At 43.4% G+C, this 143,313-nt stretch overlaps 6 protein-coding genes and 1 long non-coding RNA gene across 13 annotated transcripts; 5 read left to right on the top strand and 2 right to left on the bottom strand.

Moving 5' to 3' along the window:
* Nucleotides 1-31,532: 31,532 nt before the first annotated feature.
* On the top strand, nucleotides 31,533-34,869 carry NXT1 (nuclear transport factor 2 like export factor 1). Its single transcript, XM_086701553.1, has 2 exons — nucleotides 31,533-31,944; nucleotides 34,122-34,869. The coding sequence occupies exon 2, from the start codon at nucleotides 34,181-34,183 to the stop codon at nucleotides 34,601-34,603; it is 423 nt and encodes a 140-aa protein (XP_086557679.1). The 5' UTR covers nucleotides 31,533-31,944; nucleotides 34,122-34,180; the 3' UTR covers nucleotides 34,604-34,869.
* A 20,064-nt stretch (nucleotides 34,870-54,933) lies between these two features.
* On the top strand, nucleotides 54,934-65,655 carry GZF1 (GDNF inducible zinc finger protein 1). 3 transcript variants are annotated; one of them, XM_086701549.1, is made up of 6 exons: nucleotides 54,934-55,047; nucleotides 57,422-58,820; nucleotides 60,181-60,275; nucleotides 61,863-62,030; nucleotides 62,786-62,943; nucleotides 63,497-65,655. In XM_086701549.1, exons 2-6 carry the CDS (start codon nucleotides 57,445-57,447, stop codon nucleotides 63,845-63,847), a joined length of 2,148 nt encoding a protein of 715 aa, XP_086557675.1. In that variant the 5' UTR covers nucleotides 54,934-55,047; nucleotides 57,422-57,444; the 3' UTR covers nucleotides 63,848-65,655. The 3 variants fall into 3 exon arrangements, with proteins under 3 accessions (XP_086557675.1, XP_086557673.1, XP_086557674.1); XM_086701547.1 differs by having other exon boundaries at nucleotides 54,949-55,053; XM_086701548.1 differs by having other exon boundaries at nucleotides 54,949-55,047; nucleotides 63,543-63,762.
* Nucleotides 65,656-67,449: 1,794 nt separating this feature from the next.
* On the bottom strand, nucleotides 67,450-108,052 carry NAPB (NSF attachment protein beta). 5 transcript variants are annotated; one of them, XM_025931931.2, is made up of 11 exons: nucleotides 107,865-108,052; nucleotides 92,474-92,553; nucleotides 89,689-89,805; nucleotides 87,811-87,857; nucleotides 87,584-87,661; nucleotides 80,471-80,526; nucleotides 80,214-80,298; nucleotides 72,914-73,018; nucleotides 71,868-71,936; nucleotides 71,447-71,497; nucleotides 67,450-70,455 (listed from the first exon to the last, which is right to left on the bottom strand). In XM_025931931.2, exons 1-11 carry the CDS (start codon nucleotides 107,960-107,962, stop codon nucleotides 70,345-70,347), a joined length of 897 nt encoding a protein of 298 aa, XP_025787716.1. In that variant the 5' UTR covers nucleotides 107,963-108,052; the 3' UTR covers nucleotides 67,450-70,344. The 5 variants fall into 5 exon arrangements, with proteins under 5 accessions (XP_025787716.1, XP_086557676.1, XP_025787714.2 ...); XM_086701550.1 differs by lacking the exon at nucleotides 107,865-108,052 and adding an exon at nucleotides 101,895-102,122; XM_025931929.2 differs by lacking the exon at nucleotides 107,865-108,052 and adding an exon at nucleotides 96,616-96,799.
* Nucleotides 108,053-113,594: 5,542 nt separating this feature from the next.
* Nucleotides 113,595-113,972, top strand: LOC147582603 (small nuclear ribonucleoprotein G). Its single transcript, XM_086699848.1, has one exon. It carries the CDS (start codon nucleotides 113,650-113,652, stop codon nucleotides 113,878-113,880), a length of 231 nt encoding a protein of 76 aa, XP_086555974.1. The 5' UTR covers nucleotides 113,595-113,649; the 3' UTR covers nucleotides 113,881-113,972.
* Nucleotides 113,973-115,167: 1,195 nt separating this feature from the next.
* On the top strand, nucleotides 115,168-123,198 carry LOC147582602 (uncharacterized). Its single transcript, XR_015249331.1, has 4 exons — nucleotides 115,168-115,270; nucleotides 117,345-117,509; nucleotides 120,772-120,989; nucleotides 121,833-123,198. It is a non-coding gene; the product is annotated as an uncharacterized LOC147582602 (long non-coding RNA).
* An 88-nt stretch (nucleotides 123,199-123,286) lies between these two features.
* On the top strand, nucleotides 123,287-128,486 carry CSTL1 (cystatin like 1). Its single transcript, XM_025932536.2, has 4 exons — nucleotides 123,287-123,373; nucleotides 124,015-124,431; nucleotides 127,526-127,639; nucleotides 128,369-128,486. The coding sequence occupies exons 2-4, from the start codon at nucleotides 124,213-124,215 to the stop codon at nucleotides 128,450-128,452; spliced, it is 417 nt and encodes a 138-aa protein (XP_025788321.1). The 5' UTR covers nucleotides 123,287-123,373; nucleotides 124,015-124,212; the 3' UTR covers nucleotides 128,453-128,486.
* A 7,675-nt stretch (nucleotides 128,487-136,161) lies between these two features.
* Nucleotides 136,162-138,726, bottom strand: CST11 (cystatin 11). The gene is made up of 3 exons (XM_025932744.2): nucleotides 138,499-138,726; nucleotides 137,768-137,872; nucleotides 136,162-136,245 (listed from the first exon to the last, which is right to left on the bottom strand). Exons 1-3 carry the CDS (start codon nucleotides 138,724-138,726, stop codon nucleotides 136,162-136,164), a joined length of 417 nt encoding a protein of 138 aa, XP_025788529.1.
* Nucleotides 138,727-143,313: the final 4,587 nt, after the last annotated feature.

Below are 143,313 nucleotides of genomic sequence, written 5' to 3'. Positions count from 1 at the left end.
TATCATGGAGAATAAATAATCTGCAACTCCACATAACCCCATGGTGAACCTCAAATCATGATGCGGAGAGGAAGGCACCACCCACAAAAGGCAGCATGCTGAGTGAGTGCATCTAGAGCAAGTTCAAAAACAGGCAAATTGGGTTCTGGCTGCTGATTCCCCAGACAGTGGTTTCACTTGGAGGGCAACTGGCTGGGGGTATGGGGGAGATAATGGAGTGCTGGTGATGTTCTTCTCGATATGAGCACAGGTTCCACTAGGAACTACACACATAATTTGGGAACATTTGGGAATGTTTTGTGTGTATTATGTTTCAATAAAACAATTATGAGGTGGAGGCTAATGTTTGTGGCTTCACAGTGGGGACCTGTCTTAGTACATGTCACCACCGCAGGCCACCTAGGAGGTGGGTACTGTCATTATTGATGCTATTAGAGTCTACACAGGAGGGAACTGAGGATTAGAAGCACTAACCCTTGCCAAACATCCACATCTTGTAGCTAGAAAATGGGTGAGTGAGGGTCAGGGAGAGATTGCCCTGCCCTCTGAGCCTGGGACAACCGGGTCCTTGGCAGACTATGAGCAGTTCCTCACTCACTATGCTCCAGCAGCAGGCTCCTTCTGCCTTCGCAACCACATTAGGAGAAGGTTCATCTACAGGAAAGCCTCCAACAGAGTTACCAGCTGCACAGTCACTAAGATCAGCAAGAGGCACAGGGAGTGGACATAGGGTGCAGGCACTGCTCCTGTGGGCACTGGGCTGCTGTCTGGAGTGGGTAAGCACCTCATTTCAGGGGATGCTGGTCAGGTGCCTGGGATGCAGCCCAGCCAGATGGTCAGCACTAATGGTGCAGTTCCTGTGTTTTTCCTTCAGTTTGTTTTGTTCTTTTAAACTTGACTGACTCCCAGGGATCAGGGTTTCACTTGAAAGTTCACTCTTCACATGGAAGAGCCCTTCAGAAAATGCCAATAGGTTACACTACTTACAAGCTGACACTATTCTAGCTGGATAGCAGGAGTGTGTTGCCCTTCAAGGGACAGCCTCCTGTGTGATCTAAATTAGTAACACTCTCAAAGAGGATCTCTTTTGCACTGCTGGTGGGAATGCAAATTGGTGTAACCACTCTGGAAAACAGTATGGAGGGTACTCAAAAAATTAAAAATAGAACAACCCTATGACCCAGCAATTGCACTACTAGGTATTTATTCAAGGGATACAGGTGTGCTGCTTCGAAAAGGCACATGCACCCCAATGTTTATAGTAGAGCTATCGACAATAGCCAAAGTATGGAAAGAGCCCAAATGCCCATCGACGGATAAATGGATAAAGAAGATGTGGTATATATATACAATGGAGTATTACTCGGCAGTCAAAAGAATCAAATCTTGCTGTTTGCAACTACGTGGATGGAACTAGAAGGTATTATGTTAAGCGAAATTAGAGAAAGACAAATATCATATGACCTCACTCACATGAGGAATTTAAGATACAAAACAGATGAACATAAGGAAAGGGAAGAAAATATAATATAAGAACAGGGAGGGGGACAAAACATAAGAGACTCTTAAATATAGAGAATAAACAGAGGGTTGCTAGAGGGATTGTGAGAGGCAGATGGGCTAAATGGGTAAAGGGCATTAAGGAATCTATTCCTGAAATCATTGTTGCACTATATGCTAACTTGGATATAAATTTGAAAATAAAAAAATAAAAGAAATGCAAAAAAGTTTTAATTATTTAATGACACTCTCCCTGGTGTTGTGATGTATGTGTGATAATACCTCACTGTCACTGTTGTTATGGTGTATGATATATGTAATAACACCTCCTTGCTATTGTGGTATAGGCTATGTGATAACACCTCACTGCTATTATGATACATGATAGGTGATATTGCTTCCCTGCTGCTATATGATGTGTGATAACAACTCAAGGCTGTTACGATATGTGATAACACTCCCCTGATGTTATAATATGATATGTGATAACACCTTGCCGCTGCTATAATATATAATGTGTGATAACACTGCTGCTATGATACATAATATGTGATGACATCTTCCTGCTATTATGATGGTATAATATGTTATGTTTAATACCTCCCTACTATGTTGGTATATATTACCTTGCTGCTGCTATGATACATGTGTGAAAACAACTTAACACTGTTACATGACATACGCTATACTTCCCTGATGTTATTATATGACATGTGATAACACCTTCCTGATGTTGTAATATAATATATGATAATACCTCTGTTTTGTTATATATGTGATAATACCTTGCTGGTGCTATAATACATGGTGTGTGATAAAACTGCTATTATATATGATGTGCAATGGCACCTTCCTGTTATTATGATATACATGTGATAACACCCCTCTTATGATATGCAATAATACATTGATTTTGATACATATGATAACACCTTGCTGTTGCTATATGTGATAACAACTCAATGCATTATAACATATAATATAATGACACACTCTGTCATGAAATGATATGTGATAATACTTTGCTGTTGTTATGATATATGACATACAACACCTTGTTACTGTTACAATATGTGATGTGATAACACATCCTTGCTACTATGACTTATGACATGTGATAGATGTTAATAATACCGGCTCCTGGCCCAGCTTCCTGCACACCTGCTGTATGTTCACAATTAAAACTCTGATTGTGTATTGCTGCCAACATGTACAGGCAAGTGTCCCTGGGAGGAAGGGAGAGAGGGAGGGCTGTCCCATTTAATTGATTGATTATATTTAAATTAAGTTTTATAGGTGCAAATCATTTTTTAAATCATGTAAAAGTAGGGGAAGAGATCAAATGCGAAGTAAAATTCTCCTCCACTGCCTGCACCATTCTGCTACTACCTGTTCCAGGGTGGGAATAAGGGTGCTAGGCATACCCGCCCTGACCAGGGTTGTCAAACAGCAGCAGCAAGAGTAACTGTGGGAACATTGTCATTCCAAGTGTTCTGAGCCACTCAGGCTGCTGACTTCCCACCTGTCGCTTCTTCTCCCACAGTCTGCCAGGGAAGGTAGACCCTGTCATGGAAGTTCAGGATTTGGGCTCATGCCTGTAAACCTGGTTGGTCATGGGTGTTAGCCAGGGAAAGTGTCATGCTGGAGGTGAGGTGACCAATCATCCTAGTTTTCCTAGGAATGAGGGTTTCTAGGGACATGGTGCTTTCAGTACTAAGACCAAGATAGTCCCAGGCAAACTGGAGCAAGGAGTCACCTGGCTCCAAGCCACACAGTAGGAGGGAGGATTGGAATCCTGAGGCAGGGCCTCATCCTCCACCTTTAGGGAAGAGACACTACATGGTGCTCTTGGAGGAGGAGCCTCCTGTGCCAGTGGGTAGAGTTGATGCAGGGCCACAGAGATGGGTTTGACTCATGTTCCCAGGGACAGCCACATGGTAGAGCAATCGGGGTGTGTGGGCACATGGGGAACACCCAGGTACACAGAGTGAGGAGTGCCTGCTCCCCTGCCTGGTGCTTCCCAGGCCTCAGCCACATAGAGCTGTATCACCTGACCATATTCACGTTCCCACCCATGGAAGCAGAAGCCTACCCTGAACTTGTGTGAGTGTACCTCCAGGTCTCTGGTTTGCACAAAGTTCACTGACCTCTCTAGCAGATGATGGATGGCTGAGCTCTTTGGCACTTCCTGTCTTCCACATTAGCAAGAACTGCTTCTAGACAGAAAGGGCACACACAGAGGCCTGGACACCCTGGCATGGAAGAGATCACCACTTAGCCTGCATCCCACAGCCAAGGTCAAGTGACCCAACTGGGACATGTGAAGCAAGGATCCTTCCCCTTGTCCCAGAGCCCCAAGACCAGCTTGGGAACTTTCAAGATCAAGAAAAATTGCCCTTATCAGGTTGCAAAACCGTCATTGCCTGGTGTGGGACTATACCTGTCACATAAAGGGGAGGAATTTAGGGTCTGGATTCAGTTCCTGGGGCAGGATGGCCTGAAAGACATTGAGTCAGCCCTTCCTAGGGCCTGTTTTGTTGTTACTCTGAGTTTGATCAGAATACTTATTTCCCACTCATCCACAATACTCCACCCCTATCTACAGGGGCTATGAGATCAAGCCCTGGAGTAAAGGGAAATGGGGTAAGCACTGCCTTTCCTTCATAGAACTCAGAAATCTGGCAACCAGGAGACAGCTTCTAACTCACAGCAAGCCATCACCAACACTGAGGAGGCCCCGGGAAGCACCATCATGTGGTTAGCACAGTGCCTGACCAGCTTATTTAATACATACATATAATTATCTGGTAATGAGTTCTGGCAGAATATCTGAGAGCATGCTGGCCACAGCAGGGCCTGCCAGTTCCCTGATCAGAGCTCAGATGGGAGTGCTTGGCTCTATAGACCCTCTGGTGGTGTCTGTCTCAGGCCTGGCTGGCAGAAGCAGGATGTTTCAGTCCAACACCTTCCATCCACTTCCAAGAGAACCCAAGCCTGCCTGCCAAGTGAGGAAATTGTCCCCCAGTACCACTTTCTTCATCTTTTCCAATTTTCATCTGGCCACATGGCCACCAACAGGGCCACATCTCCCAGGATCTCTTGCAGATACGTGGCCATGGGCTGATTTCCAGCCAAGTAAGCAGAAAGCATGACCTCAGGGCCTGTCCTTAAGAATAACTGCCCATGTTCTTTCCCTTCCCTCTCCTTGGGCACATACACCTGGTGGCCATTTCAGATCAGAGGGGGCTCTACTCTCGTGCTTGAGCCTGGCTACACAGTATCCCTGAATATTTGGAGTCAAGGAGATGCCACTCATTTCATAATAAGATACTCCTTTAAAATAATTTTGAAATTAAGTTAAATTAAAATTTTTGATGGTAAAATATTTCATTATACTAACACTATGGCCAAGCTCTTCGTAATAGCCTTTATTTGAAAGAAATACAAATGTCCACTGGGCGATTTTCCTCTGTCTGAACAGCTTTCCAAAGTCCCTCTTCCCATTAGAAGGGAATTTTGTGTTCACCCCAAGCTGCTAAATATAAGAAGTAGGACAATTCTTTGCCCTGGAGCTTAGGGTTGCAACTTCACCCTTTTGACAAAATGGAGAAAACAAAATCTGGAGGAGCCACTGGACCAGGCACCATACTTCCATGGGTCCTACACAGACAGCCGGCTGGAGGGAGGATCTTTGGGTAGAGGTGGGGCACAGAACCCTGGGTCCAGATGTGTGGGGTAAGGCTGCAGTCCCCAGATGGGGCCGCCTTCCTGTGGCTGCTTCTTCTCTCCCTAGTATTTCTTATATCAGTCTAGAACAATCATCTCTAAGACACATTATAATAAAACTGTCTAAAATCAAAGACAAAGAAAGAACTTTAAAAGCAGAAAGAGAAAAAAACAATTCTCTTATACAAGGGAATCCACATAAGGCTACCAGCAGATGTCACAGCAGAGACCTTGCAGCCAGGAGAGAATGGGATGATGTATTTAAAGCGCTGACAGAAAGAAACTGCCAACCAAGAATACTTTCCCTTCAAAGCTGTCCCTCAGAAATGAAGGCTTCCCCTTACAGACAAAAGCAGAAGGAATTCATCAACCACCAGACTTACAAGAAATGCTAAAAGGAGTTATTCAAGCTGAAACAACAGGAAGCTCATTAGTAACATGAAAACATATGAAAATAAATGACACACTGGTAAAAGTCACCTGTGGTCAGATTCAGAGACCTCTAACACTGTAATGTGGGGGTGTGCCAACTACTTAACTGTAGTATGAAGGTTCAAGGACAAAGTATCAAAAATAACTATGGCCACAAAAATTGGTTAATGGATATACAACATAAAAAGAGGTAAATTGTGACATCAAAAACATAAAACTGGGGGGAGGGGGTGCACCTGGGTGGCTCAGTCGGTTGAGCATCCAACTTCGGTTCAGGTCATGATCTCGCAGCTTGTGAGTTCGAGCCCCATGCCAAGCTCTGCACTGACAGCTCAGAGCCTAGAGCCTGCTTCGGATTCTGTATCTCCCTGTCTCTCTGCCCCTCCCCTGCTTGCTCTCTCTCTCTCTATCAAAAATAAATAAAAATTAAAAAAAAAAACTGGGGGAGTAATAGGGTAGAGTTTCTTTATGAGATCAAAGTTAAACAAAGTGTAACATAGACTGTTCTATCTCTAAGATGTTATATGTTAACCTCATAATGACAATAAAACAAGAAACTGCAGTAGATCCACAAAAGATAAAGAAATGGGAATTGAAGCATATCACTACAGAAAAATCAACACTCAAAGGAGGTAACAAGATAGGAAGAATGGAACAAGGGAATTATAAAACAGCCAAATAACAATGATTAAGATTGTATTAAGAAGTCCTTACCTATAAGTAATTACTATAATTGTAAATACATCGAATTCTCCAATCAAAAGACATAGAGGGCTAGATGGATAAACAAACAAAAAGACCCAACAATATCCTGTCCACTAAAGACTTACTCTGGCTTTAAGGACACACATAGGTTCAAAGTGAAGAGATGGAGAAAGACATTCCATGAAAATGGAATTGAGCAGGGGTAGCTATATTTTTTAACAGGCAAAATAGACTTTAACCCAAAAACTGTAATAAGAGATGAAGAAGGTAATTACATAATGATAGAGAGGTCAATAAATCAAGAAGATATAAGTCATAAATATATATACACACCCAAAACTGGAGTATCTAAATATTTTTAAATAAATGCTAATGTATTTGAAGGGACAAATAGACAACAATACAATAACAGCAGGGGACTTCAGTATGATACTTTCAACAATGGGTAGATCATCCAAATGGAAAATCAACAAGGAAACAGACTTGAACAATACTTTAGACCAATGGACCTAACAGACATGCACAGCACATGCCATCTGACAGCAGCAGGCTACACATTCTTCTCCAGCACACACAGAACATTCTCCAGGATGGATCAAATGTAGGACACAAAACAAGTCTTAGCAAATTTAAGAAGACTGAAATCACACCAAGTATTGTTTCTGACCACAATGGTATGAAACTGGAAATCAATAACAGAAGAAAAGCTGGAAAATTCACAAATATATGGAAATTAAACACATTTTTGAACAATCAATGGGTCAAAGAAGAAAACAAAGGGGAAATCAAAAGATATCTTGGAACAACAAAAATAGAAATAAAATTTATCAAAATCTATGGAAAGCTACAAAAGCTAAGTGGAAAGTTTAAGAAAAAAGAAGACTTCAAATAAATAACCTAATTATACATTTCAAGGAGGTAGAAAAGTATCAAATTGAGACCAAAGTTAGCAGAAGTTAGGAAATAATAAATATCAGAGCAGATATAAAAGAAATAGAGACCAGAAAAAAACAATTTAAAACATTAATAAAACCTAGAGTTGGCTTCTTGAAAAGATAGACTGAACAAACCTTTAGCTAGACTAAGAAAAAAACAAGACTAAAATAAATAAAATCAGAAATGAGAGAGGGAGTCATGACAATTGATACCACAGAAATACAAAGGGTCATAAGAGATTTCTATGGACAATTATATGCCAACAAGTTGGATAATCTAGAAGAAATGGATAAATTTCTAGAAACATACAATCTACCAAGACTGAATCAGGAAGAATAAAAATCTCAGGGCACCTGGGCAGTTCAGTAGACTAAGCATCTTAGTCTTGATTTTGGGTCAGGTCATGATCTCGTGGTTTATGGGTTCAAGGCCCACATCAGGCTCTGCGCTGTCAGCACAGAGCCTGCTTGGGATTCTCCTTCTCTCTCTCCCTCTCTCACTGACCCTCTCCCCCTCAAAAATAAATAAATAAAATTTAAATTTAAATTATGGTATAAATTTAAATATGAAGAATGAAAATCTGAACAGACCAATAATCAGTCAGGAGGATAAATCAGGAGTCAAAAACCTCCCAATGAAGAAAAGCCCAGAACCATATGGCCTCACTGGTGAATTCCACCAACTATTTAAAGAAGAATTAATGCCAATTTTTATAAGACTCTTCCAAGAAATTGAAGAGGAAGGAATAGTCCCAAACCCTCGTTAGAAGGCCAGCATTACCCTGCTAAGCTACATAGGACACTATAAAAAAACTACAGACTAAATCCCTGATGAATACAGATACAAAAATTCTCAATAAAATATTAGCAAGCCAAATTCAACTGCAAATTAAAAAGATCCTACACCATGGTCAAGTGAGATTTACCCCTGGGGTACAAGTACAGTTCAGTGTATGCAAATCAATCAGTGTGACACACATATACGCACAGGGAATATTACTCAGCCATAAAAATGAAAGAAATCTTGCCATATGCAGCAAAATTGATGAACCTTGAGGACATTATACTGAATGAAATAAGTTAGAGAATGACAAATACTGTATAATATCACTTATATATGGAATCAAAAAAGCCAAACACATTGAAACCAAGGGTAGAATGGTGGTTACCAGGGGCTGAGGGGGTGAGGGAAATGTGGACATGTTGGTCAAAGAGTGAAAACTTCAGTTATATAATGAATAAGTTCTGGAATCTAATGTACCACATGTTGACTATAGTTGTTAATACTGTATTGTATACTTGAAAGTTGTTAAGGGAAGAGATCTTGATGTTCTCACCACACATACACACACACACACACACACACACACACACACACACACTTGGCAATTATGTGATATGATGGAAGCATTAGCTAACACTATTGTGGTAATCATTTTGCAATATTTAAGGGCATCGAGTCTATAGGCCATATTTCTTAAATTTACACAGTGATGTACATCAATTATATCTCAATAAAACTGGGGGGGGGGACAAAAACAATTTCTTAAAGGAAGAGAGATTAGGACAAACATGCATAGTGGGAAGGCCATGTGAAGATAGTGAGAGAAAAGACAGTCACCTACAAGCCATGGAGGAGGCCTCAGAAGAAGGCAACCCAACTCTTTGACTTTCTAATCTCCAGAACTATGAGGATCCAATTTCTGTTGTGTGAGTCATTCAGTTCCTGGTACTTTGTTATGGCAGCCTGGGCAAGCTAACAGGCCACCCAAACTAATATCTCACCCTGTCAGCCTAGGTTTTCTCATCTGTAAAATTGAAATATTCCAAAAACCCAACTCACAGAAATGTTGTAAAGAATTCTGTAAAATATGTATAAAGCCATACACTGATAGAAGTAGCTATTATTTAAGATAGTAAACACAGCTCTTAACTCAGAATCTTGAAAAACAGTTTTCAGTTGGGAACATCAATTTGTCTTTCTAAAAAAAAAAAAAGTGGGGGAGGCTTAGAACTTGGGAGCTGCTGTCAGTCATGACTCCTGACAGTGCATGATGATAAGTTTGCAATCATTTTATACAGCTCTTTAAAATGAAATACCATCTTATCTGATTTCCAAATTACAGGGTTCATTCCTAAGCAACAAGCACAGGCTTTAAGAAATACTGACAAGAATAGAGAGCTTTGCAAATGGGGGGAAGAAGGGTCTCAAATATGTCAGCAGGTGCCGTGGTTGGTGAGGATAAGCTGGAGCTGGGTGTGTCTGCCTCCTTCAGCATTGTGTCTGCTCCCCAAGGGATACCTTCTCCTCTTCTTCAGGAAGGAAGACCCCCAGCTCTGATGGCCCCAACAGGAAAGTCATCCCATATCCCCAGTCACCTATGTACTTGGGGCCACTCTGAATGCCTGCCCCAGGCCCAGTGTGGCCCTCGAGATCCTAGCCATTGTTCCTGTTCCCAAACCACCAAGGCTTCAAACATCACACTTTTATTCTGAGCCAGAAATGTAGGCTCTGTAGCATCACCTCAGGATGGTTTACCCCGGGTTTGCTGAGGCCTGGGTTCTTCACACCCAATGGAGTGAGCTGCCCTCCCCCCATCCCTGCCCACTGGTCTCTTCCAGCAACAGACTTTTGTGCACTAAGACCCACAACCCCTCCCAAATTGAGCCTCCCTACAAGGCCTCTTGACTGTCATGCAATACAGTCCCACCAAGGTACCCCCACCTTACCAATCACTACCTTAGGATCTCACCCCTTCACTGGGCCATGTGGGTGCCCCAGCAGGTTCCCACCTGTCCTCACCCATGCCTTCTAAGTGAACAGAAATGAACAACACTCACATCTTTTTTCTGTTTCTCAGCTGCTCCATAAAGCCATATCTGACCAGCTAAGACCCCTTTCCAGGGACCCAATCAGAGCATCAAGTCACCCTTTTTGCCCAAAAGCCTTATCAAAAGCCATCATGGTAGGATTCTGATGAGTCCCTTGTTTCTTCCCATTATAAATCCTGAAGTACATAAGACTCAACCTCTTCATTTCCACACAGAAATTTCCAGACCTCCTATCTCACCTTCTTTGGATAAAGGTGATCTATTGGTTGACATTTACACAAACCATTGCTTAGCAGAAAATTTCTAAATAATTCCTAGAGAATCATTCAAATAAAATGCCAGACGCTGGAAGAAAGAATCATTTCACCAGAGGTGGATCTCCTATTTTTCTACTAACACCAATAATGTCTCCCTCAACCACCCATGCACACACCGCCAGGCATCCCCTCTTCTGGTTCAGAACTGGTCAGGTGTGCAATATGGAAGCAGAAGGCCAGGTGTGGGCTCTGATCTGTCTCACTGGTGGAGCCATGATGGGCACAACATGGCATAACTGCTCGTAGAACTGGTTTCCACCCAGGTAATACATGATGTTTCACAGAATTGGGCTCTCCCTGGGAATTCCTCTTCTGGGTTGCCCATTTATAAAACATTATCCTCCTGTTTCAGTTGGTTTCCATTTGTCTGCAGGTGATGGTCAAAAAGAAGGGTATCAGGGATCCTGGGTGACTCAGTCTGTTAAGCGTCTGACTTTAGCTAAGGTCATGATCTCAAGGGTCAAGCCCCACATTAGGCTCTCTGCTGTCCACACAGAGCCTACTTCAGATCCTCTGTCCCCTCTTTCTCTGCCCCTCCCCTGCTCTCTCTCTCTCTCTCTCTCTCTCTCTCTCTCTCTGAACAATAAACATTAAAACAAAGAAGGGCATCAACTCTATCATCTAACTCATCCTTGAGGGTTTTCATTAACATTATTAATTACTACCCAATATTGTAAAATAACATCACCACTTCCTGAATAAATACTGCTTTTAGGACCCTTGGTTTCCATTTTATATTTTTTTTTTGTAAGTTCTCAAGCCCTTCTTACATGGATTCAACTTGTAAGAGCTATAATCGATGAAAAGCAACCAAAACATATGAATAAAGAAAAACAAATCATTCAGAACACAGATGTCACTGCTTTTGCCTGTCTGACGCTTAGTCCTGTTTTTCTTGTTTTCTTTCCTCTGCTAACTACGCTTCCTCAGCCTGTTGGAGTAGGTAAATAAAAACAGATAATCCAAGCCTCCCCAATCTTACTTCTCCTCCAGAGTGCCTTTGTATTCCATCCTAGATAAGTAATATTACCACCTTTTAAACACTGCTTCTTTACATTCTGCCCAGGGGGACAGCCTGCTGTACTCATCCCTTTGCCAAGGTGTTGGGGTCCCAGAAGTGACCATTTGCCTTTTCATTCATGCTTTCTTTATCTGTTACTTAATGAAAACTTTGGCTGAGAGGCCTGCACAGAAATGCTTTAGAAAAGGTGCTCGATGGATATCTATAAAGTGACTTATAAGTCTCCAGGGTTGGGGGTTAAGGAGCTGCTCCAGCCAGGGAAGCCCAGGCTGCCTGACCAGGCTCTTCTGGCCCCCACTCAGACCTGAGGCTGGACATGTCACACAGGATCCGCACTCATTTCGTCTCTCCAGTGGCTTCAGGCTGCTTCCCTTTCCCAGAACTGCACTGAAGCCCCACCCCCTTAAATCCTTCCAAAGTTCCCCTAACTCTCCCCAGTGATTTTCCTCCATGAATCACCCATTTGCTTTGTTCTTCCAGGTAATTAAATCCCTGAAGCTTCCCCAGGTGATTGTCTAAGCTGATTCATTACACCCCTGCAATCTTTTCTGAGCTCACTTTACTCTGAAAGCAGCTCTATTTTCCTATCTGGTTCGCCATTTCCACTTTTCTAGAATAAATTCTAATATTCAATAGATAAAAAAGCACCTGTGTGTACAAAGGGTAAAATACAGCTAATTTGTTGGCTGATGCATTCAATACAAGAGACCTTTAGAAAAACATACAATGTGATATGATAACGATGACTGCCATTTACTGAGAGGCTCCTCTATGCCAGGAACACCGAAACTTGAGCTCCTTTCCTTCTCATTGTACACTCTGAACCAAGGTCAACCAGGTCAGCCATGCCTATGCTTTGTCTTCCACTTGTCTTCAGTCACAAATCCACACCTTGAGCAGGAATCTCACCCGCAACTTACCCCAACGCAAGATGGCCTCCCCACTGGGACACCCATACCCCCCTCAACACAGTATTCAAAAATTGCATTATTCTTCCCTACTTTATCCCCCATTTCATCTGGTGGCATCTCTACGCACGAAGTGTTCCAAGTAAGGACTCTGCACTCATTCTTCCCTCTCCCCACCACCTGCAATCAGCGTCCACGTCTTACAGATTTTCTCTCAGATTGTACTTCATCATATTTCATCATTCCCCACCCCCATTCAATGGAGCCCTTGCACTTGCCTCCAGCTTGTCCCCCAGCCTCCATACAGCACTCCCAAAGCTATCCTCCCTGGTGTCAGGGCTAATCAGATCATGGAACTTCTACTAGGCTGTCCTTTCCAAAGATGGCCACTCAGTCTGTGTCCCATCCCACATGCAGCATGCAGAAGGGACAATGTCTGACCACCAATGCCAGGTCATAAAAAGTCCAACAGTATCCACCATCCATCCTTCACCTGCTCTCTCTTTCTCTTCCTCCTTTCTTTACCCTCTCTGCCCCCTCTATAGGTATAAATCTATATTGGGTTGGGGAATCCATCTGTAGGTCTGGGAGTCCATACTTACTTACTTAGATTTGTGCATCCAGTTCCTGGGTCAGGGGGCCTATTCTTAGGTCAGCGATGCATTTTTTGGTGGAAGCTTCTGTTCTTGGGTGGGGAGGCCCAACCTAGCAATGCAGTACCTGGCTGGAACATCAAGGTGGCCACTCAATAGCTGAGTGGTCTAGATCAGGTCAAGTTCTCTCCTAACCCTGATTATTCTCTCTACAGTGGAGATGCATGAGCGTCCCACAGTGTATACAGAGAGCTGAATGAATCAAGGTTCCTAGCTTCCTTAGCAGGGGCCTGACTGTTGTAGCCCTCTGTACTCAATAGCTAAAGAAGTCCACGTCTTCACCCACCTTGCCTCTGGGTACACAGGGCAGGGGTCTGCCCTCTCCGAGTACCAGCACTTGTCCAGCACCCAGTGGAGGCCCACTGAATGTCTGGGTCACAAATCCTCCTTTCAAGAGGGCTAAGCTGGAAGCAGGCTGAAGTGCACTGAGAAAGCATCATGCGGAATCAGAACCTTAACTGGACCCCACAAGATAAATAAGACTTGGCCAGTGACCAATGAGAAAGCCTGACAACAAATGCTGAGGACCAACTCCCCAGGTGTTGGGGGAGGTCATTGAGAGGACATGATAGCCAGTTCCCCTGTAAGATGGACTCCAGCCATCAGATGTTCTCCATACCCTCCCCTGTCCTTGGAATATGCATCTGCTTGTCTTATGGGCTCCCACAGGCTGCCCAAGGACACAGCCTTCAGATAGTGATGTGGTGCTGAGACCATCTGGATGGTTTATGTGACTGGACCCAGTTAAGGCCTTAATAAAAAACTTTTTACATTCTGTCAGGTGGGTGCAGAGGGTGTACAAGAGAGAATGGAGGTAAGCTGGGACTTAGCATTAAAGCAAATGCAGGATTACTGCTCACAGGCCAAGAATGCTGGGCTACGTGGAACTCCCCACAACCATGATATGCACCTATCTTCCCACGTGCCTGCTTCCTGTGGACCCAGATGGACCAGCCACTTACAGTGGCAACTCAATTAGGCTTTCACCGTGACCACATTTGTCACAGAGGGAAACTGGGAATTGGTCAGGACCTCTGGGGCCATGTGACAATTCCACCCCAGGTGGGTTTATCCCCTTGGGCAAACCTCTTGCTTCTCAGAAACTGCTTCTTCAGCAGTCAGCAAGGGATCCCGAGAGGACCCATGTGTAGGGGGCACTGAGCTGGGCTACCCTACCCCTTCTCCAGGACCAAGACACTCATTCCCCCACCTGAAGGGAACCACCTGGCCCAAAGGCCTGCATCCTCCCTGGTCTAATGACCCCTGTGGCAGGGGCACAGTCACCCTTGCCTTAATTTTAGATGTCTCTGCATATGTGCAAAGCTCCAGTACCCACCAGGGGCAGCAGAGGCCTCTGTTGCACTTGTATCAGGGCCCAGCTGCTCCCCCTGTCCAGGCGTGGCTCCCAAGAGCACCCCCAGGGCCCCTACATACAAATCTCTACCTCAAAGCATGCTTCCAGGGAACCCAACCTAAGACATAGCTCATAGCACTGTCATGATGATCAAAGATGGAATAATTGTAGCCAGCGAAGCCCTGAGAAGTGCTCAAACATTCCTATCTTTGTCAGCATCTTCACTATCACCCTCAAAGTCATGCCCTGGACTCTGGCCCATATGCCTTAGCTCCCTCACTGCCTTCTGCAGTCCTCACTCCTCCATGCTCCTGATGGATAAAATGGTCCCCAGTGGCCCAAATGCTGACTATAGGGATTTCAGTGTGGCTGGGGATTTCAGCTTGGCTCTGCAGCCACTTCTCTTTAACTCCCTGGGACAGACTCCTCCTGACTTTACACTTGTCTGATCTTTCTGTGCTGATGGCTCAGGACAAAATTCCCTCAGTAGCTGACCACAGAATAGCTGCTGGCCACCAGTGTGGCACAGGCCAGCAGAAGCCTATCCAGAGGGCTGTTGGTGACAGATGTTGAACTGGATGCTCCCCATCCATCACTCTAGCCCAAGGCCAGGCAGGGTGTGGGCCACACTGCAAGGGCTCTTGGTTTCAGTGACCTCTGAACTGCAGAAAAAACTTCCCAATGCAAATGGAAGGGCTTTTCCAAGGGTAGCTCTGGCAGCATTTCTTGGAGACTTTTGTTCTCTGGGATCAATCTGCTGGTGAGCAGCCTCACACAGGAGTGCTCCAGACCATCAGATACTTCACAGCTGCCTCAACACCCTCAGTCCTGCCACTGCCAAGGATGCCGGGGAGCTTCAAGGCAGGGTCCTTGTTGGACCCATGCTCTGCCTGCACCCCAGAGAGCAGTGGCCTGCATGGCAGCCTCTCCCCGGGGAGGCTTCTCAACTAGTTCTTATCACCCACACCAGGCTGCCTGCATGGCTGCCCCATAAAGCCACTGGCTGTGTGTTCTCTCCAAAGCCTCTGTTCTCCTGGGGAAGGAGACCCATGCAGGGAGGGGCACCAAGGGACCACATGACAGAGTGGCACACCCTCAGGGTCTTTGCTTTGCCTCACTTGGTGGTTCTTCTAGCACATTTTTGTTCTCAGTGCCACCCAATCAAATCACTCTGTGCTTTGTCACAGCTAAGAGTCTGTGAAACTTCCTCTGACTGTGTAACAAATCAGCCCTAAACTTAGTGGCATGGAACAACCATTTACTACACTCAGGATTTCTGTAAATCAGGAATTTCAATAGGGTACAATGGGATGGCTGGTTCCTGTTTCATGCTATCTGGGACCTCAGCTGGAAAACTCAGAGGCACGAGGTTTATTCACTACATGTCTGACTGTCAGTGTTGTCTGTCACCTGGTCCTGGGCTCCTCCCCACAAGGGCCTCCTCCAAGTCCTTTTTCAGGCTGGCCCCATTCAGGCTTTCTCACAGCATGGTAGCTGAGTTCAAGGACAAGTGTCCTGAGAGAGAGAGACAAGGCGAGAGGAGGTGGGGCCAAGTGGAAACCATCTCACTTTTTATGATGGGGCTGTGAACTTACTTCTGCCCAGATCCCAGTGGGGAGAACACAGATGTCACCTCTCTCCGGAAGAGCATGTGCTATGTAAAAGCAGGTGGTATGGGAGATCTACAACACTTCATGGCCACCTAAGACAATGCAATCTGCACAGCACTTGTCAGAGACTCGACAGGTGGCAATAATGAAAGGTGTCCTATTGCCTTCCCCCATGTTACAGTTGATGAACTTGAGGCACTGGGGGGTTAGTTAACTTTTCTAAGACCATGCAGCTCTAAGCAGAACCAGAATTCGAACACAGGCTGCCCAGATGTTTCCATGGACTTAACCATAGTCTCAGGAAATCTGAGAAGCTATTGTAAGCAGTGCATTAAAAACAAAGAAGAAGGAGGAGGAGGAAGAGTGTGGGGAGGGGGGGCGGGGGGGAGAAAAAGAAAAGAAAAAGTAGGATACAACAGAATGTTAGGAAAAAAGGCCAGAGAATATGAGTTCATGAAAAAAAACCTAGAAAATAAAGATATAACTGGCAAAATAAGACAAATAATAAACCAATAGAAAGGATAAAAGATTAAGTTTTTTTTTTTAATTCATAGATTTATTAATCAGGGATATCCAGAGAACCAGGCCTAAGAGGATATATAGAGACACAGAAAGAACGAGGGATGGGGAGAGAGAGAGAGAGAGAGAGAGAAGAGAGATATTTATACTAGCAATTGGCTCATGTAATTATGGAGGGCAAGAAGTTCCATGATCTGCAGTCTGTAACCTGGAGAACCAGCAAAACAATGATGTAATTCAGTCTGAGTCCAAAGGCTGGGAACAAAGACCACTGATACGTGAGGGCAGAAGAAGATGAGTGAGTGTCTCAGCTCAAGGAAGAAGAACAAAACTTCCCTTCCTCTGTCTTTTTGTTCTATGCAGGCCTTCCATGGATTGGCTCAAGCACACTTGCATTGGTGAGGGCAATCTGCTTTTCTCCTACAGTTCACCAATTCAAATGCTAGTCTCTTTCAGAAACACCCCCACAGACATTCCCAGAAATAGTATTTTACCAGGTATCTGGGCATCCCTTAGCCCAGTCAAGGTAAAATTAATCATCATACCAGGCCATAGGCAAGAGGGAGAGAGGGGGAGAGAGAGATGCCCAAATTATGAGACAAAAGAAAAGGTAGAGAAAGTAGAGAGGAGAAATTCATGCAGGAAAAAAATGGGATAACATTTCACAAGTTGAAGAAAACCCATCTGAATTGGAAAGATTCAAAGGTCCATAAGGAATGGCTATACTAGTAAAGGGTATTTAGTCAACAAACTATATTCTTGAAAGGCTGGTAGACTGTAGAGGGTGATTAAGGTACATTATTATTTTGTCAACAACAAAGACAACAAAGATAAAAACAATTAGAAATTCTAAGAAAAAGGGGCGCCTGGCTGGCTCAGTCAGAAGAGCATGCAACTCTTGATCTCACGGTCATGACTTCAAGCTCCATGTTGGGTGTGGAGATTACTAAAAATAAATAACTCCCCCCCCAAAAAAAAGAAATTCCAAGGAAAACAAAGTGCTGCACCATAAAGACATGATCCAAATAGGAAACAAAGGAAAGTGAGCGTGATTTAAGACGTGTAGGACAAGAGAACAAATGGAAGTTTTGATCCGAGAACATCATCCTTGGGGTGGTACAGATGTTGGGAGAGAGAGAAAAGAGCAAATCCTCACATACTGTGTGGATCTGTAGTGATCCATAGTTACACAAACATAGTAATGTAAACTCTGTTTATTCATTTTCAATATTTAAAATCCACTAGACAAAGAATAAGAGATATAATCATTGTTTTAGAATGGGAGGTGAATATACTCAAGCTTGACACTGTAAATGTGAAGATATTCTCAATTAAATTAGTTAGGATTAGATTTTATAGCATCTAACAAATGAGCCCCAAATGATGTAAACAAAATAGATTTGTATTTCTCAGTCACTTACAAGAAGCTTGCACATAAGCAGTCCAGAGCTCTTATGGCAGCTTCATGAAATTACAAGGGAGCCAAGTCCTTCCATCTCCACGCTACCATCCCTAGGATATAGCCCACATCTGCCTGGCCTAAAAGGGCAGCCAGAGCATGAGCCATCCATCACATCTGAATTTCAGGTAGTAGAATGGAGAAAAGAGGGAAAATGGCCCAAGGCCCAACCTCCTTACTTTTGGGGAGTCCCACACAATACTTCAAGTTATATCTCATTAACCAGAAGAGTCATATGTCACAGCTAACTGTGAGAAACTAAGAAGCACAGTCTTAAAAATGAACTATTGGGACCTCATCAAGATAAAAAGCTTCTGCATAGCAAAGGAAACAATCAACAAAACTAAAAGGCAGCCAACAGAATGGGAGAAGATATTTGCAAATGACATATCGGATAAAGCATTAGTATCCAAAATCTATAAAGAATTTACTAAACTCAACACCCCAAAAAAACAAATAATCCAGTGAAGAAGTGGGCAGAAGACACGAATAGACACTTTCCAAAGAAGACATCCAAATGGCTAACAGACACATGAAAAGATGCTCTAGGGAAATACAAATCAAAAGACAATGAGATACCACCACACACCTGTCAGAATGGCTAAAATTATCAACTCAGGAAACAATAGATGTTGGTGAGGGTGCAGAGAAAGAGAATCTCTTTTGCACTGCTTGTGGGAATGCAAACTGGTGCAGCCACTCTGGAAACAGTATGGCCGTTCCTCAAAAAATTAAAAATACAACTACCCTACAACCCAGCAATTGCACTAGTAGGTATTTATCTAAAGGATACAAAAATGTTGATTCGAAGTGGTACATGCACCCCAATATTTATAGCAGCACTATCAACAATAGCCAAATTATGGAAAGAGCCCAAATATCCATCAACAGATGAATAGATAAAAAAAAATATGTGAGATATATATAATGGAATAATACTTGGTGATGTTAAAGAATGGAATTTTGCCATTTGCAACAATGTGGATGGAACCAAAGGGTATTACACTAAGCAAAATAAGTCAGTCAAAGAAAGACATCATATGATTTCATTCATATGTGGAATTTGAGAAACACAACAGATGGACACAGGGGAAGGGAAGGAAAATTAAGATAAAAACAGAGACGGAGAAAAACTACAAGAGACTCTTACAACTCTGAAAACTACAGAGAACAAACTGAGGGTTGCTGGAAGGGGGGTAGGGGTGGGTTAAATGGATGATGGGCATTAAGGAGGGCACTTGTTGGGATGAGCACTTGTTGGGTATCATATGTAAGAGATGAATCACTGGGTTCTACTCCTGAAACCAAGACTTCACTGTATGTTAACTAACTTGACTTGAAATTAAAAAAAAAAAAAAATGGGGGGGGGGAGCAGCACAGTCTTTAAGCTGGATAGCCATGTGTGACAGCAACTCGCTATGTACAAAGGTGGGACTTCAGAAGAGATGGTTGAGAAAACCCCTAACCTCCTCTGAGAGCACAGAGAGCCAATATTCTCTACCATAGATGGAGTAAGAAGCATAGAGGTGGTCATTTATTTAAAGCTACAAAGGTTAACAAAAGGCCCCAAATAGCCAAAGTAATTTTGAAGAAGAAGACCAAAGCAGGAGGCATCACAATCCCAGACTTTAGCCTCTACTACAAAGCTGTCATCATCAAGACAGCATGGTATTGGCACAAAAACAGACACATAGACCAATGGAATAGAATAGAAACCCCAGAACTAGACACACAAACGTATGGCCAACTAATCTTTGACAAAGCAGGAAAGAACATCCAATGGAGAAAAGACAGTCTCTTTAACAAATGGTGCTGGGAGAACTGGACAGCAACATGCAGAAGGTTGAAACTAGACCACTTTCTCACACCATTCACAAAAATAAACTCAAAATGGATAAAGGACCTGAATGTGAGACAGGAAACCATCAAAACCCTAGAAGAGAAAGCAGGAAAAGACCTCTCTGACCTCAGCCGTAGCAATCTCTTACTCGACACATCCCCAAAGGCAAGGGAATTAAAAGCAAAAATGAATTACTGGGACCTTATGAAGATAAAAAGCTTCTGCACAGCAAAGGAAACAACCAACAAAACTAAAAGGCAACCAACGGAATGGGAAAAGATATTTGCAAATGACATATCGGATAAAGGGCTAGTATCCAAAATCTATAAAGAGCTCACCAAACTCCACACCCGAAAAACAAATAACCCAGTGAAGAAATGGGCAGAAAACATGAATAGACACTTCTCTAAAGAAGACATCCGGATGGCCAACAGACACATGAAAAGATGCTCAATGTCGCTCCTCATCAGGGAAATACAAATCAAAACCACACTCAGATATCACCTCACACCAGTCAGAGTGGCCAAAGTGAACAAATCAGGAGACTATAGATGCTGGAGAGGATGTGGAGAAACGGGACCCTCTTGCACTGTCGGTGGGAATGCAAATTGGTGCAGACACTCTGGAAAACAGTGTGGAGGTTCCTCAGAAAATTAAAAATAGACCTACCCTATGACCCAGCAATAGCACTGCTAGGAATTTACCCAGGGATACAGGAGTACTGATGCATAGGGGCACTTGTACCCCAATGTTTATAGCAGCACTCTCAACAATAGCCAAATTATGGAAAGAGCCTAAATGTCCATCAACTGATGAATGGATAAAGAAATTGTGGTTTATATACACAATGGAGTACTACGTGGCAATGAGAAAGAACAAAATATGGCCCTTTGTAGCAACGTGGATGGAACTGGAGAGTGTGATGCTAAGTGAAATAAGCCATACAGAGAAAGACAGATACCATATGTTTTCACTCTCATGTGGGTCCTGAGAAACTTAACAGAAACCCATGGGGGAGGGGAAGGAAAAAAAAAAAAGAGGTTAGAGTGGGAGACAGCCAAAGCATAAGAGACTCTTAAAAACTGAGAACAAACTGAGGGTTGATGGGGGGTGGGAGGGAAGGGAGGGTGGGTGATGGGTATTGAGGAGGGCACCTTTTGGGATGAGCACTGGGTGTTGTATGGAAACCAATTTGACAATAAATTTCATATATTGAAAAAAAATAAAGCTACAAAGGTTACCACAACAAGAACTAAACATGATGAAATTTGCTAAGAATCTACCTTGTAACTAAGCTATCATTGTAATGGGATCATTGGAGATTACCTAAACTTGATAAATCAAGCAATTGAATTACAAGCTTATTGTTTCAATTTATAGAGATAACAGACAAAGAAACAAAAAAATAGAAACAGTTGCAAGTGTTTGCCCCAGGGATGTGGATTGGGAGGAAAAGAGGGCAGTACAAGAGGCACTAACTATGCTTTATAAACTCTTCCGTATGCTTTGATAATTCTATTATGTGCCAGAGGTTTGACTTCATTTTTTAAATTAAATTCAAGGCAGCCTCTGCTTCCACTCAGGATGGAGGATCAGCACTTACTAGAAAGTGGATAGAGCCATGTGGCCATTTGCTGGCAGCTGCCCTCTGCACCCCAGGAAGCCAGGACGTCCAAGGACTGTGGAGGGCATGGCTGGGAGCCTTGGGGCATGGGCAGTTCTCCTGCTCAGGGCCCCCCAGGGCTCCCCAGCAGAGACAGGATCCCTCACTGCCCTGAGCACCTCCAGGCACCACAGAGTAGGAGGACCACATTGCAAGTGTTGGCCTGTGTTGACCATCTGATGATCCCCTGGGGAGAAGCCCAGGAGCCTCTATGGGGGCCAGGGTCATAGCACTGCCTCCCCAATGTGGTTGGGACCTGGTGGACAAGAGTTGGCTGACTGAGGGACCTGAGCTGATTCTTCCACCCACTGACCCTTTTAGTCATTTTGTCCCATTGTACACTGTTCGTTCATTGCCTTGAAACCACCGCAGGATAGAAGTTCAAAATGCCAAACATTTGACTAAAAACACTAACAAAGAGGCATTCTGAGACAGCACCTCAGAGACCCTAAATGACAGCACCAGACAATGCAAGGTCTTCTGCTTTGGGAAGGTAAAGGGACATCCACTCTTCCAAAAGACTTCTAAAACTTCCTCTTGGGGAAAGAAAAAACAAGACAAAACAAAACAAAAAAGTCCCTCTGCACAGCTACCTGTCAAGTCAAATGAGGTGTCCTGGGACTTTGCAACATTTTTAAATGTTTGATCCAGGAATGGAGAGATTTTGTTCATGATAAGAACAGCCTCACAGTCCCTGAGCCATCCATCCACTTGGGAGGCTGGCTCAGAATCCAAGAACAGCTCTTTCCAAAGTGTAGACTGCACTCCTGTGGCTGCTGCTGTGAATAGCAACCCAGAATGAAGGGCTGGAGTCCAGACAGCTTCCAAGGTAGGAAAAGTATTCTCCACAGGCAGGTCTGAACTAATTGTCAGGAGAGTGGAAAATATGCTTGAATTTTTAATATTTTAACATTATTAAAGACATTAAATTAGAATTCCAGGCATGAATGGGGGGTGGTCATTTTTATCAGCAGAAACTAGAAAATTTCTGCCTCAGTGAGCATTTCCCACCAGCCCTGACCCTGAAGCACCTCTGAGCCCTGGTCCTCATGTGCTTTGTCCTCTATCTGAGTGCAGAGGTTCTCAAAGTGTGGTCTAGCAGTTCCAGCATGCCCTGGAAATTGCAAATCTTGTCCTCACTCTGTCCTACTGTGGCAGAAACTCCAAGGCTAGGCTCAAGCATCTGTAAGCTAAAACACCCTCCAGAGGGTTCTGATGCTCCCTCAAGTTTAGGAACCTCTGCTTACAGTTTGTTAACATTAGATGTGGTTGGGCTTATTACTGCTTATCACAGAAACAGACCTGATAACTGAAATACTGACCCTTCAGGGGACCAGGGGAACCCCTTTGGAGATTCCCTAGGAGTTTTAATGATGAGAGAGAGTCTTGTCTTATCATTCAAGGCATTGACTGGATTCCCTCAGCATTGAACCCTGAGACCATCACTCAAGTGCAAACAGCATATTAGGGAGGTGGTCACAGAATGCATCTGTTGGGGTGTGGGAAGAAGCCAGTTTAGGGTGTGTCTCTGGGGAGGCTGGCACTGTCAGTGACTGGGGCCAGTCCCTGGGGAGCTCTTGGGGACAGTATAAGGCATATCTCATACAGGGGTCACAGAAGCAGGGATACTTCTCTTCCATCACCTTTCTGTCATTGTTGAGGGAGGCTCTTGGGTATAGCCCCCACCCCTGGGGGCTTCCTGCCCTACCCTGGGTGAGGCCCAGGTCTGTGGCCAAAGGACCCTCATCCAGGAAGGAGGAAACAGAAGGCACCCCATCACCTGCTCCAGGCAGCTTTCCTAGACTGATGGCAAAAAGGAAAATTCTTGTAACTTGTGTCTGAGCTCCGAGCCTCTGGTTCCTTATTAGAATCTTCCTCACCATCAAGGCACAAAGTCCATGAAGTCCAGCATAATTTTCTTTTTCTTTTTCTTCTTCTTCCTATTCTCCTACTCTTTCCTCTTTCTCTTCTTCCTCTCCTCCTCTGTCTTCATTGCAGACACCCAAATCTCTTTTACTGAGGGGTATGGGGCCCTGGAAGGTGGGCCTGAGTCCCTCTCACTGCATTGCTTCCTGAGTCTTGTGACTACATCACATTGTGCAGCTCAGGCAGGTTGCTGTCTTCCCCCAGACACTTCCATATCTCCTGGTTGAGAGCTGCCTCCCGGAAAACTAGGATCAGCCTGAGATCAATTCACCATTCAAACATCTCTGCTCACTCTGGGCAAAGCAGGGTCAAGACAGCCTGCTGTGCCCAGTCCTCAGGTGGGAGAGAGCCTTTCCACAGATGACTGAGATAGATCAGACAGCAAAGAACAAGAGCTGTAAATGGGGCACAGGAACTGTTCAGACAGGGGATAGACAGTTCAGGAAAGTGGAGAAGGTTGGGAGGAGAGGGGTACCTGGACCTGACCTTGAAACTGGAGGGAACCTGTGCAGATGTGGGGAATTCCAGGAGCACAGGTGTGGTGGGGGAGTAGCCTGAGGCCTGGGGAAGCCATGAAGGACCCACTGTGGCTGGAGCTTGGTATGGGGGAGAGGAAGAGCAGGAGCCCATGTTGCATGATGAGAGCCCTGCCCTGGGCAAATCTTTTTGAAGAGCATGCTTGGGTTCCTGATCAGAAAAGCCAATATCCCTGTAAGGAAAGGAAGGGAAGATGGGAACAGATGTTGGGGTGCTGTCATGACAATCTGTGCCCCTGTGAGTCAGGCATCGCCTGTCTATCCACGTGTCAGCATTAGAGTTTGGTGCCCCAATTTTACAGGTGAGGATACTGAGCCCCCAAAGGGTTTGGTCATTCAGGTCTATCTGGCCCCAAGTTCCCATGATCTTTCTGCTCTATCCACCTGGATTGTTTTAATGGCTCCAGAGAAAGACAGTGGAGCCTGAACTCCAGGACCCACACGGGAGCTGCAGGGGCATGAGTGATGGTGAGACCAAAGTAAAGTGCAGGAGGAAGGTGCCTGTGTTTTAGTCCAGAGGGAAAGGCTAACTGACACACAGGGAGACAGAGCTTCATGAAGCAAGAGGAGCTTAATGCTCTGTAGACATCACAAGTCACTCCAAAGTGAAACCCCTCACCCATAAGCCATTTCTCTCCCTTCCTCCCTGCCTGCTGGCATACACCAATCTGTATTCTCTCTCTGGATTTACCTAGTCTAGATATTTCATATAAATGGACTCAAACAACATGTGACCTTTTGTGTCTAGCTTCTTTCACTCAGCATAATATTTTGAGGGTTCATCCACATTGTAGCATGTGTATTTCACTTATTTTGATGACTGCATAATATTTCGTTGTGCGGCTAACACACAATTTGTTTATCCATTCATCCATAGATGGCTGTTTCCACCTTTTGGCTATTCATGCCCATACACTTGTTTGAGTACCTGTCATTAATTCTTTTGAGTGTATGCTTGAAAGTAAAACTGTGGGGTCACATGTAAACTCCATGTTTAACTTTTTGAGAAACAACCAGACTGTTTCCACGGTTGCTGTACCATTTTACATTCCCTCCAGCAATGTATGAGGATTCTGATTTCTCTACATGCTTGCCAACCTTGTTATTTTCTGCTTTTTGATTATAGCCATTGTAGAGGATACAAAGGGGAACCTCACTGAGGTTTTGATTTGCATTTCCATTTGCATTTTATTCGACATTTTACAGGGTCATCAACCATTCCCCAAGGCTCCCATGTTGCTAGTTTTCATCCCCTCAGCTCACTGAAGGCAGGGATCTGGAAACATTTTATTCTTCCCCATATGGCCAGCTCGGAGAACCATGGTTTAAAATGGCACACAGAGATGCTGGTGCCCCATCCCCAGATCTGCAGTCAGTCCACATGGTTGGGTGTGGTAACGCTGGCACCAGCCATCTCACAGGCCACACCCACTAGTGATGTCTATGAAGGACACTGAGTATGCCAAGTCATTCGGGTGCTCTGTGCACTACCACTTACAATGTCTGCTGCAGTGAATACATTGTGCCCACCATGGGCCTGGTACCTCCCATTTCAGTGGTGTCAAATAACAAAAAATCAACTGAGTAAATTTGAAGATCTAATTGGCTTTATTCAACAATTCATGAATTGGCAGCATCCCATCTAGCAAGTAGAAAGGAGCTCCCCTGAGGTGTAGAAAAGGAAAGGTTTTTAAAGGCAGAAAGGGGGCAGAAAAGGAAATTATTAGCAAAGAATGCATTGTTTTAGGTCAAGTTGCCTTCCTAAGGGGAATGGAAGGGCCTTTAGGGTGCATTATTTCACGAGTTTTAACTAGGTCATTCCATGGTGACTGGTTAAAAGGTTACATGCTGGAGGGCGGGAGGGGGGCACTGAAACTTCAGTTAGGTTAGGTATTAAGTTTTGTTTGCTGGTGGGAGGTTTAGCACAAGTGATCTCATTTTGGGCCTGCTGTATCCTTTTTAACAGTGGGCTAGGGCTGATTTCCAAATGCCTAAGGGCTTTCTCCAGATGTGGAAGGGAAACCTCTGGGCCCCTCTTGCCAGCAAGGCCAGAAGTGCCAGGGAAATGACACCCTCCCAGGCAGCCCTCAACTCTCAGGAGTTGGCGTGTGAATAACATGCTCCCTCCTCCTCCAGCCCTCCAGGTGGGCTCATTCTGAAGACTGTGTTCTGTGCTACTCTATGCTGTGTTCTGCATCATGGTTAGGCTCCATTGGCCACGGTGGGAACTGACTAAGTAATCTACTAATATTCTGATTGGGACCACCAATTCCAATGTGTGGGTTTTGTCCCCTGCAAGAAACAATTCTCCAACATCAGTTGGATGTCCTACAATTCACTCAATGCTGATACTATCTACCTGGAGAGAATATCAGATCCAACAGATAAAGGACTAAGTCCTACAAGATTGCCCCCCACACACTTCTAATGTCATTTGCAAGTCCAGGTTGTTACCTGTGTTTCTGATTTACTGGCTAGGACCCCCTCCTTGGGTTTAATTCATTTTCTAGAATGAGTCACAGAACTGGGAGAAACATTTTACTTACTAGATGACTGGTTTGTTATAAAAGGATATAACTCAGGGACAGTCAAGGTATAGCACAAGGTGTGGAGAAAGGATGCAGAGCTACCCTGCCCTCTCCAGGCATGCCACTCTCCCCAAATCTCCCTGTTATCACCAACCCGGAAGTTCTCTGCTCCCTGGCCTTTTGGGTTGCTAGGGCTTTATTTCATAAGCACAATTGATTACATTATTGGTAGTGGTAATTAGAATTCAATCTTCAGACCCTCTGCCCTCTGCAGTGGTTCACTGTGGGACTGAAAGTTCCAACACTCTAATCACAGGGTTGGTTCCCATGGCAACCAGGCAAGGTCCTCAGAGATCTAAGGGCTTTCCCCCAAATTACCTCATTAACATAACAAAAGCCTTTAATTAACACATTTATGGCTCTCAACACTTAGGAAATTTTGAGAGCTTTAGGAGCTCTGTGCTAGGAACAGATGATCAAATATATATTTCCCATCATAAATCGCAATATCACATCTACGCTATCCCTCAATTCTCCACTCCCCTACTGGTGCTTCTGTACCTCCCAAAATCTGTGACTTCCACCTCTTGGACAATCAGTGCAAACCAAGACATCTACACACCAGCCACTTCATATACATTAATTCATGAAACATGCTTAGAAACAGAAAACAAAGACCATCCCCTGAGGGTTAAAAGTGAGGGGGGTGGACATTGACTGGAGCAGACAGATGCAATGTCATATTTAAGAGAAAGGAGGCTTCCAGCCCCTAAGGCTATGATGTCAGCGAACAGATTGAGGTATTTGCCAGCAGAGTACAGAAACTCACAAGAAAAGGGGTAAACGTGGGTGGTGCTGGTAGGAAGGAGCTCTGCTCACTGAACTCAGTATCTGGTCCCCCCTTCTATCTGAGCACTTACCTTCCTTGGAACACAAGTCCTTCAGCCCTCTCAACTCTATAGCCCTTTGGCTGCAGGGATCACACATATCATCGCCTCTCCTTGTTCTGACCTGTGCTCACCAGGCCTTCTGCCCATGCTGCTGAGGCTCCCCCTCCCCTGCTCACAGAGAATATGCTTGTCTCACAAAGAAGCATGTGCGAAGCTGGGAAACTGGTTCTGGCTGTAGATGAACAGCTGACATCTTCTCCAGAGTGCAATCTGGACTAATTCTCAGTGATCAGGAGGGAGCCAGCCTCAGGACCTTGGTGAGTTCTTTGAGGGGCTATCACCTTGCAAGGCCTCTTGGAACGCCATTTCAAGGTTCCTTTGGCAGCAGGTGGCAAACCTGATTCATACAGATGTAAATTTAAAAGAGAGGTATTGTCACTTGAGACTTTCTCTTGATACCTCAGGGCAGGGCTTCAGCAAGACTCTGGGATGATGGTGAGAAAGAGTCCTGACTGTCCCTGTGTAGCAGACCAACATGAACCCTACTGGCTTAATTGGACAACAATCCTTTATTTTGCTCACAAATCTGCAATTTGGCTAGGCTAGGAGGCCTCGTTTCTGCTCTATGCCACACCAGCCCTGGGAAGCCCACCCATGACTAGAGGGTTCATTTCCAAAGCTGTCTACTCAAGGACTGCTGGCTTCCAGGGTGGCCTGCCCATGTGGCCTGGGCTACTGACAGCACACAAGAACCGAAAAAGCCTGGCAGAGGCTGTATCTCAGAAGTTATACGTTCACATAGGTCTGCCTAAGCCCATCAAGGGGACCTAATGCCATCTCCTAATGGGGTGAGGGGAGTGTGGCAAGATTCTGGACAGGCACATGGGACTGAAATATTTTTGTGGTCATTTTTGGAAAATATAATCTGTCACAATAAGGATGAAAAACTACTAGGAATCAAGGTAGCCACGCTCCATAGCTTGTGAGTGTGTATGTGTAAGTGTGAGGTGTGTGTGTGTGTATGTGTGTATAATCTAGCTCACCCTCTTTCCCTGCTTCTGGTGGCATAGCTCTTCACCTCTTCTTCATTCACTCTCTGTGCTTCTCAAGACCACACTCAGCTTGTAGGCCTCAATTTTTCCTGCCTTCCCCAAAAATCAAGTCTTCAAGTGACAAAGAAATGTAGCCCCAGTTCACTCTGGTCCAGCAGCAACTCATTTGATTCTGCTAAGACAGGGGGGAAAAAACAAAAAACAATACACATTTGGTTTTGGTGACAATGCATTGGGGGCACACCTGCCCAGCCACTGCTGTAGATTGCCTAGCTCCAAGTGATGCAGCCTCTCGTGGCAAGCAAACGTGTTAGATTCTGCACCAGAGAACTACATTGACAATGGGGGAGAACTCAACCCTGTGTTTACAGACTGAAACATTCTTAAGTCAGGACTGTCTTCAGAGCTGCTGGAGGCACAGCATATGTGACCAGAAGTGCCCTTCCTCCATGAATGGACTCCATACAGCAAATGGGGCCACTGGCTCCACTGCTGCTTAAACCAGGCTCATCTTCCAGAAGGCCCACATGTGATTGTTGACAAATCCTACCAATCTGTCACTACACTTGTTCCAAGTTTAAAAGCCAGTTATTGGAGGAATTGTTGGTGAATAAGCAAGTTGCTATTAATGCAAAATGTCAAAGCGTACTGTTTTCTGGATGCTTACTTTGTGCTTGGCCTGTGTTAAGCACTTACCATGCATTATTTCATTTGCTCCTCACATCAACCTAAGGAGATGGATATCATTACTGTTCCCCTTCTACTGATGAGGCAGCTGAGCCTCTGGGAAGTTAACTCACTGGCCTCCATCACTCTGCTAGTGCACCAAGCCACACTATTAAGTTATAAATACCTTGATGCTGACACCCAACTTTAAACAGTATTAAAAAATAAAGCAAATTCACTGAAAGTCCAAACTTCAGGTCTGATTTGGTTCCCAACACAGTCACTAAAGGCCTGAATTCATCCTCTGTTCCCTGTCTCTCTGTCCAGGGGCTCCCCCTAAGGGTGGCAAGATGGCTGCAGCTGCACCATCCATGTTCCACAGGTTTGGGAGGAGAAAGAAAAAGCATGTTTCCCCCAGTCCTCTAGCAAATACTTTCTCTAAGCTCAGTGACCTTAATTGGGCCACCCCAGAACTGTGTTCAGTGCAACTGCCATTTCTCTTAAAGCCAAGAGTATCTCTAACCTCCCAAATTTAAGGACTGCAGGGAGGGAGTAAAAAACAGGCTTGTTTCCAAGAGTAGCAGAGTGGCTGTTAGAGAGGAGTCATCACAACTAGAATGTTGTGGAGCAGTGACTTGAACCCAGGCCTGTTTATTCAAACAGTACTGACTGAGCCTTTGCCATGGGTCAGGCACAATTGTAGATGCTGAGACACAAACCTGAAAAGTTCTTGCTCTCCTAGCCTCCTGTTGCTGGCTCTGCTGCCTCCTAGGGATAAAGCCCTGTGCTCTTACAAGGATGTGAAGCTGGACTTACGTTCTCCTAACCAGCTTTTCTAGTTTTGAAGCAGTTTTGCAGCACTTAATTTCTGCCTCTCAGCCTCCTCATCTCTAAAATCAAGAATAACAATAACTCCCCCAAAGTTACAAGAATGAAATGGAGAAGGCTTACATGGGAAACATGATGAAACTTAAAGCAGGACGACATCCAACCTAACAGGCACAGAGTAAGTCAGCCCTCAGTCCATTGATGCTGTGATTTGGATTTTTGTACATGTTCCTAATTTCACTGTCCTGGACTTTATAAAGACACGTCTGTATGAATACCGCTCCACAGATGCTATTTCACCCTCTCTACTCAGCCCCACCTTATTTCTTATAATCCAAATTCTTCACCTACTTGATAAGTGGAGGAGAGGGTTTGCCTGTATTAAATAGCCCATCCAGTTTCTAAATTTATCATGAAGCCTGACAGGAAGGGTTCTCTCAGGAACGCAACCACAGGTACACCAAAGGGTAGCCAAGAAGGTATGGGTTAAATGCACCACACTCTAAAGACATGACAACATCAGTAAACTTCACAGTGCCCAGAGGGTTCCCAGTTTTGCAACGAATTATTCAGTCTCTCAGACCAGTAGATGGAGTTGAGGACCTGGTGTCTAAAGAAACCTTTTTTTGTTTGTTTGTTTTTTTCCTGTAAACTATGTTTCTCAAGTCCCACATGAACTGTTTCCATCCTGTTGAGACTGTTGTTTTAAACAAAAGTTCAGTAAAAATTCAGCCCAACTTCCAGATTGGCTGAAATGAGCTAGTTCCAGGGCTGGAGAACAGGAACATAATACCAACCGGGCTATAGGCCATAGCTGGAATCAGGCAGTTTTCCTTGGAGCTTCTCAATTACCAGGACATGAGAGGAAATTGCCTTCGTTTCCCTTTCTGGCACACTTTTGTTACTTCCCAGACTAAGACTTTCTTCCCACTCTCCGCTTGAATCTTCACACGCGTTTAGTTGAATTTCCCACTTAACTAAAGTGGGTTTTCCTGTGTCATTAGGACTCCTAGAGCCCTTAGGCGCTTAAACTATAAAGGAGAGTAACCAGCTGACACACTTCATCAGGCAGAGTTCAACAGGGGCTTTGCTGGCTTCACTAGCTCAGTAGAATTAATATTTCTGTGCCACCCCAGGACATCCTGGTGCCGCACTTGCTATGCCTGTTTTAAAGCCTTAGTTGGGTCACAGTCGTCTGCTGGTGGTGATTTCCCGCAATTGCATCAAGTCGTCTTTTAACTAGAATTTTGACTAGAATTACCCCAACTGCAGGTGAATGGAAGTCGTAGGGCAAGGAACTGAGCGCGCCTCACACATTTTCCCCATCTCTTGTCGTGCGGCCTCCAAGCTGCGGAGAGAGACCTTAACCACCTCTAGCTCCGGAGGCGGGACCTGGGACATTTTATCCAATCAACAATCCCACCTAACCAGTTGGACCGGTTTCTGTGACTAGTTGGACCAATGAAAACTCGAGCGCGGATTTTCTGCGGGAGTCTAGAAAAAACGAGCCTCTCCCGGAAGCCAACACCTTCTTTGAGCCACACCTAGGCGGAGCTAGTCTCCCTGCCTTAAGTCCCATTGGCTGACATGGCTGCCCGTCACGGGGAGGCGGGAGTGGGCAGAGCCGTGGGAGCTGGAGTCTGCGCAGCACACCGCGGGCCGCGCGCGGGAACCCGTGGTCGGCGGCGAAGAGTCCTCGGGTTTCGGGAACCCGGCGACCTAGGCGGATCCGGGAGGAAGGGTGGGAGAAGAGCGGCTCTTCCGGCTCTTCCTGAGGCGAGCGGCGGAGGAGTGCGGGGCCGCGACAGGCCTGCCCTGCGACCTTCAGGGGCCGGCCCTCAGTGGAACTGGGGGCCGAAAGGGTGCGCCCGATTGGGGCGCCGCCGCCCACGCTGAGTGGGGGACACCCGCTCTGGCTGAGGTCCCCGCCCCGCTGACCAGGGACGCCCGCGCAGATCCGGGCCGCTCACTTGACCGAGGTCGCCAACCCCGGCCTACCGGGGACACCGCTCTCCGCCGACCCCGGACGTCACCAGCTACGCAAGTAGGTGTCCCTCACGGTCCCCCGCGCTTGGCAATCTGAAGACCCCAAGGCTCCCAGGGACTCCCGAGATCTCTGCCACGTGCATTCCCCACGCCCTCCCCCCCCCCCCCCCCCATTGTCAGGAAGCAGCCAGGTTTTGTTCTTTCCCTGGTAGTGTAGGTGCTGTGCTGCTTCAGGTGTTTGCCGGTGCGAAGTGCTGGGCAGTGAATCCGCTTTGCGGTGACCAGTCCGTGCACTGGAGCAGGTCTCCGGCCAGAGATGGTTAGCGTGGGTGGGCCTTATGTGTTTGATGAAAAGCGACTCACCGCCAGAAATAAGGCCTGTTGCATCCTCTCTGGTCCAGCGCCAAAGAACTTGACGGTGTGGGCCTCCGAGAGAAGGCGGCATCTTCACAGCCTCTTCCTTATCTGACTTTTCAAGATTCTTTTCCCTGATCTGAGGGAAAAGGGCAAGGCGCCAGCTCTGTAGGTAGCAGAATCATGAGAAAGGGAGGTGGTTATCCTACTGGTATGGGGTCGGGACAGGTTGCTAAGCTGTGTTTGGAAAGTGGCTTTGGCAGAACTGAGCAAGGGTGGAGGAGGGGACGTTTTTGAGAATGAGTTGAGATGGTGGAGGGTCTGGAGCACGTCAGGGTGAGGAGTACTACGGATGTCAGGGGGTTGGGATTTCCAGCAAGATAGAAAGTGAAGCCTGTGAAAGGACGACTTCAAACCAGCAGGCCTGGAATTGTGCTCTTAGAGCCTTGATTTCCTAAGCAGAGGACTTACAGAATAAGCAAGTAAAAGGACAGCATAGCTTTGACAACATTTTCAGAGGCCACACGCATTCTTATAAATGATAAATCAGAGTGTACTTACTGTCAGGACCTTAATCCATCCCCTGGGTTTCTCCCTTCTCATTTGTGAGATTCTTTCATCGTTTCATGGTGAGCAGTAAATGAGATGATGCATGTAAATAAAGTGCACAGCAGATTCCCAGCTGGGGTCTGTCTGTTGAGGCTTGACTTTAAGCTGGTGGAGGGAGTGGGAAGAGCTCTAGCTGTGCCTGGTCCTGTCCTTGCTGGTCTCCAGGACCAAGCTCCTTGACTGCTTTTCACAGTTCTTTACTTGACGCAGAGGCCTCCACCTTTCTCAGCCCTAAAAGTAAGGGACTCTTTCCCAACTCTATGTTAAATCTTGTATCTATTTTTCATAACCTGATATTTTTAAAAAAGATTTTTGAAATAAAAAAATGTTTTAAGTTTTTATATCCAAACATATCCATTATTTTAGTAATGTTCTTTCATTAATTTTTTCTAGTGAAATCTTTTAATGACACAAAAAGGAACAGGGAACTGTGACAGTTGTACCGTACTCTGAGACAAGCAAATAATATTTCTTTATGCTTTTGCATTTTTTTTAAGAACTGTGACATTTCAGCTACAGTTGAGATTCTTTTTTGATGCCACCATCCCCCACCCTCCATCCCATAGAACTTGCTTGATTCTAACCTGTCTTTCCATTGTGGCTCACAGGACTTGCCTGGTAGGTATTAGTGTTCACAGAAGCCAGGTGTCTTCCCTTCTCCTTCCCATTCAGCTACTGGTTTGCTTGTCATGAGCGTCGTGACCACCATTTTGGTTCTGTCCTAGTGACATTTGTTCTCTTATTCTCTTAAGAAAATTGCCTTCTCTTTACTCTCCCGGTATCTGTTGGGTGAGTTCATGATAGGCGTTCTCAGACTGTCCCCGGCTGAGGAGCATATGTATTGGGCCACTGTTTCCTTCCACTATCTTTATCCAGGATCTGCTGCTTCTCCACTGCCCTACGGGCAGTCACACTTGGTACACACTTCCAGGAAAAAGTGACCTTCCATAGTCAAATGTACTATCTTTTATAAAATGAGATTTTTAAAATTCACAGTAATAGCTACGATTTTTTGATCATGTAAGTATCAGGCTTTTTAAGCACTCGGTATACACCGTCTTATTTGATTCTCATGTTACAACTTTCATTTTAAAATGAGCAAACTGAGGTTTAGTAAAATTAGATGTTGGCAAAATTTGAGCCTGGAGTCGTTTCTCTATGGTATGTAATTGAAAAGGAAGAATTGTAATAGAAAAGGAGAATTGTTCCATTGTTGGGGCAAAATGAACTTGGGCATTCACATGGGTTCTCTTCAACCTTCCTGCCCCACAGCCCCGGCTCCCTCGGGCGCAGGAGCACCTGGGCAGAGGCTTCCTTCAGCAGGGCCGGAGATGGCATCGGTGGACTTCAAGACCTACGTGGATCAGGCCTGCAGAGCTGCTGAGGAGTTCGTCAACGTGTACTATACCACCATGGATAAGCGGCGGCGCTTGTTGTCCCGCCTGTACATGGGCACAGCCACCCTGGTGTGGAATGGAAATGCTGTTTCAGGACAAGAGTCCTTGAGTGAATTTTTTGAAATGTTACCTTCTAGTGAGTTCCAAATCAACGTGGTAGACTGCCAGCCTGTCCACGATGAAGCCACCCCGAGCCAGACTACAGTCCTCGTTGTGATCTGTGGGACAGTGAAGTTTGAGGGCAACAAGCAACGGGACTTTAACCAGAACTTCATCCTGACTGCCCAGGCCTCACCCAGCAACACAGTGTGGAAAATAGCAAGTGACTGCTTCCGGTTCCAGGACTGGGCCAGCTAGTGGAGGCAAGAAAGGTCTCTGTTTCAGTCCCAGCTCTGTAGGGAAACATAGATCTCAAAATGTGGAGACACAAGTTCCTTTCTGTTACTCCAGGCCACACCACCCCATCTTAACTTTGCATTTTCTGGAGTCCCATGAGCCCCTTTCTGAGCATATTCTTGTTTGTCATAGATGCCTTTTCAAAGTAGTAAACTTTTCTATTTTTCTACTTGTTCAGTAGATATCCTGGTTCTGGAAATTCTGACAAATAAAACAATACAAATGTTGCCTCTTTTCCCTTGCTCAATGTGTTTGTCCAGATTTTGAGGCAGGAGGAATCAAAGGAGGAGTAGAGGCAGGAAGCTTAGTACAAAGTACCTGCAAAGGTGTGAGGTCCAGGACAGAGCACTTACCTGGCTCAGGTGTGCTGGAGTTGGGGCTCTACCCAGATCTCAGGGTAGGCTGGGAATGGTGTTTTATTCCTAAGTACCTGGGTGTTTTAACCTGTAGTTCACTTTTAGAGTACATCAGAATTGCCTAACAGATGGCTGGGTCCTACCTCAGAACCTGAGCTGAGTTGAATGAATACCAACAGGTGAAATACTAAGGAGTTAGTTAATAACTACTTATAAATGAAGCAGCTGTATTAACTACTCTTATAAAGAGGGGTGAGCTGCTTTTAGGGAGACATACTGAGGTGGGGGGAATAGGCATCAGTATTAGAAGCTAGTTTTATTGACCCTAAAGATCAACTCTAATTGCATTTTCCCAATGTAAAAAAAGAATAGAGAACTAGAAGGTTCCATCATCCTGTGACTAATAAAGGAGATCTCATGGCCATGTGGCTTCCCAGTTAAATTTTCTTTGATAAGAGTGTGCTAGTTTTGGGAGAGGTTTGTGGGCTAGAATATTGGAATGGGAACTTTTGAGAAGGAGAATACTGATGTGTGTGGTGGCACAGATGGCAGTTTCCTCCCCACACCCTTCCCCTTCTGTAGTTTCTGAAGCCTGACAATGAGAAGGACAAAGTAACCACCAAAAAGAGGGTTTGATGTATCACTTAAGTTCTGGCTAGTGATGGGAAAGCAGAGGGGGCTTGTGGGAGGAGTTTGCCTTAATAGACCCTTCCTTCCTCCTCACATTTCCTGGAAAGCAGTTAAGGTGGCTTGACCACTGGCTCTGGCTCATTCTGAGCCATGGAGACAGCTTTACCCTAGAGATAGGATTGTGTTAAACTGGAAGGAGCCTGAATCCTTGATGATATGTGGGACCATTCAAATGGCCCTAATTTACCTACACTAATTCTTTTTAAATGAGAGAAATTTTATCTAGAAGACCTTATTGGTTTGGGGTGGGTTTCAGCTACCACAGCAAAACCTAATCTCAAAGGAGAGCACAGAATCCTAACCACTAGACCATCAGGGAAACCTAATCCCAAATGAGGACAAAGATTTGCAACAGGGGCAGACAGTGTGTTGTATGGGAATGGCTCTGCTGTGGTACCCTGGGGAACCAAAGTAGACCCAGGTGCCCTCAGGAATTCACAGTCTAATCAGGAGGCAAGACATCAAAATAGTAAAAAAAAAAAAAAAAAAAAAAAAAGTCAGTTTCAAAACCACATATAACGAGTGGTCAAATCAGTCCTATAGCTGCATGGCATAGCAAGCAGAGACAAACAGTTCAGCTGAGATGGGGTAAAATACACGTGAGGTTGGAAGTAAGGTCCCAAACCACGAGGTTCCAGTGGGGTTTTTGGACTCAAGCTCTGTTCCATAGGGAGGAGAGTAGAATGGGCTAGGAGGATTAGTGCAGAGACTGATGTGGAGATGGGCTTCAAATCTGAAAGCCCTTGTCCTTAAGGGGTGAGGTAGGATGCCACCTGCTTCACCTCAGCCCTGGATAGAGGGTGTGAGTCCCATCAGGCCATCAGAGAGCTTGATGTGAAATCTCTGGAGTCTGAGAATCATGTTGGCCGGAAAAGCTTCGAGACAGCAGCTGTGGGTGTTCCTGTGGGACAACAGGTTTGGGAAATTAAAAGTAAAGATGGCATTCTGAAGGGCACTAGGACAGACCTCTTAGTGGCTTCTGAATATCCATTTTCCCTTCTTTCAGGAACAATAGAAAGTGGATTCAGTTGAGGAAGGCACTCAAATGAAAGACCAGCCTTCCCTAGACCTCATAGTGTGCCCTGAGACCCGATGGGGTCAGTGAGAGATATGAGGAAGACACATCAGAGAAATCTCCTTGAAAGATTGGGGCAGCCAATCTTTCTTTTCTCCCACCAAACCTTCCTTTACCCTGCCATTTGGAAAGCAGGTGTAAGAATTGATATTCTAAAAACTATTGGGCCATGAGGCTTATTTGGCCACATGCAAGGGGTGGAGGAATGGAAAGCAGGCCCTGGGGTGCCTGTCAATCTTATGAAGCCCCTCATCAGCCTTGGATGACCACCTTTGGTTTCTCAAGGGAAACAAGAAATACACTTCCATCTTCTTGAACCCACTTGTTTGGGGGCCATTTTACATGCAGTCAAACGTATTCATCAGTAACAAACTAGAGAAAAGTATGTACAACAAAGGAAAGGCATAGTATTTCCTTATTATCTAAAGAACCCTTAAATCAGTAAGGAAAAAAAATAAGAAAAAAATAGCACAAGAAAGAACAGGCAAATCACAAAAATATATATGGAAGGGTGGAAGAGAGGGAGGGAGAAAGGAAGGAAGAGATGGAGGGATGAAAGAAGATGAATAACAATTTCCATCCCCCTCCCCATTGTATAGCAACCACCTAAGTGATGGCAGGAGCTACCACCTCCCATCCAATCAGACTGGCAACAGCCAGGAGACCTCAGGCCCCCATGTCTGCCAAATGGGGCCATCAGGGTGCGAGTGTTGATTGCTTCATAAGTTAGGAGAGAGAGGGTGAAGAGAGTGGGGGAGCTGAATGTTTTGGGGGAGAGATTTCCTGAGAGAAAGCTGCCCCCCACAGTTACAAGGCCCCTCAACAGGGAAGTGTGGTGAGGTGCCACCTCCCTTACCCCTAGCCCAGAGAAAAAGGGCTTCAACAGGATCTGCCTAGCTTGACATAGATGGTCTGGGGTCTACAAGTCCCCACTGAATGCAGCCTGAAAGGACCTAGAGCCCAGGCTGTGGCCCCGATCTGGGATACCTGGGTTAGGGAGGACACTGCTGCCATGTTAGGAATGGTCTCCCTTCCCTTTGACATGGAGCAAAGGGGTCTGAACCATGGGAACTAGATGGACAGCCAGTGAGACTGAGGGGACAGGGTAGGAGGATGGGCAGTGACTGCTGCATGAGGTGAGCCTGTACTCAGGAGGAAGCCCGGGTCAGTTTCCCAGGCTGACACGGGACTGAGCAGGGAGCCCAGCCTGGAGGGCATCTCCAGAACTGGGTGATTGGAAGGGCCAACAGGAATGTGGAGATGGTCCTCAGGGTTCCTGAGTTCCTAGGGGAGCAAGAGCCCCCCAGAAAAAGAGGTCTGTTCTCCAAGGGCAGAACACCTCAGTGATGTGAAAGCCCTCAAAACCCACTCACAGGAGAGGAAAAAATCACTAGTTCAGAGAAAGCAAACTCCCCCTACAAGAACATTCACCTCCAAAGGCTCAGGGTTGAGAAACTCAGAGGTGACAGTGGTGGGTTCAGGAGGTCAGAGGGGCGCCTCTGCCTCCTCCAAGATGGTGATTGACCCAGCTGAGGGAAGGGGAAATGCACAGAGCCTTCTACTCATGCTTGAGGCTTTGGGGAGGGAAGTAGAATTAAGGTGAATGCAGGACTGTTTCATCTAGAAGTGAGCATAAGGTGTCATTAGGGTGCTGGTGAAAGTGTCTCCACTGAAGGAACCATGTGTGGCAGCATGAGCTGCCCTCTGGCCCCATCCCAGGAACAGCCCCATCAGACATTATTTGCTCTGTGGGTCTCAGTCTGGTAGACTGACCATCCCAGTTTGCCCAGGACTGAGGGGGTTCCTGGATGTGGGCTTTCAGTGCTACAATAAATAAAATCCTGCAAACACTAGTTGGTTACCCTGCTCTCAGCCCAATTTATGCTGCAGACCAGTAAACCCCACTGCTTTGTGGTCTCTGGAAATGGGGGAGGACGGGAGTGGTAGGGGCTGTGGCCCACAGTGCTGAGAACAGGAGGGCATCAGTCTTTGCAGAGGAGCCCTTGTAGGCAGACATGTCCCACCAGCCACCTGCAACTCCTGAGCACTTTATACTCATGTGGCTGAGGAGCTGCGTTTCTATTTCACTTTAATTACTTTAAATCTGAATAGCCACATGCGGTTGGTTCCTGCTGTGTTAGATGGCATAGGGAAAGCAGAATGGCTGGTCTCAAGACATTCCCAGATAGCTGGGAAACCCAGAGATAAGGAAACAGTGTTACCACCACTGTGGCCTGAGTCTCCAGAGGGGATAGGGAGCTCCTTAGCTGGCATATGTCTCAGAACCCCACAGGTTTCTACAGTCCTTGTAGGGCAGAAGACAGAAAATGCAGAAACCCTCCATGTTCTAAGGAGGGAATTTCTCCTGCCCATCAAGGCTCCATTGAGGCAAAGCTGGAAAGACCTTGTTCCTTGACTTCTCAAGAACATCGGGAAACTTAATCTGCTTCCTCCTTAAAATGAGGCTTCCTCCTTAAATGGACTTGAAACTGTTCTGGGGAAAACCAGTAAATGGAAAGGTAGATGCGACCTAAAGTCAATGCAGACAGGAAGACGTCCCCTGGCTGAGCCACCCTCAGGTAAAGTGAAGGCCCCGCTCCCTGCCTGTGCTCTGCAGGCACTGTTTAGTTGTCACCTGCTAGGTGGGAGAGGGAGGTGAGTCAGGTGGCCAATTGGCTTATTTTCACTGACTAGCACAATTCCCAGAATATTCTTTCTCCTGCCAGGGTCACGTGGGAGTGATTTGCCTGAATCTTCTGCTCTAGCCTGAAGATGAGCTTTTTCACTGAGGAATGCTGTGCACATGTGTGCATGTGTGTGCATGTGTCTGAACTGTGTGTGGGGCCTGGCCAAGGCCACGGGGCCCCTCCCATTTTGCCATAGGTGTCTTACTTCCCCCAAGCACTCCTCCAACCCACCCTCTCCAATGCCAACCACACAAAATTGGCAACATTTCCATTGCATCTTTATTTTTCAGGATTTCAGGACTAGGTCCTTTTATAGGGCAAGGGGAAAAATAGCTTGTTAAAAGGGAATCCTAGCAAACTGCAAATTACTCAGCAGATAGGCAGCTAATACTCAAGGTCTGAACTTCAGACACCACAGAGCTGCAGCAGCCCTGTCCACCACCAGGAAAGTGGGGCGTCCACTTTAGAGACCGTGTGGAGGGTGTTCTCAAGTCCCTCTCCACCTGGAGCAATGGCTGTGAGACCTATCTGCATGTGGTGGCCAGGGGAGTGCTTTTGAGATGAAGGTCTGGTGGGAGTTGCATTGTGGGCAGCCCTCAAACTTCATTATCCCATAGATCACAACGAGGATGCTCATCTGGCCATCCATTTCTAGCTGCTTCCTGGGCTGGTAGTGCACTGTGCTGACACAGAATGGGCAGGAGAGCAGAGAGCTGAGTAACTCGCCCAGGGCCTTCTGCCTAGAGATGGGACTTCCGTCACACATCAGTGTGGCATTCTCCACATACAGCAGGGACAGCTAGTCCCTCTTTTCATCCACGCTGGTGTAGGAAACATTGACAAACTTGGTGGTGGCTGTTCATGCTAGCTCATGGCATTTTTTGAAATACAAAGAAGAGATCATAATCTTGGACACTGGACAAGTGTTTCCATTTTGGGACATCAGGAGCTGTAAGCCTGGGAAGCAGCATGAGAATGACAGTCTTCAAAGACTGATCCCTATTTCCACATGCATTCTAGAACACTTCAAGAGCAGTAGTTCTCTGGACCATCACCTGGGCACTTGCTAAGTGTTAGATTCTCAGGCCCCACCAGAGACCAAACAAGTTGTCCATGACAATTCCGATATTCACTAAGGCTGGAAGACCATTGGTTTAGTGTAATATCCCACCTTTTCTCTTGCTGGGAGACTATGATCTGTCAGAGGAATATGAAGTTCAAAAAATGGGCATTGCAGACCCACGAACTGGACTCACATTTGGGCTGCTGCTCAGCATCTCCAAGCCTCAGTTTCTTCGTTTGTATGATGGGGTAAGTGTGTGAAGTCTTCTTAGGTCAGAGCCTGCTACATGGATCATGAACACCAAGAGTAAATGGGACTGGTGTGTACCTATTGCTCTGAGCACATTCAGAAGCTTCTTGATTTCCTGACATTCACTGAATATCCAATCTGAGTTACAGTGGTTCCTCAGGGCTCCCTCAGCTTTGCTCACTGACCATTTCACACGCATACTATTTCTCTTCTGCCAGAATGTTCCAAGTCACTCTCCCTTCACCTCCTCCTCCTGCCCCCACCCCTGCTCCTGTCCCTCTGCCTGTCAGGGCCCCACTACTTCTCCCTCAGACCAATGGACCACATCCCTACTCTGGTATAGTGCCCTTCCACCAGCCTATTTCTGGTACCATCTCTGCTTTGTAAAGAGCAAACAGAAAATTGCAGAAGATTCTTTTGTCCTTTAGATAGGGCTGGGTCTGGGTAAGTGAGGTGCCTAGGGGACAAAATTTAAGGAGGTACCACTCTCAGAGCCTAAAGGATGCCGGTGAATCGGGGTAAATATTTGCTACACAGGACAATGGTATTTTATTAACAATTTAAAGTTAATTTCTTGGGGCACCTGGGCCCCACTGGCTCAGTAGTTTAAGCGACTGACTTCGGCTCAGGTATTGATCTCAAGGTTCGTGGGTTTGAGCCCCCCATCAGGCTCTCTGCTGTCAGCATGGAGCCCTCTTCGGATCTCTGTCCCTGTCTCTGCCCTTCCCCTGCTTGTGCTTTCTCTCTCTGTTTCTCTCAAAACTGAATAAACTTAAAAAAAAATGAAGACAATTTCTTTACCATTTACCAATTCCTTTACCATGATTTCTACAAATCAGTAAAAGGCTTAGCAAATGCAAAACTTGGAAAAAGATTAATGCATGCATATCATAGAAATACAGATGGCCTCTTAAGATCAGACAAAACACTCACTGCACCCTCATTTTTAAAATGCATGTTGCAGAGGACTGTAGTGGATGTTGTGGCCATGTCCCCGGAATCCCCTTTGTAACAGATTTTCAAGGGATTGGACCTCTGCTCATCTCTGGGTTAACCTCCTAATTGGTCTCAGGCAGTCAGAATAATCCTGCTTCCATTTCCAGAAGTAACAGGTTCATGGACCTGGGCCCAGCAAACATCTGAAGAGCAGAGGAAAAAAGAAATTGGGTGCATCAGAGCTTTGATGCACTATGGAACTAATCCAACCACAAAACCCATGTGCACCACCTCCAGGTCTTTTGGGAGTCAATTAATCTTTTTTAACATGCAAGACAGCTTGATGGGCCTTTCAGCAACTTTCAATAAAGCTGTCCAATCAACATGAATCACTATTACTTTTCATTCATCATAGTGATAATGGACCAAAACATTTTGTTGTACTCCATGTTGGCCAGAGTCCAGGGAAAAGAGCATTCCTGCTCAGTTGTTTGGGGTGTTGATTAGTCCAGGCTCTTCTGAGGTCAAGTGACATTTAAAATCCACCTCTCTTATCTTTGTAGTTCCATTTCTATGTACAGGTGACCCTTGAACAACATGAGTTTGAACTACATGGGCCCACTTATATGTGGATTTTTTACATTACAGTAAATGCATTCTTATGATTTCCTTAATGTTTTTCCTTTCTCCAGCTTTTTTTTTAAGCATATAGTATATAACACATGTAACATAAAAATATGTATTAATTGACTGCTTATATTATCTGGTCAGCAGTAGGCTACTAGTAGTTAGGTTTTGGGGGAGTCAAAAGTTGCATGTGGAGTTTTAACTGCACAGGAGTCACTGCCGCTAACCCCTGTGTTGTTCAAGGGTCAACTGTATGCATGTTTTGCAGATCCGATTGGCCATATACACACACCTTCATACAAGATAATTCATCATGGCAGTCTTTGTGTTAACAGTAAAACATCTCAAATGTGCAAACACGAAGAGATTAAGGAAATTATAATATTCCCACAGAATGGATTATTGTGCAGCCTTGAAAACAAGTGGCAGACCTGTACATGATATGAATGGCATGAAATAATCTTTGAGATTCATAATAAAGAAGTTCAAATTCTTTGTAGAACATTAACAATAGTAATCACAGTCAGTGAAATCAGTATCCCAAGAAATTTTCAAGGTGTTTTGCATTATTTCCAACCTCATTTTATAGATGAGAAAATTGATTCGTGTTTTTTAAAAAAATGGGATTCCATATAGGCTTGCTCTGTAAGCATGGACCTTCTTGAAGGATTGGCAAAAACTTCACGATGGCTGTCCTTAGGGCTTGGATTCTAGGGTTTTAATGTGGGGACAAGGCATTTGCTGTTGTATGTTCTCAGACTCTCCATTTTTTATAGTGTGCGTGTCTTGCTTTTCAATTCAAATTTCATTTAAGAATGAGGAATACGTTTTCGCAGGCAGAAGTAAAGGACATTCAAGTTGCAGGCATCCACAAGGAGAGGCCTCACTACTCCCCACAGAACAGCCAACCTGCGCCTCACCTGGAGCAATGAAGTCTCCAGGTAGATGTTTCACTGAGATCCATTGGGATCTCGCCAAAAAATCCACATTTAAAAACCACCAATTAACCTTGTGAGAACTAATTTTAAGTTCTAATCTGCCCAAATTTAAGGCGGGTGTTAAAACTCAAACTCTTGATTGACCCCCAAGTTGTGTAAATATGTTTAATTTGCTCTCTTGGAACGTAACCTACTACTTTGTAGCATTTTGGAGCCCGGGCACCCAACCATTAGGAAAATCATCCACTAGGAGGCGCCGTTGGTACTCCAAGAGAGCCCAGACCCCACAGGGCTCTAGGTCGCAGCGGCCTCCGCCCCTGAGGGGCCTGCTCTCCCCTCGCAGGTGCGCGTAGGCCGCCCGCAAACCCGATGCCCGGCCGATGCTCTGGGCTTTTCCGTTCAGCTGACTGACCGTAGTGCTTCACGAGCGAGAGGGAATATAAGGCGATTGAGGGCAGCTATGCAGGGGAGAGGTGGAGACCACAAGCCCAGGCCTCGCTAGCCAGCAGCGACTATCCAGACGCCTAAGCTTCCTTCGCCCATGCTTTAGCGGGACTTCCCGGGTCTCACGGATGGTGGCTAACGTCATCATCTGGCGACCACCCAGAGCGAATTGTAACACTGCCTGACCGCAGAGACTCACAACGGCGCGTCCCACGTGACCCAGCGCCCCAGCTTCGCTTCAAGCCCTCGGAGGAGCCCTGGAAAGGAGAGAACCTGGTCCCGGCGGGGTGGGGCGGGGCCGGCGTCCCAATAGCCAATGGGCGGTGAGTACCGCGGGTTTGAACCGCCCCTCCCCGGCGCTCCCCGAGAGCCGGTTGAGAGCTCCGGGAGAGCGGACTCTGGCGGCACAAGTTGAATGGCTGGGCCCGGGGCGGTAGGCGGGGCTGGCGCCAGGTGGGCGGGGCGGGCAGTCATGGGCGTGTCTCCGCGCCTCTCACTATGGTGTAGAGCTGGGGGTGTAATTCTTTATAGTTCTTTATAGTCTAGTTTTATAGATTTGTGCTGCTCTTTTTTAATGTTTGTTTTTTATATTTAGAGAGATATAGCAGAAGAAGGGGAGGGGCAGAGAGAGAGAAGGAGGGAGAAAATCCCAAGCAGGTTCTGCACTGTTAGCAGAGCCCCACATGGATCTTGACCTCACCAACTGTGAGATTATGACCTGAGCCAAAATCAAGAGCGGGTGGCTTAACCCACTGAGCCTCCCAGGAGCCCCTTTAGATTTGTTTTTAAATCAGATAATTTATGAGAATAGTGTAATCTTCTTTACTCATTATGATATAGGGAGCATTTCCCCAAGCCACTACAAGTTTTTCGGTTTTATTGAAAATAAATGACAAAACTGTATTTAAAGTGTACGATGTGATTTGATAAATGTATACATTGTAAAATGATTACCACTAGTTCCAGTAAATAATTGTAAACGTTACTTTAATGACCACATAATAAGCCAATGCATGGCTATATTGCAAATTATTCAGTCATCTTATGGGTGAGTAGGTTTTTAATAAAGTTTTAGTTATATAAGTGCACTCCAGTGAACGCCTTTACGTGAAAATTGTTCACTCCCTTTTACTTCTTCAGGATGGCTAAAGGGTGAGGACAGTTCCATGGATAAACATGCAGATAGTACATAGATAGATTTTTTTTTTTTTTCCCTAACTGCCCCTGAGATTGCATTTCCCATGCATACTTGTGCTGAGTCAGAGGTTATGTTTAACTGTAGGTCAATTTGTCCAGACATTGGTTTGTCATTGTTTTTATAGTATTCCATTTGTCAGTGAAATCTCTGCCATTTGTACTCCTGTGTGTGAATTGCCTATTTGTGTTCTTTGCTAATTCTGTATTGGGTTGTTGGTGGGTTTTTTTCCTTATTGATTTTCAAAAGTTCTTTTAAAAAGCTTGATGTAATTTCCATCTGGGAACCTGATTATGTAGCATTTCTAAAGGGAATTGAATATAAAGTTTATGATAATCATGTCTGGTTTCTTCACTTGGTCAGGCACTAAAGCTGTTATGACACCCATCTGTGCTTCGGCGGTGAACCAGTGAATGCTAACTAACTTGGGCAGAACAGGGATCCTAGCTGCTCTTGTCCACATATGTTGTTTTGTGTCTACTTAGACTTCTGAAACATTCTGAATACTTCATGTTCTGTTTTAAACACTTACATGGGATCCTTGATAGTGATAAAGTAAGATTGCAGTAGTATTACAAGGTTTTATTTTAAATTGTTCTGTAAAAAGTGGTGCAATGCCCATTTTGACGTTCTGTGTTGAAGCAAAGTTGATTTAAAAGCCGGATTAAATTTATCTAAATGTAATGGCTGGATTAAATTTATCTGACTGTGATGTGCCTGATGAGAGGAGATATGCATTTTTTTTTTAATTATTTTTTTTCAACGTTTATTTTTTTTGGGACAGAGAGAGACAGAGCATGAACGGGGGAGGGGCAGAGAGAGAGGGAGACACAGAATCGGAAACAGGCTCCAGGCTCTGAGCCATCAGCCCAGAGCCTGACGCGGGGCTCGAACTCACAGACCGCGAGATCGTGACCTGGCTGAAGTCGGACGCTTAACCGACTGCGCCACCCAGGCGCCCCTGCATTTTTAACTCTTACTGGAATCTGAGCTCTTTTCAAAATCAAGTGCCATTTGTTACTGTGTTTCTCTCTCCCATCATGAGTTATCATTTAGACTTTTCCTGGAGACATTTATATTTGGGGTCAATCCTGAGCCCTATCCTGACAACTATTGTTTTTAACTATGGAGAGTATTGAGAGCTTTGATAAAACTATTGAGAACACCATGCTGAAAAGATTATATATGTGTAAAAATCCCTTGCTTAAAAATGCTTCAATCCATTGGTGAGGATATAGAAAAATTAGAAACATAGAAATACCACATGATCCAGCAATTCTGCTTCTAAATATACACCTGAAAGAACTGAAAGCAGGGACTCAGATACTTGAACACCAATATTTATAGCAACATTATTCACGAAAGCAAAAAGATGGAAACAACCCAAATATCTATCAACAGATAAATAAACAAGAGTGGTATATACATACCATGGAATATTATTCATACTTAAAAGATAATGAGGTTTTGACACGTTTTGACATGGATCAACTTATGCTAAATGAAATAAGCCAGACCCAAAGGCCACAGTTTTTATACTTCTACATACATGAGGTCTCTAGAGGAGACAAATTCATACAGACAGAAAGTAGAGTGGTTGTCGCCAGTGCCTGGCGAAAGGACAGAATGGGAAGTTATTGTTAATGGATACAGAGTTTCTGTTTGGAATGATGAAAAAGTTCTGGAGATGCACAGTGGTGATCCTCATGATCCTGTGCAACGTGAGCTTAGGCCAATTGAAACCAACAACCTCCATTGCTCTGTTTCCAATCAAAGCCATCAAGCACATCAAACCAAAAACTTTCAACAAACCACATCTCAGAGATCTGTATGAAGCCTTGTGCAGAAACCATGTCCCTCTATCAGCTCAGCTTTGCCACCAGCTAGTGTGTTCTGACAGAATATATCAGTGGTCCCCACCCCGGAGTCCAGCAGAGATGAGGTCTGGTGTGAGTGAACATTGGTGCAAGCTGGGAGGATGCAAGGACGTTTGGAAGTGAGCAGAGGTTAACCTTAAGGAAAAGTGAAACTTTGGCCTAGACATATAATTTTCTTAATGTTTAAACACTTAAAAAATAAGCCACAAATTAATATCTGCTGATATGAGATAGCCTGAGGCCCTGGTCATTCTCTCCCTTTAACAGATGGGCCTGTGGAGGCCTGTGAATACTTTGAAACTATGTGCAGATTTACCTCTGGTTGTATGGTTGCTTTTTTTTTAATGTCTATTTTTGAGAGAAAGAGAATGCACATGCGCACAAACCAGGGAGGGGCAGAGAGGGGTCGGGAGAGAGAATCCAAAGCAGGCTCCAGGCTCCTGAATTCAGACAGGAGAAGCAACAAATAGTCATTTGAAATCGTGTAGTTGTCTCCAGTTTGGCTTCTTCAGGGCATATGACAATGCCCATATCCCAAATCACCATGTCCAGGACAGCACTGAAAGTCAAAGGTCTGTCAACCAGACATACTAACCATCAAGCAAAAGAGTGAGGAGGCTACAGAAAACAGGAAAGGCTAGGAAGCTGCATGACACCTGCTATGAAATTTCCAGGGAGCTGATTACACCAGAGGCAGTTGACAGCCTAGCAGCCTGGCAGACCCTGTGCAAGAGATAATGAGTGCCCATTCCTTGATTTATTCACCCTCATTCCTTTATTTAGGAAGGACTTATGTGAGCTAGTTGCTAGGATTCACCATTCTGTGCTCATAAACCTCACAGTCTAGTGGGGGGGGGGAGAAACATTTTTAAGCCAACAGTCACCAAATAAGTATAAAATCATGCTTGTCATTTGTGTGATTATTGAGTGGTACCTGGTATTCTGTGAGCTTATGGGATGGGGCTCTGTCACAGTCAGGGCACTGGGGTTGGCTTTCCTGTAGAGGAGACAACTGAATTGAAGCTGAAGCGATATGTGGGAACTAAATGGGGGAAGAGGGAAGATCAGAACAGGATGTGCAAATGGCCTGTGCAGAGGGGATGTGTGGCCATTTCCAGACTTGAACCCTGGCCTGGGTGGCCAGGAGTATAGACATGCAATGGCAGCGATGTGGTCAGGCAGAGAAGGGCCAGATCCCTGACCTCTTGCATGAACCACACTTCTGAGTGTTCACTTTTGGAATCATGCAAACCAAAGATGTGGGACATTTAGGATGTTATTTAATCACACCCTCTCCAGTCCCCTTTTGATTTTTACCTGAGCTGGGAGGCTTTATGGTCTGGTCAGAGCTCGCACTCTAGGGCTTCAAATCCTGGCTCTTTGTTGGCTCTCTGTGTGATCTTGGGTAAGTTCCTTACCCTCTCTGTTCCTTTGTACTTTTGTGAGAAGAAATGAGTAATGCCAGCAACGTGCTTGGCATGGTGGCTCACTCACTGTAAGCATGGAACACATTTTGTTCTTATTTTCATTATAATTAGCCCAAAACAGGACCAGTTTGGGGGAGGTTGTGTTTGCAGGAGGAAGGCCACGCAGCTTCTAGGCTCACTGACTCCATGCCCTTCCACCACGTCACACTGTTTTCACAAAGGGCGAGTCCTTTTCATGCTGTAATTCTGTCCCTGAGCAAAAAAAAATTAAATGATGGTCCTTAAAATTATATTCAATTGCTCCAGTTCTGCTTATTCCTTTTTTCCTCCTTCCCTGACCAAATGGAGAAGAAGAAACAGCTCTTGAGGCATGAAGTTGCTGCCTGGAGCCTCTGAATATCTTGCACGCCCCTACAGGCTGGGCCCATAGTGGGTGGTGATGCAGCACCTGGCTCCTTGGGGACCCTGGAAGCCCTTCTGGTCCACAAAGCATCTTAGCTGCTTCAAGGACTATCTCAGACATCAGGAGAGAGACTGCTTTGATGACACAGAGGAATGTGCCTCATTTCTAGAATTTGTTTACAGTGCACAAACTGTACCAGGAAATTTGCACCATATGAGAGAGGTATCTGAGAGACCTGAGTGCTGGATATTTGTGAAGAAATGAGGGCAAACGGAAGGCTTGGAGGAAAATTTCAGAGCACTGGCTGTGTGAGTGGCTGGGGATGGGAAAAGTAGACTAGGGTGTCTGACTGTGGCGTCTCCTGCCAGGAGAAAACTGTGGCATGTGTGTGCACACAGCCTCGCCAGCAGGTGGGCAGCTAGAGTGCCCTGACGCAAAGGGCCAGGTGGGGCAAGACTGGAAACTAGAAATGCCTTGGGTAGATGGAAGGGAGCGGAGCAGGTGGGGGCCACTACCGAGACAGTGAGGAAGCTGCCAGCCTTGCTGGGGAGGCCCATTTAGGCATGGGTACGTTCTTCTTGGACCCCAGAGCCTGGAGAACCACAGGCAGTCCAGAATGATGGAATCCTTGCAGGTGGGATTAATGACCTCCAACTGCTCTACTGCTCGAAGAACAGCACCCCTCCCAGTGCCCTCCGACAACAGGATAGAGTGGCTTGTCCTCTGGGGGCATGAAAGGAGGAGAAGCTCCAGGCTTGTCCTTTCTGTCACCAAGTGCAGTGTACCAGGCACACGGGAACCCACACTACCAAGAAGGCCCTTAAATGTGGATGCTGCGGGGAGCCACCTGAAACACACACATTAGGGACTCGTGTGTGTGTTGGGGGGGAATATGTGTGCACAATAAATTATGGCAGGTTTTGTCAGTGTTTTGTCAGAGTTTACACTTCTAATCACTTGGAGTGACTGTTGGAATTGCTTAGTGAAGAACTGGCAAAATAAGATAAGACATTCAAATGGCAGAAATACTTGTTTAATCGCCAGAGAGCTAAGATTTATAATTTGATTTTAGAGTCTGTGTGCTGGACTCTTTCGTTTTGAACATTACAGTAGGCCAGGGAATCATCATCTAATGTCGTATTTATTTCTACGAAGTTGAACTTTGCACCAGACATTCCCTTGAAAATAATAGTAAAATATAAAATCCAATTTTAATAAAAACTCTATCAGAATTTTTACATTGTAGTGGTGTAGATTCATTAAAAAGGGACCCTCTTTCAAGTATAAGGAAATTTGAATGCAGCATAATGGACTCATATGAGAAAATTTGACACATATTTCAATATTGGTTTGAGGACTTTGGAGAAGAATTAATTGAGGCCATGATTTAATAGGTTTTCTGTCCTGAGGGTATATCCTTATGCCAAGAATTTTCAGATAGGATCAGAAAGTGACAGAGTTAAAGTGAGGGGCGGGCAGGGGGGGATAGCTCAAGGTCAAGGTGACTACAGGATATGGAATGGTAGACTTTGTCCTGGTGTATTAGTCCAGGCTTTTCAGAGAAACAGAAGTAGGATAGAGAGATAAATAAGAGGAGATTCATGATAGGAACTGGATCATGTGGCTCTGGAGGCCAAGAAGCCCCACAGTCTACTGGCTGAAGATGGGAACCAGGCATGCCAGTGGTATCTTTCAGTCTGAAGTCAGAGGCCATTGGTGTACATGGCCGGAGTCCCAAACTTCAAGCTCCAAGAGCAGAAGATGGATGTCCTGGCTCAAGAAGAGAGAGAATTTGCCCCCTCTTTGCCTTTTTGTTCCAGGTGGGCCCCCAATGGGTTGGATGCTGCTACCCACACTGGTGAGGGTGGATCTTCTCAGTCTACTCAATCAAATGCCAATGTTTCCCAGAAACAACCCCACAGACACACGCAGAAATACTGCTTCACCAGCTGTCGGGGTCTCCCTTGGGCCAGTGAAGTTGGAACAAAATTAACAGTCACACCTGGGATAAGACCTGAGGCTTGAAAAATCGAGGGGAAGAAAAATCTCAGTTCTTGAATGGGGAATTTTGTTCTTCTGTGCATTTCATCCTTTATTCTCTCCATAAAGAAGGCTGCCACTTGGTCAGCAGCATTTCTGCTGCTGAATTTATGGGTGCCTGCCTCCTTCCCTTGACCTGGAGGCCCTCCACACAAATCTTGTGTACAGATCACATGCTTCCTTTTATGCTGTTGGAGAATTTTAATCAGTTCTGTCTGGTCTGTCTCTGGATATTTGTAAGATCTCTTTGGTTCTGTTGTTCTGCAGTTTCATTACATTGTATATAGGTATGAATTTATTTTTATCCATCCTTCCCAAACGTGAGAGTTTCTGTATTTAGTTCTGGAAAATTATCAGTCAATATAGATGCTGGCAAGGATGTGGAAAAATGGGAACCCTCTTGCACTGTTGGTGGGAATGCAAACTGGTGCAGCCACTCTGGAAAACAGTGTGGAGGTTCCTCAAAAAATTAAAAATAGATCTACCCTATGACCCAGCAATAGCACTGCTAGGAATTTACCCACGGGATACAGAGTGCTGATGCATAGGAGCACATGTACCCCAATGTTTATAGCAGCACTTTCAACAATAGCCAAATTATGGAAAGAGCCTAAATGTCCATCAACTGATGAATGATAAAGAAGATGTGGTTTATATATACAATGGAATACTACTTGGCAATGAGAAAGAATGAAATATGGCCTTTTGTAGCAACGTGGATGGAACTGGAGAGTGTTATGCTAAGTGAAATAAGTCATACAGAGAAAAACAGATACCACATGTTTTCACTCTTATGTGGATCCTGAGAAACTTACCAGAAGACCATGGGGGAGGAGAAGAGGGAAAAAAAAAGTCACAGAGAGGGAGGGAGGCAAACCATAAGAGACCCTTAAATACTGAGAACAAACTGAGGGTTGAAGGGGGTGTGCGAGGGGGGAAAGTGGGTGATGGACATTGAGGAGGGCACTTGTTGTGAGCACTGGGTGTTGTATGGAAACCAATTTGACAATAAATCATATTTAAAAATTATCAATCTCTTCAAATATTGCCTCTCAGTCTCTATTTTGTTTTTTCTTCTTGAAGTCCTATTATGAGTATATTAGACTTTAGTATTCTCTCCTCCCCTTCTCTCTCTCTCTTTCTCTCTGAAACATAAATAGACATTTTAAAAAATTAAGAGACATATGTCTCTGAAGGAACACAGAGGCAGCATCAGACCCTGGATCCTCAGTGGGAGCCAATCACAGGTAATTTGCTGGCTGTGAAAGAGGAGGCAGCAAATTCATCTAATGCGAACTTGAAGAAGAGGAAAAAGATGAAAATCATGATGGAGAAGAGCACAGAGGTCAGTTCATCTTAAGAATGCTCTTTAGGACATATATTGCCTACAATGTATATAAAACTTCCTCTGAGCAAACTAAATTTGCTTTGTAGACAAAGATTTACAGGTCTTTTTCTCTTTGGCCATCAGGAATCTCAGAGCCAAATCTGAAGCCTGTTCTGGACACTCAAGGCATCATCTCTGCACCTCCTTTCTTCCTATTCTCTCTGCTTTATATTTAGAAGTGTTTCCTGAGCTTACAATCAGCAGAAGAAACCCAAAAGCCAGGACTGGCTGATCAGCAAAAAATTTAAAACCTCTCCATGAAAAGGAAAAACGTACACAATAATGGAGATAGTTTGGTACTGACATTAGGATAGTCCCGAGGATCAACTGACAAAGTCCAGAAGTAAATGGTGGCCTTTACAGTCAAATGATTTTTGACAAGGAGACCAGGCAGTTTAATGGGGGAAAAGAATAGTCTTTCTAACAAATGCTGGGACAACTGGATAATCACGTGAAAAAGAATTAAGTAGGACCCCTATCTCATACTGTATACAAAAATTAACTCAAAATGGATCAAAGACTTAAATATAAGAGCTAAAACTACAAAACTTTTAGAAGAAAACAGGTATGAATCATCATGACCTTGGATTAGGCGACAGGTTCCAAAAGCAACAAAAGAAAAAAATAGATTGGAGTCTATCAAAATTTAAAAGTCCCATGCTTCAAAAGACACCATCCAGAAAGTGAAAAGACAACCCACAAGATGGGAGAAATATCTGCAAATTGTATTATCTGACGAGGGACTTTTATTTAAATATAAAAAGAACTCTTACAACTCAATAATAAAATGACTAATAACTAAAAAAGTAGACAAAGGATTAGAATACAAATGTCTCCAAAGGAGATACAGAAATGGCCAGTAAGCACTGAAGATTTAAGTGAGGAAGCAATCACCTTTTCGTAATGCAAAACAAAATCATAAATTAAAAAATCATTCTGGACTGGGGCACTGGGTGGCTCAGTTGGTTAAGTGTCTGACTTCGGCTCAGGTCATGATCTCATGGTTCATGGGTTTGAGCCCCGCATTGGACTCTGTGCTGACTGTGCAGAGCTTACAGCCTGCTTTGGATTCTGTGTCTCCCTCTCTCTCTGTCTCTCTCTCAAAAAAAAAAAAAAAAAAAAAAAAACATTAATAAAAAAAATGTTTTTAAAATCATTCTGGACCTTCTGGGGTCCAAGTGAAAACTGTGTTCATTCCAGATTCCTGGAAGCATGGAGTGCAAATATAGTGTGCTTAAGCAAAGCCACCTCTCACTAATTCTTCAAATACTGAGTACCTGCTCTACTATGTGTGGTAAGCTGGCTCCTGTTAAAATTAAAAAGAAAATCTTCTCCCAACCCAGAAATCTTCTCCATAAAGGTAGTACACACTTTTATTATCAAATAAGCATTAAACAAGAATGTGATGTGCATCACAGGCAATTGACAGGCAGAAACCTCACCCCTTCATGTTAGCTGTTACATACATATTTTCTGGTGTGATCTGTTTCATATATATTCTCAACATAAACAGTAATAACTAGTCCCCCAGTAAAAGGACTAGACAGCACTACTGTTCACATGTAGTTCACCTCTCTACCTGGTGACTGGGATGACCATCTAGGTTGGCTATTTAGTTTATCCAGAGGAAAAAACACGCTACTCATGATAGGAGTTAGTTGTGCAACTTGGAGCAAGGCGCTCACTAAAGTTAGTGTCCTAGGAAACTGGGAGATTGGGTGCTCTCTCTCTGGATGTTTACACTGCAAACAGCTGGCTCCAGGGCCCTGGAGCAAGACTCTTCTAGGTTCTAGGTCTTAAAGCTGACCCAAGGCCTAGGTAGTCTTCAAAAGGACTTAGGTACATTTCAAAGAATACTTACAATGATCCCTTTTCTAAACTAAATGTTGAAAGAAAAAGGAGAGGTAAATATTTTCAAAAGGAAGAATTAAGCATCTTATTTTTTATATGTCTGCTTTACAGTCCCACACATCACCAACACATCCTGTAGGTAAGACGACGCCCAGTGCATGGCTGGCCACAGAAAGCGGGAACAGGACCTCGAAAATCTTTAGCGGTGACTCGAAGAGGGAAGCCAGGGTCTGGATTGAGAACTTTAAGTTTAGTTTAAGACAAGTCTTCCAAAGCAGGATTTTGATTAAGACTGCACAAGGATGCGTGGCAGCAGCAAGGTTTTGGGCTTAAGTGTTCGAAGATGGAGCATGAATTCTTTCCACCCAAGGGCGGCAGGGTCTTGGGAAGCTCTGTAATGACCACGTGCGAGGCTGCAGGCTTCAGGGATACTACACTGCACGCTGTAGTAAGGTGTGTGGTGTGCTCTCGGCTCTCGTGAGCTAGGGCGAACCCTGGGCAGGGGCCGTGAGGAAAGAATGCCTGCCGATCACCCCGCCCCCTCGCCAACCCCGTCCAGTCGCACGTGGAAGTCCTTTGTCCGCCGCCCGCCAGTCCCAGGACGCGCGCGGGACGCCTGTCCCTTCCCGGTGCCGGGCCGGCGTTGCAGACAGTCCCCTACTCCGCGTGGTTGACCCCACCCGGGACTGCGCGCAGCACAAGGGTAGTTGGCGCCGCGGGCTAGCGACCCGAGACGAACCTGAACATGACCACGCCCCCGCCCCCACGCTCACGTGACCTTCTGGGGCTGGCCCAGCCCCGCCCCCGCCGCGCCGTGAACACACTCTGAGACGCCCTCGTGGTCTTCTACGCAGGCGCAGATTTTGGCTCGCGGCGGGTGACGCAATCCTGCGCGGACTGAGAGACTCAGGCCCTAAGCGTACGTCGAATCACGTAACTTTCCCTGAACGGCCTCCGCAGTCGGACGTGCGCGCGCAGCCCCTCCCCCAGCCGCGGGAGGGGGCGGGGCTGTCTGGGGTGGGGCGGGGCCTGCGGCGACCAATCGGCAGCGTCCGCGCTGGTGCCGCGCCCCGCCCAGCCGGCCGTCGGTCCCCCGGGGCCTGGTCCGGCCGACGCGCGGTGGCTGCGGCGGCGGCGGCGGCGACGGCGCCGGCTGGGAGGTGAGTGTGCGGCCCGCAGACCCTGCGGGCTCCTTGCCCCAGCTGCTGCCTCCCGACTTGTCCGCGTGCGGGGAGCGGGCCGGCCGCGCGTGCCCTCCGGGAGGAGCCGCGGGCCTCGGGAGCGCAGGAGCCAGGGACGGCCGGGAGTCGGAGGTCCAGGCCCGGTCACGCGGGCGCCGTGGACGCCCGCGGCCCAGCAACCACCGAGTCCATTTGCAGCGGGGGCGTGTGTCCCTCCCTCGGAAGTGTGCTGGGCGGAGGGGCGGAGGAGGCGGGGGCGTCCTCCGTTGGAGCGCGATGCCCACCCGGACGCGGCTGGGCGGGAGCGCCGCACCCTCCCCAGTGCGGAGGGGCCTCGGAGAGCCGCCGGCTAGAGCGCGATGCTCCAGACGGAGATGCGGCCGGGTGCCATCCAATTACAGTGGGAGATGCAGCTGTCACCCAGGCCGGAGGATTCCTGTCGCCATGATCACTGCCTTTCCTTCCTGTGCTGAGACAGGATGGGAAATCTTGCTCAGAAATCACTTTGTTGATAGACTCAGAAATTACTATCAGGCCGCCTCTATGTTCACACGTCTGCCCGAGGTGCCGTTTGGCAGAGGTTTGGGAAAGTGGAGGGCTGCTGGTGAGTATGGGCATCATGCTGAGAAAGCCCTCTGCAGCCGTTTCTCCAAGGCTGGGGCTGGAATGCATGACAGTCCTTGGCCTATTGTTCCCCCCCCTTCCCCCCAACACCATAACCCTTTACCTAGGCTTATCGGTGTTTTCAGGTGAGTGCTCAGGCTTCCTGGATGTTCTTGTTACAGTTGAACTCTCAGAGGGCAGTCTTTTTTCATGTTTGTGGGGGGCTGGTGTTTGTAGGGAGCCAATTGTAGTGTCAGGTACTGGAAACAGTATCACTGGTGGGAATAGAGAAGTGAAGAGAGGTCAGGCTGGTTTTCCAGGGAAGATGAAGACAAGTTCTGCTCTAGACATGCTGAGTCTGAGATGACATCTAAGATCTGGCTGAAGGAGGACAGGTACTTTGGATGGGTGCTGGAGATTTAGGAACTAAAACATACTGGGAAGAGGAAGGGAGATTCAGGAGCATAAGCTTTCTATGAGAAGAAAGCACATAGTGTGAGAAGAGAGTAGTGCCAGTCAAGCAGAAGTGACCCATGATGGTGTGGGGTGCCATGGAAGCCAAGGAGAGAAGACCTCTGGGTGGGGGTGAAATCTGCAGCATCCACAGCTGTGGAAAAACCTAGGGAGGAAAAGCAGCTCTTTGCATTTGGCATGGCTGAAGCGAGGGGCCTGCTGAGCAGTTTCAGTGCAAGTCAGTTCCACCAGATCTAGCCTCAAACCTCAGTCTCAAGGTTTACCTTGTTCCTCTTCTGTGAAATGGGGATAACAGTAACACCCAGGCCTAGGAAGCCAGTAGCAAGTACCTTACAAGTCTCAGGTGCGCTTGTAAGCACTTGACATGATTGTACTCACTGAAGCCTCGCATGGCCTGGCAATCTTCTACAAAAGAGCAGACTGTATTTAGTTTAGAGAAATTAAGTTACTTGGTCACTAGCACAGCTCCTGAAAGTATTCTCATAAAGTGATAGGAATTCAAATTATGAGGTGTTTAGGGGTGCTGGAAATGGCCATGGATTATGGACTGCTTTTCCATGAAGTTTTCCTCATGGAAAGTAGTTATTTAGTTGGTTGTTTTCAAAGGCAGACATGATTCTCTAAGATTTGTTCTCAGTGGCAGCCATGTGTTTTGTTTTAATTATTTGGTTTCCTAGTCAAAGAGCTAGACATTATTGTTGCAGTAAATTCTATTACAGTTTTGAGGTCTGGGTCTATAAGGAAGGTAGAAAATGTTCTAGGTATGCAAGTTCCTGCCAGAATATATTTCATTAGGCCTCACTTTCGTCATTTATGGTTATCCCTGGGAGAAATCTTAGTAGTATTTCTTTCATTAAATATTATCTTATGAGGGTACATCAAAACTTCACTTTAGAAACCCGCTAAGAAGTGGTATGATTTGGGGTCACCTGGGTGGCTGAGTCGGTTAAGCGTCCAACTCTTGATTTCGGCTCAGGTCATGATCTCATGGTTCGTGAGTTTGAGCCCTGCATTGGGCTCTGTGCTGACAGTGTGGAGCCTGCTTGGAATTCTCTCTCTCTCCCTTTCTCTCTTTCCCTAGCCTGCTCATGCTCTCTCTCTCAAAAATAAATAAGCTTTTTAAAAAATGTGGTGTGATTTATATCTTTATGTGAGGAAAGTTGGGTTTTGGTTGTTAATCAGCTCCTATCCTCTAGAGAACTGAAATAATTCTAATTTTTAATCCTTTTGCTTTAGTGGTTGCTCATGCATGAATAATTCTTGCTTCTGTTTTCAGAGCTGTTTTTGGCAAGAAGAAACATGGAAAGTGGTGCAGTTCTGCTGGAATCCAAATCCTCACCATTCAACCTTCTGCATGAAATGCATCAGCTGCGCCTTCTTGGTCACCTGTGTGATGTGACTGTCAGCGTGGAGTACCAGGGTGTCCGCGAAGAGTTCATGGCTCATAAGGCTGTGCTGGCAGCCACCAGCAAGTTCTTTAAAGAAATGTTTCTTAACGAGAAGACTGTGGATGGTACGAGGACTAATGTCTACCTAAATGAAGTGCAAGTTGTTGACTTTGCTTCATTTCTTGAGTTTGTCTACACTGCGAAGGTACAGGTAGAGGAAGATCGGGTGCAGCGAATGCTGGAAATGGCCGAGAAACTGAAATGTCTGGACTTATCGGAAACTTGTTTTCAGTTGAAGAAGCAGATGTTAGAGTCGGTACTTCTGGAGTTGCAGAACTTCTCCGAGTCACAGGAGGCAGAAGGGAGTAGTGGCTCCCAAGCCACCATTGCCCCTGACCCCAGGGCAAGTCCCACTGTGGACAGTCCTCTTGCTAACGGCCTCGGGGATTCCTCAGATCCCCCAGCAGAGACAATCAGCAATGGTGTGTTGCCAGATATGCCCCCCAGGAAGTCCAAGGAGAAACCAGACAAGAAAAAAGATGCAGTCAAGCCTCCCTACCCAAAAATCAGAAGGGCCAGTGGAAGGCTGGCTGGAAGAAAGGTGTTTGTGGAAATCCCTAAAAAGAAATACACAAGAAGGCTCCGGGAGCAGCAGAGAAGTGCCGAGGACAACATGGGGGACTACTGCAGCCCCCAGGACCCTAACCCGGATGCCATGGGTGCAGAAATGGAGCCCGTCACAAAACATGAAGAATGTGGCACGGCAGTGGAGGCAGTGCAGGTGCTGCCAAAAGTGGGTGGCCGGGAGGACGCAGGCCGTCGGGAGGAGGACGAGGACGAGGATGAGGAGGGTGAGAAGAGGAAGAGCAACTTCAAATGCACTATCTGCGAGAAAGCCTTTCTTTATGAGAAGAGCTTCCTGAAGCACATCCGGCACCATCACGGAGTGGCCACTGAGGTGGTTCACCGCTGCGATACGTGCGGCCAGACCTTTGCCAACCGCTGCAACCTCAAGAGCCACCAGCGCCACGTGCACAGCAGTGAGCGCCACTTCCCATGCGAGCTATGCGGCAAGAAGTTCAAGAGGAAGAAGGACGTCAAGCGGCACGTGGTGCAGGTGCACGAGGGTGGCGGCGAGCGACACCAGTGCCAGCAGTGCGGCAAGGGCCTGAGCTCTAAGACGGCGCTGCGGCTGCATGAGCGGACGCACACGGGCCACAAGCCGTATGGCTGCACCGAGTGCGAGGCCAAGTTCTCTCAGCCCTCGGCGCTGAAGACCCACATGAGGTAGGGCCACGGCCACCAGCTGAAGCCGCTGCAAGGGTGCTTTTTACCTGGGATGCAGCCTCTTGATGTTCTGGAGACAGGTGTCGAGAGATTGAGGTGGTTCCAGGGTTTGACCAGTGTGGCCACATCTAGAACATTCTGTATCTTAATCTGTGCCCTCTAGAAGTTGGGGGGCTGCTTTTGGACCTCTGTGAATTCTCTTCCTGAGTAGAGGTGTCTTTTCATTCAGCCTTCCTACAGGTCCCAGGCTGATGGCTGTCCCCCTCGCCCTGTGCCCAGTGCCAGCACAGAGGCCTGGACACCGAGCCCTGGCCCACCCAGGCCGAGGCCACTGGGAACACCAGGTCTACCAGTCTGGTTCTGCAGCCATGCAGGCCAGGCTATCCTGATCTCAGAGTAGCCCCTGGAACTTACAGTGCCACCATGCTTGAGGGGCAGTTGAGCTCATCACCTTCATTGCTCTTTTCCTGACTGTTTATTTAGAACTTGGGCCTGTGACCAGCTGGGTCCCATGGTCCCACTAATGACCTCAGTGAAAGGCCGTTTAGGGCTTTAAGACATTCCTTTGGTCTTAGGTGTTTGTTCTCTGGGCTTGGAAAGTGTGCTGTTGGTTAGCCCAACCTCCAGAATCAGGACAGTGTTTTCTGTTCATAGTTTCCAAAGTGTAGGTGGGGTACACCAGTTTTTAAGTAGGTGTCCTTCCAGGCCTCACTGTTTATGCTTGAAATCCAGACAAGCAGTTTCTCCTGTAGTACAGACCAGCTGTCAGGCCGGGGCCAGTCTTTGGGGTGGTCACATGGCATTCATTGTCTTTTTACTCTATGTGAGAAGTTTAAAAACTTGGCTTAGGAAGTGCTTAGGGAGTTGTGGTCGATGGTTACTACACACTAGTTGGGAAACTAAAATGCTGAGGTGTCCTCCTCGGAAACCAGGCTTCTTCAGCATTTTGAGAACTGTTCTTTCTGGACCGGTCATTTTTGATCATGTGGTGCTTTGTCAGCCGTGGTCCCCAAGGTGTCTGTGGTTGATCACTCTCACGAGGAAGCTTTATACAAATGTGGCCCAGCACCATTCAGTAGTTAAGAAAGCGTGCAGAGGTGCGTGTCTGCCAGCTATGCAGTGTAAACCAGAGGGCGGTGAGGGGCTGTTCCGCGCCCCTCCCCCCGGGGAAGTGCGGCAGCCTGCTGGCCCCTGCTGGAAATGGATCTGGGGACAGAGGTCACGGGCCTGTGTCTTTCCACTTAGGCCATTCTCATTTGGTCTCTTGGAATAACCACCTTTGCAGGCTACAGTGGAAATTGTATTGCAAAGTCGGCTTTGAGATACATCCTAAGTTATCATCTGAATGTTGTACTTTCAGAATTCATACAGGGGAAAAACCTTTTGTCTGTGATGAATGTGGTGCAAGATTCACTCAGAACCACATGCTGATTTATCATAAAAGGTGTCACACAGGTAAATACTCAATGCTGTTGTGATTGAATGTCTTTGTAGCTGTAGAAGAAACTGCCATTTAATTTAGAAGTTGGCATCTCCCAAAGTGGTGCAGGCTAAGGCCATGATATAGCTTTTCCATCTCATAAGTGAGCAAAAACGAGTAAATAAAATATGCCTCTGCCCCTGGTGCTGGCGTGCTTGAGGTAGCGGCCTGTGCACACTGGGAAGTGGAAGGTGGCAAGGGAGTCTTACATATGATGAGGTATGAAACAGTTCCTAGTGTTTTAGCCCAAAATTCCATTTCTAGGAATCTGTCCTGAAGAAATTGTTCAAAATATGGGAAAAAACTATATGCTGTCATCCACCTACTTGCTCTTTGTAATAACAGAGCATTGGAAACAACCTGATTGTCCATCCACAAGGAAGTGGTCCAGTAAACTGGTAAATCCATCTCCTGCCGGCTCCTGATGGGGCGGCTCTCAGGGCTCTGAACGTTACGAAAAACGCCTGTGCCCGGATGTGGACTGGAAAACGCACAATTATGCATACAGCTAATCCCAACTACATTGAAAACCTGCACATAAGAGACTAGATGAAAACAAATTTCTATGATGTATTAGGTAGTGGGATTATCTCATTTCTATCTTCTAAAATTTTTGTGATGTGATTTTATTATGTGATGCAGAAAATGTAAGTTGGCTTTATTCAAATTCAGCACAGTAATCCTGAGGTTCAGAACTTTGCTGTATACAATACAGAATCTAACTATTGTATGCTGCTGTTACCATACTAACCCAGTTCTTTCTTACTTGCTTGCATTTTAAAATGTTTATCTCTAAACACTGCCATATGAGCCTCAAGTTCAAATGCAGGTGAAGCAGAGCCGAGGCATTTAATGATGTGAATTACTGAGACTGTGAAATGAGAATCAGTGCCTCATGGAAGATTGGGGGTGGAGGTGAGGTCAGGCTACACTGAATCATTAAGTAAGCACTGGTCATTTGATGAAAATAGTAATGTATTTGGGTTCTGTTAAAGGCAGTATTTTTATTTTGTTGTTTGTGAAATCAGGGGCACATCTAGTAATCAGATGAGTTTGATTTGTGGGATTAAAAGACTCAAATTATACAACATGAGGTGGGAACATTTTTCTCTTGTTATGTACTCTAGTCCAGGTTGATGGGAGTTGCTGCCTGAGAGCAGCTGTGCATACGTAGCCATGTAAACTTCCTATCCTCCCAAGGGGGACTTTTGTCCTGATAAAGTGCCAGAGGAGTGCTGCTTTGCAAAATCCAACAGTTCCCCCAAACAAGTTGTAAAATTTGTTTGGAATGACTGAATTTCCAAAATGTGGTCTGACTGAATGATCTAATTCTAGGCTAGTGGAATCCTTCTTGGGATTTCCAAGTGTATTTTACGTGAACTTTCAGCAGATAGCAGACATCTTACACAAATAGGTGTTTTATGACAGTTTTAACTAGAAGATGTAACGTGCTGCCCAGCACGGCACTTTCGAGTTCATAGGTGATCTAGAGTGTGGGCCAACTCTTAGAGTGTTCTGGTGCCTGTATCATTTCTAACTTTCTGTTTCATCTTTTCATGTAGGTGAAAGACCTTTTATGTGTGAAACATGTGGCAAGAGTTTTGCTTCTAAGGAGTATTTAAAACATCACAATAGAATCCATACTGGATCCAAACCCTTTAAATGTGAAGTTTGTTTCAGGACTTTTGCCCAACGGAATTCGCTCTACCAGCATATTAAAGTCCATACAGGTATGGCTGGAATGTAGCCAAGGAAGGGAGTTCAGTGTGGCAAGAATAATATCCCAAAGGCTTTAGATTCACTAGAAAATTATTTGGAGTTGAGCATTATTTTGTGTGTTGTGATAGCATTTTTAAATTTCTGAGTTTCTAGTTTCTGCCTCTGACAAACTGAAAAGGTATGAATGTTTGAATCGTGGATGTGGATATGTAGACATTTGAACTTGGGGTAATGATCTACATGTTAGTGTATACACACACGCACAAATTCAGTTTCAGTGGGACTTGGAATTTTATATTCCGTTACTGTGGAAAACAGGTGAATTTCTGTAGATGTAATACCAGCTTTTGGCTTTGGCTCTCTTTGGGTGTAGGCCATAAACTCCTGTTATTCGAGGGATAGATTTGTACTTATCAGTCGACTCTCTGGTCGTTCCCAGCGTAGCCTTCCTCCTGATGCTTTCTTTCTTTCTTTTTCTTTTTTTTAAAGTTTATTTATTTTGAGATAGGGCGAGCAGGGGAGGGGCAGAGAGAGAGAAAGAATCCCATGCAGGCTCCATGCTGCCAGCGCAGACCCCAATGCAGGGCTTGATCCCAGGAACTGTGAGATCATGACCTAAGCCAATATCAGCTGGACGCTTAACCGACTGAACCACCCAGGCGCCCCTCTGCTGATACTTTCTAGTGGGCATGATTCCAGAGTGTATCAGAATTCAGTACAGTAGGCTGGAGAGATGAACCAGTGGTTTTCTTCTCTTCTGTCTCAGGGGAACGTCCTTACTGCTGTGACCAGTGTGGTAAGCAGTTTACCCAGCTCAACGCTCTCCAGCGTCACCATCGCATCCACACAGGGGAGAAGCCATTCATGTGTAACGCGTGCGGGCGGACGTTTACTGACAAGTCCACTCTGCGGCGGCACACCTCGGTAAGCAGTACTGTAGCTTCGGAATGACAAATCTCTGGGCCCCATGTACCCTTAACTCTAGACAGTCAGAAATGCTGGCCATCATTCCATAAGGTGGTTATAGAAGACGACAGGTCTCTCCTTTTCAGGTTTTCTCTTCAGGGTGTACATTCCCAGTGTGAATGAAGAACTGAGTTTCAGGACTCTAAAGGCACAATCTATGATAAGTACTTCCTAACAGTAACAGTGGTGGTAGAAAGATGTTTGGCCATTAGTGAAAGGGTATTTTGTTGTGGTAGAAGCAAAATTAAGTTGAAAAGAGACCATTGTTTTAAAAGATGTACTTGTTCTTGGGGCGCCTGGGTGGCTCAGTCAGTTAAGTGTCTGACTTCCACTCAAGTCATGATCTCACGGTTCGTGGTTTGAACCCTCATCAGGTTCTAGGCTGAATGCCTGGAAGCTGCTTCAGATTCTGTGCCTCTCTCTCTCAAAAATAAATAAACATTAAAAAAAATGTAAAAGATGTACTTGTTCAGAGACACGTTGTGATTTTTGTTTTGTGTTTGATTCGTAGATACATGATAAGAATACTCCATGGAAGTCTTTCCTTGTTATTGTAGATGGCTCACCCAAGAATGATGACACACACAAGACTGAACAGCCGGACGAAGAATACACACCATCCAAACTTTCAGATAAATTGCTGTCTTTTGCAGAAAATGGCCATTTTCACAACCTAGCCACAGTCCAAGCTAGTGTACCTGCCGTGCACGAGAACAGTTCTGCAGACACGGCTTGCAAGTCAGATGATTCTGTGGTGTCTCAGGACGCTCTGCTGGCCACCACCATCAGTGAGCTTAGTGAGCTGACTCCACAGACAGACCCGATGCCCACACAGCTTCACTCTCTGACCAACATGGAATGAAAGCTTGGAGTCACCTGCCAAGCAGATCCTACGCTGCGTCTCTGTGTGAGTGATCACTGTACACAAGTTAGCATCGGGGGCCAAGACCAAGAACTGTGTGGGCAAAATGGGCAAGAATAGCTTCTGCACATTTTCCTGAATCTCTGCTAACTTGCACGTCTTTATCAAAGCATTTTTAGAGCTTTCCCTTAAAAATCCCAGTCTGCATGACCTCAGCTACACTTGATCAAGAAACAAGGCAGTTAACATGACCTCACTTAATCCTGGTGCAGGTTGTATGCATAACCGTTCTATTGCTTGTCTTGATGTGTATGAAGTTTGGACAACTACATAACTATAGATCCAGAGCCCTGGCCCAGCTCTTAAAGTTAGTGTTCGTGGTCTCCCTGGTCTCTCAGCCTGCCTTACACTTCAGTATGGGTTTATTACTCTGATACCTTTAGGCTATTAAGCTGAAATAAAACTGGGACCATGTTTTCAACTCTTTCCTATTGAACTGAAGCAAGTCTGATTTGCTCTGGGGACCCTTGAATGGGACTGAAGAAATGGACAGTTGCATCCATTCCCTTCCACCTCTTGTTTTGTAGGCACTGAAGAAGAAATGACAAATTGAACGCTTGCAGAATGGCTTAGTATACTCTCTACTTACAGCACATATGCAGCTAGGAAATCGGTCCTGGAATAACTGCTAAAATGAAATGTGGCTGGTGGGTTTCATTCCTAAAATATGATTAGGTAAAAGCTGTCCTACCAAAGATTCTAGCAGCAAATGGTATAGTTGTTTTACAGAGGTGTAAAAGATTAAGCAAGAGGAGTTAGAACACTTGAAACATCATGTAGTCCTTTTATTCACAAGTAGCAGTGAGGTAGTCTGGCACATCTTAGAACACAGAGTGTTAGTATTTTTTGCTAGGTATTCTTGACTGACTCCGTGATGTTCAGAAACCCAGAATTTCTCATTCATGTATCAAGAGCTTGACACAGACAAGTAATTCCCAGAGTTTCTTTGGGAGCACGTGAGCATGTAGCAGAAGGGACCAAAGGTTTGGAACTTGTCTTTGATTATGCCTTAAGAGTGGATTGTGAAGAACCAGTAACTTTGTCTTATGTGCTTCTGAGGCTGACTCGTGCTGGCCTTTTGCTCAAAATGAATTTGCAATGAAGATAACTCTGCTGTATTTGCTAAGCCTGACCTTGGTTCCAGTGGCTTGGGTATGTTGCCACACGCTAAGTGCTTTGATTCATGTGTAACCCTAAACATGCTAATTTAAAAAGAGAACCCTGAAGAATTCTTTTATTAGTTGCTATTTTTCCTACATTTTAATTTATTAAACTTGCTGTGAAAACATACACACTTTCTAAGAGAAAGGCAGTTTATCCTGAGTTCCAGAATGAAGTCACACCTGCACTATGCCAGAGACTAATGCGGGAAGACATTCTCCCTAAATGCTTACTTTGTTCTAACTTGTGACATGTTAAACACGAAAGCCACTCTGAGATGTTTTAGGTGCTGATAAAATGTTTCACACTTGCTCTTGAAAATCACAGTACTGAATTTTCAATGATAACATATCGTGGTTGTGTTTATAGAATAAAAGTGATGTCACACAACCAATTTTGTTCTCGGTAAGAGAATGAGCCTGCCCAGCTGATGTACTGTTTCATGGGATAAAGTCATCTTAATGAGAAGGAATTTAAATAATAGATTATTTTGTTACCTACTGGAAGAAATTTTGTCTTGAATTTGTTTCTTTAGAAATTCTACAAAAAGTCATTTACTGTGTTAATAAATGTTTGCTTTGTAAAAAGTTTTGCAAATCTGAAGTTTATTTCCGCTATTAGAATTTAGGCTCTGTAGAAATAAGATACTTAATTGAAACAAATATTTTCTTCATTTCATGGGTAATGAAATTCAAAATTGGGGACTGCAGTCCTAGGATTTGTCTCCGTAACTATCTGCACTGCATATGCACTCTCCACGTGAACACCTGGCTGTGAGGGATGCTGGCCTCGGCATGCAGGGGTGGTAGCTCGAGCAGCCAGGGCTCTGGCGTCTGCACAGAGGCCTCTTCAGTGTGATGTTACAGTTCCCATCACAGATGCGTCTCCAACTAGACCCGTTTCTGTCTTCCCAGGACGGTAAGGCTGCCTGGGAGAGCAGAAAAATGAAAAAACCTTGTAGAAGATCCAGCACAGCGGGATTTGTGGGGTGTTGCAATTTCTTAACCCAAGTACAGTCTTGCTGGGAAAAAGCAAGGCTACCCTCTGAGTATGTCAGTCCCAAATGCATGATTAGGAAAGTGTCTTGGGTGCTGGTGCTGCTTGTCCCAGAGCATCATGAAAGGTGACCAAGGGGATGATTTATTGCCTTCCCAACATTTGTGGGAAATACTCCCAGTGCAAACTCCCAAGCACTCTGTTGCCTTTGCTTTTACCAAAATTTGCTGTACAGAATTTGAAAAAGAAAGCCATGTGGTGGTGGTGGTGGGTGGGGAAGACCTTTACACTAAAGTTGACTTTAACAGAAACGTGGTTTTGCTATAGGTGATAATCCAACAGATTTGAGTGTAAGTTATAATTTAGTTCTAACCCATTAAAATCTTAAACCTTGCCACACCACGGACATTTTCTGAGACCAAATGAGTGCTTGTTCCCGAACTCGATGGTGTTCATGTTACTTGGAAGTTAACAGTATTATTTTGATGGGGAATACAGGTCCTGGGCACTCACACAAAGGGCCATTTGTACACCTGTACCAAGGTGGGCGTACAGAACTGGGCAGGCTACAAACGGCTCCAAGGGCCACCTGGCAGATCATCCTAGCAGAACCCCAGAAACCACCACATAACCTCTGCCAGTCTATACAGGGACCCTTACCACAGAAGCTCCCGTTAGGAAAGGGTCCTGGGGAGAGACACCTGAATGAGAACTAAACCAGAATGATCAACAACTAAGAATGCCTAGGCTGGACAGCCTATTCTGCCATTCATTTTTAAAAATTTGCTTTGAATTCTCTTTAAATTGTTGTGAATATTCTTATGGACCTGACCACTCTTCTCGGAGGGGAGGAGCCGGTCTGCAAGAGGCCTCGTCCCCAAGGGCATCCTCTTACTCCCCAGAACTTGAGGCCCGAGTGGCCCATGGGCTTGCTCCTCCCCAGGAGCACGTGTTGTCCCTGTATAGACATTTGCAGAGTGACATGAACACCCACACTGCACAGAGGTGAGGGGCTTCAGAGTTCCTCACCTCCCCCGACAACAGTCTTCTAGGAACATGCTCTCCCTGCACTTGGCAAGTGACTGTGGCCTAAAGGGATGCCGGCAGGAGTCCTTCCCCTGGCAGCCAGAGGGATGGTACCATGCAAATCCAGGGACTGCATCTACAGGCTGAAACCAGGGCTGCTGCCGAAGCCTCGGCTGGCAGAGATGCCCCAGGGCAGCAGACCTCCACCAAGTGAGGGAGGTTGGGCAGAGCCCAACTCGTGTTTGGATGGAAATTCAAAGAGCTTAGAGAATATTAATGCCCATTACCTTAACCTTAATGGGAACAACTTCAAGGAAATGAATTTTGATTTAAATTTATCTAGAAAAGACCCATCAAAGTATTCATAATTTCCACTTTATTTTCTGTACAGGGTGATGTAAAACATACACACTCTTTCTGCTAAGGTAGAGTGATGGTCACACGGTTAGTTTTCATAATATAATCCTCCACCCGAGAGCTCAAGGGAGGAGACCCCGCGATGGCCGGCTCAGCACGTGGTGGCGGGAGCCTGCTCTGGTCCACAGCTCGCACTATGGGCAGGCGGGTCGCAGGTGGCATGCCGTGCTGCCGGGTCCTCCGACGGAAGCCACAAAGGTTTGCATTTGGACATTTTAAATGCACAGTATCAGAGGATACAATAAATGCACACACTTTGGTTACAGGGATGTCATCACGCACGGTCACAACTGTGCAAAAATACTGTTTTCAAATCATTAAATAAAAAAAGGAGGAACTCACATAAGCTATATAAAAATGTTGCCACAAAAAGCAAAGCTTTCCTGTGAGAAATTGTGACTGACTCGGACTATGAACTAACCCCTGATCTGCTAAAATACAAGAGCTGGAACATAAATACTCATTATATTTTGTTCATAAAGAATATTCTGTAACCCCTGAAAACTAACTCGGGCCTCAGTCATGGTACTACCCGACGTTGATGGGACATTTCAAAAGAAGGAAGTTTGGATAATGTTAACAGGACTGTTCTCATTTTCCTTTTATTTTCTGGCAGTTCTGTTCTAGCCATTACAATTATTTTAACTCTTTTCATGTAAATATTAAACACAGAAAATTAACTCAGCCACTGATCCCCGTTTACTTGTTTACTTCAATAAAAATAAGCAACTCTCCAACTGTTTTCACAAACCACACCACTTCCTCAGACAGGGCTTGTAGGGGGCATGAGCGCAGGGAAAGGAATTGCCTTAAGAGAAATCATCTTGTTCTTACTTCAAGTGGTCAGGCCAGAAGGTCCTTTCAACAAGTGAAACAAACCTTCACACTAGTGATTAAACAAGCACCTGGCAGGTAGGATTTAAATGCTCTCCAGGTGGGACAGACTCACAGCCTGAGGACACAGGCTAGGAAAGCACTCACCATGCCTCACTTTCACACAAGTGCATTCAGCTGGCTGTGGAACAGACTGAGCATAGGAAACCACTCTGTGCAAATCATTTCTTCATAAGAGATTCCAATAGGAAGTGAAGAAAGTAGCAAATGGGTCATGTTCTCAATTGTACCGTAAGTGATAGCCCTCTTTCCTCTAAGAATCCCAGACCTTTGGAGGAAGGAAGGAACACTCATCAGATTTCAGGGCCAAAGGCAAGAGTGTACCATGGCTTCTGACCTTCCTCTCTAGCCATCACTGACCTTCCTCCCCACCAGGCTACCTTGCACAGGTGACCCCACAACTGCAGCCAGGAAATCCTCAGCCACCTGAAGGACAGCCTCCACCACCAGGACTCAGCTGGCCCTTTCCAACTTCCTTTCTTGCTATGTTCTCCTTCATCCCAGCCCAACCTGCTTACCACCCCCATACCTTCCTTCTCTCTCAGCCCCTGGACTGGCCACACCCTCTGCTTCTGCCCAGCCAAAACCTACCAATCCCAGCTGAGGGACATCTAAAAATGAAAACACCCTTCAAATTCCAGTTACTATCTGACCTAACATGGGGAATTTCATTATCTGTATTTAAAGACAGCAGCATAATTTAGAAAGACCCCTAAACTAGTCTAGGAACAAATGCATATCAAACTTAAGTCATTTAAGCATAAGAATACGCACAGAGAAGATTCAGGAAATAAGAGCATGTCTAAAGCCACAGAATGTAAGCTTATAAGTCATTACAGCACATATTATGTAAACCAAAATGATACAACTAAATTAAAATATACAAGCTCAAACAACTCCATCAACCGAGAGGCAAATCGATCCTCCTCAGAAGCTGGTTGGCCTTCTTCCCTAACTGGACACACAGTAAACCCCTGTACCTGTACTTACCCCACCTAACCCAACACATTCAACAAATGGGTAAAATAATGACGGTTCTCTCAAGCTCTGACCTAGATAAAACCCAGCTCGGATGAGGAATCACATGGCGGGGGCACAGCAGGCACCATCTCAACGTGGGCAAGTATCTGAACATGAAAATAAAAGGGACATGCCAATTGAATCACATTTATGTGAATATAAAGAAAGGATTCCACCCCAACAAAAAGTGGAAACAAATTCCAGGAAAAGGAAAAATTGTTTCTTATAGATCTTACATGTGTGAGTGAGTACAAATTGGTCAAACTCACCCTGACATCCACCCATACACGTAAGCAAGCCCTGCCAGGAAGCTCCCTTTTCTCACAACGTAAGTCAGCGCTGCTGACAGACCCTGGATGTTCTGAATTTCCGCATGCACATCAGCAAATACAACAATATAAAAAGCAAACACACTGGTCACTAGCACCATCATAAGAATCACAACAACAAATAAACAATTTCTAATAAGTGAAGTCATAAAACTCATCCCTAACAGCCATCCTGAACTAAACATGTACATTTAGAGAATACATCCAGGTACGAATTTATAGAAAACAGGCAAAGCATCTATTACCATGATTAGGTTTGGTACTCCAGTCCAAGAAAATGACATCAAAATACGTGGCAAAGTTAAACATGGGCTCTGCAAATATCAAAATGATAGGAATAAGATTGTAAAGTGGTTCTCAAAAAACCTTGGGGGCTCCAGTGAGCATGGAATAGCCTATCACACCTACGAAATGCACAGGACCTTCCCAGCTGTCTGCTTCACAAAGACAAACACAGGGAGCTTACACATACACACACACATGGTTTGGCTCATATGCAAAGAATTAAGCCATTAAATGGGCATCCCATAAAGATCATGTGGCCCTAACATGAAACTAAAGAGGAGTCAGCTGCATGCCACAAAGACATAATGTTCACTTTAGGTCCCCGTCTCCTTCTCCATCCCCTTGGATGGACTTTTTGATACGAAGCAACATGGTCGTAAGCCACTGATCCAAGCGAGATATTGAGTCAAATTCCTTCACCTAGTTTAAAGAAAGAGGAACAGGAATTATTCCATGGAAATACAACCAAACACACAAAAAAATAATGCCCCAGGTTGTTTAAATATTTCCAGTGATAATCCTCCAACTTTTTTTCATTTAAACCTTTCATTCCAGTTTATAACTTTCATCTTTAAAAATAGTACGTTTTTTCATTATCCTAGGACTATTTTGGTGGAGCTAGCGACAAATTCCTGTGCTTTTTTATACTGCTCTGTATGCTAACATGCTAAACTCCTAACCACCTTTATAATTGGAAGAGCGTACGTCATGTCACAAAGGAAATGAGACTGTGTATAAGAAGAAAATGTGGAAAATTACTGGTGTTGCATGCATGAATGTGCTTGCAGACACAGAACATGTGAAAGCAGAATCCCTTTAACTCATTTCAACGCATTACCAAAGAGTGATATCTCAACAGCATGTGATGGTTTGGTAGCAAAAGTTAAATGGGAAAATATTCCTTTCTACTATCACTTCAAAGCCATGATGAATAAATTAATGGAGGATACTGAAAAATCTGCTGGATTCTAAACACAAGATGGCAAAAGATGGGAAAATAGAAAACTAATGAGCACAAAAAAAAGTCTTCCATTTTTTTATTCCAAGAATATAGCAAGCTCTCACTGCTTTGTTTTTATATTTTAAGCTATATTTAACTGATTTTACTTTAGTTATTTATGGATCAGGTATTTTCAAAGGAAAACATAAAAATAGCAAAGTGTAACAGTTTATGATACTCTCTCTTAAATTTGTCTCCCAGCTAAAGTCAGCATGGCTAATGAAACTAATTGTAAAGGTTTGTGGGATATATAAAACATGACCTTTGGAAAATACAACTTGGGTATATTGGATAAATGTTCAAACAAATGTTCCCCAATCCCCGTTCCAAAGCATTTATACAAGAAAAGGAAAAGAAGTTTCTGTAATTTAAACTTCAAAGAATGTACTGTATCCCAAACACATAACTTACTGCTTCAGTGTAAGCTTCACTGTTCTGTTCTTCATGAGCTTCTAGAAGTTTCTGGTAGCGTAAGTATGGAAAGGTTAGTTTGATAGGCTAAACAGTTCCACCCATGAATAGATACTTCAAATATAGAAATAGCCTTAGTATCACATTAACTGATGTTGCCAAACGCCTTACAGAATTGAGGAAATACTCAAATGTAAGCCAAGAGCTACCCTAAGGCAGGGACCCAGTTTTTGGGCTAACATTTCCGAGCTGCCTGGGTTAGAACACAATGCTTCCGTCTTTGACTCTGGTGGCATTTGAGACCCACTCTGCAAAGGCAGGAGAATGCCAGCGCTCCTCACAGAATTAGAACTTCACTTCAGATCCAATCCCACCTGACAGCAAAGACTGTTTTTCTTCTTCAAATTGTGATGTTACTTACTTTCAATAACTTACATTCTCTTGAATCAGTAAAGGCTGGAAACATTTCCTCATACTTCTCAAGAGCAAGCTAAAAGAGAAAAACACTTGTTAATGTGTGACTTGCTGAATCAGGAAATAAAGCACTTTCTATCTGAACATCCTAGTCCTTCAGTAAGATCTACCTGAAGCCTACTTAGATGTATAACAAGTATGCTGTTACACTATCAGCACAGGAAACCTATTCAATCTGAATTACCAACTTCAATTATGAATACATTTCTAAACTAATTTTTCTGAATTAGGTTGCTGTAGAGATGACAATGTGGACCAAATCAAATTCTTTTTATTAGTTTATTTTTGAGAGGCAGAGAGAGAGAGACAGAGTGTGAGTGGGGGAGGAGGTAGATAGAGAGGAAGACACAGAATCCGAAGCAGGCTCCAGGCTCTGAGCTGTCAGCACAGAGCCCGATGCGGGGCCTGAACTCACAAACCGTGAGATCATGACCTGAGCTGAAGCCGGGCACTCAACTGACTGAGCCACCCAGGCGCCCCACCAAATCTAATTCTTAAAAACAAACAGACAAGGTGTCCATTTCCATCCACTACACTGTCCAGATTGCAAATAAATCCCAGTGAGACCTTGGCTGGAGGCTGGAAGGAAGGACGCCTCCCCTTCAGTGGCTTTACTTCTGCCCTCCCACCTCCAGAAGGACACAGCAAGGATGCCCAAATCTCTGCCTCCTGTCTCCCCAATCCCCGTTCCAAATTGATTTTGGACTTTGAAAGAAAGGATGTTATTCTACTTTTACTTTTTCCCCCATAACCCCCTAATTTCTTTAAAGTAAAACCACTGAAGGGAATGTGACTACCAGTTTGGCAGCCGTAACAAGATTACAACTGGGATGCACAGCACAGTATCAGCATTATTATTATTATATTAATGAGGGCAGCTTGGTCTTGTTACAACCACTATCACTCAGTGAAGCACACCACGAATGACAGGGGGCCGGAGGCTTGTTCTCATGGGTCAAGTGCAGCAGAAACTGGCACTGCAGGCCTCCTTACCTTGGCATTCAGCTCATCTACTATGAAGTGACAGAGGGCTGCTTTAAAGAAGTAGTCCTTTGCACTGTACTTCAACAAAGGATTATCCATAGTGTTTGCCCCAACCTAGGCACAGAAAGCAGAATTAGATTTCAAAGGTTTGCCTTCCTATTAGGCAAACTGATCCTCATCTGCCCTTTAGAAGATACTTGTTTTATCTTACTTACATCAGTTTAGCCATAGATACATCCTTTTAACCCAGTATCACACACTAGGAAATTCTACTAGACAAGAAATGGAATTTAATACATAAAGTGCTAACCTGTTAAAAATGACCCAGAAGACTATTACTTTCAGGAAGACGGAATAGACATTATTTTTCTCCATCCCTCCGGCTAAGTGCAACTAAAAGCCCCATTTTATATAAAACCAACACAAGGAGACTGAAAGGAAGAGACACGCGGAAAACACAGCACGGGTTCCCTGGGTTTTCTTTTTCTTTCATAGATCCTGGACTTGGAACAAAAAGTTAGCAACCCATAAATGCCACACTAGATGCAGCAACGAGAGAGAGAGAGAGAGAGAGAGAGAGAGAGAGAGAATATACAGAAGTTTGCTTTGTCTAGCTGAAAGACCAGGAAAGGGGGAGCCTAGCAAGACAGAAAAGTTTAGGAAGTTACTGCTCTACTCCAAATACCACAGAAAACTGTGGCTCCACCCCCACTCACTTCAGCAAAGACCCCAGACATAGCTAAGATGTCCATCCTTCTGAGACTGCAAGGGAGATCCCCAAAGCCCTGCCCCCTGCCTAGGTGGCTTCACAAAGGCCCAGTAGGGAACCAAGCCTTCATCCCCACCAGCTAGTAGTGGCCCATCCTTCACCCCTGCTTCCAGGCAGTGGAGACCTGGAGACCTCCTGGGGAGCCTGGGCCTCACTTCCACCCAGTAGGAAGGAGGGAGGGGTCATCCCCCATCTCCCAGCAGGTGAGATGTCAGAAGAGGCCTATGGAGGCTTAAAACTTCCACCGCCACCTGGCAGAGCAACCCCAATATAGTATTGGTGGCCGCCTCCACCCAGCAACAGTAGTGAGGGCCCAGACATTAATGGAGGCCGAGTGGGGGCTGAGCTTCAAGCTCCAGCCAGCGGCAGTGAAGCGACAGGCCCCTACTGCAACCAGAGCAGGGTCACAGGACATTAGCTGAGAGGAAAGGTTTAAATAGGTTCCAGTCCAGTTGTCAACAGTAACTCACTCACAACACCAAAAAAGGAGATATTAACCTGAATGGAAAACAACAACCAAAAGATGACAGCTTTGAGGGGATAGAATTGTTAGAATTACACAACAAAGATTTAAAAGGAGCCCTAATAAAAATGCTTCAAGCAGCAATTACAAAATAATGCTTAAAACTAAAGATAAAACAGAAAGCATCAACAAAGAAAAAGAAATTTCTAGCAGAAAAAAAAAATCCATAAGATATTAAAAAAAAAAAAAAAAGTAGAAATTTCAGAACTGAAAAACACAATAACCAGTATAAAAAGTGGATAGGCTCAACAGCAGGATACATGGAAAAGAAGAATCAGTGAACTAATGACAGAAATTAGTAATCAGAAATTACTCAGTTTCAACAACAGAGAGCAGACAGATTGAAAAAAAAAACAAAAAACAAAACAAAACAAAAAAAACAAATGAACAGAGTATCCGGGACTATCAGACTATAAAACAAAGTCTAATACTCAAGTTGTCCGAGTCCTGGGAGAAGAGAACAGAGAGAGGGGCTGAAAAAGTACTTGAAGAAATAATGGCTGAAACTTCCTAAATGTGGCAAGAAACATAAACTTACAGACTCAAGACGGTTAGTGAAACCCAAACAGGATGAAAGCAAAAATACCCGGGCCAAGCTGAATAAAATTCTGAAAAACTGAAGCCAAGGACAAAATGTTAAAAGCAGCCAGAAAAAAATGATACCTTATCTACAGGAGAAAAACAACTTGAACGACAGCAGACTTCTCAGAAGTCGTAAGTGGCACATTTTTCAGGTACTAAAGAAATCAATTGTCAACCCAGAGCTGTATACCCTGGGAAAAGATGCTTCAAGAATAAAGGGGAAATGAAAACATTCACAGACGAAGGAACACTAAGAGAATTTGTCACCAGTAAACCTGACCTAAAAAAAATGGCAAAAGGGTATCTGTTCTTTAAATGCAAAGGAAAAAATGAAAGAAGTAATCTTAGAACATCAGAAGAAAGAAAGAACATAGTAAGCAAAATATGGGTAATACAATGGGCTTTTCCTGTCTTCTTGGGTTTTTTAAATTATGTTGGACAGTTTAGGTAAAAATTATATCATTGACTGAGGTAGTTCTCAAAGTATGGAGAGAAAATTATAAATTGAATGAAGAGGAGAAAGGGACAGAAAGGAAGGTTTCTATATTTCACTGGAAATAATAAAAATGATGGTACCATTAGCTTGTGATAAATTCTGTACATGGTATACCTAGAACAATCACTAAAAACAGCTACTCAAAGACATTTACTTGAAAACACTATAATCAAGCAACCCACTATAAGTTATGGCAGGACAAAGAAAACAAAAAACAAAAAACAGAGCATAAATAGAAAGTAATAAATAAAATGGCAGACTTAAGTCCTGATATATCAAAAATTACATTAAATGTGAATGCTCCAAGTAAACCAATTAAAAGACAGACATTAGTAGAGTAGATTAAAAAGCATGGCATAACTACATGCTGTCCACAAGAAACTCACTAGATTAATTACGGTAATATAGGCAGGCTGAATGAAAAAGATGGGAAAAGCTATCTCATATAGACATTAACCAAAAGCAAGCTGGAGGCTATATTAATATTAGGTAAAGTAGCCTTCAGAGCAAAGAAAATTAACAGAAACAGAGGAAGACATTATAAAATGATAAGAGTATCAACGTACCAAAAAAACATGGCAATCCTAACCATGTATGCAGCAAACAGAGCTGCAAAATATGCGAAGCAAAGACTGACAGAAATGAAAGAAGAGAGACAAATCCACAATCACAGTTGGAGACTCCAACACTCCATTCTCAACAATGGACAGAAATAGAGTATACAGAAAAACTCAACAACGCCATCAACCAAGAAAGTCTAATCAACATTACAGAACATGCCACCAAGCAACAGCAGAACCACGGAACAAATGCCAAGTTAGACCATGTTCTGAGCCATAAAACAACTTTAACAAATTGGTAAGAATTGAAATCACACAGAGTGTGTTCTCCAGCTACAATGGAATCAAACTAGAAATCAACAGAAAGATAAACAGGAAAATCTCCAAACACTTGGTAATTAACCAAAACATTTCTAAATAATCCACGGAAATCAATAAATACAATGAAATAAATAAAACAATTTAACAGAATTGTGAGACACAAAGCATTGTTTAGAGGGGAAACGGATAGCACTCAACATGTATACACAACAAAGAGGAAAATCAGTAAGCTCAGCTCCCACCTCAACTCCCTAAAAAAGGAAGAACAAAATAAATCTAAAGACAGTTAGGAGGATGAAATAATAGCATTAGAAATCAAAGAAATTGAAAACAGAAAAACAGAGAAAATCACTGAATTCTACCAAATGTTTAAAGAGAGGACATCAATCCCTCACAAATTCTTCCAGAGACGGGAAAATATTTCCCAACTCATTCCATGAGGCCAGTATTACTTTCCTGCCAAAATCAAAGATCTCACAAGAAAATTAAAGAATACAGATTGAAAATCCTCCACAAAATACTAGCAAACGAACTCTGACAACTTTAAAAAGGCTTACACATTATGACTATACAGTAAAAAATTAATTTTGTCCAAAGTGAGGTCTTGCTTTTGTCTGTGGCTCCTGGGAAGTCATCTCTAAGCCCTTGCTTGGAATGTCCTACCTGAAGAGTATTTTTGTTTACCTGAGTGTCTCTGACAATGTGGTTCAGCTCAACATATGGAGGGACTGGAGAATAAGATCAGCCATGTCTATGAGCCACAATAAAAATTCTAGATGCCAAGCGCAGGTGAACTTCTTCCCCTGTTGGTAATGCTCCATGCATATTTTCACACATTGTTGCTGGGGGAAGTACTCCACTGGGGAAGGACAATAGGAAGTTCCACACTTGCAACTCTCCCGGACCCTGCTCCTAAGCACCTCTTTCTTTCACTGATTTTAATCTGTATCCTTCTGGTATAATAAACCATAACTGTGGCATAATAGCTTTCACTGAGTCCTATGGGTCCTTCTAGAGAATTATCAAACCTGAAGGTGCCCTTGAAGACCCCCAAACTTTGCAATAATCAAGCAGGATTTATCCCAGGAATGTAAGGTTGGTTCAAAACATGAAAATCCACCAATAAAATACACCACACTAATAAAGAACAAAAACCATATGATCATTTCAACAGAAACAGAAAAAAAGCACTTGACAAAACCCAATATGCTTTGAGGATAAAAACACTCAACAAACTAGGAAGAGAAGGGAACTTCCTCAAACTAATAGAGGGTATCTGCAGAAGACTTACAGCTAACATATTATTTAATGATGGAAGACGAAAAGCTTTCTGTCTAAAATGGGAATAAGACAAGGATGTGTGCTCTTGCTACTTATTTACCATTGTTCAGGAGGGTCTAGCCAGGGTAACTAACAAGAAAATGAAGTAAAAGGCATCCAGATTTGAAAACAGGTAAAACTATAGCTATCTGTGGATGACATGAATACATGATTTTCTAAAAAGAAATCAAAACAAACAAACAAATAAACAAAAACCCCAAACCCACTAGAGTTAATAAACTAGTTCAGTAAGGTGGCAGTATATAAAACTAGCAAATAAATAAAAATAAAACTAGCAATTAACAATCTGAAAGGAAACAGAGAAAACAATTCCATTTACAACAGCATCAAAAAGAATAATATACTTAGCAGTATATGTAACTAAAGAAGCGCAAGGCTTGCGCACTTTTTAAAAACTATAAAATATTATTGAACAAAATTAAAGAAGATCTAAATACATGAAAAGGCACCCTGTATTCAGAGTTTGGAAGATTTAATGATGTTAAGATGTCAATACTTTCCAAATTGGTCTACAGATTCAATGCAATCCCCATCAAATTCCAGCTGGCTTTTTAGCACAGGTAAGTTGATCCTAAAATTCATATGGAAATGCTAGGGTCCCTGAATAGCTAAAACAATCTTGAAAAAAAGCAAGAAAAAAAGCTGGAGGACTCACAGTTCCTGATTTCAAAACTACATAATCAAAACAGTGTGATTGATACTGGCAGAAAGACAGACATATAAGGCCAATGGGATAGAAGAGATGGTCAAATAGAATATCCGTTAAATAATTTCCAGTGAGGGGTCCAAGACTATATTCAATGGCAAAAGAACAGTATATTCAACAAACACTGCTGGGAAAACTGAATATCCACAAGCAAAAGAATGAAGGTGGACCCTTACCTAACACTATACACAAAACACTATATACCCATAATGAAAGACCTAAACAGAAGACCTCCAATTATAAAACTCTTACAACAAAACAGGGGAGAAGCTTTCAGGACCCTAGGTTTGGCAATGACTTCTTGAATATGATGTGAAAAACACAGGTAACAACAAAAAAACAGAGAAACTGGATTTCATCAAAGTTAAAAACTACGTATCAGAGGACACCAACAACAGAGTAAAAAAAGCAATCCACAGAATGGGAGAAAATATATAAAGAATTTCTAAAATGTAATACAACCCAACTCAAAATCAGGTAAAGGAACTGAACCAACATTTCTCCAATGAAGATAGACAAATGGCCAACAAGCTGGGGTGCCTGGGTGGCTCAGATGGCTAAGCGTCTGACTTCAGCTCAGGTCATGATCTCACGGCTTGTGGGTTCGAGTCCTGCATTGAGCTCTGTGCTGACAGCTCAGAGCCTGGAGCCTGCTTCGGATTCTGTGTGTCTCTCTCTCTGTTCCTCCCCCACTCATGCTCTCAGCCTGTCTCTCAAAATAAATAAATAAACATTTAAAAAAATGGCCAACAAGCACATGAAAAGGGTCTCAACATCACTAACCATCAGGGTAATGGAAACCAAAACCACAATGAAGTGTGACTTCATGCTCATTAGGGTAGCTATTATCAAAAACCCAGAAACCAGAAGGCATTGGTGAGGATGTAGAGCAACTGGAACCCGTGCACATTGCTGGTGGGAACGTAAACTGGTGCAGTCACTGTGGAAAAGTTTGGCAGTTCCTCAAAAAGTTAAAAACAGGGGCACCTGTGTGGCTCAGCTGGTTAAGTGTCTGACTCTTGGTTTTGGCCCACGTCATGATCTCACAATTTGTGAGATGGAGCCCTGCATCGGGCTCTGTGCTGACAGCATGGAACCTGTTTGGCATTCTGTCTCCCCATCTCTCTCTGCCCCTCTCTCGCTTGCACGCTCTCTCTCAAAAAAAAAAGGTAGAAACAGACTTGCTTCATAAACCAGCAATCCCAATCCTAGGTATATATACAACCAAGGGAACGGCAAACATACCGCCACAAAAACATGAATACAAGTTTTCAGAGCAGAATTATTCATAATAGTTCAAGTGAAAAAAGCTCAAATGTTCATTAAGTGATAAACAGGTAAACTAACCACAGAATATTACTCAGCTATGAAAAGTATCATTACACGCTAAAACAAACGTGTTTCAAGGTTTTAAGAAGAACCTTGAAAAAACTATGCTAAGCAAAAGAAGCCAGTCACAAAAGGCCACATTTCCTAGAAGGCCTAGAATAAACAAGTCCACTGAGACAGAAAGTAGAGAGTGGTTTCAGAGACCAAGAGAAGGGGATATAGGAGTGTCTTCTGGGGGATGATGAAAATGATTTGGAATTAGGTACTGGTGATGGTTACACAACTTTGTGAATATACTAAAACCTACTGACTTGTATTCTTTACCAGGATGAATTATATGATGTGTGAATTATATCTTTTTTTTTTTAATTTTTTTTTAACATTTATTCATTTTTGAGACAGAGAGAGACAGAGCATGAACAGGGGAAGGTCAGAGAGAGAGGGAGACACAGAATCTGAAGCAGGCTGCAGGCTCTGAGCTGTCAGCACAGAGCCCGATGTGGGGCTCGAATTCACAGACCGTGAGATCATGACCTGAGCCGAAGTCGGACGCCCAACCGACTGAGCCACCCAGGCGCCCCAAATTATATCTTGATAAAAAGGAAAATTAAATAAAGTTTAATTAAAAAAAAAGACTCAGAGTGACTTCCACTGTAAGTCGGCAAGACTGCGGCAGCCTCACCTGCTCGTAGATCTCGATGGCTTTCTGGTACTGCTCCAGCTGGGCGGCATATGCTGCCACTTTCAGCAGACACTTGTTAGCTGAACTGCAATCAAGAACCAGAGCAGAGCAAGTAACAATCCAATGGAAAAATGGAAACGTATTCCAGTACACCCTCATTTGGTACAGCCCGATATGCTCACAGAGTATGGTGAAGGTTTTTCTTTTACCACACATAACAAAACCCATTTAATTATATTAAGAAAAACAACACTTGCCTGTTGGATTCTTCCCCTTTGTAATAATCAGCTGATTGTTCATAATGTGCGATAGCCTGAAAAACACAAATGTATTTTACCCAAATTAACTTGTCTGAAGAACTACGTTTAAGAATTACAACTGCATAGGTATTATTCCTATAGCTAAACCTATTTCAACAGCACACCTTTCATAACTTGGCCTCCTTTAATTGAGGAATAGAATATAGCATGCATATCCGGAATACTCACTGTCCACCAAACTTTCTTCTTCCCTTCCTCCAAGGCAAATGCCCAGCTACACTATTTCTCCAGCCCCTACTTGCAGTTCCAGGCAGCTGTGACCTGCTGTTTCCAACAGAATGTAAAGAGACATGCTGTGGGCCTCTACAAGGCTTGCCTCATCCACCTGAACATGTATTCTTCTTCAGGCCTCATCCCTTTCAATGAGCTAGAATGGCAATGACCAAGTTTGGAGTGACAGTGGAAGCCACAAATCGAAGATGGCAGAACTGTCCACCTTGTTCCAAAATAACTACAAAGGGCAGAATGTACCTCAATCACCATGTACCCACTGCTGCCAAAACCGGAACAGCTACGCTGGATGGTTATTTTAGAGACACACAAAGCCCTATTACATTTTAGGTCTACAGCTTGCCTCAGCAGCATAGACTTTCCTCATCAATACCTTAAGTGTCATCTAGAATAATAGTGTTGCCTTCAATCTAAAATGTGTGGTGATGAATTAACAGTCAAGTGGAGAGGAAACAGAGGTTTTAAGCTGGAAAGCTAGAAGCCCTTGTCACGCTGTGGCATAACAGTTAGTGAAATCAAGCATATGACAGCTCAGAAGGCAGAACACATCCCTACTGGATCCAGAAACTCTACAGGAAGAAGCTGTATGGAAAGAGACAGATAATAGTGTGTATTGCTGTTTTCAGCAAAGCTTTGTAAGAGAGAACTCTGGAAATAATTAGCTTGTTTTGTAGGCAATTATGAAAGAAAACAAAGTCCAGTGATAGGGCCTCATACAACTGGAAAGGCCAATGGCTTCTATACCCCAAATGGCAAAAGAGAAGTCTGAACAGTTTAAACTAGGGGCCTGGCAAACTTTTCTGTAACAGCCCGGGTTATAAATATTTTAGGCTTTGTGAGTCATATGATGTATTGCAACAACTTAGTTCTGCGGTACCACAAAAGCAGCCACAAACAGTAAACAAATGAGTGTGTCTATGTTCCAAAAGCTTTATTTATGGACAATTTTAATTTCACATGGTTTTTACATGTTGTGAAGTGCTGTTTTCTGACTAATGATTAAAAAACATGAAAACTATTCTTAACTTGGGTATACACAAACAGGTGGTGGGTTTGTAGACCTCTGCCTTAAATTTCAAGGTTTTCCCAGTAAGCCATAAAGAGAAAGATGGCTGGTATCAGACTACAGGTGCTCCCTTCCCACTAAGCCCATAGCTTCAAGGAAGTCCTATCCAATGACTGAACAGAGAGGCACAAAGACAAGAAAACAACAAACAGGCTAGGGAACTATGTTAAAGATCACTCTAGCTGTGGTTCCTGGGAGCTGACTGGAAGCAGAAAGACCTGGCCATAAAGCCTCAGCCCCCACCTTCTTGCAGGTACTAGTGTAATGATCAAGACCAACACTGATTTGGTTTACAAAATTTGTTTACCTCTGAGGCCAACATTAGCCATGTCTGGACTGCAGAGCATCATGGACGGTTTGTGAAAAACTGACACTTCTGGGCTTGAATAATTATGTTTTGGGTTCATTTGGTCAGCCTACCCTAACTAATATACTCCCCAAACAAATCTTCTGAGTATTATTTATAACAGGGGCAAAACTGGAAACAATGTAAATGGTTAAATATAATAAACTACTATGCTAAGATTAAGAATAATGACAGAAAGTATCAATACGGAAAGTTCTCCATGTAATATTAAATTAACAAACAGCCATGAAAGAACAGATACATTGCAGTCCTCTTTTCACACATACATAGACACATAGGGAAACCATCTGGAATAGATTCCCTGCACACTTATCAGAGCTGTCACATACACAAATGTGTGGGATGATGTGATGAATATATATGTTCTCCCTCTAAAATGTAAGCTCTGTAAGGGCAGGTGTCACCATTATGTCGCTGAACCTAGCAGAGTGTTGATCATATAGTAGGTGCTCAATAAACAGATGCTAAGTGAGTAAAGGCAGACTGCATTTCAAGTGATAGCCCCCTACTAAACTACTGCCAATATCTTAATCTGGAATGCCCAGAAAGTGTTTCAGTCAATTCCTAATTAATCGAAAGTAATCTTCTTTGAACTGTTCCCACGCTCTCTAAAAGTATTTAACACAGTTTTCCATTGTAACAGATGGGGTAAAGTATGAGAAATGTGACTGAATCTTTACTAAAGAGTGTCAGATGATATAACCTCAGGGAGTGGGGCCAGGGGGTGGGGGTGGGGACTCTCACTACTTATCTTTCTAGTTCTCACAACACCAGAACTCAATGAACAGTATTGGGTTAACTGTATGTAACTGCGGTTTTGAGGTAAAAATAAGTGGCCAAATATGGACAATTTGGTTTAACCTAATACTTATTAAGTAATGATGCTGGTTCATCAAAATGTAACTGTAAACTACAGCTAGAGTCATCACAGTAAAAATAAATTTAAAGCTTAGTTTTTAATAGTGCTAATTAAGCCAATAATGAAACTTTATAATACTTCCAAGTTTTGACAGAGGTTATAGTTGAAAGCAAATCTTATCTAGTGGCTTAACAGAGAAGTTTCAGAGAAAAGAGGTTGGCACAGGTTATCATTGGATGTTCACACCTAGTTTGGAGCTTTAACATGCAGTGAAATTTACCAGTCACAAGTAGACCCTCGCACCTTATAAAATTACCCACTGTTTTTTACAATTTAACAGACCATGATAAATATCAAAAGTAGAAGACAGCCAGCAATAATAACTGCACACATAACTATAAACCCAGACACAAAATCATCCTGTTATCCTGTTATTTAAGTAGCCCACCAAAGGAACTACATTCATATTCTTTTTTGGGGAATCTGGTGAAGGTCACAATGCTGGAAAATACATGAATCCTGAAATGAGAGACAACACTCTTTAGGACTGCAGTCCTCATCAGTCTTAAAGCAAATGCAATTTCCACATCTCAAGCTTAAGAGTCCACTTTATAGGTCAACTTAACCTTCAGATGGGATCAACTCTTTTAGAATATATACCTCCAGACAGGACATGAACTTGCCATAGGCACATCCTACATGGTAACCAATAGTATTAAATCATGTTCTCCAGGGGCTGAAACAGAAATGGTCACAATTCCTCTGGGTCATTTAAAAGCCCATTTGAAAAGGACCCATTTATTAGTTTGTTTAATGTTTTATTTCATGAAATCAAAGGAATAATGTGAGCCTTTGAAACTTCACACACTTCATTGGTCACTAGCTAAAGTCTGTGCACGACTTATAGAACATACAGTGGCTTATATTAACAGAGAAGAAATTCATTTGTAATAAATAAAATGTAAGGTACCTTAATAGAACTGATTTTCAAACTTAAATTTCAAGTACTGACCATAATCTGGTGAGTCCAACCAAGGAAGCAAGGGTAATGATTTCTAAACACAGGAAACCAAACATCAGGGAATATGCAAGGTAACCCTCTGTGTGCTGAGTAATATTCTTTTTTTTTTTTTTTTTAATGTTTATTTATTTTTGAGAGAGACAGAGCATGAGTAGGGGAGGGGCAGAGAGACAGGGAGACACAGAATCCAAAACAGGCTCCAGGCTTTGAGCGGTCAGCACAGAGCCCAACGCAGGGCTTGAATTCACAAGCCATGAGATCATGACCTGAGCTGAAGTTGGACACTTAACCCACTGAGTCACCCAAGTGCCCCATGCTGAGTAGGGTTCTTAAACTGCTTTTAAAAGGGCATGTCACATTAGTGTAGGGAGATGCCACCTGCTGGCCAACTTGCAGAATGGCAGGAGCACCATGAGTTCTGGGGGGATTCAGAAGCTGACAAAACACATTTTTTTTTAAAAGAAGGAAAACAAGAGAACACTACAGATCATTTTATCCACCTGAATTTCACAAACGGAGACCCATGTGTGAAGTGGTTGCTCGAGAGCATGCCCTGGCAGCAGAGACGGCACAGTGCTGCAGGCTCCTGTCTCCAGCGTACTCTCCTGACCACCCTGGGTGAAGCCAACGAAGGAGCCTCCACTGGAAAGATGGTCTGCATGAGTGCTTGTCCCCCTAAGATGATTCAACCTTGGTGAAGATACTGTGCCCACCCAAGACACCCTGAAAAATAAATATCCCAGCCACACCAGACCCATCTCCTTTCTGTTCCATCACCAATTCTGCAGCAGGGAGCACAGAAGGGCTCAGGTCTGGGTCTCCCCATCCTCTCCAGGGTCTGCAGATAACCTCTCTGATGAGAAGGGCCACATGCAATGCAGTCAGTGGCTCTGATTTAGTCAAGATTGGAGCACCCTTAGAAAACCATGGCATATATGACAAAATGGCCAAATCATGAATTCTATTAAATAAGTCACAGTGAGTTTTGTGCTACATAACCACAAGGTGGTGATCAGCATGAAGTCAGAGGGTGAAGGTTAACAATTCCAGTCCAACTTTAGTAGTCAGAGACACCTCCCCAAACGAAGATTCTATGTGCTTTGGCAGGTACATTGCTATGGCAGAGATAGGGGTGTCAGAGTCTACTAAGTACATAGAGTTCTGGGTTCTTGGGATTCATCAGTAAACAAGAGGCAAAGCTCCGTGCTGACATGGGGTGCCCACTCTAGTGTAGGGAAAGACAATGAATAACAGGAATGATGAGTAAGCATTTGTAGCATATGACATAAGGTGACATGTGCACTGCAATAAAAAGAAAAAGCTGAGTTGGGGGAGGTGTTTGGGTATGTATTCGTGACAAGATGGGGTTCCAATTTTAACTAAGCGGTCATGATAGGTCTCATAGAAAAGGCAACAAATTAAGCAAAAATTTGAAGGACAAAGGGGAGTAAGCCATGTGGACATCTGTGGAAGAGCCCCAAGGACAGAGGAAACACAGTGCAAAAGTCTTGAGGCAGGAGCTCATCTGGCATGTGTGAGGATCAGCAAAGAGGTCATGGAGGCCACAGCATGGTATATAGCTCGGGGGAAGAAGGTAGGGAAGAGCAAGAAGAGAGTTCAGAGAGGCACAAGGGTGAAGGATGAATCAGTGGAGCCTCGGAGGCCATCTGAAGGCTCTGGCTATTCCTCTGAGTGAAGATGGGGTAACATCAGGTTGTAAGCAGTGAAGACACAATCTGATCTACTTTAGATGAGGATTGCTCTGGCTGTTCTGTTACACTGGTGGGAGGGGGGACGTTACTATTGACAAAAACCAGTGTAATATATATGAAATTATCATTTCACACCAGGAGAAAAGTTCTCATATGTTGGCAACAGTACCTGTCTTGCTAACTTCCAAGTGGCTGCCATACTACACCTACCTCCTTGATGCTCCATTAGGATTTTAGTCAACATTGCTATTTCTTAGTATAAAGCCCCCCTTTCCCTGAGAAAATGCACAAAAGCAGAGAAGAGAGTGAATCCAAAAGGAAAGGGTGATGGGGACCTTATGCCCAGGGCTCAGAACTCAAGCAGGAGCAGAAACAGGAAGGCCAGTTTAGAGGCTCCTGCAGTGACCCAGTGAAAGCTGGGGGCACAAGGAGGTAGTGAGGGGGCGGGGACTTGGGAGCTTAGAGGACAACACTGTAGAAATCGCCCACAGACTGGATGTGGAGAAAAAGAGGATGCCTGTGGTTCGGAGGGGGAATATCACAGTGGGGGGGGGGTGGGGTGGGGTGGGATCGGAATCCTGTCTCAGACACACTGGACTGGCAGTGATGGTTGGCAGACAGGAGGATACAGGGATCTGAGGTGTGGAGGGAGGTCTGGGCTGCAGATAGACTTGTGAGCCACTGGCAGACAGTCTGTAAAGCAGTGACGATGAGTGCAGAGAGAGCACCAAGAGAGCAATGTGGAGAGAGAAGACAAGGAGTTAGCCCCAAGGTGCCCCACACTAGAGTATGGGGAGAAGAGGAGGCACCATCAGTCACCTGTTCCAGAAGCAGAGAGACGGCATGAAATAAAAGAGGAAGAAGGATGCCCGTCTGATGCTGCATGGGGCTCAGGGAGTGCCCTGACCATTCAGATAGGACAGAACTGTAACCCCAAGAGCATGCCAGGTGCTCATCAGCCTGACAGGAACCACTGGCCTCCACTGCCGCTTTTCTTTCTCACTCACACCTCTGGTTTCCCACAGTACTCAGGACGGTGTTACATAAACTTGTGTCTCCAGTCTGAGATGACGGAGTCTCGGGATCTGACAAATGTCTTCCTCTTGCCAAGGTGCCCTGAGCCCTGCAGGTGATCCTGTGACTGAGAAGACAGGGTGATAAAGGATGAAGCCCTGTGCTGGGGCCGGCTTTGCATCAGCTCTGCTGGATCCAATCTGAGTGGTTCCAGGCAGCTCAGTCCTTTCGAGCCCTAACTTCCACATCCATAAAGGGGCCTCTGTGCTATAAGAGCTAAAAAGTGGTAAAATTTCACAGCATGCAAGCAACGACAGAGACTGGGAAAGAGTGGTGCTCAGTGTTTCCTCTTCTCTTCTTTTGCTGCTATAAACCACAGCTCAGAAAACCAGCCCCATGTGAAACAGAGGTATGGCTAGGCCAGTGTTCAGTTCCCTTCTTCCTCCAGGTCAGGGCCTAAATTATAAAGGTGAGCACACCCCTGCAGTCCCAAAGCTTCCTTCCTGAAGCCCAAAGGAAGACTTCTGGAAACACCACCATCCTGACACAAATCACCCAGAGCAGAGAGAGCGGGCAGGCTTGGTAAATCTTACCCAGTTCTCAGGTCCCTGAAGAGAAGCCTATCTAGACCTTAGCCCGCCAGGTCCCCCATCTCTACAATGAAGCAATCTCAATAGTTCTGCACCACTCAGCTCCACTGGAAGGGCGAGGGCTCCCTGAGTCAAGTCATGTTGTCTACCTGCCTCACACCCACCTGTGGTGTACACTGCCCTAGCTCACCTTCTCGATGTCCACGAGTTCAGTCTCATAGATCTCTGCAATGGTGATGTGGTGCTTGGCTGCAATCGTAAACCTTCCCTGCGGGAAAAACAAAAAACAGAGTCCCATTCTGCTTTCACCTTTTTGAAAGCCAAACACTTTGGGAAGCAAAAAACAACAGAAAAGTACAACTGTAAGCCATCTCCAGGACTCCACCCCACAGCCGCTCACGCAAGGCAGGGTCTTACCATGTCTGTGTAAATGTCGATGGCTGCATTTAAGCAGTTGATAGCCTCTGAAGCGAAGGCATTTAAGAAAAACAATGAAAAATCCATTCAGTCAAAGAGGGTTCTGGGGAGCCTATCTTCTTGGCTGTTACTAGAATGTTAAGGAGGTTGCACTTGGGGTGGAGGGTACGCAGGTGAGTTAGTGAAAAGCAAGCAGAAATCACACAAGGCCAGACCCCACAGTATGCTCAGTCCCCAGCAGGTTCAGTGCCAAGTAGGGAACTGTAGCTGGGGGGGTGGACTGGCTCAGTTGTCTCAGCCAGACAGTGAGGACCCAGCCAGGGTGAAGCCCGCATTAAAGAGCAGACAAAGCCATGGGGGCTGTCATCAACACTGATCAGCTCTAGCTGCTAAAACAGATGTGTAAATGCATTCTTCACTGATATCATGTATATATATGAATTCTGGAAGACAGTCCTTCACAAGGAAGATCACTTCAATAGACTCAACTCTTCATGCAGCCAATATCAAAAGCACTTTGAAAATACCTGTTCACACAACTCTTAGGTGAAGTCAGCATTTTGTACAATGTTAAAAGATGCTAACTTTTGGGGTATGAAAAAGAAATCTAGTAAGTGATACTGCTAATAAATTCTATTAATTTTCTAAAACACTGAGCCAACAAATTTCCTGTCACAAAGTGGTGGTGCTTATAATGCTAGCATACAGATGACAGCTCCAAGTTTATTGCTCTTGCTTTAAAGGAGGTAAGCAAAGAGAAAAGGCCTGACTGAAAAGTAGAAATGTAACACAGAGTAACAAAATTAAAAGCAATTTCTTCCCAAGCTATGTAAGAAATGTGAATTGTTACACCTCTAAAAATATAGAAAAGTAAGCTACCCACAATGCCACTCAAACCCACTGCTAGTATTTTGATGTACTTTTCCTTCCAGTGTTTTCTGGATGCATTTCCATGTGCACAAATTTTTTAATAAATTTGAGACCTCAATTCTTGTGTGGTTCTTTGGTTACCATGTGGACATTTACCAGGTCATTGGAGATGCTCTGAATCCAGGGACTTTAATGCCTGCATCATATCCTGGAATACTGATGCATTATAATTTTATTATTCCACCCTTGTTGTTCATTTAGGCTGTGTCCAGTTTTTCACGTTCAGAAACAGAATGCAATTAATCTTTATACAAAAACCTTGAAGTATCTTAGTTCTCAATGATACATTCATAAAAGCTGAGATTTCTGTGCTAAAGTGCACTGCTAAAAGAAAAATACGGAGGCTCCACAGCCACCAGTGCATGTGCCACAGGGAAGACGTTAATGCTTTTAATTGCTAAGTGTATACTCTTAACTAAAAAAGAAATAACATTTGTAAACTTTTGCCATTTTAAATACCCAAGTTCATTATTTCTTCAAAACCAGTACTTGAAAAACCAGTACTTTTAAAAAAGTCAGATGAATACTGTGTGAATAAGTTGTTTTTAACTATCAGATATTACAATCTCCCATTAACTGGATCTTAAAATGTACCAGGTATTTAGGAGTGAAGGACCATTACTTTTATTTAATGAGTAATATATATTCATAAAATTAAGATAATAATAAGATGTAGATAAAATTAAAGCTAATTTCCAAAACATTCTCCAAAATGCACCGTGAATGGAGTTTAAGAAAATAGGTATTATGACAAATTGAACATAATTTCTCCTTGTAAAAGCTCAAAGTGATTATAGAAAAAACCCTGAAGGTACTAAAATCTCTATTATCCCAAAGCACAAACATTTCTTTTTTACAGGACTCAAAGGTCCAGCAGCATAACCTGAGAGAAGGCCCCCAACATTGATCCGATGGCCCTGGGTACGCAGAGGTGGAGGCATGTCTTACCTTGAGGGTCTGCCTTTTTGTAAGCATTCCCAGCATCCACAAAGCTGGTGGCAGAATCATGCTTGCTCTGAAGCTGCATGTGGAGCTTGGCTGCCTGACAAAATGCATTTCCTGCAGCTGAGGAAGACAAGTCACTACAATTAATCACAGAGGAGCAAGTGTCCCCAGAGTGGCCCATGCTCTAAGTGCTGCACCTACTCCTAGAAAAGTTCCATGTCACTGAAAAGAAGCGTTGCAGTCAGAAGGATGTGTAAATGTGATCAAGTGCCTCTCAGGTGTGTATAAAAAAACAGAAACAAGTTCAACCGGTGACAAAAGCCTCTCTCAGCCCCAGAAGACCTCCCAAGTGGCACCTCGGTGATGGGCCTCCATTTAGTACCAAAGCCAGTCATGTTCAACTCTGTCCCCCAGCATATACTAAACAGTGACTGGGGCTTCAAGCCACACACGTTTAAAGAAAGCTAAAACACTGAGGTCAAGGACACTTATTTGCTCATCTTTCTATCTCATAGTGTCCACTGGCCTTGGCTGTCATCACTGAAGAAACTGCTAATGGAAGCTCCTTGAACAAAGTAAGTATCTCAAGAGTGAATGTTAGGTCCACAATTTCAAAACTCAAAGTTTCTTCTTAAATTATAACAAAATCTGACTGAACTTTATATGAGGTTTAACCTGACTTTAACTCCCACTTAGTGTGGACAACTTGCACATTCCCTGCAGGTTTGGTTATACAGTGGGATTGGTTACAAGGTGCTGCTGAGGTTTCTGTTGGGACGAGGTACAGTGTAAAGATTTATGCACTTAAATTTTTCAGAAAAGGTTTTGATCAGGGACTGTAGACTCTAGAGGGGCAGAAAAGAATGAGGGAAGGAATCCACAGCAGAGCAGTCATGTGAACAAGGAACAAATGTTTGAAGGCAAGAAAAGGCTGGGAACAGAGGCTGGTGACAAGTCCATGCTGCCTGCAGGAGGGATAAATGTAGTGGGCAGGAGAGATGAAGGCTGAAGATGCCATTGGGCCAGTTCTGGGAGGCTTTAAATGTCAGCATGAGGAACCTGGACAAGGATAAACCCCCACTGTCATGAGGTTCTTGGCTCAGAGAGAACTACCACAGACTGGAAAACATGAGGCCCGTGGAGAACACAGCTCAGTAAGGTGTGGAATAGGGAAGTCAGCACTAATAGGAATGGAGGGGAAAGAATTCCCTCTACAGGAAAAACATGATGATTCTTTTAAAAACATCATGAGACCTTTTAGTACTTAAAAAAATATACTATTTGTAGCCATTTCAAAAACATTCAGAGAAGTACAGAAAATTGTGGGAGACACCAAAATACCCACTGCTGGTACTAAGAAATAAAGCATTCAATTCAACTAAAGCTTTGGCTGTCATCCCTTGTCCTGACCCCTCTTCCAGAGGTAACCACACAATTCCTACTCAGGTTTTTGCACTTCCACCAGAGGGAAGAGTAGCAGTACATACTCCTGATCCAGCCTGCCCAGGTTCAATTCTGGCTCTGTGTAAGACAAAAAGAGTGCCCAGGCAGTTTTGAAAATACTCAGCCATTACATGGCACAGGGGCTGAGCAATTAGGATGCTGGCCCCCAGCTGGAGCTGGGACTGGAGAGCCCCCACCTACCAGGCTTTAACTCTTACACTGTGGATTATGGGGTCAGGGGTCCCGGAGAAGGGGTCAAGGCTGATGCTGCCAGGGGAGTGCCTCGGTAGCGGCTAACTGAATGGCAGCCTTGATGGGCTCTGCCTCAGGAGAGTACAGTTACAACATGGACCTCCCAATTATAGTGCTTCACTGTACTGGCTGGCTCCAGTTTTTCACATGCTGGCCACTCTCATTAGTACATGCAAATCTATCCTTAGACCACACCCTTACACCATGCAAGAGATACAAATACTGAGACAATACTCCTTTCTCCTCCACTGTTTTTAATACATTATAATTCAGGTGTAATGCATTTTGGAAATATATCCTTTTAACCTAAAACTAAACCTATAAAAGAATTTTACAGTCAGAAAGGGCTTTCACATTCATATATTTCTATAGCAATTTCTTCATTGAAATGCTTTTAAAATGTCAGCCTTAATGGGTTGATTTGAACACACTGTACATACACCCTAACCTTAGACAATGTTCTATGTCAGTTATATCTCAATAAAGCTAGGGAAAAAGCAGATGGGGAAATGGACTTGCAGAGTGTAAGGGTCCTACTTTAGATCAAGCAGCAGCTACAGGCCAGGGCTAGACAACAATGTCCCTGGCTCCAGGTGAAGGTTGTCTCTATTTTCACTAAAGAAATACCCTATCACAGAGACAACAAGCCCTCTTTGTGCACAAGGGTAGGGGATGAATTTGTTTCCCAAATCAGTGTTATAAAGGGTTATCCCCTTTCAGACCAATAAAATAATTCCACTGATTTTGTTATGTGTAATTTCACTGGATAGAAAGCATTATGTTAAAAAGTGATAGTAAATCTGTTGGGGTTTATAAAAATAACACCTTGACTGTCACATTTCTCAATGGAACCTCAATCAGCTACCACAGAGCTGTTCTCACGGTAAGAAATTCTCAACCAATGTGTAAGTAAAGAAAAATAGGCTTTGTTCACTTAGATCGAAGTTCTTTTCTCCCACACCATGGTGGCCACACCAGTTATTCAGCACACACACGTCTCAGCCAACAGGAGGAAATGCAGACAGTTATTTCCTCCTTCAAGATGATTTTAAAGTTATTTGCCTGAAAAGCGAAACAAAAACTTTATACATACCACTCCAATTTTTTGCCATCTTGAACATATTTGCAGCTCTGGTATACATTTCACAAGCCTCTTCTATTTTTGTGTTTCCTCTGAGAAAAATTTAAAAATGAGGTTAAGTTTTACTGTAGCAACCATCCACATCTCCAATTCACCCTCCCTTAAATAATAAGCATTTAATGAATGCTTACTATGTGCCAGCCAAGTAGTCTAGAATTTTAACAGTTGCTCAAATGGTACGCTCTTATTATCCCTATTTTCCAAATCAGGAAACGGAGGCACAAAAGTAACTAATGCAAGGTCACACAACAAGAATGTCACAGAACTGAGACTCAAATACATATCTGGCTGATCTCAGAGCCTACAACCTTAACCAGAGTCCTTTTCATGCATGGAAATTGTAGTTTTGGATGAGGTAGAGAAATAAGAAGTATATTATTCAAATGGGATTAAATTTGAAGGATACATTTTTTACCCTGTTAATTTGGAAGAGTTTAGCACTATGCTTATTCAAAAACAAACAAGCAAACAAAACAACAACAACAATAACAAGTTGAAGCCGGAGCCATAAAAGAAAGTGCCATGTTGTTTGACTGCTATATTATCAGCTCTGGCAGGGAATGTTCCTTTCTCCAACACAGAAGGGGCCTCAGGGTCCAGCTGCTCACCCCATGTGTAAATGTATTTTACAACATCCTGAGAGGAAGAAACTCTATTGCTACTGGAATACATACTGTTCCAGAAAGTTCTTCAGTAGACAGCTGATCCCACTCAGGGAAAGCTCTAGCTGCTCAGACATTTCTTCTCACATAAAGGCAAAACTAATCCTCTGTAACTTGCACCAGGGTTTTCTAATTCAACCTTGTTCTTAGCTAAACTAAGGACCCTCTATAAATGATGTCTCTACCTCGTCTATCTACATTGAAAACATAAATAACCAGAGAATGAAGACAAAGCACTCTGTGCGAGTGGTTTAGGACATAAGGACTAGGAGACAGGGGAGGTCAAGGCTGACCCTTAGAGAGTGGCACAATCTAAACAAGAGTGAGCACATACGCATACGCCAGAAACTTGAACAGGCTCTGTGCTTCCACAGAAGGACACAGATAGCTCTGTGTCAATACGTGTCCCAGAGCAGTACACTAAGGCCCAAGTGTGACTCACACCTTAGGCAGTAACTACTAACTGTCTTACCCCAGTCTAGTTCTTTAACTTCTTTGGGCCTCCATTGTTGCATGTGTAAACAGTGGATAATATGATCTATACTTGTGGGTTATTATCTTTTTTAATTTTTAATGTTTATTTTTGAGAGAGAGAGAAAAGAGAGAGAGAGAGAGAGAGAGAGAACAAGCATGAGTGGGGTAGGGGCAGAGAGAGGTAGGGAGACACAGAATCTGAAGCAGGCTCCAGGCTCTGAGCTGTAAGCACAGAGCCTGATGGGGGGCTTGAACCCATGAGATGTGAGATCATGACCTGAGCCGAAGTTGGACGCTTAAACAACTGAGCCATCCGGACGCTATAATACTTGTGGGTTATTATAAAGATCAAAAGAAAAAATCCATATATAGTTGCCCTTGCAGGGTCTGACCCAGAGTAGGTACTCAATCAGGATGATTATTGTAACTAGATTGATGTACTGAAGGCATAAAAACTTTTGGGAATATTTGTACAAATAAGGGATCTGCCTTGATAACGGACTTGTATCTGAAATATGTAAACAACACAACTCAAAAATAAAAAAGACTAGTAACTCAATTAAAAAATAGGTGAAGAATCTATTAGACATTTCTTCAAAGATGACACACAAATAACCAATAAGCACATGAAAAGATGCTCAACATCATTAGCCACCAGGGAAATGCAAGTCAAAACCACAAATGAGATCCCATTTCACACCCACTAGGATGACTAGAATCAAAAGACAGATAAGAATAAATGTTAGGGAGGATGTGTAGAAACTGGACCCTCCTATACAGCTGGTACTAATATAACATGGCACAGCCACTGTTAATTTGGCAGTTTCTCGAAAGGTTAAACATAGTTACTGTATGAGACAGCAACTCTGCTCCTTGGTATACACCCAAGAGAAATAAAAACACTATGTCCACACAAAAACTTGTATACAAACATAAACGCTCACAGCAGCATTATTCATAACTGCCAAACAGTGGAAACAACCTAAATGTCCATCTACTGAAGAAAAGATAAATAAAATGTGGTCTATACATGGAATGGATATTGGACAATAAAAAGGAATGAAGTACTGATATATCAATAAACCTTGAAAACATCATGCTAAGTGAGAGAAGCCAGTTACACATGAGCATATTGTAGGATATCTAGGATAGGCAAATCTATAGAGACAGTAAACAGGTTGCCTACAGTGTTGGAGAAAAAGGAGGAGGGGCAAGGAGGATAGAGTTTTTTTTTTTTTTTGTGGCGGTGATGATATTCTAAAATGTACTGTTAGGATAGTTACACAGCTATCTGGACACTTTAAACGGGTGAATCACATGGTATGTGAATTATATTTAAAGTTGCACCACTCCCTTCCCCCAACAAAAAAAGGAAAAAACAAACAAACAAAAAAAACTTTGGCAGCTATGTCACACGGCAAATGACAGGATGGTGACAAGCCACACCAAAAATGTGGTGTCAGAATAAGCAAAGCTTTCCTTTAATCACACCCTCATGTTCCTTTTTCTCAACTTCAAATCTGCATAAAAAAAACCAATTAGCTAATTATCCTAATGGAAAATTCCTAACCTAAGTTTTCAATCTTTAGCCACAGCTCCTTGGAGTTAACAAAGACTTACCACTTTCTTGTCTTATTTTTCTAAAGCATACCAGGAATCTTGCACTGTAATTATAGTTCAATCATTCTTATTAAAGGTTTTCAAATAAAACCAGCTTAATTAAAATGTACTTTATCCTATTATTTTCAGAGACAGATTCAGCTAGGAATAATAGAACACCTACATTATGCTAGGGTTTATGCTGGATATTTCCACATATGTTATGTCATTTTCTTTATTACAACCACCATTAAAGATGCTAACTCACTTGACAGAAGAGAAAATTGTACCTGGAGGTCAATGGCTGGCCCAAGGTCATCCAGCTAAAGTCAGTGGTGGAGCTGACACCTGATGTCAAATTCAGTGATCATTATATAAATAATGAATGTATTTTTTAATGAAGACTTAAGACCCTCACCTCTTCTAAAACAGAATCACAAGAAGTATACTCATTTTCAAAGCACCAGAGAAACTCACTTGTCATAAACACAACATAACTTTAAGAATTCATGAAAAATGTACTTCTGAAATCACTCCAAATGCCTACTGTGTTCTATGCATGTGAAAGTTAAATTTTATAAGTTTTAAGGACAAACATTCAGAATTCACATTCAAATAATTCGAATGATTGTTATCCGAGGCCTCTATAAATGAGGTATAAGATCCTTGAAAAGAGAAACAAGTTTCTATGAGAGGATCTACATTATGAAGTGATATAATTTAAGTACATGGCACTGAACTGACAAGAAGAAAAGCTAACTTGAGACAAACTTAACTATTTTTGGAGATTATCCTATCCTGAATTTGAAGAAAATGCTTTCTCTACCATGAAAGAAAACAGTGACTAGCCTGGATAAGAACCACTACCACCACTACCATTCCCTCCACCACTATCATCTATCACCTTCACCACCTCCACCACCATCATCACTATTACCAACACCTCCACTACCATCACCACCACCATTACCAACACCTCCATCACCACCACCACCACCACCACCTATACCATCATCAATCACCTTCACCACCTCTACCTTCACCACTACCATTACCGACACCTCTACCACCACCACCACCACCTTCATCATCATCACCACCACCACCACTTCTACCACCACCACCATCACCTCCATCCTCTCCACCATGCAGCCCCAGATGACCCCACCACCCCTCAATTCTACGAGCAAGGCTGACTCCCTCCTCTTCTTGATTATGCTTATTCAGGAGACATTCACTGAGATCAGTAAATGTCAGAAAGGCTAAGAAAAGAATGTTCTTGCCCAAGAGGAGATCAGAATGCTGAAGAAACAATATTTAACTTCAGGGCTGGAAAAGATCTGAGAGTACTCATCCCACCTTCCATGTTCCACTGAAAAGATGTGGTCAGAGCCATGACATGTCCCCCTGGTGAACTGCAGAGCAGCAATCCCATCCTGTCTGTTCCCATTCAGATGCTGGGGAGGTAGGAGGAGAGGGAGAAGAAGCCAGACTGGGAAATTACATCCCATTATTTCAAAGAGCTCCAATAATATCTACATGCAGACAAATCACTGATTTTTTAAAAACCAATTAATCCTCGAATAATCTAAAGTCTTGATTTTTCCTCATCCTGAGTAAGAACTATTTCAGAGCACCACAAAACACTGGCAACTATAGTACATCCTCTTCTAAGACTGTGGGTGGGAAGAGGGGGACGTTAAAGTAGAATCATGAGGACTAATGGCACACACATCCTGAGACCTACCCAAAAGCAAAGGAGGCAACTGCTGAGGTACAAATAAAGCTGCTTCTAAAATCACAAAATACCTGAGTAAAAGTATCATAAAAGGTGATAACTGACAGTGCTGTGATAATGTGAAAGCAGAATTAGAGACAAAATCTAATCCTATCATCAGAGTATGCTGAAGGGATGTCAAACTACACCAAAGGACTACAAACAGGGAGAAGCCCCACAAACAGGACAGCTCCTTATTTTCACTATGAGCAACATTACTTTAGCCTATAGGCTGACTGAGGACAGACACTACCACAGGGCTTGGCACACAGGCCTCAATAATAATGCTGACTTCTCAGAGTCTGGATGGAAGAAACTATCCATAGTGCAGTTTTTTGATAGCGTTCCCATATATCATTCGAAACAATAAGCAAATACAGAAAGCATCCAGAAAAGGAGAGGAAAATTAGGAATCTGTTTAATATATCTCTACCATTAATAGAAACACTGTTTCTCTACTCACAACACTTCTGACATCAAACCTGCAGCATTTTCCACACCAAGCAATTTTCTAGTTCTCTGCAGCCACCAGCTGGGTGTCCTACAATTCAATTCAATTGTGACACTACCCAGTCAGTGCAGACCCCACAGGTTAAGGGCCTAGTCCCACAAGACTGCCCCCACTTCAGACACCAATCTCAAGCAGTGAGTCCTCAAAGTACTCATATCTCTAACTTGGCTACAAATCAGGGGTTCCCACAACCCCCTCTTCAATCTGATTAATTTGGTAGAACTCACAGAACTCAGGGAAACTATTTATGATCACAAATGATGTAACTCAGAAGCAGCTAAATGGAAGAGATGTATCCAGGGAGGTATATAGGTAGGGAGTGCAAGGGGCGTCACACCAGCTCCAGGGGCGCCACATGCTCACCACCTCCACATGCTCACCACCTCAGAAGTTTTCCAAACCCATCATTTAGAGTTCTGTTAAGGTTCCATACACAGGCATGACTGATCACTGGCCACTGGTGATTAACTCAGTCCCCAACCCCTCTCCCCTCCTGGGAGGCTTAGGGGTGAGGCTGAAAGTTCCAACCCTCTAATCATATGGTTGGCTCCTCTGACAACCAGCCCCCATCCTGAAGCCAACTGGGAACCCACCAACAGTCACCTCATTAGCATACACTACAGTATGGTTGAAAGAGGCTTATTATCATACAGGAAATGCTTCTCTCACCCTCACCACTCAGGATCCCACAAGGGCTTTACTGTGTCAGGAACCAGGGATGAAGAACAAATATATACTTCCTATTATATCACAACATCACAGCCACATAGAACTATTTATTCTATTTTTTACCTTCCATAAGCAACTTATTTTCATCTGTACTTCATTTCTATAATCTCTAGATTCTAAAAACTTGTTTTCCTAGATAAACACAACCCTTTCAAGATTAATTAACTGCTAAGTTTAATATATTTCTAAACAGTCCAACTTCTTTCATGCGATGCAGAGAGTAGAGGTCTGCAGCAGGGAGAAGCTCTTCATCAAGCTACCTTGAACTCTTATACCAAAAATGTCTATAAAACCATTAGATCAAGGTCATTTGTTTTTTCACAAACAGTAATAGGAGGAGTAGTGACAAGGACACAGTTTTGGACAAAGTCAGACTATAGGAACACTGTCATTTATTAGATAGGTCCTGCCAGCACAGAGCAGGCAGCCCCTCCAGGGCCTCAGAGAAATTCCACCAGAGCAGCCAGCAGAAGCTGGGCATGAGGACCACACCATCAACACTGATGCAGCCTCAGTGCCCTGTCTTGGCCTCTGGATTCCATTTTCTGAGAACTTTTCACTTTAAAAATAATCATAGATTCTTAGACACAGAAAACAATCTTAGACATTTAAGGAATGTCTGACAAAAGTGTCATTTCCTGAAATGAAGTTTGCGAGAACATGTAGAGCAAAGAAAGTTGGTTTTGATTTTGGTAACAGTCCCAGTGCCTGGACTTGGTATGGAGAGTCACCTTTCTTACAGAGGAGAGAATGTATATTTGGACCTATTAATAAAACAAATCAAGATACTTAAATATACAAGAAAACGAACAACAGTAATTATTGGATAAACTCAGAAATGACATGCACAACATGACTTGCCATGAGTTTTTACATTTAATCTCAATCTTTATAAAAATTCAATCTTCAAACTGAATCTCAATCTGGAAGAAACACTGATGAGACCTGTAAATTCTACAGGATCGTGGTTAGTGACTAAATACCAACTTGTCTTAACATCCTCCAAACCCAGACACATCAACAAGGAGCAGATACAACCACCTGTAATCCGTGCCAACAGCAAAATTAGGAGAGAGAATTCAACAAGATGATGAAATAATAGACTGGAGAAATAAAAACCCCCAACTAGCAGAGCCAGTGACACTGCTCCTGCTGGACGACAGGAGGAAATGCATGGACATGAGGGGATGAGGCAGGGTCCAGCAGCAAGGAAGGTTCTGCACAAGAGTGAGGGAACATGGAAGCCAGGTGGAGACCTAGAGGGCTGGAGCACTGGGCCTGGGGAACTAGAGGGGAACTTGGCTAGAGGTGGCCCTGCTTCTGGGGGAGGCAGGGGCAGATCTATGGAAGCTTAGTCGTGAAGGGAAAGACAGCAAGTGATGGAAGATAAGAGTCTTAGAAAACAAAGGGGTGTCACAGCACTGGGAGTCACACCAAGCCCCTACTCACCCCTCCCTTATACTTGTCATCAAAAAAAGTCCTTAATGGTATCAACAGAAGAGAGCGTTCAAATTAAGAAACCTGTGAAACCACCCAAACCCCCTCATCTTTCATCACAGAAACACATTGTTATGAGACCAAGAAACTCCAACACTAAACAAAAAAGGTAAGCAGCATCCATACAAAGCTACAATGTTCCAAGAATAAAAACTCTGCAGCTGACAAAAATGTTTCCCCCAAACTACCCCAAGGCAAACAATCCCATATAACTTAAATATTATTAAACAATCATTTATAGATATGAAACTATACCACAGTTCAGAAATTCAAAACTCAGAATGCAAGAGCATTCAGGGGAACAGAATATGCCACCTCAAAATAAACTACTTTGGCATAAGGAAAATGAGAATGGAGGAAAATGAGAATAGCAGATACAGAAAGACACTTTCTCAGAGCTTCCCCTATTTGACTAAATGCAGAAACTTCTAAGAAATGGGGACTGCCATAAATCCCCTCTCCTGGAAAAGTTTTATGGTCGTGAAGCAGATGGAAAGTTGATACGGAGATGGGCTTGCACAAACAAACCTCACTCCTTTGTTCCCCAGTCTGCTGCTTCTGGGAAGCCTAAAACCTTTTGTCTTGACACTTCTCTACAAATGCACTGTTCTTTAAGATGCTATAAGCCCAAGTTCCAATCACCCCTTTGAGTTACCCATCACTGTACATGTTCAATACACTATTTATTCTTGTTAGTCTATATTCTGTCTAATTTGTAGAGCCCCAGCTGGAGAACCCAGGGGAGTAGAGAAAAAAGGTGAAGTTCTTCCTTCCTTACATGCACAAAAAAATAAGACTATGAACTCGTTTCAAATTCTAGAAATTCTAGAAGGAAAGAAAGAAAAAGACCAAATCATCTCAGAAATAAAATCTTGGCTAGAACACACCTACAGGGAGAACAGATTCTACTGACACTGAGGAGAAAAATAAAAACACCCACGAGAATGGAAATGAAACAAGGGAGGGAAAAGGATCTAAGAAAAAGTGATAGAGAGGATAAGCAAAGAGCCAAAATCCATGTAACTGGAGTCCCTGAAAAGGGAAGTAAAATATATCAAAACATTGAAACAATACTTAAAACTACACTTTCAGAAAATTTTATGGAAACAAAAGAAGAACTGAATCAAAATACCAAAAGGGCCTACCACGTACTGGAAAACGGACTCAGAATGGTCTACTGTAAAACACATATAATAAAACTATTATATTTTATAAAGAAAAGCTCCAGGCTTCCAGGCAAAGTCACTTACAAAATTAAGAAAATCAGGTTAACTTCAACCAGACGTCAACAGCAACATACAAAGCAAGACAACATACAAAGCAAAACAATAGGGAACATTTCTGAACAAGCTCAAGGGAAAAACAGTGTGAGCCAAATATTACACAACCAGCCAAGCCAACCATTAAATACCAGCGATAGAAGCAAGAACTTAAGGAATATCACACTGGCTTCCATCTATGAGATAACTAGGGAACATAAGTAAAAATGCTGATGGTGGTGCCATGGAATATGTTTTATTATAGATCTAAGACAAAAAACAAACAAAAAGAGACAGAATCTGTTCCCAAAACAGATCTTCCCAACATCTGTTCCCCAAAAGTACAAATAACTGAACCCTGTCCTCCCACACACATATCACTGGACAAAGGGGAAAATTTAGAACAGGCTCAGTGATTGGCACATAGGTAATGGGTGTCTTTCACAGCAAACAAATTCTAGATGCCTACTGGAGCTAAGGGTATTAAAAAATGTTACCAGTAGAACAAAAATACAAAATTTCCTAAATAAAAAGCAAAGAAAAGAGATCACATGAAGACTGCAAATAAAACATTACACATAATAAATAGAACGAAGCAGGATGACAGAATTAAAAACCAATCATATACCAGTCATACCAATAATATAAATGGACTGAAGATTTTTAGATTTTCTCAGAAAACAAAAGCCAATACAATATTGTGTGCTCAATACAAGAAATACAACTAAAATAAAGCTATTCTGAAAGGTTTAAGAATAAAGACATGGTCAAAAGGATACCACATACATCAACCAACTTTTATTTGATTTGTTCCAACAACAAATAACCGCCCAACCTCCAAAAGCTTCTTTCTCACTCACTTTACCTGTTATTGCAGGCTGATGGTGCTGGTTTTTTCTCCATGTGTCATGTCTCTCTATTCTGAATGCAGCCCTCTCTCTAGTGTACTCTTATGACAGAGAAAAACCACAGCAGAAGCAAGGGATAGCCCCTGCAGCTTCCACTTGGGTAGAGTGCGCACCCCCTTGCACTTGCTCCCCCAGTCAAAGTCAGCCAAGGGCCAGGACAGGCTCAATGGGGAGGGGAAGTGCACTTTGCCCAGAGCCCAGCAGCACAGGTCACACGGCAGCAGGCAGAATGTACAATCCTCTTACATAATACAGTCCTAAAAGCAGGCAAACGCAAATAAGAAAGCAAGAACTGCTACTCCAGTATCAAACAAGGCAGAATTTGAGCTCAAAAACATCAAAAGAAAGAAATTTACTTCTTAATGCTAAAGATACAATTCATAATGAAATTATAGTAGTTGTGAACATCTATATACCAAAACATAGTAGACACCTTTATAAAGCAGAAACTACAAGAGATGCAAGAAGACAGAAACACACTTATAAGAGGACACATGACTATACCCATTAGTCCAAAGCAAGTCAAGGGGACAAAAAATAAACACAAATGTGAAAGGCCTTGACAACATAATCAATGCCTAGATTTTCAGGATCTCTATCAAGTCATACACTCTGAGGAGAACATCTACCTTCTTTGCAAGTGTGCACGGGCCATTCATAAACACCAATCATATATCAGGTGGGAAAGAAAACCTCAGTAAGTTCTCTGATTATAATGAAATAAAACCAGAAATAAAAAATCAGGCTGCCTGGGTGGCTCAGTCAGTTGAGTGTCTAACTTCGGCTCAGGTCATGATTTCATGGTTCCTGAGTTTGAGCCCCACATTGGGCTAGCTGCTGTCAGTGTAGAGCTTGCTTCAGATCCTCTGTTCCCCTTTTTCTCTGCCCCTCCCCAGTTTGTGCTCTCTCTCTCAAAAATAAATAAACATTAAAAAAATAAAAAAATAAAAATCACATACAAGAAAAAAGCACCTTCATCTGGAACACAACCTGCAAACAACTCTTGGGTCAAAGGGGAAATGAATTACAATAAAAAACACTATATACCAGGACCTGGGGGATACAATTAAAACATTAACACAGTTTTAAAGGAAAATTCATACATCAATATTTGGATCCACATAACTAAAATAATGGAAATACTGAAATATTCCATCCTCCATTTTCCCCAAAGGAGCCAGAGGGCAAAAGAAAAGAGAGCAACAGAGGTAAATAAAGCAGAAAACAGGAAACTAATAATACCTCTGAGTCAAAATATTAGCTGTTAGGAGAAAAAGGATCAAAAGAATCAAGAGAGAAGGGGAAACACACAAACACAAAAGTGACAGAGGAAAACAACTACTGAAATAAAGAACATTCAAAAAAGTCCGGATTTCACTAGAAAAGGGTTCCAACCTGAACCTTCAAAGACCAGAGCACTGGGTGAAAGGAAAATGTCTATATTCTCATGAAGCACTTGTCACATCAATACTTCAACTTGATGGACCATCCACAAATGAATTGCAAAGACAATAATTCAAAAGAAAATATTTAAAAACAGAATCTAATAGCACATTAAAAAATAATACATTATAATCCATAGGAATTCAAGGAACGCCCCAACAGTTCAATATGAGGCTATCCAATCATTAACATATTAGTAACTAAGGAGAAAAATCATGTTTGTCTCCACACATATTAAAGAGACATTCAAAATATAACTCTTCTGGGGTGCTGGGTCCCCTTCTGCCTCTTCTAAACAAACACACCTCACAGGGCTCATGAGAATGAGAGAATATACGGTGAGCACTGCAAAAACTGCAAAAATGCAAACAGAATAAGGCCAATCTAGAAAGAGTTTGCCATTTGATACATAAACTGTAACTTGGCACTAATATTAGAAAACCAAATGTTCATAAATTAACAGTAATATAGCTCCATGCAGCTTAATAAGCATTCTAATACCTCAGTCAATCCTTACAATTCCGAAAAGCAGATTCTTTCCCTTTGCCCATTTGAAAGCTGAGAAAAACAAACTCCAAGAATGATTTACTGGGCTAGGGGTCACCACACTAATAGAGAGAGACTGAACCCAGGTTTGGTCTTCCTATATGTAATAATATAGGATACATTATTATAGCTTGTATATATGTTATAATTACCCAATATGTAGGTCTATTTTTTATATTCTAACAATAAATTTATAAGAAATGTACATATACATTTCATATACTATACTACTTGTCTCTAAGTAAATCAGAGCTTAATGATTTTTCTTTTTTTAACGTTCAATCTGCACTTGAGTATCTATTGTAACTGAGGGGGTGCTAACTGCTTTACAAATGCTATCATATGTCCTCACCATATTTTGGCAAAACTTAAACACAATCTCTGTAGAAATAAAGCTGAGTGAAGAATACTGAAAATTTATGGCCTACAATGTTTAAGAAATATTCCCAATTTTCAAAAACAGCTAGGAAATTATAGACTCATAATTGTTTCAAGATAACCCAGTAGGATCTTTCATTAAATTTACTTTGAAACTGCCAAATTTATGGCTCTTTACAAGCTTTATGACTGGGCAGCATTCAAAAGCAGGAGAAGGCAGTATTAACCATGCAGAACATCTTCTGACTGTCATTCTTAAGCAGCCATTCCCTTTCATGTGTACTGTGCTGGCTAGCCCCCACCTGGCCTCCTACAAACAAGATGGAGAAGATAGCAAGAGATGCCTTAGCAACTCCAAACTTTACTTTACTGTCATACTCAGGCCAGTTTAAGATCTCACTTGCAGCTCTTTAAGATTTTACATTTGAATTTGAAATTAACTACAAAATTTAATAGCTCACTCCTGGGAACAAACAAATTGAAAACGCTACTCTTTTGGTGGTAGTTTTGCTATACTGTGCTAAGCCCTTCAGAAAGAGTAAGTTTTAATTCAATTCCACAACTACAAAAACACACTACTGTCTAAATGGCAGTCAAGAAGAAAAGGAGAACACCAATAAGGGGTATTTTGTGATGGTTGCACCCCTTAGTGGCTTAGGAACATCTTGCAGACTAGCATGGGACTTGTGCCTTGTACACAGAATACATGACTGACCTTTTCTCGGGAATATACAATGTATATTTTCATGTAATCTTACTGAAAGCAATAAAAAAGAAGAGCTATAGTATAGTAGTGACAATACAGTATTGCCACAAAACCAGTGTGGGTGCTGGATAAACATGGAGTGAAGGAGATGAGCTCCTAATACATTTTAATCTGCAGTTAGGATAATGAGAATGAGTCCATGTAAAATATGCTGCAATAGGCTGAGCACCTTCTAATTCTAATGGCTGCCATGTCATCAAAACAGCATCATCTGTCGCCTTTAAAGCACGAACCGGTCGGCTCTTAAATACATGGCTCAAATGATACTGATACTGATGATACATCGGTATGTGAGTTTTGTTAATTCAGGAGTCTGACATGGAGGTGGACTACACTGTGGTTTCAAGAAAGAATAACAAGTAGATGGGAAAATTCTGTATCAAAAGAAGGGTGACAGGGTAGACTACCAGGTAACCCAGTCTAGAAGGATGAGGACAGGTACAGATGATGCCAGACATAATAGAAGATTCTAAACATCTAAAATTGATACAGAATCGGTCTTCCCACAGTAACTGACAGAGAAACTAGGGCTGGTTTTTAGCTTCAAGTAATTATATACTATTAAAACTCAGAGAACTGAGTACTCTTCTTCCCCAAGATTTCCTGGAACCAAGTATCACTGAAAATAACACAATTACTCCCCATAGGATAAATAACACATGGTACAAAGCCCTTTCAAATCTTTCATTAAAGGACCAAAGATTCAGTCCTAAAGGTCTTTGGCTCTGAAATCCTGTCAAAGTCACTTAATCTGTCTGGCCCTCTACTTCCTTGGTAAATATCAGATGACAATTTTGGCAAGTATACTAATTAATATCATAGTCACCTTCTCCAATGGTTCTAAGTGTTTTACATGCATAAACTCACTGAACCCTCACTATTAGATGTACTATTATTACCCCTTTTTACAGCAGATGAAACTGGGGCACGGAGAGGCTAAGTAACTTGCCCCCCATCCAAAAGCCTGCCATATCCAGGCCAGACCTGGGACGCAATGACTTTTATGCAGGTTAAAGACAACAGTCTTCCTATAAGGCCTGTCAATGAAATAGGTGATCAACAATCAAGGAGAGAAAAGATGTTTGTTTACAAACAAAAGCCTTTTCAAAATCCTTTTAGGATTATTGGCTCAAGACTTGGCCTAGCTTCATCAAAACAATAACGCAACACCACTTCACAAAAAGGAGGGTTCCCTTGAGACAAGTATCAAGTGCTGTAATGTTCTCCTCTGCCAATTATAGATTCTCTTCCAGGGAGACACATCCTGACTTGAAATATGCTGTGTGACATTAAGATCACCTCCAGGCAGGAGGTGCTAGGACATTAAATTCTATTCAAATATATTTTAAATGCTTTGTGAATCACAGAAAGGCGCTATTGTTTGGTGTTAGCATCAAGCATGAGAGAATGCTCCTTATAAATCATAACTTTTAAAGGGGAACAAAGTTATAATTCACTGCTATGTTCCAAACTACACATCACAGGAGAATTTAGAAACCAGCTAGGATAAATGCCCTTCCCAAGGTTCTTGAGGTTAGGAACCTTTACTTTTATGCATCTTTGCTTCCTGTACTACTGTGCACTGCATGAAACCTGCATCTAAGCATTTCCTGGAGATGTATCCACAATGGTAAAGTATTATATTATAATCAAGAGAATGAAGATGGCAAAACAAGCAGATTCCAAACTGAATTTAGTACATAAAATAAAACTGTTGAATAATGTAACAATTAAGTATTGGTCCTTCTCAAAAATAAAAATATGTTCTTGCTGTCGGCAAAGGATCTTCACTTTCAAAAAGAAAAACAGCAGCACCACCACCACCACCACCACCACCACCACCAGGAAATTTCAGCCTCTCTAATCCTAAACAGCTGAATCATTCACATATTCAACCACCCAGAACGGTCAGTACAGGCTCTGCTTTTTGGGAAGTCTGAATTTAAAACCTTACCCCAGGAGAACAGAAAATTACAGAAAATTAACGGGATTCCCAAAAGACGCCTACTTAGGAGCTGCGTTTATCCTTAATCAAACAGGAGGCCCTGGCAAACCCATCAATCTCTGGTGAAGTAAAAATACTATACTGAGAAAACGTATTCCTTCTCCAACGAACGTTTATTAAATGCCTACTTGGCGCAAGGCAAAGGAGCACCCCATCTCTGGAACCGGGGCGCCGCGCCAGTCTGCTCTTGCTCGGGGCCCACCGCCCAGCCAGATGCCCCCAGATGCGCGGGCCAGGAGCCGGGGCAGGGGTCCCCGGACCCGCCCCTCCGGCTCCTCCTGGGGTCGCCTCTGGCCAACACAAGTCTCTGAGAGATGCGGGTTCAGCCGTGTGGAAAAGAACAAATCTGTCCTGCCGCGGCGGTGACGGCCCTCCTCCAAAAGAGGCCACGGGACCCCCGCAACAACGCAGGGATAGCACCGGGCCGGAGGGGGCGTGGATGGGTGGGGGGGCCCTCTGGGGACCCCAGGGGATATCTGGAGGGTGCGCTGCGGCTGACGGACCGCAAGAGACTGTAGAGGTTCTGGGGAGCGTGTGAGGGAGAGGTCTGGGGGCTTTAGGGGATGGGGGACACGCAGGGGTGCTGAGATCCCCTGGGGCGTTCTTGGGAGAGGGGTCCCTGGGAGGCTCTAAGACTTAGGAGCTCTCTGGAGGATGTATGGGAAATGAGGGCCGCTGGGCGTTCCAGAGGTGGAGGGGGTACTCAACAGGGCGCGCATGGGGGTCGGGCAGCTAGGGAGAGGGCCTCGGAAGGAGACCCCTTCAGGGCACGCGCGGTCTAGCGCTCACCCAAACAGCCCTCGGAGGAAGGAGTGGGAGGCCTTGACTCTCTTCTCCGCCTCCGCCATCAGCTGCACCGCCTCACGCTCCTTCCCCGCGCTGTCCATGTCGCCTGCTACCGCCGCCACAACCGCCTAACCTGGCTCGGATGCGCCTTCCGCGCCTTCACCCTCCTCTCGCAGCAGCGGGTCGCGCAGGCATGGCGCGCAAGGCCTATCGGGACTTGTAGTCCAAGGCTGGTCACTGGCGGCGGAGATGCGCGAGGCCTCAACTACAATTCCCAGAAGGCCGCTGAGCCGGGCCGGGTGGAGATCTGAGCTAGCGGACTAGCGGCGCCCGGGATTTCGAGATGGGGGGCGTGACTCTCTGTATGGGTCTTAGTCCAAGGTGAACTTTAATCTTTCAAGTATACGGGGAAATGGAAAATGCCCCGTGGCTTTCCAGTAAGGATAACCTCAAACATGCAGCCTCACGTTGGTTCAGCCACGACTGATAACCTGGCAATGGGATGGTTGAGCAAACGGAGGATAACAGATTGGAACGTTCAACCTACGCGCAAATTTTGCAAAGGGGAATGTAACGCAGCCACCAAAAGCAATTCATTAACCATGTGATGCCTAGCCACCCACCCACCCGCCAGCAACAGCTGGCAGAGAGAGCCATTTTTATCTCCAGAGCAAGGCGTTTAAGAATGTAATCATTTTCCCCAATATAAATTCAGAGTTATTTTTCAGTCTCCCCATATTTCAGCCTTATGTTGGCCCTCTCCTCCTTGGTTATAAATGAGTTGCATTTATGCTATATATGCGTAATCCACTCTTCTAATTGAATTATTTTCTATGGATGGGAGGCTTTGAACTTTCGTATCCTTTACGTGGTGCTGGCCATAGGGGGTGAGTCTTCTGGAGCACAATTCTGCCTGCCAGGAAGACTATCCATAGATAGATGCTATCGTGTGCCAACAATTTCCAGGCCTGTCCGGGAGGGAGGTGTTTTTTTGTTTGTTTGTTTTGTTTTGTTTTTTGCTTTTGTTTTTGTTTTTTTAAATACAAAGTCTAGACCATTTATTTGGCAATGCTAAAGCAGAGGTGGTGAAGCAAATATGAAAATCACTGCCAAATGAGAACTTGCGACAACATTAAACTATTAATAAATACACTGTGGGCACTGGAACACAATATATATCTAAGAAAATGAAGTCTATCTTTAGAGAGCAAGACAACAAGGGTGAAACTCCTTGAAAGGTAACTAAAGCATAGATCGCAGAGTTCATACATTGAAGGTGCTCTAGAATCACTCTATCAGATCTTCAAGCAGGGTTTACTTACTATTACTACATGCAATACTCTAACTTCGAAGTCCCAATTTGTGTGCTTTTGAAGCAGTATTGGAGAAGAAGGAGGCAGGAAATTAGAGGTGGCAGTAAATGCAGGAGTAATGAGAAAAACTGCAAAACTGGAAATAAGCACTTGCAAAGCAGAGCAGTCCACAGGGATTTTCACAGAGTGAGGCCAACTCAAAAGCTCTTAAGTGCGGCATCATTATGTTGAATAAAGCAGCTCCCAAAGCTGGCCCAATGCAGAAACTCCAAAGGATGTTCAAGAAATACTGATTCCTAAGCCACTGGCTTTTTCTGTTAGGATCTCCTGAAGTTGAGATCTAGGAAATGTACATTTTAAAAGGAACTCTCTGCTGCTATTGTCAAGCACACAGTTCTAGATTTTCAAATCTGTGGTCAGCTCAAAAGGAGATGGAATGGACTGCCTCCTCCAAACCAGAACATGCAGTTAAGAGTGGCAGGGCACATAGTGACATTTTTTATGTTTGGGTATTTCCTTCATTCTCTTCTTTCTGTCAGACACATCCTTCCCCAGTCCACACCCAAGTGGCATAAAAACTTCAAGCTGTAATTGTTGTGTAGAGCACATGTTTCTTCTCCCAGAGGCTAGATTAGGGGATGTGGCAGGGCAGAGAGGCAAACCTCACAGAGTGAGGATGGCTGAGAGACAGATAAGGAATCCACCAAGCAGGAGAGAAATGGAGACCTGCTCTCATGTGGGCCAGGGAGGGCGTGAGGCCCTCAAGTAGGAGCCGTCCTAGAGTAGGTCCAAAGGACCTACACCTGTGCTGACCCGGATGATGGCCACTCACCACAAGTGGCCATTTAAATGTAAATCAAATAATATGAAATCAAATGTAAAATTTCATTCATCAGTCACACTAGCCACATTTCAACTGCTCAATGGCCACATGTAGCTAGTCAGCTACCATATTGGACTACACAGATACAGAACATTTCTATTTAAAGCATAACCTAGTGGACAACGCTGACTTAGATATACTTTGCCTTTCAGCAACTCTGGGCATTTAGAAGAAAAGATTTCAGACAGTTTCTGAGAAGATGGAGCAGGAAAGGAGAAGCTTGCACCCTGAACCAGGCAGAACCAAGCAGGATCTGTAGGTCTTCCCCTATGATCAGGGTAGACACACAGACATTTAGACTGAATGAACACACAGGAGGTTAAATTGCAATGTCAAGTATCCCTCTATTCACCCTGAGAGGTGGTCTGCAAAGGCAAGGCTGAAGCCATCTGAGAATAGACAGCTCTAAGAGAGGCAGAGTCAGAAAATTATCTGTGTGAAAAACAAGATGTGGCCATCTGCATGTGTTCACAGTAGGGGGTGCAGCATGGCTAGAGTCCTGTGTGGAGACTAGCACCAAGGGAAGGTGCAGAAGGCACAAATGCATTGTACTTCCAGGATTGCGTGGGCTGGTGTCTTCAGTGACCAGTGCAGGTGCCCAGTGCCCTGGGTGAGTATCTCCCTAGAGCTGAGTGTAGCTGGCTCCTGCTACTACTGCCCTACCCGCAGCTGAACAGCAGGTACCAGTTACTAAGTGGTACCAGTTCATTTAGTGTCACCCACCTCCCTTCCCTCTGATTCTAAAGTCTGTAGGAAACTTCTGGCCATGACTAGCATTGGGTGTTCCCATGCCTGTGTGTCCCAACTGCCAGCACCTGGAGTTCTCCTAAGTGTTCTCTTTGGCCTTCCAGCCTGCTCTGCTTGAATGCTGGAGAAGTGGGGAGGATTAATTAACTACACTAATAGGGGAATTAATGCCTCTTGGCCTTCCACGAGCAGCCCTCAATCAATGAGTGTTGGAAAATTGGAAGATAATTTTCTGGCGGGACATCTCTGAGCAATGTTTCACACTGTCTTGTGTAGTTTCCCAGTGGTAATGAGCCCCACTCATTACATACAGTAGTGCTCACAGGAGAAGGTTGCTAGTTCTGTACTCTTTATTGACTTTCTTCCCTTGCCTCTCCCCATACTCCTACCAATGCTGCCTTCTGGCGTCACCTTCCAGGAAATTGCTTCCACTGGAATCCGTGTCTCAAGGTCTACTTCTGGGAGAACATAAACTAAGACAGGGAGTGTATGCAGTGATGACCAATAGGCATAGTCTGGTGCCCATGCACAGTCATGGTGTTCATTACAAATTCATAAATCAGCATTGTCATCTGTGGATAACTGTATACTTGGGGTTCTGGTTGCCACTTCAAACTTAGTGGTGTCAAACTACAATGATCATTTATTAGTATCATCACTTGTGGTTCTGGGGGCTGACTGGGCTCAGATGGGTGGCATCTGAGACCCCATCAAGTTGGGGGTCTCTCTTTCAGGTAGTAGCTGGAGCTGGGGTCACCTCAGGGCTTTCTGCTAATGCTTGCTGCCTGGGATAGGAAGACATGAAAGACCAGAGCAGCTGAGGCTCCTGGTATTTCTCTCTGAACATTTACATGGTGTTCAGGGCTCCAAAAGTGATGGGGGGAGGGGAGCCAGGCAGCTGTTGGATTACCTTTATGACTTAATCTCTGAAGTTCCAAGGCATCATTTCTGTTTCCCTAAAGCAAATAGCTCAAGCTCACCCATATTCAAGGGGAGCGTCTCTAAGGATTTGCAGATGTGTTAAGCCCCCCAGAGTTATATTCAAGGGAGCCAGTCCCCACCCTGGTTGTATTGACAAAACTGTGAAGCTACAGCCCCCAGGCTGGGGAGCAGCCCCTCACCTCCAAGGGCCTTCGAATCCCTAGAGGGTCTGCCCCATCTTCAGCTGCCTCCTCCAGTGATATCTCAGCTTCACTTCTGTCTGTTACCTAAGAGTGGCTCAGAGGCATTGGAAGGGACAAGGCCAGGGCTCCTCTAGTGTTGTCCCCTTTAGAAGACAGGTAAGAAAATAATTCATTCCAGAAAGCTCTTCACCCAAAAGCATCCAAGTAATTAATTAATGAAAATAAATGTTCCCTATTCATGTTGATGAGGTTGGGCTTCTGTACTTTGTGCAGCTTTGAGGATAGAATTTAATTACTCTATTTACAGTGATTCTTTTCATTTTCCTCGTGGACTCGCAAAACCTGAGAGCAATGAATGGGAAACTTCAGGGGGATAATTTGATAAGTGTTTTTTATTATATATTTTTTAAACTTTCAAACAAACAGTAGTTAGTGTATGTATGTATGTGTGTGTTTGAGACATTTCATGCTGTGTTGAAATTGCTACAAATATTCCTGAAGACAGCTTTGTTGATATTATTTACCATTTTCTTGAGAAATTATTCCGTAAAATTTAGACCAAAGAATTAGAAAAGGCAAAATTAAATATACAAAGTATCTGTTAGAGGAAACATAGAAGATAGTAAATTAAGTTCAAGTAAATACTTCTGAAAAAAAAATTATGTCATTAATTAATGTTATTCTTTTCATTAACTGATTTGAAATTCCAGAACACATTTTGAAATTAACTGGATGTTTTTAAAAGTGGCAAATGGTACCCGGGTGGCTCAGTAGGTTACGTGTCTGACTCTTGATCTCTGTTCAGGTCATGATCTCAGGGTTTGTGAGATCCAGCCCTGAGTTGGGCTCTGTGCTGATAGCACAGAGCCTGCTTGGGATTCTCTCTTCCTCTCTGCCCCTCCTCTGCTCATGTGCTTCTCTTTCTAAATAAATAAATAAACTTTAAAAATGGCAAATGGATATAAAACAAAGATGCCCCAACTTTTTTATATGATAAATTCTAAGACCTTTCTCCTATAGGCTCAATATGTTTCTTCCCAGAGTTATGGTTCTGAGCTGTAGGTACAACGGCTTACAGAGAAAAACGGTTTATTTCCTGGACCATTTTGATTTCCTTTCACATTATTATTTTAATTTAATTGATTTAAACTTCTTTAATTAAAATAAATTTTAGGAGAATTCTTTTCTATTCACTTCTATTCATTTTTATGTATATGTTTCCTATCAAATCTTTATTAAACCTATAAATATGCAGATATTATCACAGAGTATATTTGTATTTTGTCTGTTTAGGAAACATAAGCATTTTCAAGATTGCTACCAGTCTTTGCAATGAATTGTTGATGGATAATAGTTCTTTGCACAAATTTTATATAACCCTTTCCTATTATGACACATTGGGGGTTCATCCTATTTGCCTATTACCAAAATAGTTGGGTTTGTCCCAAAATGAAGAAGGAGTTTCCTATCAGTGGTCACACGGTCACAAGCTTATTTAGGGTGTGATGCTAACATCTCTTCATACTCAGTCTGAAAGAACTGAGCCTTCATAAGCCCACTCTACACTGTTGTAAATACAATACAAATGCTCTGCATTTGAAAATACAGTTAATGCTCAGCATTCGTGGATTCTATATTTGCTTTTAAATTTTAATGTTTAGAGCGTGAAGGACTCCACGAATTCCGTTTGGAGGCATCTTTGAGCTCGCCGAGTAAGCATCATGAGCAAAGCTCACCCTCCCGAGTTGAAAAAATTTATGGACAAGAAATTATCATTGAAATTAAATGGTGGCAGACATGTCCAAGGAATATTGCGGGGGTTCGATCCCTTTATGAATCTTGTGATAGATGAATGTGTGGAGATGGCAACTAGTGGGCAACAGAACAATATTGGAATGGTGGTAATTCGAGGAAATAGTATCATCATGTTAGAAGCCTTGGAACGAGTATAAACAATGGGTGTGTTCACCAGAAGAAACCAACTGCTTCCACGTGTCCCCTTCATAGCACCTGTTTTACTACAATATAAAAATCAGGTCATGCATTTTCATATTGAACTTTTTTGTTAAATAAACTTTTTTAATAGTCAAAAAAAAAAAATAAAAAAATAAATAAATTTTAATGTTTATTTATTTACTTTTGAGAGAGAGAGAGAGAAAGAGAGAGAGAGAGAGAGGCTGAACAGGGGAGGGGCAGAGAGAGGGAGACACAGAATCCGAAGCAGACTTCATTGCAGAGAAGACTAGCAACTCTTCTAGAGGATTAAGATCATCTTGCAACCCTGTCAGCACAGAGCCTGATGCACGCCTCAAACCCATGAACTGTGAGATCATGACCTAAGCTGAAGTCAGATGCTTAACCAACTGAGCCACCTACACGTCCCATATGGATTCTATACTTGTGAATTTGCCTATTCGCTAAAATTTATTTGTAATCCCCAAATGAATACTATGGCATTTCTACAGTCATTTATGGACATATGCAGAGCAGTGAAAAATTGAAGTGACCTGATATACATCTTTTCAGCTTAGGCTGGACAAGGCAACATTGTCTTTTTTGTGTTTGTTTGTTTGGTTTGTTTTTGTTTTTGTTTTTGTTTTTGGCTTTCATACTGTAATAAGTATTTTTCTCATGGTCTATTTAGTGCCATGGTTTCCACGTTTTTGTACTTTTTTGGTGGCTATGGGTGGCTATGAGTTCAATGTTAACTAGTCAAGATGTAGGTCAAATAAAGTGTCTTTAAATAGAAGTACGTATAAAACAAGGTTATGTGTTAATGGGTTGGCAAAAATGTGACCAGAGACTCAAAGGAACCAAACTTGTGCTCTCCTTAGATGCAATAGTTCAGTATTTGTTAACTCAGTGTTTATGGCGACTTTATAGACCATATTTATTTTGATTGATGAAAATTAGCTGTATACTGGGAGGCTTTCTCAATAAAGAAAATGAAATGAAGCCAGATATAGAATCTCTCCTTCCCAATCCCTAAAAGGAATAGACAAAAAAAGTAAAAGACTAGCAACTCTTCTATAGGATTAAGATCATCTTGCAACCCCTCTTCTCCATCCCAGTCACTATCCTGCTTTATACTGTTCTCTGCCCTAGCATGCTGACCTACGGGGGCTCCATCAATAGGGTCCTGTGTCTTCTGGTATCTTGTTGCATTAGGCCAATGAGATGCCCAGCATACGATGGAGGGCAGCAGGTGAGTGAGATCATGGCATTTGTTTCCCAGCCCTTCTGCAGGGTGGTTAGCTGAGGCTCTCTGATGTCTAGATCGGTCCCCTCATCTTCCAGCAAATGACAACCATGTGCCCTGGATTCCCTTGCACCTGCAGCACTGTAAGTACCTCCAATAAATAAACCTTCCTATAGTGAGTGTACCTCTGTTTATTGTGGGGACCCTGATTGACACACTCCCCAGCTTGTTGTATGGGGTGTAACCTTGAAACTCAAACTATAAAAGTCTCATATGAGAAAGGAAAATCTTGGGCCAGTCTTAGTCATGAACATGGATAAAAGAATTCTGAACAGGATATTAGCAAACACACCATGCACAAAAAATATTAATGGTTATGGACATAAGTGTGAAATGCTTAACTTTAAAACTTTTAGAATTTTTTGCTTTTTTTAAATTGAAGTATAGTTGACAATGTCACATGAATTTCAGGTAAAAACTTTTAGAAGTTTTAAATGAAAATACAGGAAAGTAGCTTCATGACCTTGATTTCCTAAATGAGACATCAAAATTGCAAACCATAAGAGAAAAAAATCAATACATCCACTCCATTAAGATTAAGGATTTCTTTTCACTAACATAGCATAACTGAAATGAAAAGACAAAACCACAACCCAGAAAAAGATATTTACAGTAAATAAACCCCAAAATAATTATTACTAAGGATAAATAAATCCTACAAATCAATGGAAGGCAAACAACCAAATAGAAAAGATAAGCAAAGGACTTGAACTTGAAGACTTGAAGGTTACAACAAAGTTTTGGCCTGCTTCAGCATTGGCTGCTTGTGTCAGAAGATGGCGGAGTACTCATGGAAAACAGCAGTAGAGCAGGAGACCAGAAGCTGGAGCACAACAGTCTGCAGAGCCTGCATGCCTTTTATTTGCTTTCGAAATGAGACGTGATGGTTACTTAAATGGCATAGCCTGCTAAGGAGCTGGTAAACTAATGCTGCACAAGTGAAACAGCTGCAGAAAGGACAACAAAAGTAGGGCTCCTAGGTGGCTCAGTCAGTTAAGTGCCTGACTCTTGATCTCGGCTCAGGTCATGATCTCACAGTTCTGAGTTCAGGCCCCGTGTCAGGCTCTGCGCTGACAGGGCAGAGCCTGCTTGAGATTCTGTCTCTCCCTCTCTCTCCCTGGCCATCCCCTGCCCATGCTCTCTCTCTCTCCAAATAAATAAACTTAAAAATCAAAAAAAAAAAAAAAAAAAAAAAAAAAAGAAAAGAAAAAGAAATGAGACCAAAGGCTGCATGAAGGATGATGGCCTGCCAACAAACCATGCCACCCTGGGTCCCCAGGTGGAGATCCTACAGAGACAGTGAGAATGTTCTGTCTCTCGTGACATCTCTGACATTCTGAGCCTCGTGGTTTCTCAGGTTTCCTTGTCTGGAAAGAGAAAATGTACACTGAGCCTTTTGGGGCAATGCCAGCTCTGAGCCATCTGTAGTACCACCTTGTCATTGTTGGCATTCTGTGCCTGCTGCTGGCCTGCTCCCCAGGACCAGTGGGCATCTCCAGCTAATATCAGCCACGTCCTTCTGCTGCAGCCCCAGGATGAGGGCTCAGGGGCTCAGGGCTGCAGTGGGGGCTGCTGCTGGTAGCCTGAGCAATGCTTCCTTGTAGCTTCCCTTGGGAGAGTACTCAAACAGGTACCCAGACGACAGATTGCTCCTTGCTGGGATGGCTTTGAAGGGTTTCTGGTGACAGGGTGGGTCTCAAATAGATTTGCTTCTTGTAAATCTTCTTGTAATATCCAGGTCAGCAGCTGGTTGAGAGCAGGACAAAGAAGAGTTTATCAAACAGTGCTTGAATGAATGAATGAATGAATGAATGAATGAATGAAAGAAAGAAAGAAATAAGGTGGGAGAAGAACCCAAATGAGATCAACCCTGCTATTTACAAGGGCATATTTGTTCTCTGAGAGTTGTCACATCATCTTCTCTCAGCCCCTATGATGTCAATGGTGACAGGGATAGAGAGAGGGCAGGAGGGGGGAGATCACAGAAAATAGCCTGGAGCCCCAGGGAAGTTCTACCTGCTGCACCTCCATGGCTTCTTGGAGGAGGTTTCCCCTTCTTGAAATAGTCAACATGGTCCTGTGTGCCAGGCACTATGCCAGGCACTTCTGCACCTTCTACAATAATCTGATGTATTTACTATTATATAAATTTTACAGATGAGGAAACTGAGACTCAGAAGGTAAAGCAGCTGCCAAGCAACAGTGGAAGGGCTGCCTCACATCTGACTCTGCTCTGCATCTCTCCGACCCCTCATAGCAGCTCCAGACTCCACAGTGAGAACAGAACTGACCAGCCTGGATGTCTGGACTCAGCCTGGCTGGGTAGGGGATGGTCTACTTGGCTATCTGTCCTGGAACATGCCTGGCGTCCTAGAGCATGGATTCTCACCTGCTAGATGACCTCCAGGTCCCTTCCTGCTTTGGGGAGCAGTGGCACTACACTTCAGGTTTCCAATCAGAAGCATATCATGATGAACAATGTTTTGACCAGGCTGATGAGTGGTCTATGCCAGCCCAAGGGAATTGGGATCAAGGAGGAGCCTAAGAAGTTCATCTGGGGTGGAGGGTCAGGAATGATAAGATAAGATGGAGGAGTGGATTAAAAACCACAGCCAGGAAACTCCCCATTTCCAAACTCCTCAGCCCACACAAGCAGAACCTTACTGTCTGCAGTGATAAGACACATTCTCCATCTATTTCCTGCTAATTTTTCCCTGGGAGCAGCCTGACAAAGAATTTCCAAGCCTGGTTGGCAAAAGACAAAACCAGGAAGTTGTGCAGCTCACAGATAGCTCCCCATACATTCCCACCATGTTACCCACAAACCACGCAGCTGTAGGCTGATGGAAGACAAATTCCATGCACTTGCCACTATGACTGCTCCAGCAGTGGCACTGCTACCAGGTTCATCCTGTGACTCAGAAGGCCAGGTGTTCTGGGTTCTTGGAAAGATGCTTATTCTTTCTTAAGCACCAACTACTAACAAGGTTGACTGTTTTCCTCTGGATTGTGCAGCAGCAAATGAGAAGGTGGCCTGGGCCCAGGAAGGTGGGAGGGGCTGAGGTTCAGGCCTCAATCTTCTCATACTTGCCCCTCTGTGGCTCTGGATAAGGCCAGTCTTTTCTTTGCTTTTTATATTTAATATTTTTTTAAAGTTTATTTGTTTATTTTGAGAGAGACAGAGACAGAGTGAGGGAGGGAAGGGCAGAGAGTGAGGGAAAGAGAGAGGATCTCAAGCAGGCTCTGTGCTGCCAGCGCAGAACCCAATGTGGGGCTCAAACTCATGTTCCTGAGATCAAGGCCTGAGCTGAGATCAAGAGTCAGGTGCTTAACTGACTGAGCCACTCAGGTGCCCCTAATGTACCTTTATTCCATGGAAAAAAATCAGGGTCCCTAGTTCCTCTTCTCCCACAGCTGTAACCAGGCAACACAATTTCCTATTATTTGATGAAAGTAAATAGATTCTCTATTGTCTCCTTGTTTAGTGGACATGACAAGGCATATATAGAGCCAGGACCTCTACCTCCCCATTATTCATGGACATAATCAAGTTTCCTGTTTAATAGAAAATAGAAAATATATATATTGGTGTCTGCCTCTGGTTCTGGCACAGAACTGAAACTCTTGTAATTTCCTAAGTGGTAAGAGAACTAAGAGCATCTTTTGTTCTAATATTTGGTCTTTAACCCTGGTTCCTGGCATAGAGCTCCTGAAATTTTTGTATTTCCTAGGTGATAGGAGTGCCTTTTTTTCTAATGAGGTGACTTTAGATGGGTTCCTGGATGGAGGCTGGCCATCATACAGAACAACCCATGTTTAGAAACTTGGAATTTTTAGCCCTGTCCCCCAATCTCTTGAGAAGGGAGAAGGGCTAAAAATGGAGTCAGTGATAGATCATGCCTACATGATTAAGCCTCCATAAAATCCCTAAAATATAGGGTTTGGAGAGCTTCCAGGTTGGTCATCATGTGAAGGTACCAGGAGAGTTGCCCTCAAAGATAGGGCATGGAAGCCTTCCCAAATACCTTGCCTTATACCTTCCTTCCATCTGGATGTTCATCTATATCCTTTGTCATATCCTTTTATAAGGTAACTGGTAAAAGTGTTTCCTTGAGTTCTATGAACCAGACTAGGAAATTAATTGAACCCAAAAGTGGGCCATGGGAACGTCAGGTTTATAGGAAGTTGGTCAGAAGCATAGCTGACAACCTGGAATTGCACCTGGCATCTGAAGGTGGTGGTGATGGTGGGGCAATCTTGTAAGACTGATCCCTTCACCTGTTTACAGGCAGAGTGGACTAGTGTTGGAGAGAATTGCTTGTTTTGGGGAAAACCCCCACATATTTGGCAGCCAGAAATGTCAGAAAGTATATTTTGCAAGATGGAAAAGGATACTCATGGGAGAAAAAGACCGTAGGGAAGAGCTGGCGTTTTCCCTACCCAGGTGGGAAGCTGAGTTTTCCCTTGTTACCTACTTTCCCTTTTTCATGGAAATATCTAGAAACCCTACTTTTCTCTAATTCCTTGGACATGACCAGGCTCCCTGTGTCCCCCTATTAAATAGATATAATCATGCCCTGTCATTTCTTCCTTATAGACTTTCATAGACTTAACCAGGTCACATGTTTTCCCCTTATTCCATGGACATGGCCATCTTTCCAATTTTCTTCTTATTCCTGGACATCTAGGGCTTCTATTTTCCCTTTATTCCATGGGAAAGAGTGAGACCCCCATGCCCTTCCTTGTTTCACAGACACTATTAGGCTTCCTACTTTCTTCTTCATGCTTGGACATACCAGGTTCCCTGTTTCCCATCTTTTGCATACTCACATTCCATGGACATGGCCAGGGTCCCTATATTCCCCTCACTACATAGACATAGTCACTATCTCTATTTTTTTCTTTTTATATGGACACAATGGGGCTGCCTATTTTCCTTTCATTCCATAGATATGGCCAAGGCACTCTGCTTTTCCCCTATTCTATTGATATAACGAGGTCCCCTACTTTCCCATGTTACAGGGACATGCTCAGCACGGTATTTTCTCCTCATTGCATGGATATAATCAAGCCTAATAGTTTCCTTTTCCATGGATTTATTAGGCTCAGTGTTTTTATCTTAATTCATGAACATTTTCAGGCCCCTTATTTTCACCATATTCCATGGACATGACTAGGGTCCTCCATTTCCCCCTCACTTTATGGGCATTATACTGCTGTATTTTCTTGCGGTCTATTCTGGATATAGCCAGGCAATTTATTTACTCTTTATTCTGTGATTTTAACCAGATCTCCTGCTTATCCCTTACACCACAAGCATTATTGGAATCCTATTTTCTCTTCATTCCATGGACACAACCAAAACCACCATTTCCCCCTCAATCTATGGAAATCATTTGTCCTCCTGTATTTTTCCTCTGATCCATCGATATAATGCTGGTCCCCTATCTTCATCTTATCCCATGAGTATTATCAGATCCCCTATTTTTCACTTACTCCATGGACATTAAGCATAGAATTGATGAGGCCTCCTATTTCCCTCCATTTCCATGGATGTGTTTATTTTCATTTTTCCCTTCTCCAGGGGCATCACCAGGGCCGCTGTTCTCCCTCCTTCCAGGGAAATAATCACCCCTCCTATTTTCCCTGAATCCATGATGTGGAGAGATGAATAATAACCCACTGTAAGATGTCCACATCCTAACTCCTGGAGCTTGTGAGCATTGTCTTACGTGGTAAAGAAGGACTTTACAGATGTGATTGAGTTCAAGATCTTGAGACAGATCATTCGGGATTTTTCAGGTGGGTCTTAAATGCCATCCATATTTCCTTATAAAAGGGAGGCAGACAGAAGAGAAGGAGGTCATATGCCCACAGAAATAGAGACTGGGGTGATGTGGCCATAAGCCAAGGAATAGTAGCATCCAGTGGATTTTCCCCCAGAGCCTCTGGAGGGAGTTCAACCCAGTCAACACCTTGATTTTGGTCTAGTGAAAATGACTTCAGATTTCTGGCCTCCAGAATGGTAAGATAATACATTTCTGTGGTTTTAAACCACCAATATTGGGTAATTTGTTACAAAACCATGGGAAACTAATACACATGGACACGTCCATACTCCCAAATTTCTCTTATTTGGTGGACATTTTAGTGGAGTGAACTGTGGTCCCCAAAAATATATGTGCAAATCCTAGCCCCTACTACTCATGAATGTGAACTTATTTGGATATAGAGTCTTTGCAGGCCTAATTAAGGACCTTAAGATGAGATCATATTGGATTTAGGGTAGGTCCCAAATCCAATGACTGGTATTCTTAAGGGAAAGAAGGGAGAAATCTGAGACAAAGAGACAGAAAAGAAGGCCATGTGGAGACTGGTGGAGATTGGATTTATGCTGCTATAAGTCAAAGAACTCCAGAAATGACAGAAAAGATCCCTGTTTTCTGTTTTATTCTATGGATATCACCAGGGTCTAAATATTTTTTTCTTATTCCATGGAAATTACTGGGGACTCATTTTTCTCTTACTTTATGGACGTGACCAAGGTGCATATTTCTATAAGTAGATCATTTTTTTTAATGTATTTAGCCCCATCTTCTTATATTTTCTAATATAGCCCAATGAATGTTACTTTTCCTTCCTCAGGTCCATGGTCTGATGGGCATATCTCAGGTTTCCAGGACAGGCTGCCCTTGTCCAGGTCTGAATACTCACACATATTACTCAGAATACTTATGTATCTATTTGACAATGGCACTCCTGCAGCTCTGGGTCAGAGTGTTCCAAAGCAGACACCTCCATCAGCTGGGCAAGTCCTACAAGGCAGCCTCTGAGGGTCAGGGGAGGATGTCATAACATGTCTAGTAGGATTTTCACTAGGTGGTCTGTGTTCCAGGGCAGTTGGCATGCGAATCACTATGGGCTTCAGTGTTTGGGTTCAGAGTCATGAAAGAATCACCCAGAGGATGTTTCTGAGCACTGACTGATGCCTGACCTGGGAACAGTTGTTTGCTACATGGATTTAGTCTCCACCACAAACCAAGATTAGTAGTTTTCCCCATTCTCATATTATAGATGAAGAAACTGAGACTCAGAGATTAACTGCCTCTCCTAGAGTCACCTAGCAAGGGATCTGAACCCAGGAGAGTTGGACTGCTAGGTGGTGCTGCTTCTCAAAGACAGGTCCTATTTATTTTTGAACACTTTAACCTTTATTTGAAATAATTTCAGACTTAGAAAAAGGCAACAAAAGTTGTGTGAATTTTGTTATATACACTTCATCCCACTTTCCCAAATGTTAGCATCTTTTGTAACTACAGTGAAATGGTAAAAACTAGAAAGTTAACATTGGCGCAATGCTATGAACTGATCTACAGACTTTCTTCACATTTCATCAATTGTCCCACTATTTTTTTTTTCTTCAGGATCCCATTTAGGGTCCCACCTTAACAAAAGTTTTTAGAATAGGAAGCTATTACAGCCTTCTGAGTGCAGGTGATGGGGTTCAGGACATACTATGCCAAAATATGGCACCTTGGCGCATTGAAGATTTTAAGACAAAGGAGTTTTAGGAAACGGTGAAACAGGAAGGATACTCTGACCCCCTCCTTAGCCCTCCTTCCTTGAAAATAGGAGACAAACCTCTCATGTGAAAGACACCCTCCTGGTACATGGACATGGAGGACATCCTTTTCTCTGGAGACAAGGAATTCAGGGTCAAGAAGCCTGTATAAACAAGCCTTATAACTTCTTCACCATTTATTACCCCTAGTCTCAACTCCATTGTCTTGTTAATTCTTCACACATTTATTATTTCCTTGTCTACAGGGTATGCAAGCGTCTTGTTCTGGCCACTTCACATCCTCATTCTCTTGTGAAGTTTCCCATGTATATATAAAAGGTCAATTAAACCATGTTTTTCTCCTGCTAGTTAATTCTAAGGCCCAGCCAGAGACCCAAAGAGGGTAGAGGAGAATTTTTCTTGCTTGACATAAGTAGCACCTAACCTTCAGGGGGCCACATGATTAATCTGTGAATAAGGATCAGGGTTTATTCCTCCCTCAGGGGGGCCAAGATTACCTCACAAAGCTCTGTTGGAGTCACACCAATATAGCAAGAGCTGGTGCCAGGGCCTGCAGGCACAGTGGGATCCAGCAGCCAGAAATCTGTGGTGAGAAAGGTGGCAGGTTAGTAAAGAGAACCTGTCCCTAAAGGAGGCACGGGGAATAGTTGATGGCCAGGTTAGACAGGTAGAGCCCACAGAAGGTAAATAGAATGTATCATGCCCTGTCCCATGTCCCTGATTCCTCATAGCCCAGTTCAAATATTACCTTCTCTATAAACCTTCCCCAATTTCCACAACTGGAACTTCTCTGTCCAATATGCTTCTTACTGCATAGCACTGTAAGGCTCTGTTTTGGGGGCTTTATTCCTCAATAGATGTGAGGGTAGGGAGAGGGTCTTGCCCATTTTGGCAAGGTGTTTAGAAATTATGCTTGTCTGAATAACTAAGGGAACCAAGCTGGTGTCATAAATATGTGGAAAATGTATGGACCTGAGAGTGAATTGGGCAACCACCCAGGGAGATTTCATGGGTTGGTCCTTTTGTTTTTCCTTTAATGTTTGTTTATTGAGAGAGAGAGAGAGAGAGAGAGAGAGAGAGAGAGAGAGAACACATGCATGCATGCAAGCAGGGGAGGGGCAGAGAGAGGGGGAGAATCCCAAGCATGTTTCACACCATCAGCACAGAGCCTGTCATGGGCTCGATCTCATGAATTGAGAGATTATGACCTGAGCCAAAATCAAGAGTCTAATGCTCAACCAACAGAGCCACCCAGGAGCACCACGGTTTGGTCCTTTGGTCAGATTATGGTAGAGCCTTGAAAGACGAGGTTGGGTTCTCAATCTCCATTTAACCTGGGAAAGCCCACTTGGTGAAGACTGCAGTAGGAGGGTGAGCGAGTTACAGCCTGGCCCCAGCCCGCCCTGGCAGGTGCAGCGGATAGGAGATTTCTGAGGCTGTGAGATGGGTGTTGGATGCTGGAGGAATCCTCTGTTGCTGTTGGCTGCTCTCGTCCTGGCAGCCAGGCTGGGTCACTTTCAAAGGTGGGAAGGCTTCCAGGAGAAGTCCACGAGCGTGAAAAACATGAATTCAACCCTCAAGTTCTTCATTGAAACCTACAACAATGCTAGCAATGACACCTACTTATTTCAAGTTGACAAGCTACTTCGAAGTCAGATGCAGGTTTGTGCCTCGGTTTCTCTGGATATGGGCAGTGCCCATTTGGATATGCGGGGACATGGTATGGCTCCCAGAGAGAACCAAGTGATGGTTTCACCAAGGCAGGGGGAGGCTTCACTTAGGATGAGCATGCTTTGCAGTTGTTTGGACCCCAGAACTGCCTTAGCAATGCTTTTGAAATGCCAGCCTGAGGACTGGAATGAAACTCTGTCACTCTTGGTCTAAAGTAAAGATGGCCCCTGAGGTTCTCAACTATTCTTCCTTGGGAAGAATTGCCTTTTTAATTCTGAAATTAGTCCTGCCAGAGTGACAGCAAATGAGGATGATTTTGTTTATTTTAATGGTATGCTTTGTTAAAATATAAATATTCTCTATAGGTTCCCCCTCAACAATAGTTTTTCAATGCTCAGGGCTGTAGAGTTTGGAATTTCTAGCTGTATTCTACAGAAATCCGAAATTGTACAGAGGGTTTTTTTTTGGGTGGAGGGAAGAGGAGGAGTGAGGGATAGGCTTCAACCAGATCATTTCTCTTTTTATGTGTTTTGAATACAAAGCTTCTGTGAAATATATTAATCGGGAATGAGAGAGAAAAAAAGTTATTTGAAAACCACTTTTGTGGGTCCAACTGTCCCTCAAATTTACATGGTAAACTATATGTAAGTGAGGGCAGAAACAATAGCACATTTTAGTTCAATTAATACAATTTGGAAAAAAAAGATTGACAGGAGAAAAGGTATCTGGCCAGAGAGAGGGGCAGTGGGAACAGGAGGAACCAGCAAGGGCGGGGAACAGAGAGGGTTGGGTAGTGTTAGTGTGACACAAAGCATGCCTGACATCATAGTGTGTGGACATCAGCCTGTCCCTGTTTCAGTCACATACTTTTGCCCCAAGGTGGTGCTTATCAGGACCAAGAACACTGAAGTGACTTGGCCACAAGGTGGTGGCTGTTGACCAAAGATCTTGCCAAATTGGGAATCCCAGAAGGCCTGTCTTGTGGAGTCAGCCCATTATTATTAACAGTTAACTCTAAAATAATAGTTTATGAGCAAACTTTTGATGTCATTCAAATGGATGAAAGAACAGCATGTGTGTGCCCCTTGGTGGCAGTGACCTGGGTTAAGGGTCTTTTTACCACATGATTACCTCTGTCCTAATACCTTACAAAGGGGTATAGGAGGTGGGCCTGGTGGGCTGCCTGCACCCCGGCTCTAGGTCCTCCTAATTGTGGGATCTTGGTCAAATGCCACCCATACTCTCCAGGCCTCAGTTTCCTCACCTGCAAGTGGGCAGAATGAGTGAAGCAGCACTCATGAAAATAATTGTCTTACTTGATCATTCTTCTTATTATCTAGCAGTGCAGTCTAATAATAAATAAGAAAACATTTTGCACACTGAAATGTTAAATTTTTTTTAACTTTTTTTTTTTTTTTTTTTGAGACACAGAGAGAGACTGAGCGTGAGCAGGAGATGGGCAGAGAGAGAGGGAGACACAGAATCCGAAGCAGGCTCCAGGCTCTGAGCTGTCAGCACAGAGCCTGACTTGGGGATCAAACTCACAAACCATGAGATCATGACTTGAGCTGACACTTAACCGACTGAGCCACCCAGGCACCCTGCACACTGCAATGTTAGTAAAATTCATGGCCAGTGTTTTAGATTTTTCATACATACAGAGCATGATGAAGGTCCATGTGAAAGCCCTGCAGGATGCCAATGCCTGGATGGAACTGTCCTTTGATGAAGAGCTTGGAGCCCTGCATCTGGAAGTTCTTCCAGTAGCAGATGGTGGAACCAGGATGCCAACACTACCCTCGGGCCTCCTTCCCCTACAACAGCCCTGCGCTTTTCTGAGGACAGTTTCCTCCAGGGGCAGTGTGGGCACACTCTCCTTCCACTTCCACCCACCTGCGAGAGTGCCAAGGCTTCTCCTTTGGTTTGACCCAACACTGGGACAAGGAAGCAGGGAACTTCCAGGAGTTTCTCCCCTCCCCCAGGCAGAGATCTCTATCCTGTACATTGACTTGAGGGATCCAGCTATTTCCAACAGAGAACATGACTCACCAAAGCATTGATTAGAGTTTCATTTCAGGTTGTGGGTCCTCCCTGCCACAAAGGGCTTTCCCAGCCTCCCTGCCTGACACTTGACTCCACTTTTCCCAGACTCCCTGCCTGTGTCCTCACAGCCTGACACTTGAACATGAGCACAAGAAGACAGATCCCAACAGCTGGGAATAACCCTGGTGTGTGTTCTCCATGGTTTACACATTCACTCTTCTCCCCATTCTCTAGATGAGAAAACTGAGTCAGGGAGGTGGCAGGGCTTGGCCAAGGAGATAGAGTTGGCAGGGGTCAAAGCCAGAACTGTAGCACAATTCTGTTATCTTCTGTTGCTTTCCCCAACTCCATTGCTGCTTCAGAGTAATATTCCCCACACTTTGCTAAAATATTTAATAATCCATAATAAGTTATTTTAAAATTTTCTTTGTGCATTCAGCAAGAAGCATGCTTCTCTTTAGCCTAGGCAACAACTCCTTGAGCAGTCACAATTATCTGGACTCTGTAGTTGAAGAATTGGAGGCTGCTGGGCATTTGCTCAAAGGCAAAGTGTTAGTAGGTGGGGAATGAAGGCCCCAAATCAATTCAGTTCCTAAGCCTGTGTTTTTCAGCTCTGTTGCTAAACTTCCATTCAGGTTGGTTGGGAAGGAGAGTAGGGAGGAAGAACATGGATGAAGCTGAGACAAGATGCACCTGTAGGTATTCTGAGGATCACATGTACAGATGTGGTGGGTATTCTGGGACTGCTGGCAGCCAAGCTCCATGTCTTGCCTCCCTCATCCTGGGGATGCAAGGGAGATAGGTGAGAAGCCATCTGTGGCTATAGCAGTGAAGCTGGTCCAGAGCAAGGGGCAGGGCTCTGCACATGCTGGGGATTGGCAGGGGCCATGCTGACTTGAAGAGGGAGCCATGCTTTTGGTGGATGACCTCTGGGAAGAGGGACTGTGGTTCCTGGGGCTTTATCTCATCCTAGCCTTACTTGGAGAGGTCCAGCAAATGGATGCTTGGAGTCAATACTAATAGTGGCACTATTTCTTGGTAGCTGACGACTGGAGTGGAGTATATGGTCACTGTGAAGATTAGCCGGACCAAATGTGAGAGGAATGGCACAAGAAACCATTCATGCCCCATTCAAAACAAAAAAAAGCTGAAAAAGGTGTGTGGTGGCAGGGCCTTCTGATCAAAGGGGGAAAAGTAAAAATCTTAAAAGTAGACCAGAATTGGACATTGACAGCTTTTCCAGCTATGTGGATATGGGCAGGGTGAGGGATAGCCTGAGGGTCTCCTGATGCCACTGGAGGTGTTCAGAGGTGGGAGGAAGAATGGGCAGTCTCCCCACCTGAAGCTCGTACAGCTTTGGCCACAGGCCTTCTGTCTCCTCTCCTAGTCCCATCCTGGTCCTCAAGTGGAAGTGGTTTACTTTCCCTGGCGATTTACTCTGTCTTGGCTCACACTCTCCAGGTCCGTGAGGATTGTCTAGTTTCCGTCTCATCTTCCAACTTCTGCCCATCTTTTCTGCCTTTTCCCAGTTCCTCCTGGTGATACCACCTGCATGCTGGCAGACATGAGGAACCCTCTGTGCCTGAATGCAGGTGCAGGAGGACTGATGTCCTGCACAGACCTCATCCCCATGTCCTACTGGGCTGCAAGCGCCAGGCACACCTGTTCCAGGTCCCAAGTAACTGGGCAAGGGGCACCCATGGTGACATCCCTGTTCAGGCTGGCCCCACTCCGCCCCACAACATGACTGTGAGCAGATACCCCCACCCATGTGGTCAGTGTGCAGATAACAGTGACTGGTCCAGACTCCCCAGACAAGGGCTTGGGGCGAGGGCAAAAGCTTTTTGTTTACCTTCAAAAAGTGGTTTTCTTTCTCCTTCCACAGAGTTTCATTTGTGAATTTTTGGTGTACACTGTGCCCTGGATGAACTACTACCAACTCTGGAACAACTCCTGTCTGGAGGCTTGAATGTATCGGTGCAAAGATCTTTGATGAAAACTTAGATGGCCACCTGTGCACTTTCTATTAGACTTCTGAAAGGCCTCATTCCCTCTCAGCAGGGTCTCCACACACCCACTCACACTTGCACACAGTCACATACATGCATGTGTACTTACAATGCATGCAGACACCGGCACACTTACACATATGCAGTCTCACACACCCACATTCATGCACACACTCATATGCTTACACACTCACACTCACTCATGCACACGTTCAGTGGCCTTTAGGGGGCTGGTACAATTTGAACAGAAGGCTGTTAGCTCTTTGGAAGAAACACATAGTTTTTCTACTTTGGCACATATCTCTGAGAGTTGTGATTCTGGCACATCCTGACCTCTGGCCTGAGCTTGCAGGATCTCTGTTTCTTCCCCACACTCTCTATGACTTGCACATCTTTGTGAGCGTGGCTGAGGTCCCCAAGTTCACTAGTCCAGTAACTCAGTAGGAGGACCCCCAGGACACAGCATACAGTTGTACTCATAGCTATGGCTTATTACAGTGAAAGGATACAAGACAAAACCAGCAGAGAGAAAAGGCTGATGGGGAGAAGTTTTGGGGAACTAGATGCAGGTTTCCAGAGTCCTCTCCTGATGAAATCACATGAATGCACTTAATTCTCCAGCAGTGAGTTGTGATAACATGTGTAAAATGTGTTTCCCAGGGAAGCTCAGCAGAGACTGAGTGCCACAGATTTTCCCTGGAGTGCACACATAGGGAGCCTCTGCCTAGCATGTGTCCAAACTTCAGACTTCCAGAAGAAAAACAGGTGTGTGGCATAAATCACATTGTACAAACAGTGTAGACACATGAAGTCCTCTCATTACTTGGGGAAAGTTTTGTATCAGTGTAGGGAACTGTTTACCATCCAGGTTCTGACACTCCAACCAAGGCCAACTTTACAAGTGGGCCTTTCCAAGGACAGCAGTCTTGACTGGCTGTGTGAACTCTTTCCTTCACAGAGAGTTCCTGAGCCGCCCATGTGCTCAATGCTGGTGGAATGAGACTTATGGGGTCTTCCCTCATGTGACTCAGTTGAGCAGAGTAGCTCTACACTGGATCAGAAATGGGGAGCAGATGTGGGCTGAGAGCTTCCTCAGGGACCATGCCCATCAGCACACTCATAATGGCAACTTGAGAGAATATTTCCAAAGGGGAAGAGTTAACACACAAACTAGAACTTCAAATTCACCTGAGAGGCTTCAGGGAGAAGGGAGAGTGGAGGTGCAGTGTTAAAGGTGGGGAAATTCTCATGCAAGAGAGAAGCCCAGAGCATCCAGCTCTGCAAATCTAATGTCATTAAGGGCTGAGTGGGTGCCTGGCATGGGCCTCCTCTCCTCACTTTCTCATTTGGTTATCATGACAATCCTATGAAATGACAACTCTCACCTCCATCTTACATGTGAATAGCCTCTCTCCAGATCCTGCCATCCTAGCTGAATTTGGCTTGTTTGTTGAATTTTTACAAATGGAATCATACAGTATATATTCTTTTGTTTTGGATTTTTTTTCACTCAACATATTTCTGAATTCATTCACGTTGTGTGTAATTGTAGTTCACTTTAAAATTGGGTAGAATACTATTGTGTGAATATACCTAACTGTATTTATCAATTCTACTGATAATGAACTTTATGGTAGTTTCTAACTTCTAAGAATAATAGCTATTAAGAATGAACAAGCATGCTCCTGTCTAATGGTGGACATATGCATGTGTTTCTGTTGGGTACACACCTAAGGGTGGAATTGGTGGACAATAGCAGAAGTGTGCATCCAAACATTAGCTAATTTACTCAAGAGTTTTAAAAACATTTGTGATTTTTTTTACTTAATTTACCTCTCTAATGTTACTTAATTATTGATTTAAACCTTGTTCAAGTTCTAAGTTCTTACTTTTTAAAATACATTTTAGTTATATGGCTTTTTTAGTTAATTTGTATCTTTATTTTATGTAATTTCAAATGACACTTTATTCTTTTGATAATATGTTACCAAGCTTTATGGCTAATTTTTAAAGTGAACTTTTTAAAGTGAACTCTCCCTGCTCCACCCATCTGCCTTGCTTTTTTATAAATGGCAGCTACGAAGGACAGGCACAAGTTATGCCTCTGTAATAGGAGTCGGAGTCTAGGTCCTGATGTCTAAGAGACCCAAGAGAGGTTTCCTTATAATAGAGAAGCAGAGGAAGATTTAGCAGAGACACATGGAGGAGAAAGTGTGTGAAGACAGAGGCAGAGGGTAGTGATGTGGGCGCAGCCCAGGAAAGCCAGCAGCCACCAGAGGCTGGAAGAAGCAAGGAACAGATTCTCTCCTAGAGCCTCTGGAGGAAGCACAGTCCTGCCAACACCCTTGACTTCAGACTTTGTGGCTCCAGAACTATGTAAGAAAAGTTTCTACAGTTTGAAGTCACCAAGTTTGTGGAAATTTGTTACAGCAGCAAAAGGAGGATAATACACTGGGTTTCCTTTTTGCTTCATATCTCAGACTTAGAGATGAAGAAGCTGAAAACCTGGAAATGACAACATGTGAAGATAAAAATGCCTCAGCAAAAGCTTTCTCTCTCTAGCCAAAGGGCCAATGTGGGGCAGCCCATCAGGAAAGAGAGCATTTAGTCATAAGTGCTTTACTCCAGACAAACACCACAGTAAAAAAATGAGGCTCCCCTAATCTTCTCATTCCCAGCAAAGGCTGAGTAGGGAACATAGGTTTTCACCCTCTTGAGACTTTAATGAGGATCCCAATACTCATGTTGAAACGGAGTCAGAGAAAGCCAAGTAAGGTGCCAGGAATTTCACCCCATTGAGTATCAACAAGCCCCACACATCCTGTGGTGATACTGGAGGCCACGTGGAGAGCCTAGACTTCTGTTTCTCCCCACTGAGCTAGTGTGAGAAGAGACATGTGGGGAGTAGTGATGAGACACCCTTGCCCTTTCCAGTGAGAGTCAGAGTCACCCCAACAGAGGTCAGGGTACATGGAGGCTGAACTCCTACACATCCAGCTGTGATGAGGGTTCCCCACACCTGTTTCAACCTGACCTTAAGTCTCCACCTGGAAGTGGTGAGGTGTTGTCTCTTTTTCCTTCAGAGCACGGTCAAGGTTTGCTAAGAGAGATATAAGTGAGATCCAGAGGTACAGTATGAAAACACCCAGGTTTTAATAGAAAATCACTTGTCCTACTAAGAATGAGGGAAATGTCAACTTAAATGAGAAAAGGCAATGAACAGATGGCAACATAGAAATGACACAGATCTTAAAATCGTCTGATAAGGATTTTAAAGCAGTCATCATCAAAGTGCTTCAATAACCAATTATCAATATGCTTCAAACAAATGAACAAATGGGAAGTCCCAGCAAAGATATAGACAATCTCTTCACAGAGACAGAAGATGTAAAGAAAAAACAATTGGAAACATTGGAATTGAAAACTAAAATAACTGAAATACAAAATTAAATGGGTGGGCTCACCAGTGGAATGGAAGGAATAGAGGAAAAATAAGTGAACTGGAAGCGAGAATAGTGGAAACTACCCAATCTGAACAGTGAGAAAGTTGACCAAATAGAAGTGAACAAAGCCTCAGAAATTGGTATGAATATTACAAAATATCTAACACATTGGAATCCCAGAAAAAGAAGGGGGGGGGGGAAATGATTTGAGGAAATCATGATTAGGAACTTCCTAAATTTGGCAAAACATCAAAACCTGTAGATTTAAGAAAGTGAGTGAATCCTAAATGGGATAATCGCCCCCAAATCCACACTAAAACACAGCAGAGTTAAGCTTCTGACATTTAAAGACTGAGAAAAAAATCTTGAAAACAGGAGAGAAAAGCCACCTTCTCTTTAGGGGAAAAACCCAATTTGAATGACAACAGATTTCTCATAATAAACCATGGACACCAGATGTGCTGCAATGTTTTTCAGGAGCTAAAAGAGAAAACTGTCAATCTAGAATCCTATATCCATCAGAAATATCCCTCAAGAATAAAAGGGGAAATCAAGCCATTCCCACATGGAGGGAAACTCAAGAATGTGCACCAGAAGACCTACATTAAAATAATAGCTAAAATAAGTTATCTAAATAGAAAGGAAATGCAGTATAAGAGAAGGACTCTTGGAGCATCAGAAAAGAACATAAAAAGTAAAACTATGGGTAAATACAATAGGTTTTCTTTCTCTTGAGTTTTCTAAAATATGTTTGATGGTTAAAACAAAAATTATGTCATTGTCTGATGTGGTTCCCAATGTATGTAGAAGAAATATTTAGGACATTTGTAAATGAGGAATGATAAAGATATAAAAGGGAGGTAAACTTTCTATACTTCATTTAGAGCGGTAAAATATCAACACCAGTAGACTGACAAGTTACGTATACATAATATCATATCTAGATCAACCACTAAGAAAGCTATGCAGAGAGATATACTGAAAAATAGTATAGACACATAAAAATGGAATTCCTTTAAAAAATGTTCATGTAACTCACAGGAGGGAAGAATAAAAAAAATAGAGACAAAACAGAGAAGAAAAAACAAAAGTAAATACTTAAGCCCTAAGTATCAGTAATTATACTAAATAGTATATGCAAACTACATGTAAATGGTCTAAATAAGCCTATTAAAAGACAGATATTGGTAGAGTGGGTTAAATAAAACATGAACCAACCTATACACTGTCTACAAGAAACTAAATTAAAAAAAAAATGATATGAGAAGATTGAAAGTGAAAGGATGAACAAGTTATATTATGCAAACATAATAAGAGAAGCTATATTAATATCAGATAAAGTAGACTTCAGAGTAAAGAAAATTACCAGGGATATAGAGGGACAGTGTATAGTGCTACATCTTTTGGAACATAGTTTGGCAGTTTATTTTTTCACAAAAAAGAATACCCTAAAATATACTTTACCATATGATGCAGCAATTGCACTCCTCAGCATTTAACCTGGAGAAATGAAAACTTATGTCCACACAAAAACCTGTAAATGATTGTTCACAGAAGCTTTACTTGTGATAGCTCCAAACTTGAAAACAACAAACACATCCTAAAATAGTTAAACTGTGCCTTTGGAGTATACCATTAGTATACTAGTATTTCATGATAACATAGAACACATTGGATGGATCCCAAGGGCATTGTCACCAATCTCAAAAGTTCACATACTGTATTGATTCCATTTATATAACATTCTAAAACTGGCGCAACTAAGGAGATGGAGAATAAGCTAGTGGTTGCCAGGAGTTTCAGATGGTGGGGAAAGGGAGATGTGACTCTAAAGGGTTAGTAAGAGTATCTTTGTGGTGATGGAATAGTTCTATATCGTGATTATGGTGATAGTCACACAAATGTACACATATGACAAAATAACACACATGCAAACTATATCAGTGTCAATCTCCTGCTTGTGATATTTTTTATTTTTTTATATTTATTTATTTTGAGAGAGAGAGAGAGAATGAGAGAAAAAATATTAAGCAGACCCCATGCTCAGCGTGGAGCCTGATGCAGGCTCAATCTCATGAGTGTGAGATCACAACCTGAGCTGGTATCAAGAGTCAGATGCTTAACCAACTGAGCCACCCAGGCACCCTGCTTATGGGATTTTTCTATAAGTACAAAAGATATGCAAGGAAAACCATGCAAGGAAACTAGATTAAGGGTACAAGAGACCTCTCTGTGCTATCCTGTATCTTTCTTCTTTTTATTGTTTCAAAAATAAAAATAAAAAAAAACACTGTGTGCTGAGAAATCTGAAAAATCCAAAAGATCAATGGGCACAAATGTTCTACCTTTCCTTCATTATACCCCAGGTTAATAACCACTGCCTTCAGACAAAGTAGTTAAAATGCCAAAAGACAGTTGAATGACTGATTAATATTAAATTACTATGCCAATATTCTTACTAATCATTAACATTTGTTTAAATATTTGCTTTGTGTTAGGCACGGTGTTAAGCAATTACATGCACTATCATCATTAATATTTATAACTATACCCCAAAATAGGTACTGTTATTCTCAGTTAAAGATGAGTAAATTGTAGTTAGCATTTTTCTGGATAGTTGGTGGAGGGCAATCTTACCTGGGCCTCACCTGAAACAAGGTCTTCAGCACTCCAGAACTTTGGTAGGGAGCATAAAAGGCAAACATATTATTCTTTCAAAACTCCCAGCTATCTCCAACTGGTAGAGAATTGGTGTGTCTACTTTGCATCCCAGTGCACAATCCACATGTGGAAAGAGTATCCTGTTGGCACCCTACTTTTATCCTCTCACATCTTGTCTTTCTATGCACACCAGCTCCAAAGTTCCAATTGCCCCATCTATGCCCCTTTATCTCTGGCTGCCTGCTTTGCCCTCCAGCCACACCACGCCCAGGGTTCCAGGGAATTAATGCCTCCTAGGAGATTTTCTGCACCCAATAATTGACTGGGGCTGTTCAATAAATACCCTAACTCTCACTCCTTTCAGGTAGACACATGCTGTGATGCTCTGTGTGTGTGTGTGTGTGCACGCACGTGCATGTGCACATGTGTGTGAAAAAGAGAGGTGTGAGTGTGAGTGTGTGTGTTTATGTATCCTATAATGTCCCTAGAGTTCCCCAGTGGTATTAAACCACATGGCTTTTGTCTCAGCTCTTGGGGATGAGATCTTTTTCTCCCCTACAGGATGAGGACAGATGTGACCCAGTGAGCTGCTGGCAGCCCCCTTGAGACTACATGAAGGAAGTGGAGTGAAGAGATGAAATTGGTGATATTGTTCAAAATCCTGAATCAAACTGTTGGCTGGGTGGAGGGGAGAGTTGCTTACTCCCCACTGCTGATATGGCACCCATGAGAAAGGATCCCCTTTAACATGGCATTCCTGGTTTCTCTCTATCCTTAGTCATATCTCTCCTGGAGGAATTATTCTGATTGTTCTATCTGGGAAGAATAATGTAGGCATAGTAGTCTCCTTCCTCCTCCTTCCCACACAGGCAGTTTCCTTGGTAACTCTAGAAGAGGAAGTTTTCTCTGAAGAAACCTGCTCTGGTCCAATTTTGCTGATGCTGGGGGTGTAAGTCTAACGTTAGAGTTTGGTATTAGAAAGTGCAGTTTCTTGCAAAAATAATGCATATCTCCCAACTTAATCCTTGTCAGTAACAAAGACGCTCATCTTAAAAAAAAAATACGTGTATTATTTCTCCTTATTCAACACGTTATGCAAGAAAAGAGGTAGTCCTCATTGGGCCCCTAAGAGATGGCATTGTAGGCCATACTTACAAACATCTCTTGTTTAATCAGGTAAGTAACTTAGAACTTCTTCCCTCCTTCTCTTCCTCCTCTTCCTCCTCTTCCTCCTCCTCCTCCTCCTCCTCCTCATTTTTTACTTACTGTAAAGTCTGAAGACTCCTACTTGATATGAGGATAGGGTTGAAGTTCTCCTATCATGCAGGTATAGGCTATAAGGCCAGGAATTATCTATGTCACTTCATTAGAATACTAAAACTATCCTAGCTCAGAATACCTTCAGATTACATTATTATGAGCTGAAGAGTTTAGGGGGGAAGTGGACTAATAAACATTAAGAGTGTTGAGATAATAGTTTGACAAACATTTATTTTCTATATTGAGAATTACTGCTTATTGCATGATATTTTAATGTATGATTGCTGATATGTGCTTCAGGACACCTAGCCATCGGTGCAGTTTTTGTTCAGAATTTTGTACTTTTCAAACCAGGGAACAACAAACACTGAGTAGAAGCACTCAATTTGCTAAAAAACAAAAACAATATTTAAAAAAGGTCAACATGCAAAGTGAAAATTTTAAAAGAGACATTTTAAAAGTCTAAAATTGGAGACTAGAAAAGGGTCCCTCCTGCCATAGTCACAATAACTAATAATTATTTTTTCCTCTCTATTTTTAGTTATTGTGTTATTTACTTCACACTTTCCCTTTTTTGGCCTCTTCTGGCTCCATCCATCCATCCATCCATCCAACCATCCATCCATCCATCCACTTACCCACCCATTGCCATCCATATTTCCTTCCTTGTACCTTTCTTCATTTGTCTGTCCAGCCATTCACCCATCATACCCTCTCTCTCCTTACCGTGTCCCTATTCTCTCCCAAGATTTTTCTTTTTCACTTCCTTTTTGTCCCATAATGAAAAATCAATAAACATAACTTCCTAGTATAATTTTGTTTTCTTGCTCTTCATTTGAAAGCCAAGGGGATGGGAGGCTTAAACACTTATATTTCTCCTAAAATGGAAATCAGAATACCAACTCCACCAGTTCAATCACTCACATCAAGGAGATCCTCTAACTCTACTGTTCTATCCAGTTATTCTTTTCATAGGTTTCATGATCTTCTCCAGGGAAGAACCAAGAAAGTCTGCTTTGCTAGATTTTGAAAAATTTCTATGTGGAAGGTGATAAAGGGATGGACATATTTCTGTGTTGATAACATCCAGATCACTATAACCAGGGTGACCACAGAATTTATGAACCGGATCAGGACACATTGTAAGCCTTCGGAGCTCCTGTAAATGATTACAAGAAGCTAGGCATAAATCAGAACTATTTCAGGCAAGGTGGGACATATGATCATCCTCATAGTGATTTTCAGGGCTTATAGGACTTGAGACTTTTAAGGTCCTTGTGCAAGTGGGCCCATCCCAACTGTGCACATTGCAGTGGTGATGGTCAGGTCAGCATCCCTCATATATGACCACACTTGGTGGGAATGAAATGCTTAGGGAAGTAAGCCATTGTTGGGGGAGGTAGCTTCTCAGTAGATCACACACATGCAGGTTTGTAACCACCTCTGTCTTCCTCACCACCTACCCCCTGTTGAAATATTTTTGAACCCATTTTCTTGTCTCCTCCTATTTGCCCAAACACTGCTTGATGAAAGGAAGAGGCTTGTAGCCCAGTAACTGTGTGCTCCCATCAGGCTATTGTTCAGGTATTTAGCTGGGTGCAACAATAAGGTCCCACTGGCTGCTAAAATATTACTTTTCTCAGCCGCCAATTGCCCCCCTCAGCTCAGCCACCCCCATCTGGCTTTCCCCATCTGGACCCCTTCCACCTCCCATAATTCTTCCAACAAAGGAGCAGTGCCTGCCAGGCAGGATCTTGATCACTCTTACCTTCACTTTTCCTCTTTGAGCAAGCCTATGTTTTCTTCTCAAGTAAGCTTCAATATATCCCCAATAATTCTACCCCACCTCATCCTAAAAGCACAGAAAATCCCAGTGACTTCTTTCTGAGTTAATGTGCATTCACCCAGTACCTTATAAAGTTCCCCTTCTTGAAACATGCAGTTAGTAGTCTCCAGCTTTTGACAGGTGGTCCGCCGCATCTCCATGTTCACATGATACTCCATGTGGTCAGTAACCTGTGGGGAGCAAGTGGAAAGAAGATAAAAGGACTTCTTGTCCTTTATTTTTAGATTCTGGTGGCAAGAACTCCTTTGAAAGGTGCCTAAGGTTAAGGATCTCATCCTGGACAAGTTGTTGGGCTTCTCTCTCCCCTTCCTATCTGACACCTATGCCTCCATTTGCCATGCAAGGAGGTTCTCCAGAAACCAATCTCTGAGCAAAGACACTCTTTAGACAACTAAAATGATGCTAACTGTTTGAGTAAGAGTCTGTAAACTTTGTCTGAAAGGGGCTAGATAGTTAAGATTTTAAGCTTCGCAGGCCATGGGGTCTCAGTTGCAAGTATTCCACTCTGCTGCAGCAGCTCGAAAGCAGTCCTGGATGATATGTGCATGCATGGTGTGGCTGGGAACCAATAAAACTGCTTACAAAAACAGGCAGCAGGCTTACTTGGCTATTGAGGTATAATCTGTCAATCCCTAGTCTTAGGTATCATTTAAGTGACTTCATCCATTCCAGTGAATTTATGTTTTTCTTAAAATGCCCACGTGAAACTAACCAAGGCTGAATTTCACTTGTGTGGGTGTCCCCTTTGGAGAGTCCCCTTGGAGGAGCATGACTAGGAGAGGGGGGCTGTGCTGACCTGCTTCTGGACCTTCAGGACCCGCACAATCCGGAAATTGTACTTGTCATCACTCTTCTTGTTGAAGTCGTTGATCACAAACTGCAAGGTGGCTATCACCTGGGGCTCTGACACAGGCACTTCTTCGACACTCATAAAGGTTTTCCTTCTTTCTTGGTGGGTGAGGGCCACCAGGGCCACCAGGATGGCCAGCAGGAGTTGTGGGGTCTGCCAGGGTCTGGCCATCATCCCTCATCTAGGGAAGAACAAGAAGAGCCCCTCTTCACCCTCCAGGGCCCAGCAGGATCCCACTGATCCTCTGTGGCTGGGTGGATTTAAATGGTCAGGGGACACCCACAGCCCTCCTCCTCCATCTCCATCTGCAGCTGGACCTGGCAGAGGAGCAAGAACACCCTGCCATGGTTGGCAAGCTTGCTCCCACTTCTTCTCCTTCTTTTTCCATATGTTTGTGTCACACACACACACACACACACACACACACACACACACACTCATGCAAACACGCATCTCTTCCTTTTGGGGAGCTTCTGTCTTAGCAACACATACTCCCCTGATGCCCCAGCAGGTGGAAGTCAGGCCAGGGGTCTCTGTCTACTGAACCCATCTCAGCAGAGCTGTGGGCAGTATGGAGTGACAGGAAGCAATGGAGACACGGGGGCTGCTGGATCACAGGGCACTGGAACAAGAGCAGCCAGCCAAGTGAACACCACATCCTCCCTGTCCTTTGACTTTCCCTTGTATTCTTGTCACCCTCTCCCCCTTCTCTGGCTGGCCAGGATACCAGCTCTCCCTCAGACCCAAACCTTGGTCTCTTTCTCTGTGTTAATAATTCTTTTTTTAAAGAATTTTTTTTGTGGTTTTATTGTACCATCAGGCATTGAAACATCTGAACAAATCAATATCTGGATGGTGAGACAGCTGCTTTCTCCTTCACTTCCTTGAGTTACTAGGGCAATTTGTCAGGAGATTAACAATAAATAAATAAATAAATAAATAAATAAATAAATAACAACCCTTTGAATTACTTAAGTATTTCTGATGAAATTTTGGGGGTGATGGTAGGGTGGTCTGGAGCCGACAGCCAAGAAAGAATTCTTGAAGATGTCTTTGGTGCAAAAAGGTGATTTTATTAAAGCACGGGGACAGGACCCATGGGCAGAAAGAACTGCACTGGGGTCTCAATGGGTAACTCAGTAACTTTCTCAGGTTGAGAAGGGGTCAGGGATAGAGTAAGTCTCTAAGGTATTTTGGAAGAAAGGTTTCCAGGACCTTGAGGGGCTAGCTGTTGCTAGGGAAATGCTATTTATTACTGTTTAGTAAAACCCCAGTCATGAGACCCTTCAGATGTAAATCAGGGGGCCATAAACTTGGAGTATGATTGCTGGCATATATCTTGGGGAGTTGAGTTAAAGGAAGTAGACTTACAGGATCCTCGAGGTGGGATAATGTTAAGCTAAGGTTCTCTTTTGCCCCTACCAAAGTGTCATCATCGAGGCAGCTGAGCTCCTAGAGGGAGGTCACTCTGCCAGTTTCAAGGACATGTCACTGGGAATTTAATTTTTAATTTATCTTAGTTTTCCACATTGGCAAGCACTTACACCCCTTTCCGGGGACATGACAAGTAAAAAGTTGCTGTGGCCAGTGTCAAAGAGTTGCTGCCTGTTTTCTCCTCTGGATTTTGATGGCTTCCTGTCTTACATTTAGGTCTTTCATCCATTTTGAGTTTACTTTTGTGTATGGTATAAGAAAGTGGTCCAGGTTCATTCTTCTGCATGTTGCTGTCCAGTTTTCCCAATATCATTTGCTGAAGAGACTGTCTTTTTTTCCACTGGATATTCTTTCCTGATTTGTGAGAGAGTAGTTGGTTATGTGTTTGTTGGTCCATTTCTAGGTTCTCTATTCTAGTCCATTGATCTATGTGTCTGTTTTTGTGCCAATGCCATGCTGTCTTGATAATTAGAGCATTGTAATAAAGCTTAAAGTTCAGAACTGTGATGCCTTTAGCTTTGTTTTTCTTTTTCATGATTGCTTTGGCTATTTAAGATCTTTTCTGGTTCCATACAAATTGTAGAATTGTTTGTTCTATCTCTGTGATGAATTCTGATGTTATTTTGATAGGGATCACATTGAAAATATAGATTGCTTTCAGTAGTAGAGACATTTTAACAACATTTGTTCTTCCAATCCATAAACATGGAATGCTTTTCCATTTTTTTTGTGTCTTTTTCAATTTCTTTCTTAAGCTTTCTATAGTTTTCAGTGTACATATTTTTCATCTCTTTTGTTAGGTTTATTTTTAGGTATTTTATGGTTCTTGGTGCAATTATAAATGGGAGAGAGTCCTTGATTTCCCTTTCTGCTGCTTCATCATTGGCATATAGAAATGCAACCAATTTATGTACATTGATTTTATGTCCTGTGACGTTGCTGAACTTATATATCAGTCCTAGCAGTTGTTTGATGGAGTCTTTTGGGTTTTCCACATAGAGTATCATGTCATCTGCAAAGAGTGAAAGTTTGATTTTCTCATTGCTAATTTGGATGCCTTTCATTTCGTTGTGTTGTCTGATTCCTGAGACTTCCAACACTATGCTGAATAACAGTGGTGAGAGTGGACATCTTTGTCATGTTCCTCACTTTAAAGGGAAAGCTCTCAGTTTTTCTCCATTGAGGATTATATTAGCAGTGGGTCTTTCATATATGGCCCTTATGATCTTGAGGTATGATCCTTCTATCCCTAGTTTCTTGAAAGTTTTTATCAATAAAGGATGTTGTATTTTGTCAAATGCTTTTTCTGCATCTGTTGAGAGAATCATGTGATTCTTATCCTTTCTTTTATTAATGTGATGTATCACATTGATTAATTTGTGACTATTGAGCCAACCCTGCATCCCAGGAATAAATCCTACTTGATAGTGGTGAATAATCCATTTAATATATTGTTGGATCTGGTTTAATGTATTGTTGAATCTGGTTGTATCTTGTTGAGAATTTTTGCATCCATTATCATCAAGGAAATTAGTCTGTAGTTCTCCTTTTCAGTGGGGTCTTTATTTGGTTTTGTAATCAAGGTAATGCTTGCCTCATAGAATGAGTTTGGAAGTTTTCCTTCCATTTCTATTTTTTGGAACAGCTTCAAAAGAATAGGTGTTAACTCTTCTTTATATGTTTTGTAGAATTTCCCTGGAAAGCCATCTGGCCCTGGATTCTTGTTTGTTGGGAGATTTTTGATTCTTGATTCAATTTCTTTACTGGTTATGGGTCTGATCAAATTTTATATTTCTTTCTGTTTCAGTTTTGGTACTTTACATGTTTCTAGGAATTTATCCATTTATTCCAGATTGCCCAGTTTTCTGGCATATATTTTTTCATAATATTCTCTTATAACTGTATTTCTGAGGTGTTGGTTGGGATTTTTTCCCTTTCATTTGTGATTTTATTTATTTAGGCCCTTTGTCTTTTCTTTTTGATAAGTTTGATTAGTTTTCTTGGTATGTTTTACTGGTTTTTCTGTTTGTTTGTTTGTTTGTTTGTTTGTTTCTATATTATTTATTTATGCTCTAGCCTTTATTATTTCCCTTCTTCTGCTAGCTTTAGGCTTTATTTGCTGTTACTGTTCTAGCTCCTTTAGGTTAGGTTTTGTATTTGAGATCTTTCTTGCTTCTTGAGGTAGACCTGTATTGCAATATACTTTTCTCTTAGTACTGATTTTGCTGCATCCCAAAGGTTTCAGACTGTCATGTATTTACTTTCATTTGCTTTCCTGTTCTATTTTATTTCCTTTTTGATTTCCTGGTTAACCAACTCATTCTTTAGTAGTATGTCCTTTAACCTCCATATATGTGAGAGATTTCCAAATTTTTTCTTGTGGTTGACTTCTAATTTCATAGCATTGTGTTCTGAAAATATGATCTCAATATTTTTGTACTAGTTGAGGGCCGATTTGTGATCCAGTTGTAATCTCTTCTGGAGAATGTTCTATGTGTACTTGGAAAGAATGTGTATTCCACTCTTTTAGAATGAAAGGTTTTATTTTATTTATTTATTTTTTAAAGATAGAATGAAAGGTTTTAAATATATCTGTTAAGTTCATCTGGTCTAGTGTATTATTCAAAGCGATTGTCTCCTTGTTGATTTTCTGATTAGATGATCTATTGCTATAAGTGGTGTGTTGAAATCCCCTACTATTATAGTATTATTATTAATGAGTTTCTTTCTGTTTGTGATTAATTGATTTATATATTTGGGGGCATAAACATTTACAATTGTTAGATCTTCATGGTGGATATACCCCTGAATTATGATATAATGCCATTCTTCATCGTTTGTTACAGTCTATATTTTAAAATCTAGTTTGTCTGACGTAAGTATGGCTACTCTGGCTTTCTTTTGATGACCATTAGCATGATAGGTGGTTCTCCATCCCCTCACTTTCAACCTGCAGGTGCCTTTGTGTCTAAAATGACCTTCCTGTAAGCAGCATATAGATGGGTCTTGTTTTCTTATCCATTCTGATACCCTGTGTCTGTTGATTGGAGTGTTTAGTCCATTGACATTTAGAGTGAGTAATGAAAGACATGAATTTAGTGCTATTGTGTTGCCTGTAGAGTTGGTGTTTCTGGTGATGTCTTTGCTCCTTTCTAGTCTTTGTTGCTTTTGGTCTGTTTTGTTTTGTTTTGTCTTTTCTGTGCTCAAAGAGTCCCTCTTAAAATTTCTCGCAGGGCTGGTTTAGTGGTCATGAACTCCTTTAGTTTTTGTTTGTCTGGGAAACTCTTTATCTCTCCTTCTATTTTGAATGAAACCATGCTGGATGAA

The sequence above is a fragment of the Puma concolor genome, chromosome A3 (genome assembly GCF_028749965.1).
Source record: "Puma concolor isolate L17-30 chromosome A3, mPumCon1.1.hap2, whole genome shotgun sequence".
NCBI classification, from domain to species: domain Eukaryota; kingdom Metazoa; phylum Chordata; class Mammalia; order Carnivora; family Felidae; genus Puma; species Puma concolor.
This window is presented reverse-complemented; position numbering and strand designations above follow the sequence as displayed.

Excerpts from the sequence above, each read along its gene's own strand:
- NXT1 (XM_086701553.1), top strand. The coding sequence starts at position 34,181 with ATGGCATCGGTGGACTTCAAGACCTACGTGGATCAGGCCTGCAGAGCT.
- GZF1 (XM_086701549.1), top strand. The coding sequence starts at position 57,445 with ATGGAAAGTGGTGCAGTTCTGCTGGAATCCAAATCCTCACCATTCAAC. Across the intron at positions 58,821-60,180 it reads GCGCTGAAGACCCACATGAG|AATTCATACAGGGGAAAAAC; the intron begins GTAGGGCCACGG and ends TTGTACTTTCAG. Across the intron at positions 62,944-63,496 it reads CTCTGCGGCGGCACACCTCG|ATACATGATAAGAATACTCC; the intron begins GTAAGCAGTACT and ends TTTGATTCGTAG.
- NAPB (XM_025931929.2), bottom strand. The coding sequence starts at position 96,767 with ATGGGATGTAATTTCCCAGTCTGGCTTCTTCTCCCTCTCCTCCTACCT. Across the intron at positions 92,554-96,615 it reads TTTTCAGTGGAACATGGAAG|AGGAAACACAAAAATAGAAG; the intron begins GTGGGATGAGTA and ends AATTTTTCTCAG. Across the intron at positions 80,299-80,470 it reads AAAGGGGAAGAATCCAACAG|TTCAGCTAACAAGTGTCTGC; the intron begins GCAAGTGTTGTT and ends TCTTGATTGCAG.
- LOC147582603 (XM_086699848.1), top strand. The coding sequence starts at position 113,650 with ATGAGCAAAGCTCACCCTCCCGAGTTGAAAAAATTTATGGACAAGAAA.
- CSTL1 (XM_025932536.2), top strand. The coding sequence starts at position 124,213 with ATGGGTGTTGGATGCTGGAGGAATCCTCTGTTGCTGTTGGCTGCTCTC. Across the intron at positions 124,432-127,525 it reads TACTTCGAAGTCAGATGCAG|CTGACGACTGGAGTGGAGTA; the intron begins GTTTGTGCCTCG and ends ATTTCTTGGTAG. Across the intron at positions 127,640-128,368 it reads ACAAAAAAAAGCTGAAAAAG|AGTTTCATTTGTGAATTTTT; the intron begins GTGTGTGGTGGC and ends CTCCTTCCACAG.
- CST11 (XM_025932744.2), bottom strand. The coding sequence starts at position 138,726 with ATGATGGCCAGACCCTGGCAGACCCCACAACTCCTGCTGGCCATCCTG. Across the intron at positions 137,873-138,498 it reads TCCTGAAGGTCCAGAAGCAG|GTTACTGACCACATGGAGTA; the intron begins GTCAGCACAGCC and ends TGCTCCCCACAG. Across the intron at positions 136,246-137,767 it reads AAGAAGGGGAACTTTATAAG|CAAATTGAGTGCTTCTACTC; the intron begins GTACTGGGTGAA and ends TTTGTTTTTTAG.